This window comes from Rhea pennata, chromosome 7 (genome assembly GCF_028389875.1).
Source record: "Rhea pennata isolate bPtePen1 chromosome 7, bPtePen1.pri, whole genome shotgun sequence".
Lineage (NCBI taxonomy): Eukaryota > Metazoa > Chordata > Aves > Rheiformes > Rheidae > Rhea > Rhea pennata.
The window spans coordinates 17,930,400-18,074,578 of record NC_084669.1 but is presented as its reverse complement, the minus strand read 5'-3'; the positions used below and the strand labels follow the sequence as shown (position 1 = coordinate 18,074,578).

Here is a 144,179-nt window from a genome sequence, read left to right as displayed (position 1 = left end):
CGGAAATTGCAGAAGAATAGTTGCACTCTGTGTAGTCACGGCACAGAAACACAGCCAGGCTCACTGAGTTACTCTGTCCTCTCCAGGTACAGATGGCAAATATGGAGGAGTTGAAAACATCTCAAGAGCCTATAAAAATATTTAACTTCAGACGGTTTCCAAAAAAATTGTTCAAACCCTGGAAAAATGCCATCCTTTGAGACCAGAATGAAATGAATAAAAGAGTTAATAGAATCAATGAACTTTGAGTAAAATGTATTAAAGGATAAAGAAATAACTCAAGTGGACACATACAGGGAAATATGGCACCGATTCTTAGATGTTATTAATAAAAGTTTAATATCCAAGGGGGAAAAAAACCCCACCACTCAGATATTTACTTTAGGCATCACACTGAATATATGGTAGAAATAGGTCAGTATTAATCAAGAGTAAAAGAAAAGATCTACCTGAGACAGATAATCTTTCACATATATTAAAACATGAAGCACTGTACACTGTTTAAAATAAACTTCACAAAACCTTTATTCAAGTTCAACAAAATTAAATTAGAATTGCCAAAAAAGAGAAAACAGTCTTTCTAACATTAATCTAAACAACATGAAGACTGTTAAAAAAACCCTCAAATTTGAAAAAAAAAGTGCCAGAAATAGAATTACAAAGGAGATTTTTTCTTTCCCCCTTACATTTTCTCAATAAGGCCAGAATAAATTGGAGAGCTGGAGACTTTAGTAAGGAATAAGGGTAAGAAACCCCTTCCTAGTGCAGGAGCAGTACAGGGAGAAGCAATGTAGCTGATTCTGATTGCTACTGCGTGTAATGATGCATGTGCCTTGGGGAAAATTGAATACTGATCCCTGTTCATATCTTGACATAACTTGACTGTTGAATAGCAGCTGTTGAGTGAGTAGATGCAAAACTTTAGAGGCAAATAATCTTAAACTTTGAAAAAATCCAGAAAGGGAGTAGCTTCCTCCACAAGTATGCCTAGATTACCATGAATGTACCCTATGCTTGTGTGGGATAGCAAAACTGTAACTACAGGATATTAAATTGGGCAGCTCAAACCTTTTATGGAGAGGAGTTCCTCCCCCACCACTTTTCTTTATTGCTTTATGTGATTTTATTACAGATAGGGCCTACTGATTAGCAAGAATCTTTCTACTTTTTACTTATGACCAAACTATTCATTACTGGAAATGAATGAGATTTTTCTAGTACCTGCTATGCTGCTCAGAAGAATGTATTCAACACACTGTTACCTTTTTGTAGTCATTAGTAAGCATCATGTCACTAACATGGCAAAAGTGAACAGAGGAGAAGAGAATAGTTAAAGCTGAACCTTGCTCTGGTTAGATTTGGTAGGCTTATAAGAATATGACATATCTTTTTTTAATTCTACTCTCTCAAACCCACATCCTAAAATATATTAAAAAATGATTGGAAGAAATTGTGACATCTTGCAAAAGTTATCTTCAGTCTTGCAAAATGAGAGATCTCTGACCTGGGAATAGTATTTATGTTTTATGAAAATACTGTTTCCCTTTCTGGGTAATCCGCCTACAATGGAAAGAAGCAAGTGGGTTAGTTAATCCAAATCAGATTTCAATTAGATTTTAATCTGATATTTTATTTAATAAGAGCTACTTCCTCCTTTTCTTTTCCACCATTTAAAGAGATTTATGGTAATGATTTTTTTTAACTACAGAACCTTGTCTTATTAAGGTTTCAAAGCAGCAGTCTTTAAAATAGAGCTGGAATATGATATTTCTAGCATGTGTTCATTATTATAAATCTGATAATAGATTAGAGATCACTTTCTAAACTGAAGGCTATTTCATGTAGGTCTGATATGTATCTATTTTTTTTTTTGTTTTTAATAAATACATTTTAATATTTCATATTTCTTCTGCCTAACCAGGACATTTTTACTAGAAACAAATAATCACAATATGTAATCACAATATTTATCTATCAGGTTAACATCACTGGCATTCTACTGCTGAATAAAGCATAAAATACAAAGAGAGAAAGATTTTTCACTTAAATCCAAAACCTCAAGTGAAAATGTACTTTTCTGCCCTTTTAAAGCTTGAGCTGCAGCCTTACAAAAGGAACACAAATGTGTGAACTTTTTTTATCCCCTTGTCTTGCAGCGGATCTATTTAGATGGGTCATTTTGACATCCCTATGAAAGGTATGAAAATCTCACACCAAGGAAATTGCCTATGATTAAGGGATAATGTGAAAGGATGTTTAATCTCTTTTTCTGGAGCACCTAACACATGTTAATGGCCATGAAGAGTTTTGACCCTGTCTTGCTAAATGAAAGACAAAACTTTATATTCTCTTTCAAAAAAAGACCTTATCCATTGTTCCTTATACACTTGACTTGAAATGCAAATACATGTACAAACACCAGAACAAAATATGTAGTCTGTCTGTTCATGTTACACGAAATCACTGACTAGTCAGAAATTACTTAGATAGTAGCAATTTAAAGTATAGTATTAATTTTCTTGAAAGAAGAAAGTATGTGCAAAATCAAATTACATACCTATTAAAATATAAAAGATACACACAATAGGGAGACAACAGCTGTGTTTCAGTTTATCAGTTGTAAGAAATAATTTTGCATTTTTTAAAAAATTTCTGATTTTGACTAGAAAATACTTGCACAAAACTAAGGGAAGCTGGTAGCTTACTAGGGGGGCTACAAAAGCAATGCATGCCTAATTTTCTGCTTGTTTTGTGAGTATCCTCACTGTTACTGACAGCTCCACTAAAATAGAAGATGACAACCAACAACAAGATTTTAAGAGTCGTTACAATCAGACAAAGTAAGAAAATCACAGAGCTAAAATAGATAAGAAAAAGGAGCATACAATTTCAAGCTGAATTCACCCTCCTAAGGAGCAAGTATATATAGGCTTACTTATTGTTTGCTTGCAGCCACGCTATGCATACATAAGCGCTTGTATTATTCTAAGTTTATGCTTGTGATTTAGTTTCATATACTGTTTATATTAGACATTTTTAAAGACTCTTAAGAAAGCACGGATTGTTAGATTTCAAGAGATGAGGTAAGAGGATCATAGCTCAGGCTGAACTTCTAGGAATCACTGTTAAACTATTTCCTTAACAAATTCTGATTTTAAACACTTGCATTCTAAAATGTTGTAATAACTGTCTTTGGAGGATGACATGTGAGGCACATAAAACAAGAAAAGATCAATTTTCCGTTATCAAATGCCAAAGAATAAGGCTGAGACACTTAAGCCACTCTGGAAACAGATTAAGTGTGTGTGTATATATATATATATATATGTATATATATGTGTGTGTGTGTGTGTGTGTGCGCACGTGCGTGCGCGCACGCGTATGCATATAGGTATCACAAAGAGAAATACACCTGCACCACAGGAATACAGATATCAAAGATTAGTAGTAAGCAATATTTTGTTACAGAAATATGTTATTTTCTCAAGCATATGTTTAGCAGTACTATAACAACATTGATATACCTCATGATTTCTTCTCTCTTCTTTTTAGAGGGACCATCCAGATTAAACAAAACCATCTAAAAACGTGCCCCAAAGCCCTCAGTTGCTTTTTGTAATTATTTACGTTCGGACTGGCTATGCTGGTAATCAGCCTGCCTTCTGGAGTAAGCAAAGCTGGGTAAGGCAGGCATAAAACGTGATGATTGCTGTTTCGTATCCTTGGTTTCAGATGTTTCTGAGTTTTAGAAGCAGGACATTTTAAAGAAAATCACTCATTCAACTCCGTACTGCAGGCGTAAGACTAATATTTTGAAAACCTCTAATTCAAAGACCTGTTATCTTTACTTGACCTTATTTCCTGTCATTGGCAAGAAGCGAGTTGCTTCTATTCACTCTAATAGCCATATAGTATAACCCTTGCTGTGAACAACTGCTATTTATGCATCCCTTTGTAGAACGCTGCGATCTTGGGAAGTCGTATGTCTGCCTCCAAAGGGTCACTTACAAACAGCCTCTTGTTTGACCTGAAGGATACACCACATCGCCTCGCCCTATATTTTTTTACCTTGTATACTGTACTTCCTTCCCCTCATGTTTACCCCTGCACAGGTGGTTCTGTGTTTCAAAACCAGGTGTCTAAGTCTGAAGTCATCTGCAGAAATACTTACCTTCTTATTATTTTTAGCTAGATTTCAGAACTTATAAAAATATTTTCCTTTGGGGGGGGGAAAGCTTTTTTTCATGGCGTATTTCCATTTTGTAAATAGAAGATTTTGATCTTACCTTCCTTACTAGAAGTATTTGTCATCTAAGCAAATATAAGTAATATTCAAATACTTACTACCTTTTCCAGGACATTATTAATCATAAGACATGGATAAAAAATCTATAGGTACCAGTACCATGAGGCTGTATTGAAGAATTAAAAGTCTTTTCCACTATTAAAACAATCAGTAATATAAGGATTACAGAAGATATTTTGGAAGAGAAGCCAAGTGTGGAAACGTTTTTTTTTCAATAGTATAGAAATTGATTTTGACAGATAATTATACCTACTTGAAGTTGTCCATAGCAGAAAAACAGAAAATTCCTCTCTTTTTCTCTTTTAATTGTTTTACTCATATTTATATTTCAGAAGCACATAATGTCATAAAACAATATGGAAAGGAAGGCATTATTATATACATCATTTCTTTGTGATTAGTAGAATATTAATTTTTGTTGAACCATTGGGACATCAGCTGTGCCAGGAACTTATTACAAAGACTTAAGCAGTCAATAAATAAAGATGATATTTTACACAAACTGTAGTCATGGGAATTTTTTCTTTAGCTCTGAAATACTTTCGTCATTTTAATTCTGAGTGGAGAAACCAACAAGCAAACAAGTCAAACAAGCATTTTCAAAAAAATTATTTTGCTACTGCATTTTATCTCCTCTGTTACAAAAGGAATTGGCTATTGAATAGTTTGCTCTTGTATCACAAAGCTGCACCTGCTGACAATACCATTATCAATATTTGAAATGTATACATTTACATATCTTAAATAATATTCACCAAAATATCATTTCAGTGATGTCTTTGCTCCAGTGGGAGCCCCAGGATCAGGTTCCATAGTTGAAAATATTGATAAAATTGAACAGCCGTAAATTGCTTTGACAAAGAACAGTCCATTACTACCTCACTTGTTCTGCGGTAACTTCAATTCTTGTATGATTTACTTTTTTCTTGACGAGCTAAGGATTGTTTTGTACAAGACTATATGGAATTAACATACAAAGTTCAACTCTGGTAGAGAGGATTTGTAGTAAATCCATCGGGGGGGGGGGGGGAGATATTTTATGAGAGTTTTCTGTGGGAAAACACTGGATTGTTGGGGCACAGGAAAGGAGCATTTCCGTTGCTGCAGTGGAGGATTTGATGCTTTGCTTCATGAGTGGTTATTAGTTAAGGCAGAGAAGACAGGAATTAAGGGATTTGTAAGGTAGATGACAGCTTTGCTAAAGAGGAGGTAATGAAAGGAGGAATATTTGGTTGTAAGTGGTTTACTACTGCAATTTTTCAAAGACCAGTTTGAGGATTTTGTACTTTTGTACCTGTATCGTACAAAATTTATTTTGTACAATGACAAGAAGTTGAGGGGATATTGGCAAAAAGAAGATGCCCAGAATGACATACAAAGAAAGAGATGATCTTGAAGACTACAGTTGTAAAAGCTGGATGAAAAGTAATATATAAAGTAACTATTAGATATTAAATATAAGTTAAATAAACAAATTAAATAGATATTTAGCAAATAATAACAAGAATTTAAATTATGCTAAGGGGCTCATCAGCTGGAAACAACAGAGGAAAAAAAGATCAGGAGGTATCACCTGATCATGGAAAGATGGAGTCACCAGCATGATATGACTGTGAAAAGCCAAAAGTGATCCTGGAATATATGAAGCAAGGCATTTTCAGTGGAAATAGTCAAGTATTCACAACACTGGAGAAGGTGTTGCTTAAATCTCGTCTGGAATAATGTTCACCTTAGTTCACATTTTAAATTATTTTTTGTTCAAAATTGAATGACTGAAGAGAAGGTTTGCTGCAGTGACAGGATCCTGGAGAAGAGAATGAAAAGGTCTGTTTGGTGTAACAGAATAAAGGCTGCTGGGATGGCTCTCTATAAATAAATGAAACAGAGGATTAAGTAAAATGGAGAAAATGTATTTAATTTTTAAGACCAAATTGGTACAAGAACCAATAGATATAATCTTGCTCTGAACAACATTTTTTTTCTGGACTTAGAAGAAGGCTTTAACCATTAGAAAAGTGACATTCTAGAATAGCTTTCCATTAGGGATAGTAGAGGCAAAAAATTTAACTGGTTTTAAGACCGGTCTGATGTATTTTGCAAATGGGTTATTTGACTAGATGTTAGTTACCTGCAATAATAGTGTCAAAGAAGGTCTCTTCTAGTCCAGCACTATCATAAGATCTATTGCTCATGATAAAATGTATTTGTTCAGATATAAAAATTACCACAATATGTCAAAATAAAATTCTTTGCAAAATAACACTCGTGAAGTATTAACATAGTAATACTGTTTCTCTCAAAATCTAGAAATAACACTCCCTTCTCTCTCTATTCCTGCTTCATACCATGCATCTGCTTCAGCAGATAGTAAACTTGGAATAACCATTTCTCAAAGCAATAGTAATGATAGGAATATATTATGCAAAATCTTGGCCCAGTTATGTTGAAAGTTCAGTATATCATTACTTCCAAAAGAAAACATACCTTAGGATGTGGTGAAGTGTAGAAAGATCTTTTTCCAGCAGCATGAATATTTTTGTTCTTATTTTTTGTGGCACATAGTGATACTATGCCAGGAAGTTATTAGTCTTCGTGTATGACTTACTGCCCAGTCCTGCCATTTTAATTCAGATCTGTCGCAACTCCTTTTCCGATGAAGAGATTCTTTTACATTAATTGCTTATTTGAGTAATGAATACAAAACTGTATCCGTATTTACTACATTGAATAAAATGAATAAACTGAGTATGATATGGGAGAACAAGAAATTTATATTTTGCATTGATTCAGTCTGTAATACAGCTGCTTTCCAGATTTAACTATTATTTCAAATTGTCCTACTGCTTGATCAATCACTCAGAAGTGTTCAGGTCTATGAATATCTTTTACTTAATTCATCTTTCCAGATAGAGATAATGAAGTGGAGAATGTTCCTATTTAGGCACAGAAATATTGATAGCCCATTAGGAAATCTGAGCACTTCTGCAGAAAGCCAATGTTGCTGCTGCTTGCCTCACTCTTTCTTGTAATAGCTTTAGCTACTACTACCAATACTCCAATGTGCAAGTATGCTTCCTAGTGCATTGGTCTCTCTGGTCATCATAAGAAACAATTGAACTAATCCCATAGAGGGTAAGACTTCAGAAGTAGGGTCTCTTGGAGTCTACCTTTCACCCTTTGGAATAGTCTGCTCTGGAAAATCAAACACATCACTAAAAATCTTAGACATCTTTTGCTGATGCTAATGTGGTGGATGAACAAACCCATTCCCACACTGGTTTATACATCCCACCATCATGGCAGCCATCAAACTCATCTGCAGCTTAATCAGGCATTCTTCAAAAGACATCCACTTAAAAAAAAAAAAAAAAAAAAAAAGTGTAGCTAAGCCTCTTAACCTTCAGATGAGCACTCCAACTCCCATGATAGAATCATACTTCCTTGTCAGCCCAGTAACTCCTAATAATATTGTTCTGGCAAAATACATCTTTAATAGTGTCAAGCAAAGTCGGATTTCTCCCATGGAGAAACTGAGTGCTCTCCCATTCTGCCAGAAGCCAAGTGGTTAAGAATGCTCTCTCAGCAAGGGGAAGAAGTGGGACTGAGCTGTGTCATCCAGCCAAGGAATTAATTGTTTCCTATGTCTTGGATGATAACTTTTATTAGGAGGCAATTAGATGAAAAGGAGAGACCACTGCTATCTTCACCTTTGCAGATCTGAGCATGTTTTATAGAAAGAAAAAGATAGGATCTTGGGCCACCAAGATCTATGGTCTTTATTATTATTATTATTATTGACCAGGAAAAAGGGACAGAAAATGTTCTTTTAGATTCTTACTTCATGCCTCCAACTCCTAGATCCAATGATAAAATTAACAATAGTGACAAAATAAACAAGGATAGGCTCATTTATAAGAGTACAGACTGCACTCCTAGAGAAGTCCTGTAAGAAATTTTTGGCCAGATAGAGCCTGGCTTTTTTGAATTCAAGCAGAGTTCTGCTATCAACTTAAATGAGGTTCTCTCCCATATTGTACCTTGGCTTTATACATAGCCCCTCACATGGTTCCTGTGTTAGACAATGCCATCTTGACAACATATATTTTTATTCTCCATAAATCTGATCTGACTGTCATCGCAATCGCATATCACATTATGTATTTAGAAGAAAATACTCAACATGGATTGTTTGTTTTTGTTGTTTTGAAAGAGTTGGATGTGATTCATTAAAAATAATGCAGCAGGCCACAAATACTGCCAAGAGCCCTGTTAGTATTCCTTTTTGAATCTCCAGCTAAAATTATACACTGATGGAAAGCAAAATTTTCTTCCATAGCATGCTATGTACCAACATACATAATAGTTATTCATTTATCTTTTTGGTAATTCATGCAGTTCCTGAATATACCAGAATTTCGTGTTCTTCAGATTTTTGTTTTGCCGTTTTTTTTTTTTCATATGAGAGTTGAGGTCCCTACCTGTGACTTTAAGCTGCAGCACATTAGATGGTGTGAACATAGTAGATGTTACTGCCCTCTCCTGAATGCTACCAATTCCTGAAGGATTCAGAAATGAGAAAATTGAGTGCTAAAATTTTGCAGTAGGACTAGGTAAGCTTTTGATCTCATTACGGCATCCAGGAGTTGCCAGTCTTCCTTACCTTTCTCTGCTGCTCCTGAAAGTACATTACTTTTGAAGTAACATAGTTACCTCCTCAGTGTCAATGTGTTCTGTATAACCTTTCTGCATGGCAGAAACACTGTTCTTGAAATGGTACTCGGAGACTTCTGTGGGTTAGTGCACAGAAGCTGCTCAGGAAAGAAAATGCAAAGCACACTGCGTTCCTCACCCTTCCTGGAGACTTCTCCTGTAATTCGCACTCAGCCGATGGGTTTGGATGAATGACTCTTGTAGGATCTGTCAGCCTTGGGAATGGAAGACACACACTTTTCCATAAATGAGAAAATAACCACCATCTCTATGAGATAATATGAGTGAGAAAGGGTCTGATGACAAAAAAATGCTTTCCACAAGTTTAGTATTGATAAGTGATGAGTGTGCTGAGCAACACCATAGCATATAAAACCAGCAGGACTATTTTGTACCTAACGTCCCTCAAACAGAAAACTGTCCCAAATGAAAAGTGATCTTTAACCAACTTTTCACATACCTACAAGTGCAGGTGTAATATTCCATTTGTTTAATATAAACATGTAATTCTTCTATCCAGGGCTCAGTCACCTGTAATCCTGAACATATAGATCTGCACAACTGGCACATGCCACCTGGAATGTTCATCTGGGGGGGGGGGGGGAGCCACAAATTGTCCATGACATACTGACATTTTTTCTTTACCTTGTCTGTACCTTTAATTGAAAACAAAACAGTTGAAGTCTCATGTTGAAAGCAGCCAGTTAAACTACTAAAAATAATGTTGTCCAAGGACTGTGCATATTACTGGTTGCACACAAAGTATGAGAAAACATTCAGCCTTTTCTTTAAAAAAATCTGACCCATTGATTGCTTCCTGCTATCATAAAGTGTTTCTGTTCAGGAATTCCTGGCCAAAGTTGGATCCTGTGCCTCCACAGCTGAAAGGCAGAGCCTCTCTCTGCATGGTAGAAGGAAAGGATGCCTAATACTTCCTATGCAGCTCCCCTTACCACAAGCTGGTAGTTTGTGTAAGCCCAGGCACTTTGCCTTCAATAAACCTCATCGTCATCACTCTTCTCACAACTTAACAGACAGCTGATATTGTGACCATAATTTTACATTCAAATTTAAATAAAATGTGTGTAAGCAGTTTTGGGGTTTTGTTTTTCTTTCATTTTTTTTGCAAAGCAAGATATATGTTAAAAAAGACAAGCAGAAACCAAAACTCTGCCTTCTCCAAAACAAGTCATGCTGCTGACTCCATTTCTTTGCCTGAAGAGAAGGAAAAATACCTGAACCCAAGGTGCTAGTGTTATTGCTCAATGCATTTCTGGGAGATGTCCAAAGTAAAGAGCACAGCAAGAGAATATATGGTATGCATGGTATATAATGGATGAAAATCCTGCACACACACAAAAATGAACAGAGCTCTGTACTCCAGGTACTAAGAGCACCTGGTATAAGAGTGTTTTGGGCACTGGCTTGGCCTGTATGCACTGGCACAAGAGGCAACCTCCTCTGCCGAGTGCCAGGACCTTCTGATAGCAACTCTGAATGGAGAAGGCTTAATGGCAGGTGAAACCTAAAAATGATGTTTAAAACAAGATTTTAGTCAGGCTCCTGCACTGTGCACTGATGGTTGTAATGCCCACCATATCGTTACATTTCTCCAGAGCTCTCATGCTTCTGAAGGAGAAAAACGCTTTTTAACAGGGCAGAGAGAGGTGAAGGAAGGTATTCAAGTAAGGAATCAGCAACTCCAGGAAGGGAATTCAGGCCCCAGCTGGGCAGTCTGGGACCTACTCAGGATATGAGGAAACCTCTTTGCTCTGCGGCGAAGAATGCCCTGGTGAGAAGGGCACCACATATTTGTCCATAGGCACTGCTGCACTCCATGTCAGAGTGGTGCTGTAATTGGCATCCAGCAGCCTCTGTGTAAGGCCACATGGTTAGAAGAAATTGCTAAATTATTTGACTTGTAAACCCAGTTTGAAATGCTAACTGCAGAGTATTTGTCTGAGTGATAAACTCTTTAAGGAGAAACCTTTGATCTCCAGTCGAGTAAAGACCCTTAAAAGTCCTGAAGTCTGGGGTAGTCAGCCCTAAAGACCTTTGTTTGCAGCCGTCCCTGGAAGAGGGGGAGGGAAGAAACATTTTGCACAGTGATTGCCCAGAAGTTTGGCCGTGTTTGTAAAGCTGGAAGGTGAAAGGCTCTGCAGCTGCCTTCCCCTCTGACAGAAAGGGTTACCTGGCTTTATGGTATAAGGCAGTTCTTGACTTCAAACTAATGATTTCGGCTTAGCAAAGACAATTGTAATCTGCAAAAAGGTTTATAGACAGCATGAATTTTCTTGTTCATGAAAAAAAGAATTTTAAGATCAAATTGAAAATGGCCTGTAGTATCTCCTATGCACAGCATGTTACAATATGCTCTGCATTACAAGGAAAGGAGTTCGATTTGCGTTCTGGTTATGGAGAAACATTTATTCACTTTGTAACTGAGTTCAGATCAATGGGGCCAGGGCCAAAGCTTGCACGTGTGCTAACTGTGGTGCTTCTTCAGCATCACTCAAGCTAAAAGCAGCAGTGCTACAAACCTGCTATAGCCTTCTCTGCCGAGTAAGAGGACGATTGAACCGTATATGAGCTTGCTCCTGCCGCTGCAGAGCTGAACTCAAGGTCAGTAACATTTTCTGCCTCCTGAATTTGTTCATTAATAATATTCTTAATTCCCCAAATATCTTGTGACAAAAGGAGTTGGACCTTAAAAAAAAAAAACTATCAAAAGTGATAAGGTGCAAATTTCACTCCTGTGTCCTTTCACCCCCCTCCCAAAGTTCACAGCTGACTAGCAGTGTCTCTAAATGGCAGAAGACCTTTTACTGCTGGTTTTAGCCTCTGCTGAGCTCCCAAATGGGACGGTGTTGCTTGATGGGGTCATCTGTTTACTTAAAACAGGACTGGGATCAAAAGTTCATTTTCATAAGCCATTAAAAGACAAGGATATAATAACAACTGTAACCAGTGCTGAGTTGGGCTGGATGTAACTCCTAAGTGAATGACACCATATGCCAGCCACCCTGTTTCTTACAAGATTCACTTCAAGTACCTTCCCTGTTCGTCTCAGAAAATACGGAAACAACCATTTTCCATACCAATGGAGAAGGTGTACCTGTAGGCAATCTCTGGCACACTATCTTCCCCTTAGAGGTCACCAGTGATTCATTACAGCATATTTACAGACATCCCACAACCATTTGGATTTGTTTCAATGAATCAGTAACACTCAATTGCTGACTAGCAAAAGCTTACCTATCATCTTCCACATTTTTGATCATGAGGAAAACCCTGTTAGCATCTCTGAGAAGCTTACTTCTTGCAGAACATCAAATACCAAAGACAGTGAGCATTTGCAATCTAGTGCATCCATACCGAAAGTGAGGGAGATAAAAAAATGTGAAAGGGTAAAAATTTAAGTTATTGCATATCTTCAGGCAGCAGAGCTGAGAACGTGAGCGACAATTCACATTGCTCCCAATAGGCAATGATTTTAGGTGTGAAATTCTGAGATAAGTCATTCTATAGGCTTTTAAATTAAGCATTTTTGCCAATTAACCATAAGAGCTCCAGTTCAATCCAGACTTAAATTTACATCAGAAATACAGACAACGTGAAGGAAGACTTCCTTAATCAAATAATCCCGCTCAGAGCACACATCTGACTGACAAACACATTTGCAGAAGGTCCAGCATCTAACTGTTATCCCTGTGTTTCCTCTCAGAAAAATGTCCTTTTTCCCCATGGCATGTTCAAAGACTCAAGAAAAAGTAGGGACCCAAGTCACTACATCATGCTCCCCTCTACATGGCCAACAAAAGCACTGCTTACTTGGAGAAAACACAGAGCCCTGTCCAGAGCCACTCTTGTCAATCCTTCCTAAGCAGGATGGTTCCTGCTCAGCTCAGCTCACCAAACCTCTCTCAAAAGCCAAGGGTTTAGGTCTTTGGTGATTCCTGTAAAGCCTCTTCTCAACTTGACAGTGTTTCTCTCTGTGTTTTAACCACCTCACCCAAACCATTAGAAAATGCCAAGCAACTGGTGCAGTGCCAAACCCTTCCCCAACTGGAGGAAAATCAGAAAACTGGGGAGAGGTGGGAAACCTTTGTGCAGCACCAATCCAACTGGAAGGACTTCTAGAAGCCCATGCAGATGAGGGGCTGGTGGCATCCGTTAGCTGCTTTAAACATAGCAACGGCCCTTTCCCATCTCTGCCCATCTTCCCTGTCCAGTTAAATGGGCTGTTTCCCAGACAAATGAAGACGGGAGAAACTGGGACAGGAACTCAGACGGGAGCACATGGGAGCCTGTTGAGAGGGGTGGGATGCTGGGGCAACGCAGAGCTCTGTTACAGGGCTGAGGGGAAGGGGGTGATGTGGGAGTGAGAGAGCCTATTAAGGGGGGGGGTGCAGGGAGCACGAGGGGACAGGACACCACATGTAGCCTCCGTTCAGGGACTTGTGGGAGGGGAGAGAGCGCAGAGGAGGAGACCCCTCGCAGCCCAGGGATCAGGGATATGCAGGAAGGCAATGGCAGACTGGCGGCAAAGCCCAGGAAGCTGCCATGAGATGGGAACACAAGCATGGGACCTCCTGCACCAGCGTCCAGCTCAGCCTATGGAAGCTGTCAAGTGTTTGGCAAAACCCACAGATGAAGGGCTCAATTTCTGCCCTCCTCGCTTACTGATTGCTCAGCAAGGCTATATCCTCTCCGGCCACGAAGCCAAGTAGGCAGGCAGACAGCCACACTGCTCTCAGCCCAAGCCCATTGCCTGACCCAGCTCCTGCCCCTTCGGCTGGAAGGGCAGACATGTCCATCTGGTCGAGAGGTTTCTCCTGAAACCCCTGTGCCTCCTTCAGCCTTGGGAAAAACAGACAAACCAACCTGCCTCATTCCCTGCCATGCTTAAGGAATCTCAACGCTGTTACCCACGAGGTAGAGACCTTGCTTCCTCACACAAAATACAGAACTCACGCCTACCTGCTCTGCTTAGGTACGTTGCTGGTGCGGCCACTCTTCTCCCGCCGCTGAAGCAGGTGGAGCTCGCGCACTGCAAAGAACCAGGCTCGACCAGAAGGTGCCCTAGCATCAAGGCTTCTCTGAGCCCAGGGCTCTGCTGGGTGGCTCGAGACCACCGTTCCCCCTGTGCTGCCCCCTGAGCCCAGCAGTCCCAGGAGGCTTAAGAAACCGCTGACCCTGAAGCTGGCACTCAGGGAGCCTGAGAGAGGTGGCACTGAGCTGGGTGCAGCTCTAGCAGCCGAGTGGGACACGCTCGTGCTGCCCTAGACATGACAGGTCAAACTTCACTTCCACAGGGAAACTGCGTTTCTTTGCCCAGTGTAGGTAATGTGATGATAAATACGATTTTCTGTATCTCTACCTCACTTTATATAGCTGGATGCATGGCTATATTCATTTGTATGATTGGTAAATATTCCTGTGTCTAATCGATCACAGCCTTCATGCTGTCGGATAAAGCGAGCAGTTAGTTTTAAGGGATTTCGGAATAAAAGATGGATTTGTAACATCACTACTGAATTTTTGTCACTTCTACTGAAAACATCTGTATGTTGTTCTGAAACAGCAGGCAGCGGCAGCAATGTAGTGGCACCCAGAAGCAGGACTGAGAAGGTGAAATTCAGCACATGAAGAAAGAATAGCAAGAGAAAAATTCAATTTGTTAAAAGACATTGAGCCAAATCTCTCTATATATCACTATTAATTCTAATAGAGCAGTTGTCCAAATAACTCAAAGAAAACCATTTGGAGTCTACATCACTAAGTCAGCTCAAGTATAATAGGTGTGCAGTAAAAAGCTTTAGGATCGTCTTCACTGGTGCATCTAACAACTGCAAATCAACAGTAACCTGCTAAGCAGCTTTGCAAGAGCAGTCACCCTTGTGAATCTAATCTACTATTTTTTTCCTGTAAGAGTTTTGTTTACAGTCCTCCTCTCCTCTCCCTGGAGGTGAGAAATTAATCTGTGTAAAGTGTGAAGCTGCTCCTTTCCTGAAGCAAGGCCTGCTGGCCCTACACCACTGCTAGTGATAGGACATGGGGAGAGAAACCCATGCGGCACTGCGTGAGTGCCTGCTTGGCTGACCGAGCTGCCCCAGAGCTAACCCTCGCAGAGGAACCTCATCTAAAGCGGTGCTCTTGCCACCAAGCATTCACTGGGAAGCGGCCATCAACAGCAATGCCACCACCTTCACCATGCAGAAGAGAAGGCTAGGATGCCCAGTGGTAGTCTTGCATGATCAGAGAGGGTCTCTAGCTTAGTAAGGCTCAGTTTTGTGGAAGGTGAGACATAAGGTTACACCTTGACCAAGTCCTTGACTCAAGTCTTTCCCTTCTTGAGCTATTCCAAAAGTCACTACTGTCACACGGTCAGAGTTAAACTACCAAGTAGGATCTTTTAGAGTGACAGATAGCCTAACACGGGCCACTGCAGTGAAAATTCTGGTTAGACAAAAATCTCCATTGCCCTAAATATACCGGGGCTAGAAAATTAATGAACTGCCTCGTTGTCACAACCTGAAGAGTGCAGAGAACCTTGGGAAAAACAGAGCAATGGTCTGAATGTCGACTGCCTTGAACATCACTCCTTGCTGATGAAGCGATGATGCTGGTTAGAGCAGCACGGAGAACACTCCTGGCAGGGGCTGCGCCAGCCCAGCCCAGGTATCTACCCCCTGCCCGGCCCGGCTGCCGGCTACGCACGTCCTGATGCTCCTGTATGTCAGCAGGGCTGCTCGTACATGCGTCTCCGCTTGCCCTTTCAGCAGCAAGGCAGCTAAGCGAGGCAGAGCGTACTCGCTGGAAGACCGTGCAGGAGGCAGCGCGCAGCACAGCTCCCCCCTTTCCTCCCTCTGCCGGGTGCACTCTCTTCACTGTGCCCCCTCTTAACGTTGCTGTGACTTTCTTTTCCCCTCCATGCTGTAGTACTGGTGCTGAATTTTGATGAGGGAAAAACAGGTGCCGCCCGCGGCATTTATTCATTTGGAAGCTAATGCAACGTTTTTGAGGGACCCAGGTAGGTATTCTGGAATTACCATGAGGAATGCCAAGTCAGCTGCTTCTCTCAATCTGGAATGAGTTCTTGTATTTTTATGTGGTCAGTTAAAGGAAATACTTGCCTTGAATCCACAACTGTGTTTTTTCTTTTAGCTGTTCCAGACACTTTTGGTCTTATGTTAGAGTTAATGCTAGCTCCTTATATAATTCATACAGTAGCCACAGGCACAAAAAAAAGTCAATTTCTTAACTATAGCTTTCCTCTTTTTATGTTTGCAATTTCAATTAACTGGTCTAAATAACTGACAACATGGAATATAAAACATTCCTGCAACAATGTAGGTCTAACAGCAATTACGTTGATTTACTCTGGACCATGTTAAGTTCAGGGAGTAGGATAAAGAGACAAGAGTTTAAAACTTCTTTCACACTGATGTAATAAATTCAGTACATTGCTTTAAAGTTAGGGCAAAATAGCTGGTAACTGAAAGTCAGAAAACCCCTTGTTTTGTTTTCCACTGTGATAGAAAACAATAGATTATGGGAAAGTTCTTCAGAAGGTGATCAGAGGAAAAGTTCACCAGCATCTATCATGGACTGTGTCTCTGTGGCCTGCTGGGATAGGAGGGAGGGACATAAAGGTGTCAGCAGTTGAACTGATACGGTAAATCACAGTAGTGCTAGTAAAGTGCAGTGGCAGCCTGGTGCAACTGCCTTCAGACTTCTATTTCTTTATTGAGGTTGCACTCAGGACACGTCCCCTCTTTGTGACCTTATCTCTGGGGCAGTGGGCTGCACGTTGGTCTCGCCTCTTTAGTTTACGAGGACTAATCTATTTGCAGGTTAATAAAAGGTGAAAAGAATAATCACCAGGGAGCCACCAAAATAAACGAATGATACCTTTGACTGCCTAAGGATTCTCCTTTTTCTTCATCAGCATGCTCTGTGCATCTCCTCTCTCTTCCTCCAAATACTTTGATAATAAGTACATATGTCAAATTTTAATTAAAAAAGCACTGTGCAAAACAGTAGAAGAATAAAATGAGATGGATTCTGTAAAAAGTGAATAGCTCTACATGCTTTGTGAGCATGCAACTAGTCTTTGTAAAATGCAGTCTTCTACGTTTTTCCATGTGGTTGAAATTTGTGATCTTTGCTAGAAATGCTGCCTGCTAATTAGCTCATTTCCATGATCAGTGCTTTCTCAGTTCCAGTACAGGAAAGGTCCCCCTAGAAATGTCACAAATCTGAGCCATTGCATTTCATACAGTGAGCAAAAAGGTCATGACACGCTGTTACTTCAAGCAATCTTTTGTTGAGATTAATGAACTTTTCTCTTTAACTACGAGATTTATAATACCTGCAGTAGCTTGCTACAGTGCTGTAGGGAGCATCGTTAACATCGGCAATGTGCGTTTAACATAATGACACCAAAGAGTGAGAGAAGACAGGAGAAGAAGGATGACACGAGTGGAAATCACCTGCGTCTTATGCGACGGGGACTACGGCGCAGTACCAAAGCGGTGGCGCCGCTTGCCTCTGTGTTTGGCATCGGCACATTCCCGTCCCATCTCCGTCTGTCCTTGTGCACTACAAATCTCCTCCTTCCTTTCCCGTCGTGTACAGGCAGGTTGTTAATTCAGAGAGGCCTAAATATAAAAGAAAGCCAAGGCAAAGCAGCCCACAAACTTTTTGCTCCTTTCAGTCAATGAAATCATCAAGTCAAGAAATCCAGGACCTACCATCACCACACTTAAAATTCAGATCTAATCCTGGAAAGTTTTTTTTTTTTTTTTTTTTTTTTTTTTTTTGGTTCTGCTGACATTTTACACATAAAAGCAGCATATTTCTGAGACTCTGAGACGCGGGTATATTAACATGCTTTAATGTTGGCCCTATGCCTCTTCTTGAAAAGCAGGGAAAAAACCCCAAGTGAGTGCTCTTCCCTCAAAATGATGTTTCCTGGCCAATGTTATTTTATTTAAAGCCAAAGATGGCTTAGCGCAGTCCGAGTACGTTTGCGTGCACGCTCATCTCCTTCCTAAACTGTCTCAGCTGTCCCTAGAGCCCCGCTCAGGACTGAGGTCTCCGTACTGCCGCGGAGCTTGTCAGCTCCCGACCACCACGAAAAGTTACTGACCTGCCTCCTACCTTAAAGAGTGCAATTGGGATTGCCTTTTGGTTACTTTGTTTTATCTCTTGAGAGATCCTGTCAGGGGCCCTCAGCTCTGGAATTTATTCCCCCCTTTGCTCAAAAATAGCCTCCAATAATCTTTGACCTTCTGGGTAAGCTGTGAGGCCCAAATCCAAGGATTTGTGTTGGGAGAGGCATAAAAAAAGGTTCGTATTTGCGGGTGGGGAAGGAAAGCATATTGTTTAGAGCTGATTTAGTCCTCGGTTTGTAATTTTCTCATGTTGGGGCATTTATCTCCCATGGCAGTGTAAACTTAACATGTGGAGACTCAGCTTTTTTAAATGGTCATAAATTGGAATAAAAAATAAAAAATAAAAATTTGAAATTAGCCAGTGCATGAACGATTGTGGGCTTGTGAACAGACTGACCCTGCAAACAAATACACCGTAAGTCACTTCTGCTGAAATGGTCCTTCCAGCCTTGCAAACCGCACCAGTTCTGCATGTGTCTTTGGGGTACTAACAACAAGGGAAACGCCAGTGATGATAAAGGAACAAATAACTCTCTGATTAACAGAAAATACTGCATCTGTTACCCTGCCTATGTTGCAACTGAAAGGCCAGCTGTAAAAAACCTATTAAAGCAGCCCTACAATATCGTACTCCCAAAGTTCTCTTATGTGTCACCTTTTAAATATTCTAATCTGAGATTCATTAAAAGCTGTCTCTCCCACACTTACTCTTTGGATATAAACAGATCTGTTAAATATTTTATTTCTAACCCACCCACGAAGTTACATTCATTTACATAACTTAATGAAGGCTGCATTATTCATTGAACTTCTCATATAACATTTTTCATAAGACATTATTAAACAAGCGAAGCAAGCCAGTCTCGTCATGAGCCTTCTCTAAACTTGCTGCCAGTTACGTTTCCTTACTCCTAATCTATCACTCTAATGGTTGCAACTAATAAACTTTTAGAATCTTTGCCGCTAATCTGTATATGCTTTGCGTTGCATGCTGGATGTATAACTTGACAGAGAATTTACAATACAAGCCACCTGGCAAACAAAACTCTCTGGATTAACAAATGCTATCCAAACCTACACTCTCCCTTTTTGTTATAAAGAGAGAAGGCAGTTACATACCTTTAATCCATAAATAAAGTAATTGATTTGGGGCTGGAACATAATTGCCTGAGCAGTATGTCTCAAAAGTAGTATTTGTGACTGCCTTAAATTTCAGAAACATTGCCAAAAAACAGTGGCTTCGAGTTTGGTTTACATGAATAGAGAGACAGGCTTGTTTTGGGATCCTGTGAGACTGTTCTGGCAAGGATGCTATATAACAAGTTTAAGGTAGAAAAAAATCTGAAATGGGCTGCTTTTACGTTGCTTAATCCCTACTTTGGGACCAAGTCTAAAGTAAGAACACTAACTGCCTGAACAGTGCAGTTCTCTTTGAGATAGCTAGCAGTTTTTTGCATATTTATACCTCATAAAGTCAACCTAGTGTAAAAATCAAGATACGGATTTAGGGGCTTAATTTTATGCAGTTAGTTGAAAACTACTGGGGCACATTCCTTTATCAGCATTCATCCTCAACACCTCTGCTGATGTGCAGAATTAACAAAAACCAACAGCATTCGGTTTTCAAAGATGACTAGCGACAGATTTGTAAAAGCAATTTGAAGAATTTCCTGTAGCACTTAGGAAGGCACCACTTGAAAGTCAAGGATGGAATATTTTACATATTGTTAAGTATTTTTCTTAGTACCTCTCCAAAGGTATTCTCAATCACTAACTAGAATAAAATGAGAAAATACAGGAAAAGATTGAAATGGAGTAGAAAGAAGAGCAACCTTTTTGTCAGACTCTCATCTTGCAAGGGCCAGAAAAAGATTCCTGTAGAAAAGCCACAAAAAAATCAGTCAGAAAAGTAAGTGCAATACATTAGGTATAAAGGACTTTAAGCAATATTACCTACTCACTAGCTGTTTTTCTGAACCAAAAGAAAAAAACCCTTCTCAGCTCAGCTGCTGAAAGTAACATGACTTTTTATAATAATTTCACTAGGATAAACTGAAAGAAGTTTTGATTAAATCATTTTTATCTGCATTCATCCGCATATTTTTCTTATTCATGTAACCATTTTCAAAAGTCAACTCTTACTTACCTATTTTGACCTTATCTGAAAATACTATTGTCTTTCAATTGGGAAACAGTTTAGCAAGTGACGTTCCTCAATGCCAGCTCACCAGTGCAGGTCTTTGGTGTCGTGTGTGTTCAAGAATGAGTATAGCTGCATCTCGTTAAGCAGAAACACAACTTAAGCATCACACGGAGACCTCAGAAACTGAACCACTGGTGATACTGCCGATTGGCAGGAGCTATAGTTTACGCGGGTGAGCAGAAGCTGGGCTTCCAGTAGCCCACTACGCTTGGAGAGTAAACACAGAGCTACAAATAGAGTCTGGCTTTTCACTCCAGATGTAGGACCTCCTGGGGCATCTGCATTTTTAGACATAGACTCAGTCAAATTTTTTTTTTTTTTTTCAATGGCAGATTAAGTAAGGCAAGGAACATGAGACACCCCAGAAAGGTCTGATGATGAGAAGGGAGCGTGCACTTTCCCCCATCAGGCCTTTGAATGCTTTAGACCATGTGTCTTGGACCTCCAGTCACTTACTGAAACACATGGTGACACCAGCAAAATGCAGGTTAGAGGGTGGCTCTACTTCGACCTCCAACACAAACATGAGCATTCACGCCGTGAGCTGGGCTAAGGACCTGGTCTGGCTGGAAAACAGTTGTGGGTTTTTTTGGTAGGTAATTTTTCCGCTGGATCAGTTCCCTGCTCTACAGCGATCCCTTGCCAGGGCTGGAAGTGCTGGGGCAGCAAGCAAACCCCACACCTGCCTGCCCCAGCCGCGGCTGAGCAGGCAAAGCAACTTAATCACCCCAGAGCTCATCTGAAACTGGTTCGCAGCCAGCACCTAACCTGCCAAGATCCAGCTGCATAGAGGAGATTAGCAAGGGTTGTAAAACCTGCTCAAGAAGTTGGGCAAATACTTCAGCAATTAACCCGCGCTGAGTTCCCTCTTACTGCAGCTACGCTGCTGCTGCGGCTTGGGACGGCTTGTTTAAAGCTACCTCGGAGATGCCTAAATTACACAGCAGTGACAGACTATTTAACTGCAGAGATAAATTATACAGGGGCAGTGCCTAACTTAGGGTTATGTTGTCATGATTTATAACAGCTGAGGATGTGCTCCCAGATGTCCAGACAAAATCAAATAAGTGTATGATTTTTTTCCCTCTGAAGATAAAAGCATTGCAAACAACTGAAAAATAAAAAGGGAAACAGAGAAATGCGTGGTCTTAAATTTGCATTGTGAAAGAGGCATATATTCTCCAGATATCACTTAGATTCCTACTATTCATAAAAACAAAATATAAACTAAAATAGTATGAAGAGCGTGTAAAAAGTCCCCACGTGTAAAACTCAACAGTTGTGAGTTAAAAAAAGCATTTCCAGAACGTCAACAACTCTGGGTTTGCAGAATGATGTCATGTTAAAGAAGAATGTGTGAATGAGGAATACCGAGGCAAGAGCCTTAGCATCGTCTGGATTTCAGGATCGCCTCCAAATAGGGATGAACATTTACAATTTTCCACTAGTAGACTGGTAATAAAAGGGTCTTAAACTTAGGTTAATCATCAAATCCCTGAAAAGCACATGAGGGTAGGATGTCTGCACAGTAAAAAATTATTTAAATTTTAACCATTGACAAGAAGACTCAGGCACAACCTAAAAAGAGCAGTTTTTGCATTCTAAGATTTAAAGAAAAAAATGTTAAGATGAAAAAACATGATAGCTATACTCATTTTTGTCATACATAGGTTTTGTCTAAAGTCTTACATTAAGAAGTTCCTGTTTCCAGTTAGCATTTTAAATACATATCAAATGAATTAGAGAGTTACTCCTTAAAAACCAAACCAAACAAAACAAAAGCATCCACACTCATGGATGCTATTAAACACCTGCAAGGATTTAGAGCAACTTAACACCATCCTTAATTTTGATTTGGGGAAAACTTAATGAAAAAGTGACTGTTTTCTGAAAGCAAACAAAAAGTTAAATTATTCTATATGGTGCTGTTTGTGACACCGAATTACACTCGTTCACTTTGTAGATGTTTATAGAGACAGCCTATGCTGTTTGACTTTAGAGGGAAGACTAATAGATGTAGTAATGGGGGAGGGAGGAGGAAAAAAGAGAGAGAAAAAAAAGCAAAAAAAAAAAAAAAAAAAAAAAAAAAAAAAAAAAAGCTTATGGTTAAGCCAAAACAGAGGTCATGCCTAGGGCATTTTATCTGCCCTGCTTACACACCCCTAGGGAATTGCATCTCAACAGTTGATTCTCTGTTAATCAATTCACATTAGTGCCTGCCTTTTAGTTTTCACTTTGCTGAATTCCAGGAGAGAAGTTCTCAAACCAGACGCACACTCCGTCTCCGACCTGTTCACAACAGTGGCATTTCAAGACCAAATCACAGCAGATTTTATTTGCTCCAGCCGCCGATAAGAGACACCTGCGTAAGTCAAGACTCATAGACAGGGGACTTGGCACACAGCAAGATCCAGCAGCCCATTTATACGGGTTAGGAGTAATATGGGAGGAGAAGAGCTTCAAGAAATATTTTCTTCTCACCTCCTTTTCTCTAGCTAGAGAGAAAGGCTTACATTACATGCTGTTCTTCCACTTCCTTTTAGCTTTTGTATTTACTGTGCCTCAAGATTACGTGCTGGAGGAAGAACTGTACCACTTGGCTGTACCACTTGCCATCACTTCATACTGGGTTTTGTGAGTTTATGTTTTTGCACTGCCTCTTGGAGGGTAAAAATTAGAACAATTTACAAGGGGAGCTACATTTGTGCATGGGGGGACAAGTTATGGTAGGAATAGAGAATCATTCACTCACAAAAACAGATCTGACTTCATATCCAAACCCTGTAGACCTATTTTAACTTGTTAAGCTACTCTCTAGCACACAGGTAGATCTTCATACACAGGATCTTCAAAAATAAACTTTATTATCAACTTAAAATTCACACATTAAACATAAGATCTAGACACAAGTAATACTGAAAACATTCTCAAACAATAACCATTTAGGTAATTTGGATGAGTAGCTAGTTACCATTTTTTCAAATGCCTTTAAGAATTATTTCTTAATACATACACTGTCCTGAAATGTCTTCAAACACTTAGCCAGTCAGCTTTCAATAATGTTTTTAAATAGGGGAAAACTTATTTCTATAGAAATAACATTATCTAATTATGAATCAGAGACCCATAATTGTAGTGCTTGGAAAAAAAAATATCATAGCCTTTTCAAATATTTAGAAGACATAAATAACTATTATACATTTACAAGTTTAAATATTTAAAGGCCTTTGTCCCTATAAAAGTTACTTTGTACATACTAGATGCTATAGAAATCCTGCCAGAGGCAAGCGTCAAACCCTCAGATTTGGCCGCTGAAACCTATGAATTTGGTAGGCAGGTTGTCCACGGGGTACACGATAGGGCCCGTTTTCATCGTAGGAGGTCCATTTAGCAGCTGCCAGTCACAGCTCCGAGCCAGCTCCACTGTAAATATTTTTAAAAGGACTTTGGCAAACTCTTTGCCTACGCAGCTCCGCAAGCCCCCACCAAAAGGGATGAAACTGAACCTAGAGGAATCCTCCGGAGATGGAGCCATGAAGCGATCCGGGTTAAATTCATCCTTGTCGGCAAAGAGATCTGCCACATCATGGGTATCGCAGATGCTGTAAATAACGTTCCAGCCTTTAGGGATCTGGTAACCCTGTCAAGAGGGAGAGAAAGGAGTCGCCAAGTGCCCGAAGCTTCGGCACGGGATGTGTTGCCGCAGCCCACCTCCCTCCCGGCTTTCTCCAGCCGTGACGCTGGCCGAAGCCAGCTGCTCTGAGGAGCCAGCCCCAGCCCCAGCCCCGCTTACGTTGAGCTCAAGGGTCTTGAGCGCAATCCGAAATCCTCCGGGAACAGGGGGGCTCAGCCTGAGGGTCTCTTTGATGACGCAGCCCGTGTACTTTAGCTGCTCCAAGACCTCCATGTCCAGCTGCTTGTCTTGGTGGGAGCCGCACAGCAACCCCTAGGAAGGAGGACGTGGCTGCGGCATTTACCGAACCGATGGCTGGGGCTCCCTGCGCTGCAAAGGAGCGGCGCTTTCCTGCCAGCCCTGAAGCAGGGTCCCGCGTGGGTCAAGGGGAGCCCCACAGGCAGCAGAGCCCCGAGGCACCCTCACACCGCCCGCTGCCGCGGAAGGGCTCTGGGGAGGCACCCACCTTCACCTGCAGCTCTTTCCTCACTTTCTGCAGGACATCGTGGTGGAGCCCCAGGAAGGCGATCAGCGACGTGGCAGCACTGGCGGTGGTTTCATGGCCTCCGAACAGCAGCTCTGTTGCAGACTCCTTCAGCTCCTTACACAGGAGGCAAAGAAGGGATAAAGCAAACCTCTGACAACGCCTCCCCCCCGCCCAATCTGCCGCCTTCCCCGAGGGAGAGGGGCCTGCCGCGCAGCGCTCCCAGCCCAGTGCAGGCGCCCGGGGAGGTAGGGGGTGATGCTGCTCCACGAGACGCAGCTTGCTGCGCATGCAGCCCTGATGCCGGGCTCCCTGTCCAACAAGCTGGCTGCAGCCTGTGCCCACAGGAGCCCAGCGGGCAGCCTGGGCTGGTTCATTGCAGGGGGAGAGGAGGCTGCACCTCCTGCTCTCTCCACAGGGTCCTTAAGGCTAAGCATGCTGCCACCAGGGACAACGGGGGACGGGGCGGGGGGGAAGAGCCGGATCCGGCCCTGAAGACCTGAGCGTGAGCCTCTCACCTGCATGTTGAGTTGCTCCCCATTGCCCTGCGTGTGCTCCATCAGCAGCTGCAGCGCGTCCTTGTAGGCACCCTCAGGCTCCTTGCGGGCCATCTTGGCACGGATGTTCTCCTCGATCTTGGCGTGGATGATGTTGCGCGCCCGCAGGCCCTGGGCGGGAGGGCACGGGCCTTAGCTGCCGGGCTGCCTGCAGGGCCGGCACAGCCCCTCTCCTCCCAGCCGGCGGGGAGCCTTACCCGGTAGAGCCCGCTGAAGGGCACGTCGATGGGGAGGGAGAAGAGGTTGCGGATCATCTCCTCGAAGGCCTCCACCAGCTGCTGCTCACCATCGGGGCCGGCCTGGCGGGGCTGGAAGCCCAGCAGGATCCTCATGGCGATGCGAAACATGAGGCGCTTCACCTCGGGGTACACCAGGAGGCAGGGCCCGGCGGCGCCCAGCCACCGCGCCAGGCAGGCACTCACCTCCTCCTGGATGACGGGCACGTAGTGCTGCAGGGCGTCCCGCGAGAAGGCCCTCATGATCACCTGCCCGGAGGAGGGGAGGGAGGAAGGGGAGAGGGGCTCAGCCGCGGCGCCGCGGGGCGGCCGTGCCCACTCCCCGCTCGCGGTCGGGACCGTACCTTTTTGCGGTGCTTGTGCTGGCCGTCGTGGAGGTTGGAGAGGCAGCCGGAGCCCAGGATGGTGCGCACCGAGGCGGGCCACTGCACGGAGACCAGGCGGTGCTCGCCCAGCAGGATGTGCCGCACGTTCTCGGCGCCCATCACCCGCACCGTGGGCCGGCCGAAGAGGTGAGTCTTGTAGATGAAGCCGTATTTCCTGCGTTTCATCTGCAGGAATTTCCGTCGCTGGGGAGGAGGAGGGGAGGGAAAAAGAAAAAGGAGGAAAAAAAAAAAAAAAAAAGAGGAGGAGGAGGAGGAGAGGCAGTGACAGCAGCTCTTCCCCACCTGGCACGGGAGCCCGGTAAAGCCGCTGCTCATCCCCATCCCCTGCAGCAAGAGGAGGGGCCGGGGCGGCTCGGCGCTCCTGCGGCATCGCCTCGCCTTACCTGCAGCACCATCTGCAGCGTCTCCCCGAAGAAGGGGAGCCCCATGGTGCCCGGGGGCAGCGGGAGCGGGCAGCTGCGGTCGCGGCCGCTCACGCAGTACAGGTCCCAGAGCTTGACGGCGGCCAGGAAGAGCAGCAGGGGCAGCAGGAAGGTGCACAGGGCGCTGGCGAGCAGGGCGGAGAAGCCCATGGCTGGGGAGCGAGCGCCGCCCGGCCCCCCGGGAGCTCCGAGTGCGCGGGCCGCGCTCGCCGCCGGCCGCCTTTTATACCCTTCCCAGGTTGCTGCCCACCCTACCTTGGTCCGATAAATTAGTTCACCCAAAGTTCATCTTTAATTGCGGATTGCGGCCTGGCTCCTCCCCCCGAAATCTTTAACTATTTGCTTTGCGCGGCGCATCCTCCGCGCGGCAGACAGCGGCACGCCGCCCCCGGGGCGGCCGCCCCCGCGGATTTACCGCCGACTCGCGCTAGAGACCCGCAGGCTGCGCCGGGGCGGAGCGGGGCGCTCTGCCCCCGGCGGCACCTGCCCGCGGGCGCCCGAGGGGGCGCGGAGCCGAGCCCGCATCCGAGGGGGCGCGGAGCTCCTTCCCCGCTTCCCGGCTGCGCCCAGCGAGCAGAGCAGTGGAGCCGCCCCCGGCGCTGCCGCTGCCCGGGACCCGCGGAGCCAGGGCCGGGGCGGGCCGCGGAGCGGTTGTGCCATCGGAGCGGCGGCGCTCGGCGGAGGATCCTCCGCTGCTGTCCTCTGCTTCACCTCGAAGGCCCGGCTTGTATTTCTGCCCGTGCCCGGAGGAAGGAGCAGCGGGCTGCAGTCCGTCTCGGCCTCCCGATGCAGGTTCAAGCGCGGGTCACCGAGGGAGAGGGAGGTGAGCGCGGAAAGGAAACACCCAGCGCGCTGCGCCGGCTCCTCTGCCGGCAGCTCGCCCGGCGCTCGCCGCTCCGCGGGGGCCGTCGGGGCGGCCGCGGCCGGCAGAGGCGCTCGGGGCCGCGGCGGCTCCCGGTTCCCGCCCCGCGCTGCAGGCGCCGCCGGGGAAGGGGCGCTCGGAGCGGGGCTGCCGGCGGGGGGGCCGCTCGACTGCTACCGGCAAACAACCGTGCCCGCTTTTTTCTTTTTCTTTTTTTCCTCCCCCCCCCTTCCCTCTTTCTCCCGACCAGGCAGTTTTGCTTTCTTGCTCCTTCCACGACCTCAATAAACGCTGGAAGTTGCGTGGCGTGTGCGTGTGTGTGTGTGTGTCATTTTTAAGGACTTCTTACCTTTTTTAAGCGAGGATGCGCGCCTCGGCCGGGCTCGCCCCGCTGCGGGAGCGGCGCTGCCCGTGCCGCAGCCCCCGCCCGCCGGGGCGCGTTTGCGCGCAGCCCCGCGCAGCGGCGCCCCGACCCGCCGCCCTCCCCTCCGCGGGCGCTGACCCGCTTGTGACCTACAGCACGGACCGTGACATCTGCGTGAACCCGGCCGGCAACCGCGCCAAGTTCACTGTCTATCAAAATAACGAGATACGGTGGCCTGAGCACCGATAATTGCCGCAGGAAGGCTTTATTATCTCCCCAGCTGTGTATTCGGCAGCCACCGGCCCCAGAAGAATCAAATGGTAAAGAGTGAAAGAGATAATTAAAAACATCTTGGAAGGGGGTCAAGAAATTAACAGCCTAATATGAACAAACTTTGATTACGCGTAACAATCATTACACTTCATTTGTAAATGCTCATGTTTACTTGGAAACTTTTTTTTTTAACAGATTCATGTTGCATTTTTCAGTGGGCAGCTACAAGGCTCGCTAGTGCTCGCAGGTACTTTTCGGTGTGCTGCTGGAGGACCCCTGGTCCCGTCACCCCCAGCCCTGCCCGCGCTGGGAACCTGGGTGTCCGCACTGGCAGTCCCTGCTAATTAAACTTATTCGTTGCCACTTGCAGCCAGCGCCGCCTGATTTCGCCTCTGAGAGCGGCGAGGATTCACCTTCGGGACGAGGTCAGGAGGGGCAGGGGATTTGCTTCGTCACGGGAGGGGCGACCTGCCAGCAGCACTTAACTCAGCCTTGCTGTTCGGCCTCCTCCAGCTTCGACGCGTCGCGCCCGGGAGCCGCGCTTCAGCCAGCGGGTCTGCCTGGGGCAGGGCCCGTCTTGGCCTGGCGCTGAAGGGGGGCAGAGGCAGGAGCTCGGGGGCCGGGGCAGCGGGGCGCTGCCGCTCGCTCGCGCGCGGGCCGCGGGGGCTGCCGAGCCGCTAACGCCACCGCCGCGACGCCGGCGGCGCAAGCGGGCGCAGGGCCTTCCCGGCGCCAGTCGGGTGTGCTCATAGCCCAGAGCCCCCTCCCCGGCTGCAGCCCGCTCCCTCGGGGTGGCAGCAGCCGGGCAGCGCGGCCGGGGGCACGGGGACGGGGGCTGCGGCGCAGAGCCCGAGCAGGCACTTGACGCGACGCGGCCTCTTGGTGTCGGCTCTGATGGGAAACGCAGGAACTGGATGAAATATTTACAATAAAAACGCATTTATACCCTACTGCTCTAGCTAAAGGTGATCGGGGCGAGGGGGAGGGAGGCAGATTTGCGCTGTGCTGCCCGCTCCCCAGGCCGTTTCCCCTCTTTTTCACCTCTCTGAAAAGCCCCGGTGAGGCAGGACACTCTCCTCGCCGCTGCTGTAGCATCCCTGGGGGACGATGCAGGGCAGCCTTCGCTGCGGGGCCAGGTTTCTGCCGCCCGCGCCCGTTGCCTGTATTTTGTCGCCCCTTCCTTCCCCCAGGGCTGGTGGAAAATATATATAAAACCGGTGGGACTTTGCTCAGCGGTGACCGGGGCAGGGCGCGCGGCCGCGGAGGGGCCCCGGGGCGCCGCGTCGCCGGCTCAGGCCTCGGGCTGCAGGGGCCGAAAGTAGAGCTGCAGCCCGTCGACGGGGTGCACGATGGGCACGGTCTGCATGGCGGGGTAGGCGGGGGTGGCCAGCTCCCAGCGGGCCGTGCTGACCAGCTCGATGGCCAGCAGCTTGAGGATGGCCCGCGCCAGCTCGGCGCCGATGCAGCTCCGCGCCCCGCCGCCGAAGGGGATGTAGTGGAAGCGGCCGGGAGCCTCCGGCCGGGCGGTGCTGAAGCGGTCCGGGTCGAAGCCGCTGGGGGGGCTGCGGTAGACGGCGGCCGTCTCGTGCGTGTCACGGATGCTGTACACCACGCTCCAGCCCTTGGGGATCTGGTAGCCCTGCGGGAGGAGGGGAGCGTTACGTGGGGCCGCCACCGTGCTGGAGGCGGCCCGCCGGCGTGGGGAGGGGGCCACTTACATCCAGCTCGAAGGTCCGCAGCGCCGTCCTGTAGCCTCCGGAGACGGGCGGCAGCAGCCGCAGCACCTCCTTGACCACACAGTCCAGGTAGCGCAGGCGGCTCAGCTTCTCCAGGCTGACACCCGCCAGGCAGCGGCAGCCCGGCTCCGGCGGCTCCTGCCCGCTCCGGGCACCGCCAGGCTGCGGGAAGCGGCCGCCGCCGGGCTCCCCGTCCGCCGGTGCACCCGGGGGCCGGCTCTGGTCCTTGCCGGCATCTCCGGCTGCGGCGAGGGGCGGCCGCTTCCCCCCGCCGCTGCCCGGGCAGAGTCCTGCGGCATCGCACCGGCACCACCTGTGCAGCTCGTGGGACACCAGCTCCTGCCTGATTCTTTCAATGGCCGAGGGGTGTTTGAGCAGCAGGAGGATCAGAGAGGTGCTGGCACTAGCCGTGGTGAAGAAGGCGGCAAAGATGAGCTCAATGGCTGACTCCTGGGAAAGGAGGGAAGGTGACAGGTTCGGAAGACATTTTAGCCTGGCTGCGATTGAATTTTCCCACCGTTTTCACCTTTGCAGGATTCGTCCCTGTGCAGAGAGCCCAGGGCTTCCCTGCTGCTCTCCGCAAGCCTGCGCCCACGTGGGGTCAGCGGGCACCAAGGGGAGACAGACCCTTACGCATCCACTTCATACAGAAGCGGACATCCGCTTGCCAAGGGACGGGTGCAGAAACACAGCTGAGATGGGTACCCACCACGTCCAACCCAGCCCTTCTGAGTAGTCCTCCCAAGATTTACGGATTTTAACAAGCATTTTAACGTATATTTTAGCATACTGAGGAAAGTTCACTTTAAGCATTAAGCTTTTTCGCCTTCATCTGCCAGTTGCTCCTCATGGCCAGCTTTTCTGGCCAGCTGGGAGTTGTGAGGCTGCATGTTGATGTGTATGTGCTAGGTGCCCTAGCAGCTAAGACAGGTTGCATCTGATCCATCTCCAGTTAAAATCAACCATCTGCTTGTGAGGAGGAGGACTCAAGCCAGCAGAGTGAAAAGTAGAAAAACCTTTGCTATAGCAAGTCAGCCCAGGAGGTCCTGTAGCTGGCAGGGAGCTACTCCGTTGGGATCTACAACTCGGGCAAAGGACTTGCTTTTTTAAGTCTAACAGCTTGAAGGATGGCAGTGTTCCTGATAGCTCCGTAGCAGAGGTGTCCATAAAGAGTTTGCAGGTTAACCAGCTCAAACACATCACAGCACAGCCACATCCATAATTCACTCAGTGCCTTGTTGCAGATCGCCGACCCCAGCCTCCAGTACGGACCCAGCGCAGGCGCTGTACAGCGCAGCCCTCGCAGGTTGCTGTGGGCTATTTGCAGGGCCCTGCGATAAACTGGAAAATAATCCTCTGACAGTTAAAGGCTCTTGGCAGCCTGCTAATGTTGCCTACAGCTAGAGCAGCCACGAACCAACATCTAACCCAGGCAAAGTTACAGAATGAGCATCCCATTTCTCCTATCCTATACGCAAAGCCAGAATGAAAATGTTTAGGTTTAAGACGAATGTGGCTAAGCATTAGGCAGCTACTTCGCTGCTTGTGCTTGACAGTGTCCTTCACTAGGACAACCCTCCTACGCATCTTGCAGTCAAATCCCCTGCTGCATTTTGAGGGTGGGGGGGCAATGCCTTAGTGATCAGCTGCTGCTCAGGATGCACAAGATGCAAAAACAAATGCCAGGAACTGCACTGAGCCTCTCACTCCCTTCCAATACCAGCAAACTAAAAGGAGGAACTGATAGGAAAATTGCCAGAATAATGTCAATGAACTCTGGATCCCAGTGAAATCTCAAGGGCAAAAAACAAACAAACAAACAAACAAAAACCAAACAAACCTCTCTTTGGATTCAGTATAGCTGGGATTTAATTTACAGCATTATCTGAAAGTCTCTGTGGCACCGTGCCACGGGGCTGGGAGTGCAAGGGCTGGAGGATGGACGCAAAAGCCAAGGGAGAAGCCCAGGAGATGAGCGCCGAGTGCCTGGGAGGTGCTGGGACCCGGCTGGCCCTGCTGAGCCCTAATCGCTCAGGCCACTGGTAGAGCAGCACCGAAACCTCCGAGGGAATCAGAGTCGTTTCCTTTCACACAACTACGTATCTTGATTTGACATTGTTCTGATACTGTTTCTGGAGTGGAGAAACCAAAAACACAGGAAAGGCCACCTGAAGCCTTAAGGTAGCAGAAGCCAAGTCAGGTGGGCCTTGGATAATATAACAGGGATTATTCTTTGCTACTGGTCCCCAGCACCACGTACTGGCTGGATTGCAAGGTTTTTTTCACCAAAGTGCAGCTCAAAGGCATCTTCAGCTGGAGTAAAAGCCCTGAAATGACAGTTCCCACCTTGCTCCCTACACTACCTCCTGCAGACACCACTAGCAATTTCTGCTTTCACAGAAAGATAAGAGACCCAAATGGAAATAAATCTCTTAGATTCCACAGCTCTGGCACTACTGCCCGGTGCTAAAGCCCAGCTCCCCACTGGGGACTTGGCAGGTCCTGCATACCTGTCCCACCAACTCAACCACTGACAGCTGCTACTCTGCAAGGATTTTTTTTTTAAGCCTTCCAAGGTTTTAAACTTTTTGAGATACTACTGTTGGCAAAGTGCTATGGTTTTTAATGATCTTTATATTTCAAGGCTCTTGCTGAGTTCATGCTACCAGTGCAAATTACAGCCTGAGAAAATGCAACATCTTCCTTCAAATCGTTTGAACAAAAAGCAAATTGGTAACTAGTGTCCACTAGTGTTTGGAGTGTCTCTCCAAGTTATGTATCCATGACTTGAAGTCAGCTCTGAATTTTTGGCCCAAGTAGACCATTTCAGTGGATGAGAGCTCTACTCTGTTTTATTACAGTGACTAATGTCACCATGTTACAAGTATACGCAGTGCAGTTTGCAAGTAGTTTTGCTAAATACAGACAAGGTAGAAAGTTTGTAACTGTACCGTTACAAGACAGCTTCTGAACAGACTATCACCCAAATCACCTGGCTGAGTCCTTCTAAGTCCCTATGTGAAACACAACATCCTACCGCGGTTGTCCGTTTGTGATCAGAGCCAGAGACATGATGTGGGAGGTACACGCGCAACCTACCAGAGATTAATCAATCCTAATCAATCAAATTTTGATTTGGCAATTATTGTCTTAAGATTTTTCTGTTTAGTGTTATAATATATGCTCATTCTAACTGTATCTCATAGTCTCTGTAACGTCTTTCAAATACTTTAGAATTATTTACAGATTACACTTTTACAAAATATTTGTCTTGAGACAGTTTCCCTTAAGTATCTAAAAAACCCAGCAGTACTATGTGTGTTCATTACTTTTAAACTATATTCAGCTATTGCACCCATGCAAAACAGTTTCAAAACTTGTCCTATAAATCTAATCTCATATTTTTCACTGACACCGAATGATCTGGATTTATGAATGATATGGTCCTAAAGACATTTTTTTCCCAAGTTCTTTGACGAAATGCCCTTCGCTTCCCGTCGGTAGTTTTGCTTCATAAGGACTGCTGGAGCTGACCCTACGTCATGGGGATGTTGCGTGTTCATTATCTCAGCACAAACACCCACAGGCTACGTGACACCATTAATGACTACATGATCGGGAATGACCTTCAATCTATCATCTCACCTCTGGACCAATTTTGGGGTATTGGCTCAGAGATTTCTGGGCTCACAGCCCCAAGGAGTGTGGTGACATTATCTATAGGCCTTGCTATGCTATGTGTTGAGGAGTGTTCAGGGAGCACACAACTAGCTTTAATATTTCCAAGATAATAATATCTGAGGGCTATTGAGTACACTGTGCTGTGCAGAGCCTTGTCACAGCTGCATAACCCTAATAGCAACATCTCTGAGCCAGGCTGAAGCCAGGAGGCAACGAGGAGCAAGTGTTAAAGAGTATTTATTTACATTTTAAGTACCAATTCTGCTCTAACACACAGAGATGCAATCCTACAAGACCATATATATAAGTAGTATGCTGCCTACCACCTTGTGTGCTGGCCAGAGGGCTAAGAGCTGTTTAGACACCTGCTTTGCTCTAGCACCTACTCCAAGTGAGGTCCCCATCCACCCTCAGCCCTCTTCAGTCTCTGGAGTGTCTGTTTCCACAAGGAAGATGAGCTGTTTTACATGGGCACTGACACATAAGGGCAGGCACATAGCAGAGCACACTGAGTCCGAGCTCTCCTGCTTGCCTTGGAGATGGTGTCCTCAGAGTTGGTAAGAGGAGGGCAGGAGCCAGCAGCTCGATGTAGGACCCTACTTAACCCTCCTCCCTTGCCTCAGCCCAGATCACCCAAACAGCTGCCAGGTCAGAAGGGAAACAGCAAAGGGGCATCTTGTTACCTTTAGCTCCTGCATCGTGAATTCTTTGCCGTGCTCCTTGGCACTGTTTATTATGAAATCCAGAGCATCACTATGATCTTCCGAGCTGTTTTTCTGTAGTTTTTCCTGTATAGCCTTCTCCATGTGCTTGTGTAGCATGTCCCGTGCTTTGATTCCCTGCAGAAGGCAGACACAGGTCAGGAGAGCCTTAGGAACTGCCCCCCCATCCAGAGGGGACCCCAAATGTGGGCATCCTTAATCCCAAGATCAGTAACAGCAAAACCAGCTTAATCCATCGCCCAGCCCCAAAGCCTTGCAAGAAGTAGCGGTTTGGCGAGATGCTTTTGTCTTCGGTTGAACTGCAGCAAATTCTTTTGTCTTTCTGTTGTGAATCAAATACAGCAAGTCCCAAGAAAAGCTTTGTGGGGAAAAGACAGCAGTAAACCCACAGTACTGATTCCAGAGGGGCCTGCAGTGAACAAACTCAGTCTTGTTAGGTCCAAAAGAGGCTTGTCCAAAGGGACAAAATAGGTAGTTTAATAAAACTGAGCCTAGGAAGCACGGAACTATTACTGGCGCAGTAACAAATGAGTGGCTTTTCTGAAGTACATTAGCTAAGGATGTGATAATCTCACCCAGCTCATCTCCAGTAGATTTGTTCTCCTGTGCAGCAAAATATTTAAGAAGATCTCTGTGCAAAATGGGGATGGACTGAGTCACAGAGTGTGGCTTTGTAGCATGATGCCTCCCTCAAAAGCCAGAAGAGACAGAGGTTTGGGATGAAGAGTGGCCATGACCAGATGTTGGGAAGAAGATACAAGGATTCAGAGTTGAGATGGAAAAGACTGGGCAAGGGGAATGGGATGGCAAACAACAGGAAGGAAAAAGGGAGCTAAATGCAAGTTGAAGAGGCTGGTTTAGGGCCAGACAGACTGTGTCTGAGCTGAGAGAGGACAGGAGGAATGGGAAGGTGCTGAAAGTTCACACTGGTAGCAACCTGCAAGGGGAAACTCTGTGGACAAGGAAACAAAAGCTGTGAACCAGCATAGAAGAGCTGCAAGGAAGCTGGAGGAGAAGTAGGACTGGTTGAGGAAGGTGATCTGGAGGGGTAGAGCTCAGAGCGGAAAACTCGGAGACTGGACAAGACCTTGCTGAAAGAGCCAGGAGATGCGGATTGTGGCAGAAAAGGGCCTGGAGGGGTGAAGAACCCAAAACCTGAGGAGAAGGAGTTTGAAATGGGAGAAGAGGGGTGGGACGCAGGAGCACAAGGAGGCAGATCAGAAAGGGCAAGCTGATAGGGAAAAACGGGTTTGAAGAGACAGGAGATTGCCCCTCTGATACGTCCCCCTCCAGGACTCCTCGCCGTCCCTTTGCTGCTGGGGGACAAGACACCAAGGTCTGTCAGTGGGTCTGGCACCCTTAGCCTGCTCTGAAGTGCACAGAGGTCCCTGCTGCTCCCACCTGCCATCTCCTCATACCCACAGACCCCTCTGCCATGGGCTGGTACGATGAGCCCAGGCAGGATGAGATGGGACAGGACCAGACGTGATGGATTAACCAGAGCCAGCATGGGCAATGCATGGGCTGGGGGAGGAGAGCAGGCAGTGGGCACACTGATAACCTGAGCAGAGGGGGCCTGAAAAGCTGCTTAGCAGAAAATAGAGCCTTGGAGGAGCTGAAACTCATCCTGGGGGAATGGCTCCAGCAAGGTGTGTGACAGCCCCACACTGAACAACAGAGCTGGAACCAGCACAGGGAGGTGCTGGAAGCAAGCAGGAGTGGGCAAGAGGAGGAGGGAGGCTGGAGGGTGGGCAGCTGGGGTGGGCAGCATGCCGGGCCCTCAGCATGGCACAGGGTTCTACAGAAGAGGCCGCTCCAGCCCACTGGGGTCTGCATGACAGGCCTGGAGACACGGGGGTGCGTGCTGCGGGGCCCAGGCCAGCACCCCTGCTCAGAGGGAGCGGGGCAGGTGGCAGTACCTTGCGCAACCCGCTGAAGGGTATGTTCAGGGGCAGGGAAAAGAGGTTCTCCACCATCTGGTCAAAGGTTTTGGCCAGGTCCTTGAACTGCTTTTCCTCCAGACGGAGTCCCAGCAGAATCCGAGCTGCAATGCGGAAAGTTAAGGTTTTAGCGGAGGAATAAACTGCGATGGAGCCCGGCTCCATGCACCAGCCCCGCAGCTCCCATCTCACAACCTTCTGGATCCGCGGGAGGTAGCTCTCCAGGGCGGCATGGCTGAACACTCTGGCCAGGATCTAGGAGGAGAAAGGGGGAACAGGGGCAGTCGGTTAAAGCGGGGGGACCCAGGGTGCCGCCGAGGGCCAAGCCCGGGCAAGAGGTGCTGCCTGGGCCGCGTGCCGCGTTGGGGCGGCTGCAGGGCTCACCTTGCGGCGCTGGCGGTGCAGGTCGCCGATGGAGCCAAGCAGGGTGTGGGAGCCCAGGATGATCTGGGTGCTCTGCGGCCACTGCGCGCTGACGAGCGTGTCCTCCCCCAGCAGGATCTTGCGGACATTCTCGGCGCCCGTCACCCGGACCACGGGGCGGCCCAGCAGGTGGGTCTTGAAGACGTTGCCGTACCGCTCTCGCCGGGAGCTGTGGAAGCGGGAGCCCTGGGGACGAGCCGGGAGTCAGCCGGGGGCTCCCGCCAGCCCCTCCGCACCCTGGCCAGACGCCCCCGCGCCTTACCTGCAGCAGCCAGTGCAGGGTCTCCCCGAAGAAGGGCCAGCCCATGGAGCCCTTGGGCAGGGGCAGGGCGCTGACACGGTCCCTGCTCAGGCTCCAGCGCAGCGCCCACAGGGCCCGGCACAGGGCCACCAGCAGCGCCAGGGCCAGCAGCGCCGCGGCGGCGGCCGCGGGCCAGGAGAGCCCCGCCGGCATCGCCCCCGCGGGGTCCGGCCCGGGGGCGCGGGGCTCCGCGGGGCTCCGCGGGGGCGGTCGCTGCACCAAGGGTGCTGCCGGGCCGCCCCGGCTCGCCTCCTCTTCCCTCCTCGCCCCTCGGCCACATTTATATAGATATTGGCCACTGACTCCCGATCCACCTTCGGAGATGACGTCTCCGCTGCATATTTAAGCAGCGCGGCCAAGTGCGGTGATTGGAGCCGGCAGAGCCGAGGGGCGCGGGCGGCGGCGGCGGCGGCTCCCTCCTCCCCGGCGCCCGGCGCCCGCCCCCTCCGGGCGCCCCCCCACCCCACCCCACCCGCGGCGGGCGCCGGCCCCTCGCCGTCCCCTCGGGGCGACCCGCACCCCACCCGCGGCGGGCGCCGGCCCCTCGCCCCTCGCCGTCCCCTCGGGTCGCCCGCCGCGGAGAGCCGCCGCCGCGCAGGTTCCCCCCCCACCTCCCACCAAACTCGGGTGCGTTTTAAAGCGTGCAATTAAACACACATACGAGTGAGGTTTATATTACTGTATTTAGACCGTCAATAACTTAAAAATGCGGCGAAATGTACAGTATTATATTATTATTTTTTACACGTTGCATTTGGTTTGTATTCGTTAGACATCCGCTTCGTGTCTGAAATAGCCCGGAGGGGAGAGGGAACGAGCGCGGCCGCGGGACGCGCCGCGGAAAGCGCCTGCGACCGCGGCGGCGGCCCGAAGCCGGCGGCGGCGGCTCCGGCCCGCACGGCAACCCGGGGGAAAGGAGCCGGGGTCTTACAAAAGTACGGTGAGAAATGGTAACCCTGAGGAACAGAAAAGTCACACTCAAGGGCTATTTACATTCACAAACTCAAGATTAAACCCTTTTGGAGAACAAAGCCTACAAGCCCTAACGCTGAATAAGTATCAAGTCTAATTCTCAGGTAGTTTTCAAAGGTACTAACACAAAAAAAAAAAAAAAAAAAAAAAAAAAAAAAAAAAAAAAGAAAAACAGAAGATTTTTTTTCATACCTCCAGACTACAAAATCTGATATACAAAATTATGTTCAATCACCTTAAGGCTAATATACATTTAATGCAGGAAAATGGCAGGCAGCACCCGAAATGCAAGTATCTCAACATTAAAAAAAAATTAAATTAGGATTTATCCAGAAAACAGCAACTAAGGGATCATTTCTCAAATAATTTCTACTCAGACCAAGACTTTGGACATCAAGTGTACCACCACTTAAATAATATTTACAGTTCAGCTGTTCCATGTACAATACGATTGATCTGTTTTTTATTGTACAGTCTCATTTTTCACCATTTGTTTACAATATATAAAATAGTATTCGATCCATTAAAAATACATACAAAGAACTGTTTACTGAAGACGCCGCGTACAAGCCGTCTATTGCATTTTTTCTTTACTCGGTCAAACAAATACCACTGTTTGCCTAGTAGAAATAGTGGCTAAGAAATACCTCTTGGCATGACGAGATACAGTTGATTTAACAGACCTATGTATGCTGGGACATACCATTCACTAAACCCCTAAGTTGCTTTACTACGGTCTCTATTAGCTTCTGCTTGTCACGATCATTCTTCCTGAACTGAGCAAAAATGTTGTTCTTTTTGCTAGTGTCTTTCATTCTGGGGGAAAGAAAGGAAGAAAAAAAAAGAAAAACCAAATGACACGACACATTAGAAACATAATTTGAGAAGGAAAAAATCCGTCTATTCAAATAGGTTTACTTTCCTTCCTCTTTTGATCTTTGTGTTAAGAAGAACTGAAAGATTACAAAAGCTGTTATCTATGTGCTCTTAAATTAAACTTCCGCAATACGGAACTCGTTTTAACAAATATTACTTCATAAATCGCCTGTAAGTATTGAGCAAATAGCCCTTTAGCAGGAAACTGGCCCTACCAATCGTGTGAGAAATGAAACAGAAAATCCCTTAGTACCATCTACCTCTATGGTAAGTCTAGGCTCACTGAACGAGCGCTTTCTTCATCAATAAATTGCCCGAAACCGTTATTGCTAGACTCAAACATGAACGATTAAAAAAAAAAAAGAAAGAAAAAAAAGAAAATTGGGAAATAAATTGGGGGGGGATACACTTTATAATATAGGGGATACGTACCCTCTGTGAACTCTGCAAAATACACATCCATCGCGGGCAAGAGAGGAAAGAAAACACAGTTAGAAAAATGCCGTTAAATCACAGGGCATTTTGGTTCGGTTTTACAGAGCAGGCTGATACCCGGCCGGCAGAAACGCGGCTCCTTTCAACCTGCCCCCTCCAGATCCCCCGCCCGGGGCCGTTTAAACGCTCCAGGCTTCCGACCAGGGACTCGCACGCGTTTGTCTGTGCAAAGCGGCAGCTCGGGGCAGCGGCAGCGGCGGCGCCGGAGCGGGGCCGCGGGCTCCCGGCGCCGGGAAACCCGCCGCTGCCGCCGGCCCCGCTCCGGGCCCCGCTCCCGCTCCCGGCCCCGGCCCCGCTCCGGGCCCCGCTCCCGGCGGCAGCGGGCGCCGCTCCCGCCGCCGCCGCGCCCCGCACTTACTTCTCCAGGAGTGTGAGGGCCGTGCTGGGGCTGACCCGCAGGTACTTGGAGGTGGACTGCCCGTAATCAGCGAGGTAGGTCGACCAGTCCCACACCATGAAGAGGTCCAGGAGCTGCGGGAGAAGGGGGGGGGGGAGATGTCAGGGCGCACAGCAGCAGCCCGGGGCCGGCTCTGCGAGGAGGAATCCCCAGCCTCGGCCACTAAACCCCAGCCCCATCTCTTGCCCATTTGTTTCTCTAAACCCTTTTCACATCACTCCGTGCACTGGGGAGGCAGGGGTGCAGGTTTAGCCCTAACAGGAGACGCTAACAGACCTCATACTTTGGTATTTTGGGGAGGGAGATGGGGATAGTTGTTGCTCTTCATGCTCAAGGTAATTTAAACCAGAGGTTCAGGTAATTTCAATTGAGTGAATTAAACAACTGCTGGACTCTCCACGGTGACTGATCCCCTCAACTCTGCCCAGAGCCCTGGGTGCGCTTCTCACCCAAACAAACCCAAAGCACTTAGGCAGGGCAAAAGAAGAAACCCCCAGGCATGGTCCTCATCCAGCTGCAGATTCAAGTCAGGTCTTTGATTCTCAGTTTTGAGGTTACTGTTCAACAAAACAGCTTGCTTTTACAAGGTAATGCAAAGCCTAGCTTTTAGCAGCCAGCACCCTCACCAGCCCTCAAAGCCCATTCCCTCTCGAGGAGCCAAACCGCCACTTCCCCAGTGCCACGGTCATGGTCACGTGTGCCCGGGCTCCCTGCCTGGGCACAGGCACCTCTGCTTGGAGCAGCATTTCCCAAAGCTACCTGCAGGCAGGCAGAGTGGGGGGCAGCGCGTCCTGCTCCCGTTGACATCAATGCTGAGGTGCTCCCAGGCACCTGCGTTTGGTGTCTGGCTTCACCCCACCACAGAGGGCTAACGGGGGCTTGGCAGAACAAGGCTGCCCTGTGGTAGCCAAATTTGCCTTGGGGAAGTATTAGCAACCCCACATCCCTGGCTGTGGTGCCCAGAGTGCTTCACTGAGTAGGGTCCTCCGTGCAAGCTGGAGCCCCTGTTTGCCTGGGGGTTTGGCTATATTGGCAATGCCTGGAAAGGTGGTGTGGGAAAGGATTTGCTGTAACAAAACCACTTTAAGAATTGTTATATAGACTAGTGCTGTAGTTACTCATCCCCTATTTGTAATATAGTCTTACACGAAAATGTAGTTAATGCTCAGTTGTTCCAAAGTCCTCCGGGGACCATCAAAAACCTCAGTGACATCTAGAACTATATTTTATATTTGAGTATTGCATTTGGGTGAATGGTACATAAAAAGCAAGGAGGCTATTTCATTCTCTCCTGGCTACATATCCATGCAGCTTTCAAGATCAAATACAAATAGTTCTTTCTCACAAAGTGCTTTCTAAGGATGAGCACATCAATTCTCCCACTGACCTGGAGAGAACACACTCACCTTTAGTCACTGAGCAAACAAACTTGGGAAGGCTCTGATAACCCAGGAATTAGTGGCATTTGTGAAACCCATGGGCTTACTTGCTGCTGCGTGTTACCTGTTGCTGATTACCCATGTTACAGTAGTCAACAGTGCTCACGGGGGCTGTACGACACACTCAAAAGCAGGCCACAGTCAGAAGAGAGGAAAGAGGATGGATTGGCAGATGCAGAACACAAGCTGAGGAGGACAAAGCTGACAGCAACAGGAACACAGACCCTACATGATCTGGAGACTTCATTTTCCCTCCCTTCCAGAGAAGCAAGCCAAATGCGTTAATAAATGCTACTAATTACCACACCACTGGTCAGAGGCTCCACACGGGAGATGGTTCATAGGAAAGGACCATGCCAATGTTCTTGCAGTGGTTGTGTTCAGCAAATCCAAGGTAAAAGATTTAATTTCTTAGATATATTGTAACATCTATATTGAAGATGCTGGGTAAGTCCTAAACAACATTCAGGCTTTGTATCTCTTCAGTAATACGTAACCCGAAGCTATTGATCACTGATAAAATTAAGTACTGACAAGTCCAAAGAAACTTTCCTGCTAATAACACATGAGCAATTTTTATACCATACTTCCAGTATTTGAATTAGCCATCAGATCACGTTGCAGCTCTGGGACTTATTAGTGATACTGATGCCTGTGGTGGCAGATTAGACCTAATTTGTCATTTGATTAAACACAGATAAGCACTCAGGTCCTAAACAGATTGTGTAGCTCGCTGCTTTGCAACTCACAAAGTAAAATACGTCCCAGGAGACCACAAGCACACTCTGTCCACTCCCAGATGGACCCAGCTCCAACGAGGTGAACACCACTGGAAACACTCTCAGCAAAGGGCGTATGCCCAACGCTAATACAGCTCCTTCCTTTCTCCACGCTTGCTCAAAGCACTGCACACAACCAGCCTTATGCTACTAAATCTCTTAAATTAAAGCAGCTGTCATGACATGTGGCAAGTCACCTGAAGAACCAGGGATTTGCAATCAAATGACACATGCTACCCGATCGTAACTCCCTCCCTTCCTCCCGTGCACACGTTTGGGGGCTGCAGCATGACCAATGTGCACTGCTGCTGCAGCAACTGTGACAGAAGACTGCAGACATTGCTGGGGACTGGACCGCTGCTGTGCACAGTTACATATTGAGTGTTTTGCCCCCCTCACAGCTGCAGTTCTGGACTGTGGCATATTGCTGTATGTAATGGGCTTTGACAGTACGTACTGTACACTGTGGGTGGGCAAGAGCTGCCTGGTGTGCAACACTTCAGATCGGTGTCCTGGCCACTCACATCACCTGCATCTGACTTGGCACTTAGCAGAGGTATAGTGAGCACACGCGGTTTCCCAGGGGAGCAGGCTGGCAAGCAGCCAGTAGCCTGGCAAGGCCAGTCGGGCAGAAATGGGCTGCTGACCCCATCACGCGTATGGCAAATAGCTTCAATCCACCCATACGAAACTTCTCCTGAGCACAGCCCAAAATTCTCCTTCGCTCTTGGCCATGACCTGGAAGATGGTCCACCCATTCCAATACAGAGAAAACTATTTGGGCTACTTCATGTGGTGTGAACATATTCTTGGAAATACAAAGCTCATAATAAAGCACTGGGCTGCCTAATCCTGTGGTAAATTAATATTATTTTAGTAGAGGATAGAGCTATCTCAACACTCACATAGAAAGATTCTCAAAAGTTACAGAAAAACATGAAGGTGCAAAAAGTCTCTTTTTTAATTCATGTACACAGCTACAAGAAAGTTATCTTGAAAAACTAACCTTTTTTAAGAAAAAAAAGGACATTTCCCCCCTGTATTTTTGCTGTATTTTCATTCACAATAGATGCATATTAAAATTATCTTACAATGTGACAGGGACCAGGTGTGTGCAAACCACAAGGAGAGGGAACAACGTTTGGTAATGTTACACAATACTCAAGGTGAAGATATAATGGAAATAATTTGTGGATTTGGCCTGACATACTGACGTGACTCATACTACGGAGATGTAATATGTGGGATATGTTAAATTCCACTGAAATAAAATAAGGTTATAAATCTCTGAGGTTTTAAATACTGTAATTGCCATTAATGCGTAAAAAGAAAAATTATATCAAGGGCAAGTCTCATCATAAAAATGTTAATTTTGCCAAAAAAGAGTATCAGCTATAATTAACCAAAACATTTATGGCATGTAAGTTCAAGTGAACTCACCTCATGGCTTCTCAGTTGTAAAGCACTAAGTACTGGAGAATCTGCTGGTCCTACGATACTGGTTCTTATTGTGGCAACCAGAATCAAGGTCTTAAAGGCCAAATTAGATCAGCATTTCCCTACTACTATTTTATCTACTAAAACTGTTGCTATAACCGTGACAGTAACTGAAAATGACATACATTATCAAGGAAAGGTCCACAGTTACATGCACTGTAAGTAAGTGCACACAGTAGGTCCTGGCAATAATTTTTTTCCTATCTAAAAATCAATCAAAATCCGTTCAGTGTAACACATCACATTTGCACTACTGGCTGTCCACACACTACTTCAAGGTTAGAACATGCACTGCATACTTCAAAATTACAATAGAAAGTGAGAGAGAGAATCGTTACGGAGAAGGAACATGGGAAAAGCTCTGCCCTCTCTAGTATACCACATGGAGCATCCAACAGACTGGCTACCACGGCAGAGGGTGTACACTTCTGCCTTATTTGGATGATTTGCCTCTTCTAAAAGTGTGATGGAAGGGAACCTTCATCCAACATCTTGAGAACATCACGGCTGAAGACCAGAAAGCAAGCTCCTTTCACTGTATGTGAAATAGGGTTGCCCTCTCAAACCAACTCATTATTAATTATGTTTATATTCCTACTACATCTATATAGCACATCTATATTTTATATATCTATCTAATACATATATACATAAAACTAAAGGCCTTTGCTGTTCTACACTTGCCTCTTCTAACCTTCTGTTCCTGTCTATGTATTTTCTAAATGCCTTTTAGGTGTCTAACATAAGCTCTCTCTGCCAGAAATAAACCACGTTTTGAAAAAAAAATAAATAAAAGGAAGGTTATATTCCTGTCATGCCACAGAAAAGGTTGCTATTTCTGCTTATAAGACTTCTGACCTTAAACACAACAATATCATTGTAGAAGACACTAAACTATCTGTTAAAGAGGTCCTACTTCAAGAACTTGACAGCTAACAGAGACATGGATTTGTTTAATGCAAATTAATAGAAAATTGATACCAAAGGGAAAAAGAAGTCTTAAGATTTTACGGATAGGATTCAGGTTTCATACAGGGCATCTGCACTTATTCTTCAAGCTCAGAACTCTCACGTTTTCCCAACACCTAGGTGACACGGCCACGTGTGCACATAAACTAACCGTAATCATTGCTCAGTAGTGCTTTGTCTTTTGTTACCTAAGCTCTGGAGGAGCTCAGCCACAGCCCTCTATTTAGGCCATCTGGTAACTACGCAACAACTCTGCGCACTAGGAGTTGCTGGGATCAGGCATGTAGCCCTTCCCAAGTTGTTTGAACCTCTGTCACATCCTCAGATATCATATAAACGCTCTTTCCTTTTTTGCTTTTGGGCAACTGCTTGGCAGCCTGGAAGAGCATGCAGCTTTGGGAACTAGCTATCCCCGGTCAGCTCAGCAACAGAGGTGTCACAGAAGGAAATGGGTCCTGTAGCCGTTCGACAACACCAACAGGGCTGACTATGCTCAAATACTCCTAATTTTAAATTATCGTAGTAGCTTTGTACAAGCTGGAATGCTGCCCTTATCTCTTCTAAAGTATCACAAGTATCAGCAAATTGCTTTGGTTGTACAATTAGGCACCAGTGGTCCAAGAGCTGGTGATAAAAATGAGAAGCTGTACACTTAAGCCTGCCTACATTTCCGTAAATCCAAATAATCTATCAAAAGAAAATTGTTTTGTTTTGTTTTTTTAAAAACATATCACTGTTACGCCCTTCTGGCCCACTCTCCTCACTCACAAGCAGAATATTCCTCTTGCTAAACAGTTTATTAACCCCTAATCACCCAGTTACTTCTGGACTTGATTGCATGTGTAATTACCTTTTGTCAGGTACAATTTGCCTGATAAACATGTCAGAACACTTGCTGCTTAGTCTGTTTCAACAGATAAATGCTGTCTTTCCACAGCCTTGGGGCATAATTAACAGGAAAAAGAAAAGGCAGTTATAAAAACACACAGAAGCTGATTCACTGAGGCAGGAGTTCACAGCGTGCAGCCCGCCAAGGCCTATTTCGTGGCCGCTATGCTTGCCTGAGCGCTCATTGAGTTCCAGCCTGCTGTGACAGGGCAACAGGGGCAGCCCTGGAAAACTGTGATTTAAAGTAGATTTCCACATGAACTTCAGAAAAGATAGGGATGATGCCTGTTTGGAAAAACAGAAAAATGAAGCAGCCCATAATGATATTGCCAGAGCCTCTGTCATTGTCATATATTATATGTTCTACCAGACTCTCTAGGATGGTACCAGGAGGGGGAAAATTAAAAGGAGACAGAGGAGAAACACAGGGAAAGCAAAAAGTCAAGAATTAATAACAGCAACAAAAAAAGGAGCTTTGTAGCATTCTTAGGCTCAGTAGCTCCTGATTTCTGCCCTACAGTGTTTGCAGGTTACGTACCCATGCGCCATGGGGAGCGCAAAAAAGAAATCCTCACCTGACCTCTGGATAACCCAAACAGGAGATTAGCCCATTTCCAAGCAAAGCAGGTTGTCACACTGTTAGGCCAATTGCTTCTATTGACACTTTGCATAAACATCTTACACAGGGTGATCAGAAAGGACTGTTATGCCATTAACGCACCTTTTTATTTTTTTATACCTAAGCCGTACGGAATAAAGGCCTGAGCGAGGGATAACAAAAGGGTCAGAAGGTCGCAAACATTCCTTTAAGTAGGTAAAAATCTGGGAAGTTTAGATTCATTGAAAAGTGCCAATTAGAACTTTTTTTTGCACCTTGACACAGTCAAGCACGCTCAGCTCTTGCTGATTTTATTTCTACTAAATTCTTTCCTGTGCTTCGTTGTGCGTTTTTACTTTTAAACAAGAAAACGCTAAAATCTTCATTTTAGGAAGTAGCAAGCTGTCTAATCTTCTTAGCTAATCAGTAGTCTAAACAGATTTAGACATTACCATTGAAATCCTCACGGGAAATAGTGCTAAAGATACAGAATTTTTCTTGAAGTTGTACAACTGAACAGTCTCACACACAGCTTTCACCTATAATTTACACGGCATGTGGTTTGCACTGTGCACAGGAAAATATTCTGTATTTTCCTTTGTTTTGTTTTTGCTTTGATCAGAGATGGAAACAATCTCCCTTTAATAGTATAAAAGCCACCTGCTGGGCATTGCAGACTACAGCTAATTGGTAAATTCTTTGAAATTTAGATATAATGGATTTTGACCTCTTTAATTAAAAAAACCCCAAAGCCAAGAATACTGACGAACTCTTCTGAGAAACGAGCGGTGCCAAGCATATACAACTGCAAGCTACGCCAAATCTTTTTTTTTTTCAGAGAACAGTAACACTATGAGTTTTTCCTTGAGAGTACATGGCTTTTAACCCAAGGGAAAAAAAAAACGTGATTTTTGTTAGCTGTGTGTCACTTAAGCCATTGAGATACAAGAACAGCAAATATACCATAATACAGTTATTACTATTGTGTTGTGGTTGTGCTCAAGAAGCTCCAGAAATGGAAGGAACTTTTTCATTTTAAGCGTGGTAAATGCCCGGATGCCCCCGCAGTCCCACTCCTCGAACCGGCCCTGTTGCGAGGGGCTCGCGCTGTACCTGCACCCACCGTCTGTCCAGAGGGACGCGCAAGTTCGCTGCCTGCAGAGGAAGTGTGTCAACCAGAATCACTGTTGTTTCATAATTTCTGACATAACCGTAACCTTTCAGTGGAGCTATAATCTCATCAGTTTGTAAACTCTGAGGCGACATTGTCTTCCTTTTGTTAAAACACTTATTTATACTCCGGCCAGCCTAATGGGGCCATGGCCTATGACTGGGACTCATCCGCGCTGCAGTAACACAGCTACAAAACAAAGCCGCTTTCTTCTCAGGCGCCGCGTGTTCCGTGCACAAGTACACGGGAATATACGTTACATAGGTATACGCTTATTTCCAGTGAGTTAACAACAAAAACCATGTATGAACGTTAGCATAACATCCCCGTTAGCTGGCAAAATAGATTATCTCCCCGTTTATTAAAGCCTGCCCACCAGGAGAGTGCTTACTAGAATGGAACTAAAATGCAAGCGACCAGAAGCAGAACCGGACAAAGACAAGTCTTGTTCCTCTAAACATTTCCTAGGTGCGAAGGACCAACAGAAGTGCTTAAAATACAGATATCTAAGTTCAACTCGCAAGGAACAAAGTTTGCTAGCTGTTGAATAACACTGCATCAACCAAATTCAATTATCACTTAATCAGTTGGAGTTCTTTACCGCTGACAAATGTCTTGTTAGCCTAGTTAGCAAGTCTGTCTGCCACTTGCCAAAATATTTTGTTTTATTTATTCCTGGTGACTTATTTTGTGAATGTGGTGAATTTTAAAATTCCCCCCCTACTGCTCACATAACTGGAATAACACACATCGGTTTTGTATTTCACAGTGTAAATTGATCTCTTGATCTGTGAATGTCTCCCTACAGTTTATGCTACCCCTTTTCTGGATTGCTATAACAAATGCATTTTCAAAGTGATGGTATAGGGACTTAGCTATGCAATTCCCATTAGTGTCAATGGGGGTCGCAGGCTAAATTCCTAGGCACTGCTTTGAAAACTGAGCCCTTGATTTTCAAAGGAAGGATAGTTTGCGTTAGAAAGACAGTATCTAAGTTTTTAAGCCACTGCATTAAAACATGCATTCTTTTTTATTTCTCTCTCTTTTTTTAAGCAAAAGACATCTAGAAATTGTGTCTAAATGTGAAACATTTAAATATTCACACAAATGAAACAGCTGTTTGTTTGAATGCTTGGATCTGTTTCAATGTGTAAGTGAAAATCTTATCTGCCACTATCTTGAATGTTGGGATAGAATCTTTAACACATTTGTAAGTGTATAATATACATACTCAGAGGTTATGATAGCTGAACCACTGGGAATTGTTGTTATGATAAGAAAAAAACAGAAGTTCCTTGGGTTCAAACTAATCCTTTATAACCTAAATTCTCCCAAAGGGCAGAACACTTTCCCAGAATCTGGACCCTGAGGTACATTCTGAGAGATGCCTGGTCTTGTTTTATTCAAGAGTAAACCCAAATACTTTTTCTAACTCTTTGGCTCTTTGAAGGTACTTAAGTCTGCCTACAAAATAAAATACCTATTGCTGAAGTCATGCTTATTCCTTTTCATAACCAGAAAAGCACTCATGTTGTACAGCTTTTACAAATCCCATTAATACTTCAAACAGCCGAGATGAAACATCTGAAGAAAGTACCTGAGACGTAGTCATCGAGGCAAATATAAGCAGCCAAGCTCTATGCAGTATACAATACCGCAACAATAAAGAAGATTTGTTTAATTGCAGGTCGAATAATCCTTATTATGAAGTGTGTTCTTCCTCATCATTAAAAAATAAACTGGCTAGTAGCAAAAGAACTGTCCTTTGAGTCTTGAAACAGCCAAGAGTTGGAAGGGCAGATGCCTGGCATGCTGCAAGAGCAGCGGCTGGGGCCAAATTGCTCCTGTGTAGCCCCTCGGCCTGTACGCCAAGTCCCTTTTGACAAAGCATAAAATTATATCAATGGTAACATTTGTGTGGATTAAGAATTGTGTATTATGCAATGCTCAGGCCATTCACCATTTTTTGAGCTTCTGATATGAAAGCATACACTTTCAAAGAGCATATAAGGAGTTATATTTACAGCCCCCAAACACAACTTCTGCCTCTGATCTGAAGATGACTTTGAAAATCTGAGCTGTTAAAGTCATGCAGAAGCACTTAGAACATCCCAGTTAAATTTAAAGTTGTTGTTCTTAGTTTGCTTTTTTTTATTTTTTTTTCTTTTTTACAGATAGGTTTGCAAGTTGCACTTAAAGCCTGAAATTCACCAAATACATTCCTAACTGAAGAGGGAATTTTTAAAGTTTATTTAAACTTCCATTTTCTGTGAGCGTTTTTTTCAACTGCACGTGACTTATAATAAGCTTGCTTTCGAGTATTTGCTCTTCTCTGAAATAGTGCTATAAATAGCATGTGAGGTGGCACAGTACCTCTTTTGTGTGCATGCGTGTCTGTGTGTGTGTATTAAAGCTGTATCATTTATCTCACTCCTCAGGTAAGACTCTATTTAAGGTAATTCACTAAATTCACAAATGCTAAAATCAAAAGGTTAAATTAATTGGTTTAGAGAAGGTGGGACTAATTAAACATAGTCTCATTTGGGGTAACCGAAATAAAATTTAAATACCAAACACATTAATTTCAACTTCCATAAAGCATTTTGGAATCAAATACTCTTGTACCATCTGTTGCAAGTAAAATTCAGCAGTATCTATGTGACTAAGCCTAGATGTCTGTAGTCTCACCAAAGGTTAATGTATACATACTACACCACAAAAAGTCATTATCTGAAAAACACTGTTTTGAACTAACTAATCCAAACTGCCCCTCTACACTCATCCCTCTAAGCTATGAAGCCAGCATGCTGGCTCTCATCTCAGATCTCTGCATCTCATCAGATGCTCTGATCTCAGCATCTGAAGCGGTTTGCCCAAGCATAATTGCAACTTCAAGTTTAAATTTCTGGGTTTACCCCTGGGATCGGAGCGAGGGGTTTTGGAAACCCAGGCCTGGCCTGAGGGAGGATAACTGAGCACGGCCCAGCTGCGCGGCACCGGGCTGGCGCGCGCAGAGGTGGCCAACACGAAGACACAGCCCACAAAGCTGAGGCAGGAGCAGCCAACCTCGTCACTGCAAACTGTTTATTTAGTGCTACAATGGGGTATTTCCTTGTGCCAGCTTTCCAGTTATTTTGTCGTACTCTGACCTGGACCAAAACACCAGGTGAAATTACATCTAAGAATACTGAAATTACATTATTACAGACCGAGGATTTGAGCCTAACGGGAGGGTACTCCAGAGCTCTATATGGTTTAGGAGCATCTCTTCATTCTGCAGCATTTAGTCTCCAGAGTTCAGTGATCCTTAGCCTGTGCTGTGAAATATATAGCATTTTCACAGAGGTAACCTGAGGCCCTACAGTAGGTAAGAGAAAATAGTTTGTTTCACTGCAAGAGTGTATGTATTTCTGAACCAAACTGTTTTTTTTTCTTTTTTCAGTTGTAATATTTATGCAGTTCCTGAAAAGCTGCAAATCTGAGTTAAAAAAAAAAAAATCAAATAGATTCCTTGTGCTCTGGATTCCCTTTCTAGGTGGCCATCACAGCCTTCAACATTTTCAGCAAAGTTCATGTAATATTTCACTGAGGCTGTATTTGCTCTACCTATCCTCTTTGGTTCTTTTCAAAGACTATGCCTCAGAGCTATACCATCCATGTTACGTAAGACCTATGCCTCAATTTTAAAGAATATATACGGCACACTGAAGTTGTAGGTGTAAAAATACAAATGTCAGCAATAGCACTAATGATTCTCAGCTGCCACAACTGAAACTCCACTTCCTCAGCCTAATTCTTGGATTAAGATACCTGTTTAAATAAACCTACCTGGTTAACAAAACTGAGCTCGCGCAAACTAAAAGAAAAAGCAGTTTTATACACAAAGTTCCTCTACAGGAAGCTGATAGAAGTGTAGCAACTCTTTGATGAAGTATCTCAGAGGATCTCAGGAGCTGAGTTAGAGTACTTGGAGAACCACTCAAATAAATTTAAGACATGTCAGTCCAGAAAACTGCATCTGCTTTGTCTGCATCTAGAAACAAACAAACAAAAAGAATCTAGTGCAATCCATAATGCACAGACACTTGTGGATGCGCTCATCGTCGGTTTACCGTAAGCAGCTAGTTATTTCTTCTAAAGCAGTGCAAGGGTATGCTTGCACAGCTACCCTCGGCAGCAGATGAAGTTACATCCCTTAGGCAAAGCTGTACTAGACCTGGGAACCACTAGACAAGGAATACCACAATCTGTAGTTCAGGAATGTAAATACAGAGAAGTTACAAGCAAAGCCAGAATCACTAGCCAAAAGTTACATATTAATTCCTGGACAATCTTCACCTTTGTCTTCAGCTACTACTATGAATTTATCTATCAAATGGCTCTGAAAACACGTTAGCAAATTCTGTGCCCCATGTAAAACCCTGGTATTTGGTTTTTGCCTGTTTTTTTTCCTAGCTAACTTGGTATACTGCAGGCCTTTGAACCTAGAAAGTTGTAGTAAAAAGAGACCTGGATAACTTAGATTGTTTCTGGCAGCCTTTTTATTTTTCCTTCCCTCAAAAGATCTTTCTTCCGCTTTATTATCTTCACAAATATTTTAGGAAAAACTCTCTGCTTAATGTCAATAGTTTTCTAAGAAATGTGTCTTCAAGAAATTATTTGTCTTAGAAGTTATCTTTTTCCTTAGAATATGCCTTTTCTCATCGTTTCTCAGACGACAGTATTTTCTTAAGATGTTTCCTCCGATAGATCCCACTATACATGAAACTTCTGCTGAGTAATGATAGCACAAAACAGCCTCAAATGCCTGCTGCAATTTGAAAAATGCTTCCCCTGATTTTACTTGCCACTTTGAAATGTTATCCCTTTCTGGTGAGTAATCCTGTGCTAGATTCTTTTGCTTCTTAAACGAACATTATTCTCACCCTTTATTGACTGACCACATCTATTATCACATGTAAGCAGTGTTAATCCTCTAGTCATTAACACCCTTATTAAAGTAACTTTAACCCAAAGAAGTTTAAATCATATTATTGGTTTTATTTAATTAAGCTATGGGGAATGTTTTACACTGTCATTGGAGTTTTCAGCTTGTGTCTTTTCAATCTATCAGTTACACCACTCCCTGCCCCTTCTCCCCCCAACTTACCTACATGTTTGTGTCCAGGATTTATTCAACACTATTCTCTCTCACTATGAACTTTTTATACTGTCCTCTAACTCAATGGGTGCAAGATTTAGACACCATGCTGAACATAATACTATTCCCAAAGATATCGTATGGATGTGCACTGTAATTATAGCATCAAAATTAGGATCAAGTCTCCTATACTCCTCACAAGACTCAGTAGCCTGTTAGTGCTTAAAATGAAAGAGCATTTTTGATGTCCTTCCCATATGCCCCAAGAGAAAGAAGAGAGTTTGATCTGAACTCCAGACTGGCACCATTTGGTAAGACCGCTGTTGTGGTTTTATTATGAATGTTAACTTTGGGACACTACTTGCAGTAGGACTTAAGATCATTTTACTTAAGCATAGCTTCAATCTCCTATATGAATTAGGAAAAAAATAATAAAAAAAGAAAAAAGAGAGAGAGAAATGCATTGAATCACGCCACTGGCTCAGCACTTTTTTCCTGTAACTTAAAAAAATAAGTCAGCTTTTAAAAATCACTTTTTTTGTGTGTGTGTGTGTGTGTGTGTCTACTGCATGTTTCCTACTCTTGAGAAATACCTGACAGCCCATGTACTCTTACAGATCTCATGTAAACTATTCAACTGACATGTTTGACACAGGGTCAAAAGACGAAAATTGTCCTCTAGTTTAACTGCATCGTATTACACTGAGCATTTGGGAATAGCACGGGCTAGTTGTGCATGCGCTTGGAATGGTTTCCTGAAAGCATGCCATTTAAACTGGCAAAGCTTGTCTCCTCCTGGGAATAAGGTAACTTGACAGCTTCGTGGACTTTACACACTCTTTTCTGCATGCTGTAAATCCTTCCCTTCCTCCGGGTAAAATCACCACTTTAATTTTCTGCTCTTTTAAAAAATAACGCTCTTCACGGTTCTCAGTATAAGCTATGAAAGTCGTAAAGCGGAAAAAAGGGATGACAATAAAATGCATTTATGGACAGGAATGGATTTTTTCACAATTTTTTTTGTCCATCCATTCTGTATCTTTATGTCCATTCTCTCCCATCATCTACTGCTTTTATCTACTTGAACTTTGACGTTTATTCTTTCTTTATAATTCATTATTTTTTCATTCTTATTCCCATCTTTTTTTTCTCCCATTATCACTCTTTGTGATTGTTTGGGTCTTTTAAGTTGTGCTGTCGCTTTGCTAATAACGCTCTAAAGAAAGCCCTCTCCAAAAGTTTCTAAAATACACTTTATACATGAATTTTTTTTATGTAAACTTTATTTTTTATTTCATTATTCTCCAAAGTAGTGCAACTTGTAAGATGATCAATTGTTCCAGAATAGACAGCCTTCTCTCAGAGACCAATGCTAATATGGTATAAACCAGTATGATGTAGATATGTGCTGAACATTATGCTGGTTCAGTCAAATCCTTTATGGTATAATTATTTCACCTCATTTATCTAAATACCAGCATGAAATTCACTCCTTCCTTTTGTTATTCTACATATGCATCTTTGAGCTAACAGAAAGAAAATATGGGGAGTTTTCATCTTCTGAATTTCACTGACTAATTGGAGGAAGAAAGATACTGAGAATTATTATTCTTTAATTTATTTACTTTTACTTATTTACTGTAGTTCTAAAACACCTTGCTGAAGAACAGTGTCATAGTACGGTACATACTGTACAAACAACTATGACGGTATCATCATTTGTCCTAGACTATGGCCCAAATTACTAAACAATCATTAACCACATTTCAGTTATTCCAGTCCCTGCTGCACTGTGTCTCTGCAAAGCTTTGGAAGCCTTGACTTGTGAGGGCATTCTGTGCAGGAAAAGAAGCTCTACTTCCTTTCTTGTGTTATTGTCCTGAAACAGAGAACAATTTTTTTTTTTCCTTCCAAAGATTCCTTTGATTTAAATTAAATTTGCAGTGGCCCTATGGCAACTTTGAAAGAAGAGACAGATCAACTTTCTTTTCCACAGAAGAAACCGTAGCAAAAGGAAAAAAATGAGATATTCTACCTACTGCCTGTGATTGACAGACAATTTAGAGAAGGAATGGAATCTAAATGTGTTTGTTGACTGACACAACTGAAAAAATACTGAAGGCAAAGCTGTACGGTTAATGGGTTATGGGTATTACCCAGAATACACTACATACCAGTGATACTACCAGCTTAACTAAGGCTGGAGGATGTAAGCAATCTTGGGGCAGAAACTATTGAAGACACTAACGCAGCTTTGAGCTCCACGGCTCCCTGATGGATGACCAGGGCTCACAGATGTTACCAGAATTCAAATAACTTGAGGGAAAACACAAATTTTCTTCTCTAGTGTTTTTCAATTAACACTGCTCATTTGTTGCTGAGGAAGCCCATACCACCTAGGGGACGCGGAGGAAGTCCTGTGGAGCTGGGAGATCCGCCACTAGACTCCATCCATCAGCTCAGGGCTACAGAAGGGCCTAGGCACAATAGCAGCGACTCTGCAGCAACAGGCTGTCAGTGGGAAGACAACAGCTTCCTATGACGTATTCACTAATCTCAGGGAAGTCATGCATCCAAAACTTCCCGCAAGTAAAACCTTCAGTTTGCATTTATGTCGTTTCTTAAGTGACAGAGATAAAGGCATGAGTGGGATCATAAATAGTTTTGCAGACACATCGTTCTGGCATTATGGACAGGGTACAACTGGCACAAAAGCTTCAGGTACCAAAGATACAGCCATTTACATCATGATCTAAAGGGGAATTCCTCTCAAACTATGGGAAGGACTTTAACGGAAGGGTTTCCTGGAGATGTGAATAAGGAGATCTCATCATAACAATAGTTCTGTAGGTTTTGAATGGATTGGTGAACTATTCCTAAACCTTGTCTTGTGAAAGTACTGATAATTAAGACGATGAGATGAAAGCTGATTAATTGTGACATTTGGTAGTATTCAGATGAGGACTTAGACATGTCCACCTAAAGAATCTTGGCAGGGGCTTCTGCCTACTTTTTTTTTTTTTTTTTGGTAATACTTGTTTTGATCCATCTCTCCAGGGAGATTCTTAGTAATTTCTATCATGGTAGCATTTAGAAGCTGGAATTCTACTGCATTGTTCTAAGCAGCCAAGTGTTTGATCTGCACATGACAAATGAAATCAATAAATGCATTTCCTGTCTCAGTTCTAAAAATTATCATTCACCTAAAGAAAAAAAAAAGCCACTCTTACTGAAATAAGGTTTATATTCTGATTCAAAGGCTGTTATCTACAGGTCTCTATGTCAAGCTGAGCCAGCACTTCATGATTCTGCTATTTTCTAAATATGCAGTAGAGATTTCTTGACAAATATCTAATAGCTGGGTATATCTGGTTGGGAAAGCGGAGAACTAAGACAATTTTATCCCTTAAATAACAACTTAAAGAAATAAAAACAAAAAACTTAGAAAAATGAGCCTAAAGAAATAACAAGTAAATTATTTTCTTACTTCTGATAAGTTCCATAATTACAGGATTCCTATAGCACTCTTTACTGTAGATTAGGAGAAGACATCCCATTTAGAGAATTATACCTGTCACCAAATATTCCATACCCTTTCCTTGGAAGAAACTAGTACATCTTGTAGGTAACTAGCCATATGTACAAGGTTTTATTCAGTAAGTTACTGATAGGGCTACTGAAATTAATCAACAGCACTGAATTTTTAAAATCTGTTTTTTGGGTATGATCCCACATCATCAGTACACCACGATCCAGAGTCAAAATGTGGGGGGCTATCATGTTATTTGCATTCTTCTGCTGAAAAAGAGCCATTCAGATGTAGAACTGGATACGACCAGATTTGCATCGAATTTGGTGAATGATCTAATGTCCTGGAGAACACTACCCAGCACATCACCCTTGCTCTTAGTTCCTGGCAGTAACAGAGTAGGAATGCCTACTGCCAGGAAATGACTGACATGCCATCCTGCTTTGATTCTGCAAATCCTTATCAAGACAGTGCATCTAGAGCCAGGCTTGTTTTTGAACCCCCTGCTGCTGATTTCTCTGCATTTGCTTCCAAAGCTTCCTAATTCTTACCAGCTGGCAGGTATAAATCCCATCCAAGTGATGAGCTGGTTTGTTTCTGTGTACAGAGCACTGATTGAGACCTTCCTCACAAACAACTGTAAACACATAGCTTGTGATCAGAGGCTACCGTGATTACGTACAGGGTTTTCAGATTCTAGGTGAAGATGAGAGATCAGTAGTAAAAGTTGCCATCGGGGAATGTAAGTTCTTATACACAAATGCCCATGTTCATGTGAAGAATTCCATTTGTAAGAATCCAGTATGCTGAAAATATATTGCACGTCCCCTGAAAGATGGTTAGCACACATTTACCATGCAGTCATACTTAAATAACCAAGTCATTCTGAATGTAGATAGAGATTTCTTACATATAGGCCTGTTACCCAGTATGATACAAATACATGAGAAATGCAGCCTGGAATGGCCTCTGTCCTGCTCACAGCTTGCCCCAACACTCCTTCAGCTTTGGTGTGGAATCAATTTATGGAAAAGGTGGTCAGCAAGAGACTTGTTTCCTTCTCTAGCAGCGTAAGGATCTGTGGCCTGAAATCCAGAGAAGTACAACTCCCACTTCACTGCTGTCTGAAATCTGAGCTCCTTTCTTTAGCTGAGTAAGTGGCACTGGACTGAAAACTAGAGAAGCACAAATCCCATTACACAGCACCCTGAGGCTGGGCTTCATGTTACAGGTGTAACTTGCTCTTCTGCTTGTTCAGAGAAGCTGGGGAGTGTATGGGGGAAAGGAGGATCAGTAAGTATTGTGAAAGAGCTTCTGTGAAGATAAAAGTCTCAGCAACCGTTTCCCCCAGGAAAATATTTTATACTACTTGCTCACTAACAATGCAAACCGTTGCCTTATGAAAGAGATGCTTACTTTTATCTTTAAGCTCCAAAGTTTTTAAGACTTTCTCCTAAAGAAAGTGTTAGGGTTTTCTCTCTTGGAAAATCCTGATGTTCTTTCTGGTCAAGGCTCTGCCATGGAGCAGAGGCCACCGTTAGCTGTAACCTACTGATCTCAAAGCCTAGGCACAGTGAGCAACTCGCAACTTGTGAAGGAAGCCACAGCACAACTCTAGAGCCCTTACTCTCTAACAGTGATAGTGGATGGTTTTGGCAACAGGCTACAACTTATTCTGAGGTTTACAGAAGGGCTTGAGAGCATTCTCTGCAGGGAATGCAGATGGTGAGAGCTTTAGTGTGCTGCACATTGGGAGAATCAGAAAGAAGCCAGAGCTGAAATGCAGTAACTACCACAGGAGATGAATTCAAATTAAACACTGCAAACAAAATGACAGGGAAAAGTGACCTACCAGCATGCCTTGTGTGGCAGACAATCTACTGGCTGGAATTGAAGCCCAGTGATTTGCCCCACAGTTTCTAGCTACAACAATGACTTACTTCCAAGTTGATCAGATGGATGGTATCATCTCTTAATAGTGAATGAGAAGCAAAGTTGTGCAGCAGAAGAAAACTGAGGACTATATTTCAAGAAGAAAATTCTTAAGAGTCTTAATAAAATTACACCTGTTGCATGCAATACTAAATTAATTCATACACTAATTGCACTGATTGCATCATGTTTTTATGTCTAATTTACATCTAACATTAGCAAAATGTTAACAGAAACTGCTGCAAAACATTGAGAATTTCCTCCCACAGGCAGGCAGAATTTACAGACCTTGCTGTTCAAGGAATTTGGTCTCACAGATGGGGATGCATCACTACTGGACTGTAAACTCTACATGGCTGGAGATGCGGCTACGATGACTGCTCAGCTCTGGGGTTACCAACAACATATGAATACGCTTCACTTTAGAAAGCTGCCCATGTTGCAGGCCAATTACTGAGAGCAATTGGAGGATATTAACATGCTTAAGTACCAAAAACCCACAGGTGAGACACAGTTCTTTTCACCTCTGTCAAAATAAGAAAATTCCACAAATCATCAAGCCAGTTTAGTACTGGTCAGAGATGAGATAGCAGAGGAAGAAGTCTGTTGGAAACAGAAGTAGTGCTCATGGTAGAGGAAAACACTAGAAAAAAACTGAAGTGTCTACATTAAAATAAGTCAAATTACATTTACAGCTTATGTTTCAAGTCTTCTCTGCAGACAATGAATGGATTTCATGAACAGACATTTGCTACTTTCTAGTTGGTTAAGAATCACACAATTCGCCCTAGGAAAGCAACAATTAACACAAAATACAACAGGATATCAGGCTATCAGGTTATCATGTTTCTTTACTGCTTACTACACTGATTCTCTACTGAATACTATACGAACTTTAAGATTCAGGCCTTTTCCTCACAAAATTTAGGTGTCAGGACACGCAAGAAGTCACCTCTCATTCCAGAACTGTAACCATAGTCTTAAGCACTGAAGAACACATCATAACCAGGACAAAACCAATTCATATAGGAGCCTAAGTTTCCTCAGGAACTAATTCAAGCAGGAGGAACTAAGACTTTTTTATTTTTGAAGGTTAATTCCAACTGACCTAGGATCTGAATTAGTAGCAAAATCCCCCAAAGTTCATTCCACCTCACACTGGGCAACTGTGCTGTTTACCCAGGTTCCCTATATAGTCAGTAGCAAGAGATTATCTTCAGAGAGCAATATAGGCTGCAGGTGGGCTGGGTCATCTTCAAGAGATGCCAGAGAAGATTCTCTTAAAAGCATCAATGCCACTTTGATAATCCCGCTGGCGAGCTGCCCTGCCCCTCAGTGGCTTTAAGTAAGTAGGGTGAAAGGGTACATGTAGGCAAATGCACCTCAGGCCATACGGTAAGACAGGTGACAGGAGACATAACACAATTACAGCAGCTGTATAGAACCATGCATCTATTCAGATTTTTTTAGTAGCTGTTTGCTGCTTTAGTAGCTGCTGAAGTTGCTGGAACTGCAAGTTTCTAGATTATCATGGCTATATGCTCCTATATTATTAATCTTATATTGATGTTGCTCTTTCAGTAAACCTCAGGTTGCTTTCTAAGAAAGCGCTCTATGTTATTCTGTGGTTGTATAGCCACTGCTCATCTTCCCAGGTCTGCAGCACAATCCATTCTTACCAGCTCTGGGATGACCCTACATGGTTAAATGTATCCTCCAGAAGAAGTTTCATTGGCCACTATGAAGGCAAAGATTTACAGCGATGTAAAAGCCAAGTATGTGTTTGACTATGCCTGATACACACCAGTCAGCATAAAGCAACTGAAATAGACTCTTCCCTTTGAAGCCAATAACTCGCACAGAAAAGATTGTCCAAACATGATATTATTCTGGATCATTTTTCTAGGTTACTTCATGCAATATATAAGCTTTTAAGTTCTTTAGAAATTGTGGCACTCCTCTTCAAGGAAAGATGTTTTCTGCCTTATTTTTACCAACGAAAATATACAGCAGAGCACAGTCAAAACACAGGAATTAGAAGTCTGTAGACAAAAAAGTTTTCCTTGTGGCAGAAGAAAACAGACTGGAGAGCAAGTGAGCCATGTGTGACTGGCCAGGCACATTATGTAAGTCATCCCTGTAGGATGCTGAGATACCACAGCTACAGGAATAGCACAGAAATTTTTATTCAAAAGGAATTCTAGTGATTACTAAGCTCCCTTAAGGAATATGTTACACACTACAAGAAGTAAATGAGAGGATAGTGTAAAGAGAAAGAGTTGGCTCATCAAAACGGACTCTGGAAGTGCCTGTCCCTTCTTAATTCCTGGCCCCTTACTTACTAGCTTTCTGCTACAAAATACCATTCTCCTTCCACGAGCACTCCTCATTATGTCCTTACTATGGTTGCTCTTCTAAGTCTACAAAAGGACCATTAAGATCAGAAGGAAAAAACTGAGCTCACAGGAGGACCCACATGCTGTTCACAGATTGCCTAGATGGAGGATCAGAAACTTTTACCATGAAAATATCTGTGGCAATTCTTTCCAAAGCAGCTACCTGTTCCTCCATCTTTTTTTATCCAAGTATAGTTCTTCCCCCTCCCTTTTCCAAGCTGGTTCCTTGTAAGTCAGTTTATTTCTTTAGTAAAATGTGCTACAATATTCTACTGCCCAATACTTGTTAATCTTACACATTGTCCTTGTACAACACAGAGAGAGTAAGCTGTTGTTGAGATAACTGGCTTCCATTAGCAAGTATGTGATTGGCAGGACGATAAAGTCTTTTTCCCTTGCAGGTCAGCTGCCTTTCACGAAGAGGGCAATCCTGCTGATCCATCTTTTAGCTACAGTCTCTCACTGAGTCCCAAATCTCCTGCCTTTTAGCTTTGATACGGTTCAAGCTTTCCCCTTGTATCAGCCCCTACCTGTCATCAGCTCCTCTGTACCAAACAGCCAATATCAGGAGTTTGACCTCAGGGCACAGTCCGGGTGGGCAGGTAAAACCTGACCACTGGACCTACTTCCTTATCTTTCATATCCTGCAATTCATGGAGAAGTATCAAATTCAAACTAAAAAACAGAAGTGTGACCTTTTATAAGAACTTTCTGAAAAAGGCTCTGTTGCTTTGCTAAGTATTCTTGAAAAGAACTGTCATCCATCCTATTAAGATAGAAATTGATCACAAATAGGGAAGAGAGGAAAAATAGTGCAAATCCTTACTAAATGGTAAATGTTGTTTTTAATGTGTGCTTGCAATACCTATATGTTTTTGATGAGGCACGCAAAAATATTGAGCCTCTGAACACTAAATGAACTAGAACTGTTCTACATCTACAAGCCCAAACTATGTCCTAATAAAATAGTTGCCCAAACTTTTGCTGTTTATAAAGTATCTGATATCGATTAGATTCCCATGGCATAGAGTGAAGTGCTACTTGCATCATGAAAATTCTAAATATAAGTTACTAACATAAACTGAGTGCTATCATAAGCAATATAATCACTATTTATGTGACAAGCTCAACAGCTGGTGCTTAAAATATACAAAAATATTATTTGTTTCCTGTAGCAAGTATGTACACACCCTGCCCTCCTGCATGGCTGGAAATCACATTTTCCCTTGAAAAAAGCACAGGCTCTGCAAGGATTTACAGCACTTACGAGAATGAAAGAAATGATGCCAAAAATCTCTCAACATCCTTTCCCTACAACTATACTGGCTTAGTACAGATTGGAAGATGTTTAGTCACTTCTAACAATGATAATAAAAAGAGAATAAAAAAGAATCCAGAAGAGGAAGGCTGCTAGTCAAGGCAAGACTTCTGGTATTTTAAGTTTGGCAGAGTATATTTCACACACTGAATTGCCGTTTTTAAACTTCTGGAACTCCTAATATGCAGGTATCACATTAACAAGTCTTATGGACTAGATCCTATATCCTCTTTACTCAGTCCATGCTCATCCCATTGTAGACAGTGTTTGTTATGTTATATTCCCGTGAGAATTTAACATAAAGCTCTACCTTTTAACTTTTTCATTGAAAAATATACTTTACTGAAGTCCTTTCTAATTATTAGGAGAAACTGGAATATTAGCTACAATAAACCATTACCACAGGTATTTTCTTTTCTGAAATGCCTTTTCGTTATCTTGCTGAGAGAATACTATTAAAAGCAAAAACATTCTGACTATATTTGTAATTTGGTATAGAATTCCTTCTGCATTTCTCTTACCTTCCTGTGACTTTTGTAGACTCATAATAGTGCTGAAAAATATCAGCAAAGTCTGTAGAAAGTTAAAGCCTCTCCATTTGCAGTTAATAATTCATTACATTATTTGAACACCACTTGTACTTGCAATTTTGAGAATAAATAAATCCTTTCTAAAAAATTACTTTAAGAAAGAAAAGTTTATGGAAATGAATTCTTATGGCTGGACATAATGCCAGAGCTTACAGAGAACAGGGAACTAGGTGGAATTAAGATAAGTTGAAGTTAGATGAGGGAAAAAAAAATCATTTTGGCAAGACTGTGGAAAAGTACTTCCAATATAAAGGCATTTAAAATTAAATGTGACATAGAATAGAGATCAGCCAGTTGGAATAAAGCTGCTTTTTAACAGTTTAACATAATTTTACGTAACAAGTTAAGGAAAGGAAATGCTAAATAATATCAGGCCCGATATTACTCTCCAGAGAGTAGTTTTGCAGACAGGATCAATTGCTCAAAATGGAACCAGGCCAGCACACCCTGATAACATATATACTCCTGCAAAAAAGCATCACAGGTTCTTTACAAATTGTCATGATCACAATTCAACATTATATCCAGTACCAATTCAACATTATATATAGTACCACCAGTAGCACAGTGCCCCCTAACATCACACTGGGGAAACAGTCTTATACTAAATTACAGGGAATGGTGCCACTATAGTAACACTTCAAATAACTGCTGCTTTTCAAAACTAATTACGTGGGAATGCTAAAACATGAAAGGTTCTTGAATTTAATAACTTCAGCATTGGTCAAAAGGGGAAATTAGTAGGATAAAAAACAACAAGTAGTGTCTTACTTGTCTGAGGTCGATGAAAGCTAACTGCAGGGTGTCTCCCTGGAATCCTGGCACAGGCTCAGAACTAGCAAACACTGCAAGGAAAGGTTACAAATATTATGGATGCAGATTCCTGAAAAAAAACTAGCAGCAAATCAAGCTTTCTGCATTGTAAATGCTACTGAACATTAAAATGAAATTATTTTGACAGAAAGAAAGCAATTATAATTACTAATTCCCAATGATAAAAATGCAATAAAATGTTCCCATCATTTTCCAGCTCCATTAATCCCCAATAACAACATACTTAAGTGCTTTCTCTTGCTTAAAATTCTAAAACAGAAGTAGTGCTATGACCACAGAAGCAGACATCTTTACATATTTGTTCACGGGTGAACAATTACTGAAGCATTTTGAAATGATACCAATTCCACAGCTGCCAACATCACTTTAAACAGTCACTTTTGTTATAGCATCTGTTCTATAGAAATCTCACTTCTAGCCAAACAGCCATAAAAGACAGACACTAAGGTGAAAGTTAGCTTCACGTGCAGACCGCAGGAGCACGTAACATCTCTTCAATTGCATGGAAAAAAGGGGAGCGAAGGTGAGGGAAATGGCTTGTCTGGTACAACCCAAGTGTCCATGGGAGGCTACTCTCAGGCACTTCCTCTTCTTGAATGTAGATGGGACAGCTTATTTTTGAATGTGGGGAAAGAAATAAAATAAAGAGCCAGCTGATGATAATGCTCAGGCAGTACCTTTATAGGTGCAGATCAGAGCACATATTTGCTATAGAATCAATAGACTCATATATGATCAGCAGACACACTAGCAGCCCTCTGGACAGCAACACTGAAGCAGCATATGATCAAGACCTAGGAAGTCATGAATTGTGTGAAAAAGGCAAAGAGGGAACTATCCCTCTTTCACTGCTTCTCACAACACAAGAAGTAAGAGGCAATGAAACAACTGGGCAGGAGTTTACAAAACAAAATACAGTATTTGTTCATGCAACACAATGCAATTGCAGGACTTACTCTCATGAGGAGTGGTGTGTGGCAAAAGTATAAATGAAGTAAAAAAATGTAAACATAGAAAAATAAATAGAATACAGGCCCTTTGGTAGTTATTAAACATAAGGGTCTGAATGCACCTGCTCATTAAAACCCCATAAAACCTATAAAAGCTATAGCCTGCTGGAAGCTCAATATGCAATGGGAAGGATCACTCAATTTACAGCCCAATGTTCTAGGCTCTTCCCTAAATAGCTGTTGATCACCACTGGAGATAGGGTACTTAGCTAGAGAGATGTTTAGCCTCACTCCGTTTGGTAAATCTCAGGTTCTCATCCCAGTCACACATTTGTAACACAGACACTTGCAGAAACACCCATTGCCACTCGTGCCCACTTAACACAGACATTCTACCTTTAAAAGGGTTTAGAAGAAATTTTCTTGTGTTCCTCTGATTGAAAACTTAAAGTATCGCTGTAATAGTTTCAGAGAGATATCACTTGAGGCACTGAAAGCTATTTTTTTTCTGAAGTTTGAGAAATAGCTAAGTCAACAGTACAGCTGGAGAGGAAAAACTGAACTTAAAACTGAACTTAACTGTCTTAAAAAAATTCCCAGATCCAGTGCCTAACTCCGTTGTTGTGCCACACAGATTCCTAATAGGGTTTAAATGTAAAGTGAAAAACGTAGTAATTTTTTTTTAAATTATCATCTAGAAAATTTGGATCAAGTGAAAGCAATATCCAGAAATAATTTGGTGTCTGAAATAACATGATGGTAAAGTCATGTAATGGGCACAGCAATTTACTTCTGAACGTATGGTTTCCATTTAAAGCAGTCTGTTGAATTCACAGAGATTGTGTGGACTGCAACTGTAAACCAAAATAATAAAGATTCTCGCTTGACTAGGAACAAAAAGCTACTAGTATCTTAGAATATCTAAGAATATCTTAATATCTAATTACAAATGAATATAGTACTGACATAGCAACTTTACTGGCAGAGACTCAGTTTATTACTTGCATTACAGTACTGCAAATATTTTTTAGACAACCATGTAATATGGGAATGAATTAAGGTAGAATATTACTTGATTCTCCACCACCTAAATTAATAACAAATAGCAATCTTACAGAAGCAGTCTTATGGAAAATATCATTTTGCCACAGCCAAATATTGGTAATGGTTGGCAAATGCTTCCTGGTTACTTTATTTGAGTCTGAATTATAAATTGTTATTTTTTCTTCCCCTACATTATAAGTAACACTAACTTGCTAGGGAAGTTTTCAGGGAATTTAGATCTACCACATGAACATTTTCTACATAAGAAAGTGAGATAAAAGTCATAGGAAAAAGGATATCCTAAAACCAACTGCTTAAGGACAGAGAATTTGTTTAATGATACATTTTCAAAAAAAAAAAAAACACTGCCTGCACAACTGTCAAGCTGCAGAAGTATAAAAAAATCTCCAGGCCTATGAAAGCACACATCTTCTCAACTCCCTAGCGTGAAGACAAGACTCCTCGGCTCTCTTGTGCAGGCATTTCATGTCCACTGGGACTGCTCTTTCTTCAGAGAGAGACATTTAATTCTGGCCTGTGTCAAACAAACATAGCATTTAAAATAGGGGAAAGTCACACTCTGTTAGGGAATTCTTTACAAAGTCTCATAACAAACAGCTAAAAGATATACAGGGGTTACAGCTATGACAGCCCACTAGTAGGAATGATGAGCATGATTCTACAAAGAGGCTTTTTAAATCCCCAAAGCAAGCGAGGAGAGCCTGCACCAACCCTGCAAGGTAAGGCCTACCTCTGCCTAATCCTTGTAACTTTCCGTTCACATGCTGTACGCTGAAATCAGCATCTCCCTCTTGAATTTGAGTCACTCCAATTTCTCCATAATGGTACCACGGGGAAAAAGTAAGTACCAGGACAAATAAATGGCTAGGAAACTGTGCAGTGTGTATAGAGACCAGGAGCAAGTGTTTTCAAGTAGCTATTCTCACCTTACACATTGGGAGGTACTTTCTTATAGTGGGTAGCTTGTCTGGCTACTCTAGTTTGGAAATCATCCTAATATATTAGATAATACAAAATTATTTTATTCCTCTATGATGTACCAACTACCAAGGCAGCTATAAAGCAGGAAGCATTCAAGGCACCAAAATTATTTTTTATTTATGCTGAATACTCTTTACTTCCAATTTGATATTATAAATACATTTATAACACGGGGACAATCATTACAGCATAAGCATTTATTCTCACATTTAGTGTCAGTTTTGACAGGCGACTACAGCAGAATTTGTTTCATTATTGTAATTCCATGAGTTCAAAGGGCAAAAAGATAACCTACTTATGGTAAGGGTCAGACAGTTCCCCCCCCCCCCATACACTCAGGGTTTTTAAGTCTTGCTAACAATTTCACAAGGCTAATTAAATATTTTCTACTGCACAGCACTTTAGGAAGATATTATAAGAACAGGATTAGCATTTTTAATGTCTTTGTCCTAAGGGTCCTTTTCAAGACAGTAATGAAACACTGTCATACTTCTATCTTTTAAAATATCCACTCTCCACATTCATTGTAGGCTGAAAGAAGATTTGGTCTGTGGGGTAGCTGGTTGTTTACTTGCTAAAATGTGCACAACAACATTCAGGAATTTTACAATGTATCAGCGAAAATTCAAAGATCATCATTAAATGGTTCTGTATAGGGACAAACTGCTCTGTAGTTTGTGACAAGCTTCAATGTTTTCAAAAGAAATAAGCTGAAAATATGCATTATACAAATCTGATATTCAAAAGGCTTTTGTTAACGTGTTTTCCTGCACTTCATTGATATAGTGTAGTCCTTTTCCATGTATATAGATACTATCTTTGACAGAATGTGTCCACAATATGCCCAATCTCTTCATTATTCAACAGAGAAATCAGGAACGCAAGGAAGGTAGGATGCAACAATAAAAAGATGTTACAACAAAAACAGGCTGGGGGTAACACATGATACTGAATTTCTATGTACTTTATCAATTTATTAGCAGGTCTCCTCATTTTATTCTCGCAAAACACCACCTTTTAGCAATCTCTAAAAACATGCAACTGCCCACGATTACCTCTCGGTTGGTCTGGGAATGCAGGGTTTACTCTCTAAGAAGTACTTCGCAGCTCAGTGGTAGAGACTGAAATTAGGAGTCCAGACTTGGGATCAAAAGCTAAATTAGCAGTTTTTCTTCCCCTTCCTAACATGCATTCTTGACTCAAAGTCAAGACAGTAAATGCAAAGCAGAGAGTCAGGTGACTGCCACAGCAGCCCCTGGCCACTTTGCAGCCCGGCTGGGTGCTCCAGCTGTGCAAACACACCAGGGGAGCCTTGCTGAGGAGCTGCCAGCTGGCCCAGAGGCAGCCCCCAGCTCCACCACAGCATCTCCCCATCCCCTCGCTCCTACGCTGCCATATGTGGCCGCCAGATGAAGGATGGACTGAAGTGAGCTACCGTTACCTGACTTTCCAGAGGGGAGATGAGGCAGGTAAAGTGAGGGGCCTCTACAGAAGAACAGTGGGGCCTTTCAAGGAAAAACAGGATTTGGGTACCTCAGCTTCAGGCATGCCCGCCCATGTGAGATCACCTTTCTGTACACTCAGTGGAGAGAAGCCCAGTCAAGATTACTTCCTGCTCTTGAATATGGCGACTCTCAGTGAAGCCAGGGCATCAAAAAGGAGGGACTGGCAGAAGTCCTACATTGGACTAGGCAGGAGGCTATCTTGAGTCCATCTTTGGACTAATTCTGCGCTAAGCCACACTGTTCCAGGACTTGTCTCTCTCTGCTTCACGGGCAGGGCTCAAACCTTTGCATCCTTGTACAGAGTCATGTCTGGATGAGGCAAGATGCCTACTAAACCTTACTTTCTTCTGCCACTTAATCTTGTCTCACAATTCAAGTACTTTAAAACACAGACATAAATTACAAAAATTATTGGTAATTTTTTCAACCACTAGGATTTAGGAACCGGTTACTACTTAATGAGTAAAATGCTGATGTAAGGCATCTAGATCTGGATGGTGTTTTAAATTAAAGCTCTGTCCCCTTAAATTTATATTCTGAGCTTTAAAAATTACAACAAACAGACAATGAAATCTAAATTCATATTAATATGAAGAAAAAGATCTTTCTAGGGAAGTCAACAGCACCCAGATTCCCCCCCGTCCCCGCCCCCCCATGGAAGCAGAAAATGTAAGTATCTATTATTCCTATGCAGAAGGAGCCCACATATTTTTAGATTGCCAGATCTCTTCAACAAAACTTGATAGTAATGTGGAATCTTCAAGCATACTGTCTGGGCCAGAGAAAAATATACAATTACTATTTCATGCAACATTCTACTTTAAATCTGCTTAATTTAGAATCTATAGTGAGCAGCATACAGCATTTTACTAGTACATTTCTGTGAAAATCAAGAAGATACTACATAAGAGAACACATCTAGTTACTAAATATTGTATCAGCATAATACGTTCAATATTTCATTATTATTCTTTCTTTAATTCTATTTTGTTCTCTTCACAGACTCAATATAAATTAAAATATTTTCAAATTTAAATATTTCCCAGCTATTTGCAAAGTTTTAGAATTGCACCAGCATGAAATACTATAGTAGAATATAATACATAAAACACTATATACATGTTATAGAGCTAAAAATAGAGATCACATGATTATTATTCTATTTTACTTCAGTAAACATACCAGAAAGATTTCAAGTAGTATCATGCTAAACTTCAAACACAGTAGCTAGTTTCATAAAGGTATAATATACATAAAATGATACATTTTATAAATAAAATTATGTATTCATGTTTACGCTTATTTAGATATATATTATTAAATATACTTAACGATGAATTAAGTCTGTTAAATAAACATACATACAATACATTAAACATTATCAGTAATGGTCTACTATTACTATCAAAGTTCAGAGGCTTGTTGCCAATGGATTTGACAAGCAGCACGCATTCCCCAAGTGATCTCTGTCCCTGAAAAGCTCATTTCCTCTTACTTATGCTTTGCTTCTCATGAAGAGATATGCAAAAACCCAGACTGGAATTTCACCTTCAAGAAACAAGTATTCCCCAAACCACATCCATCCCCAGGACACCGAAATCCAATGTTCGAGCAAAGGGCCGTTCTCCGAGTTTTGTTTAATGAGACCTCATAAGTTCTATTTCCCTGAGTATTCCTGTAAGAATCTCAATCATCTAGTGGAAGATCACTGAAAAAGAATGGTGTAAAATACAGAAGTAAAACATTGCTCTATGTTATAAAATATGTTGAGTGTAGAAACACTTTAATTAAAAAGGGACAACTTGGAATCAAACTTAGTTTCTGGAACATTTGGAAGAGTCTTAGAAGCAAAGCAACTAAAACCTGCCTTCTGCATGGAGAAGGCCATCACTATTGTTTTTTCTATTATCAGAAAAGACCTCTTGATCCTATTCTCTAGCAAAATTATCAGACAGTATCTTCCAGATTTGCTGCTCTGCCTCTTAAAGTTAGGTAGTTTGCACAGAAATGCAGTGCAGGATAATGAAATTCCAGAGGGCACCACAAGATCATCACGTTCCCTTCCCCATTACTACCTCTATTTCATAGAATTCCACTTATCATCCTGCCTTATCATTCAACTTGTTTGCTACAGCTCCAGGATATCAGGACTTACTGACTTAACAGTTCATTAACAGACTATTAGGTTGTTTGTTGATTGGTTTTTAACGGAAAAAGATCTGACAAGTAATCACATTTTACTTCTTGCTGCTATTTCTCTCTCGTCCATTTCACACTGGAGAGAATAAAAATGCAGAATTAAAAATCAAATATCTTGAGTATCACCAAAAATATTTTAAAATGCATCTTCAAATATTCATTACTTTCTGCATTTCGCACAACTACTTTGTTCAAAAATACATCCGACTATACTCCACTCTATCAGGAAAATGCCAAATCCATGTAACACAATACACTAGGAAGCTACCCAACATTTGTGAATTATTTGCACACCCTGAGTGCTAACTGAAATGTCACTATTGTATCCATTAATCCCAAAATGTCAGAGAAGAAAGCTGGAGGAGGGTGATGAGCAAGAACATAAATCACAAGCATCGCAGTGATGCCTGGAATGTGCTCGTGATGGACCTTATAAATGAAGCTGCAACAGCAAAGCAATCTCTAGGCAAAATCTTGTGCCAACTCCTTACTTCACAGACTGTATGTTACTTGTTGTAACATACCATTGTGACAAACTTCCATAACTATATTTAAACTATTCAATGGGCTTCTGTGCAAGACCAAAATTTTTCTAACATGCTTTAAAAGCTTTGTAGAAAGAAAAGGAGTTAGTTTGTGATATTTGTGGTTGTACAGCCCATGCTGTAAGTTATGTAATGGTCAAAAGAAGGCAGTTCTCAGTCTTAGCAACTAAGTCACCGCCTTTTCTGAAACTTCTTCATTTTGGCCCAAGATTCTCATGCCCTGCTTGTGCTAGATCACGTTTATGGGAGGAGAAACTGAATTAAAAAAACTCCTTTAACTAATTTTGAGATACGACAAAATGAAAAAAAAAATCCTTCTCTCCACAGGTTTTGAGTCTTTGAAAGAACAAGCAAAAGCTGGAACATTTCCCACAAGTGCAAGATAAATAGCTCATGGAGGATTTTGACTGACAAATACTTGAAGGATAATGCTTAGCTAGGATTATTATGGCAAATAATGATGTAAATTAGTTTAGAGATTGGGGAAAAAGAGCATTTAATTATTCCCCCTCTCAAAAATAAAATAAATCTATACTGCATAAGAATGCCATGTTGGACATCCCGTGCTTGTCCTGCGCAAACTGCTACTTCTGTAGTCATACCCCAGCATGTATACGTGCAGCTTACACCATGGAAACAGCATATGGTGTAAGAGCAATGCTGATGCTGGACTAAGCAACAGTCCTTTCAGCAGTTAATATTGTTTCTGCTTCTAGCTATAGCTCCCCTGGCATTACACAGTATCTATGCACTCCACTGCTTTGTACCGTGCTGTAAGACTTCATTTGGAGAGTGATTTTGGTGAATGGAAGACAACTGAGCCAAACAGAATAAAATACATTTTCTTAAAGTAGGTTATTGTTTTTCTCTCAAAATAATGAAATATTATCACGTTACATTAAACTAAACTCTACTAAGGTCTCTTCATTGGTTGACATTTATGGCACACAGCAAACAAGGACGGTAGAAAACCTGATAATGGAAACTACAATGGTAAGTACCAGGGCAAAGCAGGACAAGGGAAAAGTCCTGCTCTAGTCCTACTCTATAGAGTAGTGAAGTACAGTGTCGTGTAGAAATATTTCACGTCTTAGAAACTGAATAATACAGTAGCGGGCAAGCTTTCTCTGCTGTCTGTCATGCCCTTTGTTCAGAAGGCAGGTAACCGTAGTGGATGCACAGATTCAGGTTGTCTAGATGACCGAATCTGGTGTCAAAATTATGAATGTTATGGCATTTCAGTTTTTACAGCTGGGATCCTTTTCAAACCTGGGAAATTACACAAATTCACATGCACATATCGCTATCCACCTACTTGAAAGAACATTATTAAAATTGCAACATTAAGTATGTCAATGTAGAAAAATGCAGAAAATGTCAAAATACGGTCTGTGCACCTCTGTCCAGCCAGCACAATCACAGCATGAAACAAACTATAATGTCATGATAACAAATATATATATATGAATATATGTATATATATATATATATATATATTTTTTTTTTTTCAAACTCCGACAATTCTGACAGTTCACTCTACGCAGTGAAAGAACTGAAGGCTATATAATGAAGGACTATCAGCAAGATACCTGCCTTACCTATTACTGATTTTAGATGCAAGGTAATATATATGGTAGAAGGAAAGACATCCCTATGGGTGAAACAGTCAAATATGCCCCTTATCTCTATCCCTGGTCTTCCACAAGGATCCTCTGTGACGCTAACCAAATTACTCAAACCCAAATTTTCATGGGTGGTTGCTTAACGAGTAGTCCACTTTTCTCTGTGTTCAAACTTAAAACCTTAAGATACAACAAGAACTGCCACGTTTTATAGCAATCACCCAAACCAATGAAATCTGTGCTTCAAATACATAAAAGGAAAGATGCTTAGAAAAAACAAAGTATAAGAATCTAAAAATATGCATTGAAAAACCCTAGTAAATCTTTTCTTTGTATCTCAGTCGTCAAGTACAAAAACAAGCATAAAAGCAACCCTTATCACAGCGATGCTATTAAAGTACCTTCCTTAATACAGATTAAGAACTCATTTTACAGTGGTCAGTTTCATATAACACACAGGAACAAATTAATTTTGCCTTCAGTGCTAGATTCAATCAGTTTTATAAAATAATTCTGAGGTTATATTTTAAACAGTGAGAATAAAAATCACATTTTTTTTAAATGTGTACTACTATTCTGCACAGCAAGTAAGGCAGTAAGCACTTCTAGGAAGGAGGAAGCCCTATGTAACAGTATAATTAAAATTTGCGTCATAATAAATGAATTCAAGAGAAATTACATAGACATCTGACTTTTTTTGCTCAACCATAATTTTAAAAGTACTGTTTGGGGGCAATTTTATACTAGATCATTGCCTTTTTACTGGACACAGTGATTAAGAAGTCCTTAGCAGTAACAACAGACAAACATTTCAATCAGAATACAAGTTTATAAAATGTTTCATCAAAAACTTTCCCAGAAATGTTAATATATTTAATCATATGTATGTCTACAGCAAGTTGCAATGTAATAAAACTACATAAAAAGAAATTTTAGTAGATTATGGAAAAGGATCACCATATATTTTAATTGAAGATTTTTTTTGCAATGTTAAGACAGTTACAGATAGGAATACTGGAACATCTACTTACATTCACACTGTATCACATCTAAATTAAACTGTTGAATTGCTCCCATGCTTATTTGTTTTAATTCACTGTCCAGTAGCATCTGCATTAGGGATGTTGAGAGATGCTGGCAGGCTGACATGCAAGCTGTCTGGGCCACTTTTCCCTAATAGAAAAACCAACAAATTTTAGGATAGATGCAAATGATATGTCACTAAAAATCAGCCTATCTGATGTGTTTTTATTATATACTCAAAATTTTAATGATGCAGCACTTAGATCAGAAGAAGAATGATCAGACTTTCTGTCATTTCTTTAACGTCTTAGCTTTGACTCTATTACATCAGCTAGGGAGTCGAAATCAGATATACATTAAAACAATTACTGCTGTTTCTTCCAGATTTACATCCAATGGTCTTCAAAAATACAAATACATTTACAAAGATGAAAGAGTATAATGACAATATAAATTGCTGAAGCATGTGAACAGCGTTGTGGACTTCTATCCAAAGAGAATGAAAGCAAAAATGGAAATCAACATGCTGCACATTTAACGACCATCAGTTTAAGAACAAACAAAAAAACCCCCAAAAAACCAAAACAAAAACCCACACCCTTTATATAAACCAAAACCATTGCTTTCAGTTAGGACAATTCTTACAACAGCTTGTGCTAATTATTGACATCTTAATTGTTAGAATTGCACCTCAAAACTTGTTGCTAAATTATTTAAAACATTCATGCTTATCCTATGTCTTTTTAGGTGCTTAATAAGTCAGTGAAGTCAGTAATCAACTGCTTACAAAATGAAATGCAGCCCTCTGCTGTACAAAATAGAAATAATTTCCCTATCATAATCTAGTTATTAACATTCCTCTTCACAATATATATGATTGAAACAATCTTCCAAAACTGAAATCAATAAAACAAAGCATGAAATCAGATATTAATTGCTAAATTATTAAAATTTAGTACACAAGATTGATTTATCTTACATGGTAGTATTTCCAGTTTTTTTAATGAAGACCAGATACCTGATTAGATGGCAACATTCTATTCATAATGCTACAACCTTTCAGAGCATAGAGATCTGGGCTTTCAAATGCAGTTATATGATTCTGTCTCACTAGTCACGGTGCTTTTCCGTTGAGCTATATATTACAATATATACTGATACACAGCTAATTATTACTATGCTTATACAAAAGAAATCGCAATTACATAACATACCTACTGGAGTGCAAATCATTATCATTTTACTTTTACGCTTTAGTAAAGTGAGGAAGCCCTGTTCTCTAAAGCAATGGTTCCCCAGCTGTTTTCTGCAAAGTCAGGATGATCAGTAGCTCACAGAAACACATAAAAGCAGTGATTTCAAGTAAGAGTTTGATGATAAGCATGCGTATAGATTGGTGAAAAAAGGTTGACAGTGATTCAATGTTCCAAAAAGTTTGCGAAGTTCTGGTCTAAAATCTAAAGGACCAGATCTTGCCCTTAATAAAACCACCCTGCTCACGTCACTGAACTTTAATGTGTACATATAGCACAAAGCAAATTTGACCCTAAATATTTTGTACTTTTAAAATCTATTTGTTGTTACAATAGACTTCATTAAAACATAGGCAATATAATGTAAAATGTTCATTCTCTTCACATGTTAAATCGAAACATTAAATGATCTTTGCTAATACCTCCTTAGCATTAAGACATCTTAAGCTATAAGGAGCTTCATATCTAAAATGAGATGTCAGTTTCTTAATTGAAAATTTCAGAAAAGCAAATAACATTTTTGACCAAAATAGATGAACTGACAACAAGGAATGTAAGAAACAATGCAAGAACAGCATGCTTAGAAGTCTCCCAAACCCAATGGTAATTACACTGGGAGACATGCAGCTCTATTCCTCAAGCAGAACAATATCAATATGAATGGAAAAAAAAAAAGGGGGGGGGGGAAAGAAAAAAAGAAAGAAAAACAGACAAAAGAGGGTGAGGAGGGGAAATCAATGGGCCATAGTTCATTTAATTACAATGTAGTAGGTTTGAAATACTTAATGGAAATGTCATTTTGATTTAATGGAACAACTAGTGCATTTCAGTTTAATGTACTGCTCCATCAAATCAGCTCCATGTCCTATTTATGGTGCCACTATAATGTAATAAAAGTTCAAGCAGATTAATAGGTTCTCAAAAAAAAATGTTAACATTCAATTTATTTCATATGCAAACAAAGCGTACTCCACTATTATTATAAATAAAAGAAAAAAATTATCTTTATGGCACGCATCTGTACTTAATTGTTACAATCTGGCAAATATCAATAGTACTGGAGCACAAGATAATGGTTACAATACAGAAATGACATGGGAAAAGTCACCGGGACTTTAAATAAGTATCAATATTTGTACATATAATGCTTATTTAAAAATCTCAAAAAATTGAAACATCCCAATTTTTAACTATTTACAACTATGCAACTTGAACTACAGGCTTATTGTTCACTTGCTACATCAAGAAATAATACAATTCTACTATACACAGTTTATACCTACTCAGCAAGACCATTTGATTTTTGTAAAACTAGAGAAAAAAAATCAAACTTAAATCTATGAAGTATATCAATAAAAAAGCTGAATTTTAAAATGTGAACTTTACTGTTATTCTCCTCAAAATTCAGTGCTTCCAAGTTCAGAATACATTGGATGTACAACATTGAGAAGAGAATGAAGAAAAAGTATTTCTTTAAAATCGGAGAACGTCACTTCAAATTAATGTTTGATAAATCAGTTCTAATTAAATCTCTTAAAATGTCTACTATCTACCAAGTAAGCATTTGTCATTTTTTCAGTGTATTTTAAAGAGGAAGTGTAAAGATTTGTGAAAATAATGATAATGTGATGTTTCTTTTCCAGAATGAAACAAGTCTCAGCCAGCTTTAATGCTAAGACATTAAGATTTAGCATTTGTCAGTTTTTTTCTTTTTCTTTCTTTTTTCCTTTTTTCTTTTTTTTATTTCATTTTTTTATAAGAGGTGGTGGCAATGGTTGCTCTATCTAGCAATTAAATACCAATATTCAATAGCATGCAGAGATTCAGCAGTCTTCTCACATTCATTCTAGTATTGCCTCCCATTTGGAGACACTACTATTATCTCCACTGTGCCTAAGTTAATTGCTGCTATCTACAAAACCTTTTCTTCCACTCAACCAACTTAAAGTTTAGGAAACAAGGACCCTATTCTATAAGCAAAAACACCTGCTAACAGTGTTAAAAGCCACTATTTTTTTACCCAGCCTCCACATTTTGCTGAAGTACAACTTTGTAAGAAGAGAAAACCCTTAGACAAACTTCTTATATTTCAAAGGAGCTTGTAAAGAGAATCTGCTGACATATTAAATCCCCCCCTTTTTTTTTAATAGGACCAAAAGCTTTTCTCCTAAGAACAATTGCAGCAAAGAGACATTTGGCTCCTAGGAAATTCCCAAAGGGTCAGCATCCTTCCACGGCACCTTCACGGTCCTGCTTTCTAAGACCCATGCTAGCTGTCTCAAAAGCAGCTTTCATCATTCACTATGGTGTCAGTCAATATGATTTATGGACTGCATTCAACAAAGTCAAAGCATATAGAATGAGAAATATGACTACAATCTGCTAATTTGTTTTGTATTGAGCCACTTAAGAGTCAAAGACCTGATGTCAGGCTGAGACCAGCAACACAATTAACTGGCCGGTGACAGATTCATCCATCCTCCCTGCCAGGCTGTGCCAATCAAAGACAGCATGAAGCGGCATTTAGAGAAATCACTAAGAAAACCCATTCTTTAAGCAGCCTGTGGAGGTTTCTGATTGACAGTTTTTGAATATAGCTGCAGAAAACCACCACCCCTTCACCCTCACTGCAAGCTGTGAAATTAGGCTTTTACTGCCAATCACAGAAACAATAAAACAACACAAACTGCCATCCTCAGCATAAAAGAAAATAACTAAACTTACACGTTAAATCTAAGAAGTTAAGCTTAAGAATTCCTTTAGCAATACGAAGTAATAGAAACAACAAAAAGCTTCCTGCAAAGAAGCTAAACATACAGATTGCACCAGTCATTATAAATAAAACAGGATTTTTTTTTTGCTTAATATCACTACTAAAAATGCAACTTTTGAATTACTGATAAAAACAAGGTATACTAAAAACACTAATGGAATTTTAAAAAGGTTTAACTTTACTTTCACTTTTGTAGTTCTGCCCCAAATTCCCAAGTGGCTACTGAAAATGATCAAAAATACCTACTCGAAAATAATTTGTAATTCTTTTAAATAGTCATTCTTTCCCAAAGAGATTTCTAATCCTAACTTTGTATTGATAAATCACATAAACTGTACACAGAATAAAATTTCAGCTACTTCTAAAATTCTCTGAATATTAGATATGATTTCTCTTTAACTGTTCCAAAGAAAAACTCCAGAATGCAAGTCCTTAATAAAAAATTTGGACATTCAACTGACTTTTTAGACAAATGGCTGCAGTTTCTTTTTTTTTTTTTGGGGGGGGGTAGAAGTATATAATGCTGTAAGAAATACATAATAGACACATATAAGCTGCAATATGATGTTAATAAGAGATGCTTATGTCAAAGAACCTGAAAACAGCAACAAACTCAGAAGTTTTTCATTGATTTCACAAAAGCAGACCATTAAAAGCTGCATGACTCACAAGCAATAATCTTTTTGAAGAGATGCATCCTCTACGCTCTGTCTCTCTGGAATTCCAGGACTGCTTGGTCATAACCTGCATATTGCCCCTTATTCAATATCAGCAGCAAATATTTCTACACAAAATACTTAATATTCCTAGTGCTCATGTGACCCATTATCTCCATAGTTTAACATGAAGCTGAGCATTCAGTCCATAGAAATCACAGAAATGTTGGCTGGTGAATCCAGTCAATATCATCTACTCCAACCTCCTTCTTGGAGCAGGACTATTACCAACACAACTGTTGAAGTGTGTCATATTTTTTTTTTTTTTTTTTTTGGCTGAACCTTCAACTCTGTGCTCCCCTCTAGCACAGGATTTTTTTCCTAATGTCAATCTGGTATCTCCCAAACTTCTACCTGTGACCATAGCCCCATATCAAACCATCCACCGTACCAAGATGAATCCATCATCTTTGCATCTCCCCTCCAAGAAGCTGAGGCTGCCACTAGATCTCCTCCCAGCCCCTTACTCAGACTAAGCAAACCACCTCCCTAAGCCTCCATTTGCAAGTCATGTGCTACAGGCTTCCAACAACCTTGGGAGCCCACTGCTTAAGCCTTCTGCAGTTTCTTGACCTTCTTCTTGAACTAGACAAGCCAAAATTGGACACAATATTCTACATGCAGCCTCATTAGCACTTAGCAAAGGCCTAATAACTTCCTTTGATCTGTTAGTCACACATGTTGTGACATAGGAATAAGGCAATCTGCATACTCTGCTAAGAGTGCACTGCTAACGTATCCAGCTTGGTGTTCACTGCATCCTCCAGACCTACAGAACAGCTACTCGGCCAGTTGGTTTCCAGGCTGTAGCAATGCATGAGGTTATTCCAGCACAGGTGCAGAACGTTTGCACTTCTTGTTGTTGAACATCATGAGGTTTGTATTGGCCAAAATCCTCAAAGTTTCTCAAGGTTTCTCTGGACCAAAGTCCTACCATTTGGCATGCTAGCTATCCCTCCTAAACCCTCCACAAAAAAATTCTAACCCCAAATGCTAGATTCAAAATTTTGTCCTCTTAAGTGCACAACTCTGCTGAAAAGCTGGAACTGTGTGTGACCTAATACAGTTCTTCACTGCAATGATGAAGAGGCAGTTGGGTTTCATGATTCAGAACATTTGAAGGAGGTAATGATTCTGAATTAGCTTAAAAATTTCACAGGTTCTATGACAGATACAACCTTGTTGTCAGCTTATCCAGATAACTGAGCATACCCTGGATAGGAGTTGGACTGATATTATATTTAGAAAGACTGCAATTACATTTTTACCATGAATAGGCACTTTTCTGAAGGTAAGTGAACTTTTTTTTGTGTTGATTCAACACCTGCTGGTTTTGTCTTAAAAGATCTATCCTCAGAAATTGATGGAATCAGTTAGTTTTCAGGAGGGCTATAAGAAAAAAGGGGTGGAGGGGCTGGAACAGGAGGAAAAATAATGATACCTGGTGGGTTGAATACACTATCCAGGGTTTAAATAACTTCTGCATTAGCATATACAATGGCATTTACCTGATCTCACTACTCTTTTCAGACTTTCAGTTTATGATAGACTGCAGATAATATGACTCGGACAAAATGACAGAGGAGATTGTTAGGGCACCAGTAAAAAGTCTCTTGCTGGATGATCAATTGCCAGAAAAATGCAATAATAAATTTTCTCTTTATTCTCAGTTTGAATAACAACTATGAAAATATGTCCCTCATCACAACTGGTATTTGGTGGATGGTACAGTAAGAGAAGTAATCAAAGAGGTAAAGAAGAAAGAGTTCTTTACTTCCAAAACCAAAAAACCTTGAGCAGGGAAACATCTAGTTCTCAGTCTGTTTGAAGTGAACTGTCTCCATATAAATGAACAGCAACATCACAATCCTCCCCCCCAAATAATTTTTGTATTATGAAGAAAAGTTGTTCAGAAGTGAATTGACTTTTTCACCTCTGAAGTTGGGGGGGGGAGAATGTAAGAGATTCACTGAACTGAATCTCTCTTTTCATCAGTGAAGCACAGAAGTGCTAGAACTTCTTTCAGTAAAAGCAGTCGAACCTTTCCTGAAAGGGAAAATGGCACGAAAACTAGCCTTAATGAAGCTGTTGTGAAGAATCCATACCATATCCATTATTTGGAGCAGATTAAATTCAATACAATAGCAAGAGACAAGAATAATACTAGAGGCATAGGTAGGAGGCTGGGGCACAGTGAACACAGAGCTATAGCAGCAGTAAAGGGTTTATGGAGTAGCACACATTTGCCCTGCATGCTAAACAGTATTTGCATGTCTAAATCAAATAGTTCAGAATTAAGTAAGGAGACAAAAGCAGTAGTGATATATTCTGCTCATGATACACTTATGTGAATCCTGCTCAGCTGATACTTGGTGAAGTAAAGCAGTATCTATACATGAGACTGAGAGAAGGAAGACCAAACTGTTTTTGAGAGAAGCTCTACAGGCTGGGAAAGAGAACAGAGGAAGTCTTACCTATGTGAGCACCACTGGTTAAATGAAGATGACTGGACTCTAAAATAAAACTGCACTGTCATATTGTAGTCTGATGCTGGATAACCAGAAAACAACTTTGTCCAGAAGCGTATATTCCAGGAGTGACAGAAAGAAATGACTTTCGGAAGCACCTGATGGGCATTTGCTAGTACTATCCACGACTTGATCGCTTCCAGACTAAGTGATTCTACCTCACGCTTACAGTGCCACATACCGAGACTGTTTCAAACCTGAAAACTCTCTATAGAGACTTCCAGCTGCAGCGTATTAGCTCCATTTTCAAACACGTAACACGGAGCATCCCATTGCTGATAGCAGATGCAAGTGTTAGCTTTGTACAGAGATCACCAAACTCAAGATCTTCCATTTAGAAATAAAGGGAAACTGAGAACATTTAAATAGATTTTTTAAATATTCAAAATGTTCCTTCACTTGCAACATCTTTCTTTAATGACCACTCTTTCTCTGGCACCGTAGAGGGGGTATGCTGGTTGGACATAATGGAGTCTATCTAGGATGAGTAAAGTTAGGATGTATACTAAAAAAACAATAATAAAAATAAATTAAAAAAAAGAAACTGTGAAAGTGATTCCCAAAATAGGAAATAGGAAAGTAATACTATTTTTTTGTTTGTACATCCAATGTATCTTTTTGGCACTTAGGAAGAGAATCTACCATTTAAAGGATGATGTACAACTTTATAGATGCTCCCTATGCACTCCAGCACAAACCACTTTGGATCACTTCCATCTTCTTTGAAAACTAGGAGACTTTTAATGCTCTCCCTTTATTTTTGACATATAGTCAAAAGTGTGCTGTGCTATTACAAAATAATCTAGTTGTCTAGCTGCCCTCGATGTTAGTTTCTGAACTGCACTACAGACAAATACAGTAACTGAAATAGTCTATGTTACTATTGAAAATTACTGAAAAACACAGCAAGGAATCCTAGATAATAACACTGGTCTTACAAAATTAAAGCCAAATGTATCAATTTAAAGGGACAGTTATATAACTACTATTACTACTATGTAACTACTAACTGCTACTATAACTATTGGTAGTTACGGTAACTATCAACAATTGTTTCAATACAGAGTTTTGTTTCAAAACAGTAGTTTTTACTAATCAGACAAATTGACTACTCCTTATTTGTTCACCTTTTAAGTTTATGCTTTTTTGAATACAAAACTATGAGAATAGATCTGTGGACCAGCTAGATACTATATTTCCAAGTTTTTGCCCAAGTCAGTATCCTTAAATTTAAATTAACAATATTTCAAAATAATTTTTTGCCTCAGGAAATACAATTTAAAGCATAAAAATTATATCTTAAAACGTAAGAATCCTAACACTTTATCCAGTAAGTACCATTTGTTCATTTTAAAAATGAGCATATGGCAGTAAGACTCAAGCACATACAAGTTGTTAAATCAGAATTGTAGATTCACATAAAATCAGGAAAAATAAATTCAGAAATTCAGTATTCAGAAGCCACTCCTAGTAGAATAGTATTAATTTCAACATTCTCATTATCACAGAAATGCTTACACTGAATCAAAATAAACTGCTTAGACAAAAACCGGTGACCTGCAAATAATCACAGCTCGGAAGAATTCTTAAATGCAAGCCAACATCTTCTAAAAAAAACCGTACACTTGAACACACATGTCTATCCTTGACCCCTGGCAGATGCAGCAGAGGGGCAATGGAACTTCAACAGATTCTTTATTCTGCTTCACCACTCTACCCTTATTCTGTATGCATGTCTCATAGCTGCATTTTGATACTTGGCCTCACTTCCAAAAGGTCTCATAGTATCCTCTAAATGCTCTCATTCGGGATGCCATGCACACCCTACCAAGCTGCCACATGGTTTTTAGGACTCCTACTGTCCCAGTGTACAGAAGACCAAGGTTAGTCGTTAATTCCTGCATGCAACCACAGAAGGTACGCAGCAAGTCACCAGCAAAACAGAAGGGTCTTTTTTATTCATTGACTAAATATCGAAGCAATAAGCCTGCAGGCAGTTCATAGTTTCGCAGTTCACATGCTTTTTCTTCATCTTGCATCTACTTACCGACATAGCTGCATGGTCATTGTTGTTATTCTGAGAAGAAAACCAGTAAGGCAATCAAAACAAAAAATTAAGATGTACTGTCAACATCAAAAAATTGGTAGCAACAAAAGGTAAGGAAAAGCTTCCAAAAATAACAATGTATCTGCATAATTCATTGAAAAATACTTTTAAACCTATGGACTTATTTAGTATTTTGTCAAGGCACACCAAAGAAATTATAACTCAAGTAACAACAATTTGGCAATAAAATGTTTTTCTGTGGTAAGGAACTGTATGCCAAAAATATCAAAGTAGCAAACTCCATATGAGGAAACATGTTTCAGTCTGACTTTCAACAAAGTTTTAAATTATAACAAATACTATACTCTAAAATACTTAAAAATAAACGCCTCTTTTACTGCATTGGCTTACAAAAGGCTACATGTACACTAATATACCTCATTCAGGCAAGACTTAGCAATGGCTTAAGACAATAAAAATCTATATGCCATATGACCCGTTAATACCTTTTCAATATAAAACTAATATTAATATACCTGGAGTGTAGAATAAGACTCCTTTATCAAACCTGCTGCTGCTGCTGAAGTACAGTATACAAATTGAGAAGAGAACTAAGATGCAGGACTCAGAAGGAGGGGAAAAAGTTTTAGAGACAAGATATTTCAAGCAATTCCATGGAGATGTGAGAGCCCAACTAACTTGTGCCACAAAGCAAGCAGGTTCAGAAAAAATGAAGATCATAGGCTAGATTTAGATTTCTTATGTTCCAATAAAAATAATATAAATTGCATAAAACAAATATTTGGCATAAGATATACTTTTAAAAGTTATGCCTGCATTGATACAGAACTAGTTCACAGCATAGGTCCCCATGACAACACACACAGAGACTCATCCTTGGGTGCTTACACAGCTTACACGTACATCTAAAATAAAAGGGGATGAAAACAGGTACCCAACAATCCCAAATATCACATTAAAGAACATAGCACAGCACTTCAACAAAGTGACTAGAGTTTGAGACAGAATCAAAGAAAAAAGCTAATGATCCTTGCTCGAATGAGACTACAGAAAACTAATGGGGCAAACCAGTTGTGTCCCTCGCCCTAGAGTAACACCTGCTAACATGACTGGATATGCCAAGGTGGGAAGAGAAGACATTTATCCACCTGTCCAACCCTCCTCCTTCCTAAAACTATGACCAAAGGCTAGGACTTTTGGTCTTTGATCTCTAATTATAGACAAGATTCTAAGAAATTGTTTCAAATAATACTGTATTTCTGGTAGCTATACAAAAGTTGTTATAGAAATGACACTGTGACATTCTTATACCATAATGAAAACAAACAATAAGACTACTCCAAATCTCAGCTATAGTAAGGATAATCTAGCTCTGCTTAGGACACCAAAAGCATTAACTAAGTTACTGTGTTATGAAAACTAGTTCTGGGCTTTTCTTTGAAAATGCCTTTACTATAACTATTACATAATCTAACTCAAATCACCATAACAAAACTCTAAATATATTTTCATATAATTTTCACAACTTATGTACAACAACATTCATAGGACTGTACATTTATACAGTCAGCCAAGTGAGAATATATGGGAGAAGCAAAAAACTGCAAAAAGCCTCTTGTCAGACCAGGAGTCATTTAGTTCTATAAACTTGTCTGTTACCTGGTTAAAACTGAACGCAAGGAAAAGCAAAAATCTGAAATTACAGAGTGTCTTCACAGAGGCCATTCTTGATCAACAAATGCTCACCTGAGCTGGTATGCAAGCCCGTGCCTCACACTTCACATTCATATTGGCGTTATGTGGTATATTTTGAGTGAACTATGTGTTTGAATCAGTAAAAAAAGATGATAAAAATCACAGTCCCTTGACATATAATTTAGAATACTAGATAAGCCCCCTAAACCAGCAACTTCAATATCTTGTTCCTATTAAAAACCTTCTGAAGCATGTACATCTCATCAAATATTTTCTTAAACTGTATAGCTGTGCTGTAATGGAGCACATGAAGAAATTATCTTTGACTTCCAGTCTGAGGCCTTAAAACATTGTGTTTTGAAAACTTACTCTCTAGAGGCAGTACACATGAGTAAAGTGATCAGACATCAGCATGACAACAGCAACAGAGGACAGGCTAGTGAAAAGTAGATGTAGCTTCAACGACTTACTGAAGTTACTGCAGATCTTTACAGCTATAAACTATGATGATAACTTAAACTAGACATTTTTTCTCTTAAAGCAGAGGGAAGTAGACAAGAATGCAACAATTAGCACATAAAACATGATAACAATGCCCTCTTACCTGGTACAAAATGACAAAAGATATATACAAACATGAATGAGGATTCATTTCACTGAAGTTCAGTTAACTAGATTCAAATTGGGCTTTTTATAGTCAAAATTATTTAACTGAAGACAACCTTGGGGGAATCTGAGCCCTCCAGGATTTCATGCATGAATTGAGAGCTTGCATTAAATTCTGTATTCTTTGAGTTAATGAATATCTACACAGAAGCAATATGGTTAATTAGAAACACCATCCGAGGACCAGTCTGCTCTAGAAAACTGAGTTCTTACTACTTGTAATTTAGCTATAGTTAGCAATATTACCAAAGTATTTGAAAGTATTTTTCAAAATATGCTTGTTGGTACGTCTTATCGATACTGTATACTGAAAAATACATCTGCCAGCAGGTACACAAAAACAAGCACCATGCCTCTCCTCTAAGATCTGAAATATCTTAATAGCTATTTCAATTAAAAATTTTAAAACTTTAAAATACTATAATGCTCCAAAAGCATAAAATTAAGTAATTTTGACCACTTACAGGTAAATGAGTAAAAACTTGAAATGTGCTTCTTAAAAAGTTAATAAGGTCCATTAGGTATCCACTGGCTCGTCCATCCGATTCAGACATCGTCCAATCATAGTCAGCAATCTGAATAAACTCATCTATTTTTTGGTTAAGTTTCGTGTATATTTCTCCTTCTGCACCATGCCTTGCATCCTGAAAAAAACAGCGCACAATTGTCACAACTGTTAAATGTTATTAGAAGGCAGAATAATTATATTTATCAATGAAGCTGAAGTCATGTTTTTTTCTTAGAGTCAAAAAAAAAAAATCTATTTTACAATTTATATCTTAACTTGCCCTGAAGCAATAAGTCTGAGCCTCTGGTTTTCAAAATACACCTAATGCATACTATAAGAGTGTTTGTAACAAAATATACCTACAGAGCAATCTAGTGTTCACAGAGATAGATGAAATGCAAATTAATTCGTAATTAAATTGCTTTACTCTCCTTCACAGCAATCACTTTTGATTCAGCCTTGCACAAAGTTTGTTTGCCTTCTTATATATAGAAAATTAACAATAAAAAAACCCCATCATAATTATTTTATCTATTATGGCTGGAGGTCCAGCTATCATAGGATTTTTGTGTAATCAATGTCTTGAAGTTGCACATCTGAAGAATACCGATGCCTTTACATCCTCCCTTAAATATGCTGATCACACCACACCGTGATTCCGAGCACTCCCCTAAATCCTTCTCATCCCTTGTTTTCTTCTTCCACCACTGAGAGTCCATTCTGCAGGAGCAGCAGACACAAATGATCCGATCACAGTAAATGCTGTCCCTTACCTCTGAAGCAAGTCTACTATATTATCTGCCTCATTTATTTAGGACAGCTCCTCACAGAGGCAGTGGGATGTACCCAGAGATGCCTGATGAGATGTCTCGCCAGAAAGGGTGTGCTTTTGCCAGCCTGGAATTTAATGATTTTGACAAATTCTCTGTTTTAAGTTGGTGTCAAGGTAAAACTTTCTTCACTGATCTTGAGAAAGAGTTCAAGAAAGAGGTCTAATTTAAAATGGGTTGCTCAGATGCTGAAGTTTTCTAGAGAGAAGGAATCAGCTGGGTATAGTAGAACAACATAAAAGTGGAAGGAATTCCCATCCCCAGCTTCCTCTGGATAAAAGTAGTCCAAAAACACGGCAGTTCAGGCAACATGGAAGCACAAAAGGCAAAAGTAAAATTCAGATGAAACCAAGCCTAAAGGTGGCATCACATTGTGTGCGTCAAATTGAATTTTCAGTCAGGTCTCAGTTTGTGAGGACTTGAGGAAGAAACGAGCTGGTATGTTATACAGACCTGCCGTGTAAAGATGCCAGAGAAGGCTTCCCCAAAAATGGCATTTTTACTGCCAAACCAACTTGTAAAAGCTTCTAATAAACAGCTCTCCTAATCTGACATGTAAAAGTCTAACAACCTGTTAAAATGTCAAATAAAGGAATATGCTGACATTCACCATCTCATAGCTGGATACGTCTTTAAAAGCTTGGTTTAGGGATAAGTCTTTGTTTAACTTCATAATTAATGATAAGACCTAGGTTTCCACAATCTATAATGATGTGACCTGTAAATATACTTGCTTAGGTCTAGTATGACTGCTTGTTAAAGGAAAGAAAAAAACATTAAGACATTTCTGGAGCAGTTGCACCATTTCATCAGCTAATTGTTTCTAGTAACTGGTAATGACAAGATTAATCCCTCAGGTTTTGTTTCTGGAAGCCTGTTTTTGGCTATCTTTTATTTTGTTTGCCTTGGTTGTTGGGTTACAATGGGAGCAGTGTGCTGCCAATACTGTAAACCAAGAGTGCTGCACTTTTCCCTGAGGAAACTGTAGAATTGATTAGAAATTGGATTTCAAACCCCAAAGTGACTTTTGAGAAGCATATTGTGACTCCCATGCACAACTCAGGAAGGGGTGAATAAATCCTTCCCATTTACTTTTGGGGTGACTCCTGCAGGCAGATAAATTACTCCACCTCTTCCTTTAACTCAGTGACTGAATTGTATCAAGAAACTCTAGAAAGCTCACCAGACTTCCCCACTGAATAGGGAAAATGAAGTCATTTGGTTAAATAACTTCTTTCTTACAGAAAAAGTAGGTTGAAAACGGTTATTCTATTCCCACGGGCACCAAATCTAGCACTAAACCTAGCCCTGCACAGGACCCAGGCTGCATGTCTGGCTCTTCAACAGCCATTACATGGCTTAAAGCTGAGACACTGATTTCAAAAACTTCTACCAGCTAGGCCTGCAGATACATCTGTTTATGCTTAGTAACTGCTGTTTGAAAAGAAAAAAAGAAAAAAAATGGTATCCGCATCTTCAGTCATCCAAAGCCAGAAAAATGTGACTATAATAGTGAAAGCTTCACAATTTTATATGATAAGATGAAACTGAGGGGTTTTTTTTAACCTTCACCCATGTGAAATAGTACTCAATATTTGAATGACATCTTAAGATGAAATCTTATTTACAATAAGAAAATGTGAAAAGCAGCCCTCTAAAAAAGTAGCCATGAAATAAGCCTGAGGCTTCTATTAAAAATACAGTGTAGATGTATTTATAAGATCATCTCATGGAATGTAAATGCAGCATTGCTAACAAAAGGAAATGTTTGACCATTCAAAAAGAATGAAGGAGACATGATTTGCCACCAGGAGATGTAATTAATAACAGGAGAACATACCACACTCTAAGGGCCCTGCTGGGAAACCGCATGCAGTTTTTCATTGAAACAAAGAAAAAAGGGGGGATGAATGAGAAAAGGATTTTTTACTCTGAGTAGAGCATGTTGTGCTAACATCCAGTTCTCCAGGGGGAGGGAGGGAGGGAGAGGAGGATAAGGAGAGAAACCACAACATTCATATGCATTTGTCACTGCTCATTCTGTTTTTTTCCAAAGCTGCTCTATAAGACAGCCTGAGCACCTGGCTAGTTAGGTCTAAGATACACCTTTATGAATAAACCTTTACATAAGACATCAGATATTTACTACTTAGCCTTTGATAAAAGTGATAACTCAAAATAGGACACAAAGTAACTGCACGTATGAAACCTCAATAACCATTTTAACTAAGATTATTAGTAAGCTGGCACATAGCCTTCCACATAGTCTTAAAAAAAGACAATGAAGTGATAAGAAGTGGATAAAGAAAAATTATGAAGACTTTCTTCATGCTATGATAGGGGACAAAAACACGAAAAAAAATTTAAATGAAATACAATTGCTTCATCCACAAGAAAGCTAAAAAAAACCAGTTACAGCTGACACTAATATATCTATTCTGCTTTCTAAGTTCACTCAGAAGACCTTCAGAACAGAAACTAGAGAATATACTACTGTAATATTGGAAAAAATAACTTAAAGTTTATAGGACAGTTAAACATAATGTATAGCATGATAAATAAGTACAAAATGTAATGCAAATTTTAAACTGCATTTATCAGATGAAATTGAAGGACAAAGAAGTTCTTACTGCTTAATGAAATCAAAGACTATAGCTGCATTCAGTGTTTAGTTTTGAATGTTGAAGAGGTGGACTGACCTTACAAAAAAGTGTTTACAGATACACATATTCAAATACACACATGCTCTACAGGCATATGACAAGCAAATTAGGTAGTTCAGATCTTAAGGCTAAGGGAGAGTTAGTGAAACTACACTGGCAGGGCAATGGTAGCCTAACTACAGCTCCTAGGCCAGAACCTTTCTATCTTGCCTTCTTCACTAAATCCTTAGCAAAACAAATGACATTAATGGGAAAAATCAATCAACCAGAAAATATAAAGTATACTGCAAGGTTGTCTTATTCTACCTCACCCACCTTTTAAAATCTGTGCCAGAGGGGATATTATAATAGGACAGACTATGTCTTGTACCAAGTGAAAAAAAAAAATGAAGTATAGAAAACAACTACTCTCAATAGGATTAGTCTTTCTTATCCCATAAATACAAGAAATCATCTTCCTTTGTTTCAGTGTACACTGGGGAAAAAAGAAAAAGAAAAAAAAAAACTTGAATACCTGAAGTTCAAGTTGCAACCGCTTTGGAATCCTATATGACTTTTATTAGCTCCTCTTCCAAAAATTTCTATATAGGAGCCCTAACTGATGGAGAAGGCAAACACTGGCTGAATTAACTGCACAAGGTGATCTACATAAGATTATTCCTCCACTGACATTCCAGAAAACTCATTACTAGTTTTAATTAGCAAACATGCACATATACATTGATGGATTTTGTTTTATATGGCACTATAGTTCATATGAAATATGAACATCTGTGCAGCACTTGTGAGATCACTTCTGGAGTACTATGTCCAGCACGGGCTCCCCAGCACATGGAAAGGCATTGACCATCTACAGCGAGTACAGGGGAACACAGCCAAAACGGCGAGAGGGCCGGAGCACACATGTCACCAGGGGCTGGAAGGATTGAGACTGTTCAGCCTGAAGAAAAGAAAGCAAAAGGGGTGACCTGCTTGCTGTCCTCAACTTCCTAACAGGCAGCTGTAGACAAGACGAAGTCTGGAGGTGCATAGCAAAAGGGCAGAGGCAATGGTCACAAGCTGAAACAGGGGAGGTTCCCATCAGAAAAAGGCTAGCCTTTTATTTTGGACACTCTTTTGCCACATACTTAGAGTTCTCCATTTGAATGTTATTCCCATCTCACCTGGAATTCCATATGGAGCCAAATATTACCCATTAAAATTATTATTTAAGAAATGATATTTCAATTGACAATCAGTTTCTGGAATAGAAAGGACAAATTACAAGGACTGCTTTACATATTGTTTTGAAGCTAGGCTGAAAATATCAGTTCTCTTAACATTTTATGGTGGTTTTTATGAAGTTCTAGAGAAGATAATTGTAATTTGAGGAATTCTGAATAACTGTATACATGATTAAAGTAGTTTCATTTTGATTACTGCACAATACTTCCTCTTCCAAGAGGAATACATACTAATAGCAATTAAAAATAAGTATATAAAAACAAGAATAGATGATGAAGTTAGAGTTGGAGTATCTTAAGATAGAATAAACAAAAATTTGGTTTGACAAACACAATTCTATTAAGCATCTCAAACATCTCAAATATGAATCAACTGATACAAATCACTCAGACTGTATCTGTGTATAATAGGATTATTGTTCACACATCCAAAGCATGACATTTTAATTTATATCATCAAATAATTACCAAGGAAAGAAATTACTTAAATGGTAAACATGTCAGGATATGAACAGATAAACACATTATGAATATAGGTTCACTTAACTTCCACATACTTTGCAAAAATTGTGTTCAGGACACAAATCATGCAGGGTAATATTTAGATGCAATTTGAAAACATGTATGACACACTGCAAGACAACTGAGCAGATAAAACAAAAGCCTTTTGCTAATTTTCTACACAAATTACTTATGACAACTTGACCTTCCAGCCCATAGCAATAGGTGTGACAAAGTTTATGGGAAGATGTAATATCTCTCATTAGACCAACAGATAACTGGGGAAAAGAGACAAGGTTTCAGTCCTAAAAATCCTTCTCCAAGCTACATTTGATGCTTTGAAGTTGCTTCCAAAGGCTCCACAGCTTTGCTTTCCCCTCCCTCCCCCTTCTTTCTGCCTGGCTATGAAAAGCACTGGTATCTACCTCTTTAGGTGAGATTTTTCTCTTGGTGGTGGTCTTTAAGTTTACTATGGCCACTGTGATGTAACACAGCCTGAGTAAGGATCAGAATTTTGTAATTTCAGTCACTTCGAGCTAGCAGACATTCAGTGTACAAGAGTTCAGCAATTTCATTTTGACATGCAGGTTTCTCCTTGACAGTGCACACCTATCTGTCTGATGACTGAAAAGGAAGCCATACCTAGAAACAAGCTAGAACATTTTTTATTTTTGGGTTGTTTTATGTTGGGCTTATTAATGTTGTCAAACTGGTGAAATAAAAAGCATACTCAGCACAGAAAATTTTAATTTTTTTTTCAGTTTTAAGCTTAAATGCTCCTGCCATTTCTGAAAAATGTTAAGATGCAGTTTTTCTAGATAAAAATGTCATACATTAGAGTCAAGTTCTCAGTGACCAGCTGTTAAGATGGAGATGAAATATTATTGTAGTGTCCTAGACACATCTTTCATCCTTACAATACAAAATTGACTCTAATCTGATCTCAAATCAAGCCTCTAGGGAAGGAGGGCAGAAACATGTTTGATTTGCTACTGTGAACAATTTATGGCACTTTTAAAATCAATTTACAATAAACCATATTATATCCCCGCTTACATACAAAAAAACTGAGAAACAAAGAGGTTAAGTGACTTATTTCTGAGTCATTAGCCAGTGGCAAACTTGGAAAAAGACTGCAGTTCATTGCAGTGCCAGTGCAGTGCTCTCACAGCTGCTTGTGTTGCTTGGGAGAATAATTTGAAATGTTTGATTTGAACACAAAGATGAAGCTCTTTGAGACATCAATACAAACCCAGGAAGCGGGGGGAGGAGGACTAACAGGTAAATGGGGACAGGAATTAATTGAGCAAAATACTGAAGGGAACAGAGGCAGTCAGAGAAGGGGCAGGGGCAAGAGGGTTTGTAACACTAGAGCACACTCCTTTCAACAACAAACCCAGAATTACTGATTCTCAACACTCTTTTGATGTGAAGAACAACTTTTAAATCCAGTAATAGGTGGTTCACATCCAGGATAATAGCTTACTCCTGCCTTGAACCCACACATGGACAGCAGGCACAGCCCTGAGCTCCTACCCTGCTCTCGCACCACTGTTTACACAGCTCCCCATAATGAGAAAACAAGTTTCTTGTTTCTCTCTCCCCCCACCCCTTAAAAAAAAAAAAGTCTTGGGAATTGTTCACAAGAAAAATATGTTCAAACAGTTGTTGCAAAGTCAAATATTAGCATGCTACAAAAACTCCAGACTGAAGGTTATCTTAATTTATTAAGTTCCTATTTTTGATGCTGTATTGTAACGCCTTCAACTTTTACAACATTACAACAGGAGAAAGCAATGATTATATTTTGGATGAAGTCACCAATGTGATTGTTCTCCAAAACACTGTTTATTTTTAACTCTTGCTATTTTTAACTTTGTGGGGATACACTTTAAAAAAATACATTTAAGGACAATAATGGAAGTGGGAGTCTTTCCAAAGAGGCGAGGAGTAGCGCCGAAGTAGCACGCACTGTAACCTGAGCTCCACCTACGTTCCTGGACGCATTTTCCCCATCGGCAGCCGCAGCCACAGGCAAGATACCTACCTCACCTGAACTCCAGTGCTGTATGGCATGGTGGTTCTTGTCCAGCTCAACGGTTTGGAGATTAAGTTATGGCACAAGACGTTAGAGAGTACAAGTATCAAAACTGTGATAGCTAAGACTAAGACTTGTGCTTTTATTTCAGTCTCAAAGCAGAAGACTTAAAGTAAAACCTTGAGCAAGACTAGCAAAGGAACAGGCTAAACAACCAGAGAACTGTAGACTAGTAACGTTGACTTAAAATTTTAAGGAAGGTATTGGTACAACTAATGAATCCATTTATTAACTCCTAGAAGCTCATATTTTAAGCGTCATCGAACATAAGTTTGTTACATAGTAGAAATGCTGAACATCTGCTTTGTCAAAAGTGAGAAACAGTGACTAGAAGTTGTATTGTAAGCACATAAGAAAATCGATGAAGAGAAAAAAGAAAATACATATTGCACTCAGTTTATCTTCCTAGGAAGAGCTCCTTTTTCTGTCTTATAAGACAAATATTTGTGCTTCTGTATGGCAATTACTTATAGGTTTACTTTCTGAATAGCCAATTTTGAAGATTATAATCTTCTCAATCATTCAGTCATGTACATGTAAGCAATCAACTCTCAGTTTAGCAAATAAACCCTCCCACAGGTTCTTCCCCCTGTTACTCAGAATAGCTATTATTAAATGATAGCAAATATTAAAGCTTCTTTTTTTAGAGAATAACTTGTAAATAAGAATTATGTATAATTATTCATATTTGGCCCTGTATATTCCATTTTGACAAGTATTAATGTATATATTTATAGGACATGTAAATAAAATATGAACTCTAAAACAACAATTGTGTAGTTTATGTTTTGTATCACTTTTCAAATAGTGACCTGATAACGTAAAAGCAGTATTAACAAATATATCACATATATTGCTATTTTAAAACAAAAACAAACACACATTTTAGATCACACTAGCTGTTCGGCTTGATTATATTCGGAAATGGAAAATGCTACATGATTTGGACCGTAGTCTACTAAAAGCTTCTAGTGCAGTTAGGCTTAGCTTCTCACTTTGTAACTTAAGACTGTAACGCATCTGGACAAGAATGTTGATGTATCCAACATACTGACATATTTCAAATCACACTGATAATATGAAAAAGTGTTCATCTGTTTAGCATTAAAATTTAATTCTCATCAGCTCAGAATTTTTAGTGTCAAAGTGAAAAAAAGTGTAGATTTCCCTTCCTTTTATTTTTCAAATACTTAATTTATATTGTTCTTAATGTAAATTTTCAGATACGATAAAGGATGACATATAGCATACCTTAAACGTAGAAAGTCCATAAAGTCTCGTAGTGTGAACAGTCACTTGGGAAATACTTGTAATGTTAGTAATAAAATCCTCAAGGTATTTACAGGCTTGTTCCAGATGTGTTGTGTTTATGATGATTTGAACAAGCTACGGGAAACAAAAAAAACCCTGTAAAATTCCTTTTTATATCACCCACTTCCACCTGACTCTTAAAAAAAAAAAAAAAGAAAGAAAAGAAAAAATTACGAAAGGGTCTGCAGAGTGAAGCATTCTAAAGTTAGGAAATTTCAAAAATAAGGTTGCCATTTTGTTTTTAAAATTATAGTAACAATCTGCTGCTATATGACATTAATCTTTTTACAAGTAGGACTTGTGTTCGTATTCATTCACAAGTTATACCACACAGATAACAGACGTAACTGAAACATCAGTACATCATTTCTTAAATCATCACTGCACACTACCTCCAACACTGTTTTAGTGAATGCTATTTTAATGCTAGGTAAAATAAGAGATTTTTCTTTTGAATATTATTCTCATGAAACATAGGGACTTCATAACTAAATATCTCAAAAATATTAATGAATTTATTTTCATACGCTTGCAAATTTGTCACCAGGTTTTAAAAGTGTAAGAAACCACGACTCAGAAAAACTGTACATCTTAACTCACTAACACAGCAAAATACAATTTACAGAGATCTTCCTCGTCTTTTTCATTTTACCTATATAAGAGATTCTTGTAGTTTAAGATCAGCATTTAATACGATCTACCACAGCTCTAACGGCTACAGTCTAATTCCCTCCCAGCAGCATCTCAGTCATCTTTCAGTAGGTAGCTACCGCTTCCTAACAGGGCCGTAACTGCGGGGAACACCCACAGCAATTCACCCTCTCACTTCCTCTTGCTCTGGCCAGGAAACACGAGACAAGCGTCCTGACAGAGAAACAATGCGCACCAACTTACCAAAATATTTTAACGTAATTAATATAGAAAGAAGAAGTTGCTTGTGTTAGAGTGAACTTCAGACTTTAGATGTCTTAATCTGGCAGCTTCATGTGAGAGATTCTCTCCCCCCCTCGCCTTTTTAAGGGGGACTTTATTAATAAACTCAGTAACGTCCTGCTGTTTGCTAGACAGGAGCAGAACACACTGAACCATGTACCACCTGCAATCTAAGAAACAGGAGGCTTTGGCTAATTCTCTACGTGTCCTTGTTTGTCACGGAAGACACAAACCCCTATCAATGTCACCTTTCCTTCACTGTACATCCCGACATAAATATAGCTCCAACACTGTAGTGCTACCATTTGTGTAACAGACTACTTTCAAATACTGCTGCCTTTTTCTACTTCTTTCATTTCTTCAAATTTTCAGTTTTCAAACAAACATTACCTTTTTCTTACATGAATCTTAGCACTGTATTATATACACATTTATAAAAATATGCTTAGTATAGTCTTAAGAAAAGGAGCTTTGAGTATGCATTTTAAAACTTACCTCCGTTAAACCTATATGAGGTTTTTTAATTAGATTCTGTAAACAACTACTTAGAGTTCTGGTTAGCAGCAAATTTGTGGATTTTCTGAGCATATCATCTATTTCTGTTGAGCTGAAAAACAATTGCATATTTTTATAACTATGCTGTATATGATAATATTTTGGCATAATATTTTTATGAATAGTAAACTTTTCATGTTCAGAATTCCCTACATGAATTTAATTTCTGATAGCAGCAAGATGTCTGTGATCTATCACACGAACATCTCTTTCACTTACCAAATTATCCACTAACTGAATTTCAACACTGAAGCAAAATCTGTTATTTTTAGATTTGGACATGTTTATTAACACAGCAGTTAGGAAAGATTTACTTGTGCTTTTAATGAGTTACTATGGAGGTCAACATGCACTCATTAGTACATGCAAATTATAAACAGTATCAATTAAGAATGTGTGAAAGAGTCATTTACATCTTTAATAGTGCAGAAGCGGGTGACCAACAATCAATACCTCCCACATTTCAGATCTACAAATGTTATTTTATGTAATTAAAATCAAGCCTTTGAGGGGAAAGGGGAAAGGAATCACGATGTTTTCCACCAAAAAAAGTGGCAGAGAAGAGGCAACTAGTATGCTGCCAGTACATTTTCTGCTAGGAGAAATCATCACTAAGGAAACCTCAAAGCACAGAGAAGGGAAAGCCGGGCTGAACCACTCAGGGATGCAACACAATTACTTCTGAAATAATCACTATCAAGTTACATTTTTTCAAATTTTACATGCTTTGTTAAATGAAAAGCTCTCTAGATTATTCAAACCAGTTAATACTGTTTAAAAGCCTCACCAGTGCTTTAGATTGTTCACTATGCCAAGCTCTCTTCATCCATATCCATTCATGTATATGTACACAAATGTATGTACATACACACACACACGAAGTGTGCTATGTACTAGAAATCACACATTTAATATAAATTATTCATGGAAACTATGAAGCAATCATATCTAGCAAGTGCCCAGGAAGATATATTTTCAATTTATTGTATATTTTTAGGGCACATGAAATTACAGATTACTTCATATTCCTGGCATTTAAAACTTACCTTCGGTGAAGTGACTCTGAAAACTTAAGGCTTGCATAAATAAATTCCTTAACCTGGATATAAATCTGAGGCACTGATTGAGACATTGGAAGTTTCTTCGGAAAGCATTGCTATGAAAACAAAGGATAATACTATGTTACATTTTAAACTTTGATTCTGAGGAGAGATTTGTATCAAATACAACAATTCCTATTCTGTTTAAACTTTTCTGTTTTTCATCAAATATTGGCAATGACATGGTGAGTCGGCTTCTTATAAAAAAAAATATGTTATTTTTCACTTATATTAAACTTCAAAGACTCCAGGTAATTTAAGATCCTCTTGTGGAAAGCAGTTTACATGCGCAAATTAAAAAACAAGTCTCAAAATACTTTCAATCTGCATAGAACAATAAAAATAAGTGGGCTATGAGGTTCAAAAAATGTTTGCAGTTTTCTAAAGAAACCAAAGTTGAATAAGGCTGAGATTTTCAAAGCATCTTGAGAACTTTTAGACATGTATATCTGCTGTCATACATTTACTTCCTATTGACAGTTCGTAGAACTAAAAAATTATTTACATTTCTACATGAATTTGGATGAACACGTTTTGTAAACACTGGTAGTCTGTAAGAATGAAATCATGCCTCTTATTTCATTTTCAAATTTGATATTGTATTTAGAGAGCACAAAGAAGATAATGTAATTCAATTAAATCTACAGACATCAGACAAACAGTTCTGCACTGAAGATATATTTGAAGTCCCTCAAACAAATAATTTTCTGTTGAGTGAATGACTAAAACATGAGAAAAATAATTAACAGGTATCATCCCAGGAGAATTTTATTTAATTTCTTCAAATAAAAGTACAATCAACAGCAGATCAACATTGTTGTACTAAAAAGCAAAAAACAGATTATCCTGACATTCTTCTAACCATAACTCTTCATTTAAGATTTGGCAGCATGACAGGTACATGGTCCAAGTGCCAGGCATTTGTACTCCGCTGTGCTATTCAGTGATAGAAAATATCTTAACAATACGACTTATTTCAAACATGTTGTTGACTGTCAGATTTAAGCAATGAATTTTCATAGATTAAGCAAGTACTATCACCTACAATTATAAGGATCCTCACAAAGTCCTGTCAGCAGGGTTTGAGTTTCAAACTTCAGATGTTCAACAATTTAAGAGAAGCACTTGTTTGTTTATCCCCTATAGTGGCTGGCAAATACAGAGGAACACTACATTCTTTCCACCAACAGACTAATTTAGAATAGGCAGCAAGAAAAAAAAAAGAAAAAAAAACACACAGAAGCCAACTGATTAATTTCTGAATATACAACAGAAGTGCAGAAGTTAGATAATAAAAATCAAACCATGATAGCTTGGCACGTTTAATCTGAACAGTAGAACGCAGGAAAAGTTACTTTGTACAGTTAGGTTTTATTTGCTATATTAAACATTTAACAGGCTCCATTCACAATTCTGCAAGAAGTGTCTCAGGCAGCTCCTATGAGAAACTTACCTGTAAAACTGTGAGGCAGATTCATTCTAACTTAAGAGTTAAAAATTAAACTAAATGGAAGCACACATTTTTCAAGAGTACAATTCATTTTAATCTGCAATAGGCATCACAAATGCATCAAATGAATTAGCCCTCTCGGTTTTTTCTTTATTCTTTTCTATCAACTACAGAAGATCCTTCAGTGACTAGTTGTGATTTAAGACATCTATTTTTTTTTAAACATCAAAACATAGATAAGTTAACCCACCCAAGAGGAGCTAATAACCTCCCAGTGCCTCATAGGCCTGAGGCAACAACAGAGAGGTGACATGGATGAGATTATAAATAGCAATCAATAGAAGTGATGCTGGGGCATTTATCAAGTTTTTCTTCCATATGAATTCCCTGCTGTCTAATAAAGTATTAGGTAAAACTTCAGTCTTTTGTTCAACATAGAAGAGAATCTTTGAGCACCTATCTCAATGCCTATATGGCAAAACTTTCAGGAACCTGATTATCTTTGAGACCTCTGTCCCTCCACTAAATTTGGTTGAACTAAACTGGTTCAAAGATTGCTATGACAAAAAAAACAAACAAACAAAAAAAAAAAAAACAAAAAACAAACAAACAAAAAAAAAACCCACAACGTCTCATTTCTAATGATGCCCTAATACAATACATCCTGCTTAACATACAGGTTTAAAAGTCTTTTATAAATACATGTAAAAATAATTATCCCTGCTTTACAGATGAATTAACGGGGCAGAGAGATGTGAAGTGACTTACCCAGTGCCACACAGCTGGTCAGTGACAGAGTTGGGAACAGAATCCAACCTGATTCCCAGCTTTAATCTCAAGCTCACTAGACCAAAAACTAAGTATCAGTCTGAGGTTCTGCCCATAAGATATCTACAAATCAAGTGCTGTTCACTATGAAATAACAATCCCTTTGTCATAAATCCAAATGAAAATTGATAGGTATATAAAATATATTTTCCTTCCAGTGAAAGACAAGCCAAATGTTTGTTAATCATATATATTTATATATATGCACACAATACTCACACGCATGCAGATACATCAAAGGGAAAGTGAGAGGATAGCAGATGAAATTATTCAATACTATTTAAAAATCTGCAATTTATCAGCAAAATCATCATGCTAAATAGTATCAAGTGTATTGTATACCTCTGATATTGTAGGAGGTTGTCTTACATTGACATTATTTTATAATAATGTATTACAACAGCTAAGTAAATTGATGGAGCAAAGTATGATAAAATAACTTTAAGAGATAAACAAGATATAATAGAAAGTAAAATACTATTAATCCATCAACACAGAAACGTTATTTTTAAAGCACTGTCAAAGATAATCATATATGATTATCATAGATGATCTGTAAACTCAGTAAGTGCTTTGGAGTCCTATTCAATAATTATCATAAAACCCACCTTCAATTTTTCATCATCTTCACTGTAAAACTATTAATGATCTGGAGCTGTTACAGTTGCCCGGTTTCCCTGCTGAGTTGCAGAATTAGAGTATCTTTTTACTTTTGCAGGTATCTAACGGTGGATGTTGTAGAAACCAGTTTTCCAATAAATCAGTTATTCCCCCTATCCTGTGGTTCTTACTTTTAGCTCCTCTCCACAGACTCCATCATGGGCCTGTTATTTCTTGGCAAGTACCACCGAAACCATATTTGAATAGTAGAACATACTAACTACCTTTCTGTGAAAGCAGCTCCTAGTGAGAGAATGGCTGAGGCTATACAAGAACATCCTGGTGGAATGCTAGTACTGCAGAATTATTTACAGTCTCTTTGTGTTTATCTCACCCAGATATCTAAGCACAAAAAATTATTTTACAAAGAAAAATACAGAAGTTAATAAACGGGGATCAGAGAAAAATACTACTACATATATATATACACATACATTAATACAACAACATAACACACTGAGTTACTAAATCAATATGATGAAATAAAGTTATCTAATTAAAAAAGGCTGATTTGGTTAATTAATACAGTCTTTAATTACAAAGTGCATTATTAATTTGCTTATAAAACAATGGGTCACATTAATCACTCAAACTTCAGAGCAAATGACTAGAGCTTGAATTTACATATTTATCAATGACTATAATTACCCATAAAGATGATTCAGCCTCTTAATCTACCTGGCTTTTCAAGCCTTAATTACTTTTTAATTACTAAAAAAAAATCATTACTGTCTTTAATTGAATTTTGGCACGCTCTAATGATATAAAACTTCTTACCTTATCAAGTTCTGGATCTTGAAAAGGAAATTTGCTTATAACTATTTTGTATTCCTCTTCATTTGCTACAGGAATAGGGCTGTAGTTGTCTGCTTCAAAAATATCCCTGATCAAATAGTGAAGTAGGAAAAAAATTAGGATACATATTAAATATATGTAAGTTAATATAACACTTATTTACATCTTTTTTTTTTACCACATTTGGGAATGCAGTTTCAAGAAGTGATGAACAGTAACAACTATAATCTCAGAAATCTAGACTAGATGAATTTGAAAGTAAACTTTTATATGCTAACATTTTATACTGAGTCTAACTGGAGATTGAAAATAGATCAGAACTGAAAACATTTTAGCATGTATGACCCAAAGCATAATACAGCAAAGGAACTTCAGATCAAGTAGTCCACTCCAGGGTTAGCCAGAATGAGGTACTTGTAAATTATGGTGCCTACAGCAAAGCAGAAATGCAGACTGTCATTATGGAGATTATTCAGGTACCTCAAGTAGGTATACGGTCATAGCCCAATTTAAGTACCTTCTAGACATCTCTACTAGTCCACTGATTGTATCAGGGGCCTGGAAAGTTTGAAATCCTTAGATAGTAAACTTAAAGGATCAATTTATTTTAAGTGCTCTGCAATACTTTGTTTACTGCTTTAAAAAAAAAAAAAAAAAGAGCCTGTGCTTTTAGAGATCACACCCTATCTGCAAAGGGGCTTTGCAGTACAGTTCCAGGCTGCCCTACTCCTTGGTTTACAGTTTGCCCAGTTAAATGCTTCCAAGGCAGAGATGGAAGCCAACCTACACTAAAAGCTCCCTCCTTCTAGCAAGATAACAAGATGACTTTTATATACTGGCAATATCAGTAGTTTGTTGGGGAAACAGACATATCACCTAAATTTACGTATTAAGACAACCCAAATTAGGAACCTAATGCCCTACTGTGATAGCCTAGGGTGATTAGGTTTCCAATGGAGAGAGACAGACACCTCTCTTCCAGGTCTTTCTCCAAAAATGCTCCTTTGCAGGACCTCCTTCTCCCCATTAACTACAGAAGCAGTCTTGGACAGCTCTTCTCCTGGATATTACTTTGGTGCGATTAATACCTTTGTCCTACTCAACCTGGTATTCACATACAATACCGAGTTAACCGATTCTTCCAAAATTATTACTGTATCAAAAAAGTGAGGTAGAATAAAAACAATAGATGTAATGAAAAGGGCATTTGAAACACTAACCTGAACAATCCCGACCACTTTTTAAGCAATGTTTCATTGTACTGGTCTCTTATCTCAAATAAAAGATCAAATAATCGATTGACAGGAAAACCATAACCCTAAGGTATAACAACAGAAAGGATGGGTAATTCAAATACTAATACACTCATTTCTATCACATTCAGGATATTGAGAAGAGATTTATCCAGTCTTGTCACTTTTATAAAATAAACTAGTACTTTAAACACACCACTACTTTTAAAAGATTATTCATTAAATTTTTATTAAATACTTCATGCTGTGTTTCTGGTTTTCAAGTAGAAATTAGGACAAATTTCTCTGTAACTTTTTAACTTTCAATTTATGTATAAATTAATCTGCTCTATCCGTATATCTGTTAAATTGTAAGAATAACTTGCCAATAATGTTAATTTGATCTTGCAGCTGCAACGCTGACAACAAATGGAAAGTTATTCTTCCTAGAAATCAGACGTAAAGCATTTAGGAAAGAAAAAAAAGCATACAAATTACAGAGCTAACATTAATTTTGCATAGATATGGATGCTAACTGGATTGCAGGGATTAGTAATATTGAAAAGCAGGAAGCAGAATGAGAAATACAGATATTTCTATTATTTAAAATATTACTGTGTAATTCTGTTCTTGATTCATACATATTACTTCAGGAAAATTAAAACCTATCTAAAAGAAAAAAGTGACTGTACGTATTTTAATTGAGTTACTAATTTAATACTAACCTGCAAAGTATCAGCAAACACTACAATGAGATTCTTCAGTTCCAAAACAAGGTCAGGATCATTGCAATATGACTGAAAGTGAGATATTCTGGTTTCGTTAAAATATTTTAAAATCTTGGACATATTTTTTCAAATAACATTGTCATAGAAGGGTAAACTTTCCAGCCTTATGCCTTTACTCAACTGCCTTCATAAAAGCAGCTTAGACTTAATTGTCTTCACTTACTCTGGTTAAAAATAAGTATTTGTTCAATTTTTTAAGAATTATTCATGCTATAAAAGGTCTGAAAACATAAATGAAAATATACCATACAATAACCAAAAATGTGTTTTACTTAGATTTAAAAGCAGCAAATTACACTTACTGTAAGCATACATAAAAATACTTTGTTATATCAGTATCAGAAAGGAATTTCCACAGGATGTTCTTTAGAACAGTAAGGTTAGATCTAACTAGCCAGCTCGGATAGTTTCCCACATGTAAGGGAAAACTCTGTAAGAATCCTTGCTAAACATGTATAACACTCAAATTACAAATTCAGGTGTGAAAAGTCACATCTAAGTTTAGTCCGCTAAACAACTGATACTTAATTTTCTGAGGTGTGGAGTCATGCAGCTAATGTTTTTATATCTGCTTCATGATTCTGAATACTGGATAATGTCTGTTCTACCTTTCTTTAATTTTTGCTCTCTGCACAAATAAAGTAAGGGTTTGGTTTACAAAACCTCAAAAGACAATATATGCCTATTTAAAACTAGTCTGTACTAGAGTCACATTTAGGAGAGATTAATGTGATAGAATTAGTTTTAATGACAGTCATGGATTTTGAGAAGAAATAGTGATCAATTATATCACAAGACATTAAAGAGCTGTTTAAATTACAGATCACAACTTTTACAGCTTAAATTATCACATTTTTATATAGATGTATAAGTCAATATTAATATACAGCCAACCAATGTGCAAAGTGTTTGGCTTAAAAAATGCTGAGTATCTCTCAACTTAGTCCAACCCGCTGAAATGAATCAAGGACTACGAGAACAAAATCTCATGTACCATTGACCTATATATTTCCTTCAGTTTAAACAGCAATGGTAATATTATTTTCCTCTATTTTTCCTAAGTATTGTGAAATGCAAAGTAGTCCTCAAATTAAAAATCAACTGTAATAAAAATAACACGAAGAAATTGCTATTAGTAAACGTTAAAAGGAACAAGATAAAACTCTTCCATGTTTCCATCATATTAAAAGTTATGCAAACCAGACCTTACTGTAAACTCTTAAGTAATTTATTAACAGTCTCTGTGAACAATAGTATTTGATTGTTTATCATGGAGAAATCAGAAACACCACACAGATATTCAGCATCAGTTAAACAAAGATTAGAAGTACAACTTTAGCTGAGCATTCTAGTATATTCAAAGCATGTATCCTAATGCAGAATTACATTCTAGGATCTGTGGAGATTTTTGTAGTGCCTTTACTTCAACATCAAGATGTTACATTGAAGAGGCAGCTCCAAGGGTTTTGCTGGTGGAGTTTATTTTGGAAACAGAGCATTTGGAATGATAATTAGGAACTATTTCCTGGTGGTGCTTTCAGTGCTGAACTATTCTGTCTGATCTAATGAAGAGGTCAGTTGAGACTAATGAGGAAGGATTGCAATAATAACAGCAGATTAACTCTGCATATTCTAAACTGCTGGACTAAGAGAACATTTGGAAGAGCCAGTGAGTTGTAAATCAGCAGAGGATTATGCAAATAGCCCATGGCTGTGGATCACAGCCTGATACTGTTGGGAAAAACAAAAGCTTGGCAACCTCCCTCCCAAATCTGAGCAATTTTTAATTCTCTTGGGGAGGGAAAAAAAAAAAAGGAAGGTAAAATTTTTCAGTTTGTTATTATTATAGTTTCAAACACACATAGCTCTTAAGTAAATGAATTTAAATTGTATTACTGCTAAGTCTTCTCACTTACTGAATGGGTTCTAAGGACTGCAATGATCTTTGAAAGGGCCATGTTCCACAGTTCATCAGTATATGTTCTGGTTACCAGTCCTTGGGTTACATGTAAGATGTGGTCTTCTACTACAAAGAAACTACGACAAAAATAATATTTCAGTTAAAAAGTTATTTCCAAACATTATAGCAAATTTTGCTCTTTCACACAGAAGTATAAATCAAACCCTGCCCACATGAGAAGAGAGACTGGCACTCTGCTTTGCCCACCATAAAGTCATAACATTAAAAGCTTGCTTTATGCCAGTGTGGCACCAAACTTGTAGCATATGGGAACTTCTCACTGCCCAGGTCCACCACCCACATGATTTTCACAGAAACTGAATCTTGCAGAAGAAAGTTCTGGGAAGATGGCTGAACAGAGGGCGGTTAAGAATCAGTATAGTAAAACTGGAATAAATCTTCATTTAGAAAACTTACCCTACAATTTGGCTGAAGTATCTTCTATAGCCTTCTACTGTTTCATGCTTTCAGTGAAAAAGAAAACAAGTTTAGGAATAAAAATAGCACTAAATACTAGGTACAACCCAAGTCAATGCAAAAACAAAAGTGGTGGTTACCATGCTTGATTGCGGCTGCAGAACTAATCTTGCTTGTTTCCTTCTTTGCTTTCTGTAGTAATTTTCAAATATTTCTCCATCACCCTAAACCAAGACAAAAATAGTTAAAACAAGAACATTATCTCAGTTTGAAAAAGCACTTCTGAAGTTAAGGGTAGAATTCTGTTTCAATCTACAACCACATACTTTGCATTTGTTCCACACACAGACATCCAGTTGAGATCAACGAAATTTTGCATGCATGAAATATGTAGGGTGTTTTTTTTTTTGTTTTTGTTTTTTTTGTTTTTTTTTTTTTTGTTTTTTTTTTGAGAAAAAGCAGCCTACAGAATGTACGGAAAAGAACTTTACTCATGTGTCTACGCTTTGACAAACAATAGTTGTGTGTCTTAAACACATTAAATGTGTGAACACACATATGTATATTCTAAAACTATGGTCTTTATACTGTAGTAATTTTTATAGGTGAGGCATATTAATTACTGTTCTATAGCAGAAACTCACTGTTTCTTTAGGTTATTCAAGAAGCTGAATGGATCCTAAGTTAGCTATAATGTTTCTGTGATTATATTATACATCTCAATACTAAACTCATTTGCTTTGCTTGAGCAAAGCACATACAAGTTATACTCAGTATTTGCTTATTCCCTTCAGAATTGGTAAATACAATGACTACAGATTTGGATTTTTTGTCCTATCACAGTCCTCAAAATACAATACCCTCTGTACATAATGATTATATTGCGGGGAATTCAAGTAACATCCTAGCCATCTCACAAAGACGACCATTCAGTGGAAACCATCTGACTCATTTGAAATCAGTGCTACATTGACTCATCTACCTACTGAATGCAATGTAATTTGTATGCAAGCAGAATAAAGCAGCTTAGCATTTTTAAAGTTTGTTTTTACCTCATGAGCATATTATTAGATCAGTCTATTTAGAATTCCATTACTTGGGCTTCCAAAAATCTTCAAATAAAAATATTACAGAGACTGCATGTTCCTAAGCACTACTTATTTAACTCCTTCATAAAATATAACAGAGAAAGTTTTAAATTAGTATTTTAAGTTCATACTGAATATTTCACCATATTTAAAAATACTGCTAATCAAAACAAAAAAAGCCCCAAATGCTTGAAACTCAGAGATGCACATTTACCAGAACAGCTTATTGCAGCAGAACTTTACACAATGTATTATTATTCATGCTAACATATATCTGAGAGGTACAAACCAGTCACCTCCAGCCCAAACACTCAGTGGAGTCTTCAGACACAAAAACATTATCTATTCTGCTTCCCACACCACATCTCTACTTTGACCCAACAGAAGTGTCTCAAGTGGAAAAGAATAGCTATTCTTCTCAAAAGAACACACCAAAACCTGAGATTTAAAATACCTCCTGGCTATTTATACACCATGTTATCCTATGCAGTCAAAATCAGCAATTCAGGCATAACCACCTTTTTAAACAGAAGTTCTAAAGCAATCAGCAGAATAAAGCAACAATCCTAGTGCTTAATTTCCAAAATAACCAAAGGGAAAACAAGATAGAATGTAATTATCTCACATAATACAGGAGGCATCTCTGTGTATAGGTTAGTCTATTAGAAAGATAAACGAAAATAAGTAGTAAAAGAGACCAAGTTTTTCTAATACACACTAATGAGAGTGACAAGTATAGAACTGTGAAGTTATACTGGGGGGGGTGTCTCTCGCACTAAAATGTGGAAACATACACACTCCATCAGGCCAGATGCGTGTTATGCTGCCTCAAACACGTCACAGGAATTTGCAAGAAATTCCTAAGATGATCAAGTGCAACATAAGCTGCTCCAGAAACACTGAACTGAACAGACAACAAGCACACACCACAAACTGGAAGAATTTAATGGCCGTCACATATTTTAGACAGTCCAATATAACTACAGATGTTATTTTCTATATGATTCACGATTTTAAGAAAGTCTTTTTCAAAAAGCCCTTCATTTCTAGTGGTGAGAAGTTTCATAGCCTAAAGAAAGGGCTTTGTCCATAACTACAGCCTGTTTGGTGTGCAGCTACCTTGTAATCACAAGGTTGTAATCACAGATTTCCTTCATAGCAACTGAAGTTATGGAGTGCTCTGAGGTCTGCAAAAGCTTGCTTTCTTCTGCAATATGAAGCAGCAGAATAGAAAACTTGTGTGTTAGAAAGGATTTTTTTTTTTTTTTTACAGTTTTGTAGGAGAGAGAATTCACCTAGATAATTCATTTGCTTGTGAGAGAGTCTTGAAACAAAAAAATGTAATGAATAACACCTTTTATAACCTCCCCACCTTTGCTGTCATCATAAAATTCTGTAAACTCCAAAACATGAAGAGATGGTTTACCAAGGAAAGTAAAGGAGAAGGACTCCAAGAAGTGGTTAACACATAGCTCTCAAAAATCCTATCATGGGTTATTAATCAGATGAGGTTGACAAGAAAGACAGAAGCCGTTTTCCGAAGGTAACGCTCTTTCTAAGGCACCAAGCAACTCTGATAGCAGAGATCATTCCACATTGTCTTCTGTCCCCATTAAATTTGGAATCTGGCAAACTTTCTTTCTGTGTAAACTCATATAAGCCACATACCATCAGAATTCCTGACAAAGTAAAGGATACAATCATGTGTAATTTTTAAATTTTTCATCTATCAATTCTACTAGCTGCTCCTTCATTATACCAAATGAAGAATAAGCAGAAGTTGTCAACTGGTCTATTTTCCATTACACATCCTTTCTTGTATCACTTGTGTTATTTCATACTTGTTTCCTCTGTCAAACACATGGTCCACTCTTTGATAATAGTTCTGGCATCCTATCTTTGTCTCTCCTGCCTTTTCACTGAGATGAATAATTACTGATGTAATTAAACCTGATAATAGTTCTGCCACTAAAATACTTAGGCACATCTATAATTTTAGCTGCTTTTATTTCTACTCCTTCCTTTTAAAAAGTGACAGTGAAATAATACTTCAAACGTTATTTCAAGATATAAACCTTCATGTTACACAGCTGCAAATATTCCATAAAAAATAATCTAGCCTGAATGCTAGAAGCTAAATCCAGCTGACTTTGCAGGATTAGCAATTCTCCTATTTCATCTATACATTTGTACTACTTATTCTAAATGTAACCTGACTTCAGCAGTTACTGAGACATAGGAAATGTGAGAAAATAAATCATTTGATTTCGTACTGAGTTACTTCCAAAAAGTTTTAGTTCTTGTTAGCATGTGCGTTGCCCTTCTGCAGCAACTAATATGGGCTCTTGTTTTGCTGCTAGTCTGTTAAAATCTTCAGCTTTTGCTTGCTATTTTGCTCTATTTTTGTGATATCCACAAGATTCATACTGAACCTACATACCTATGGTCTGTAATGCTGACTGTCTTCCCCCAAACATTTGGATAACATGAAACAGTTGGGAGAACTGCAAAAACAGTGTTACCATTATTGAGGCAGACATGCATTACATATATTCCTAAAACCACTATGTAATTAAGTCTTGTTGTGCACTCCTTTATTATGCACATAAAAGAAAACATGCAGTAATATCCCGAGCATCTATGCTACATCCATTTCAGCCAGTTTATCCAGGGCTACAGAGGAAATATACTTGCTTGCGAACTGTTAGAGCATGAAAGCTAGGAAAATGAACATTCAGCTTCAAAAAAATAAATATCTTTTAAAGTCAACTTAATACATACCAAAACTGAGTAGATGTGCAAACACCTATAGACTGGAGAAAAGTCTACAAGATCTTGAGCAGTTAAAACCTGAAGGAGGAAAAAAAAAAAAAAAAAGAAAGAAAAGCAGCATATAAAGCATTATAATCTGCAAAATGTGATGTATTGACAACAGAACTTCTCCATTCCATAAATACTTCGTAAGGCATCTTACTGGTAAGGAATTGTCATTTCCTTTCAAATTCAGTTTCAGTGCCCTTAACTTTTAAAGCAAATTTAAACTCCTTTAAACAACTTAGCTTCTTAGAATTTAGAAATTTAGTGAGGCATTAGTAGTTTAGTGTAGTGTGATGTTAGTAGATTGATACATCTAAAATTCAGATAAAAAGGGAAATTCTTCGGGGCTGAATACAAAAGCATAATCAAATTGAGCCAGCAAAAGTCAACTCTGCTGACAGATTTTGTGGTCACTAAAACCACTATTTTGATAGAAAGTGTTATAGAGAATATGCTTTAAAGAAAGACTCTAGTATTTTTTTTTTCCAGAAATTTCACTCACTCTGTCATAGAAGAGTAAATGAAAAGCTTGTCTCCTCCCTCACTTTTTACTATGGTTTGAGATATTCCTTGTGTTACAAAACAAGACTGTTTTCAGTGTGTTTTCAGAGCTTCAGATTTAAGGGTCTAAATACTTGATCCTTTATTCAGGAAAATTTATGAATATCGAACATTTGATAACTGAAAGAGTTCTAACACAAACTAAAGTCCTCAACAAAGTAATGATGCCATACCAGTAACAGAATATTCCCGTGGGCCACATACCACCTGGCAGTGGGCAGATTCACACAATATAAAACTTTCAGTGGAATTCCTGCATAATTATAAGTTCTATTCAATTGAATGCCTCCAAACACGATACTGAAGCTAGCATTAATATAACATTGTGGCATGTCCATAGACGGTACCTAGAAGTTTTATTCAATAAACCTACAAAATCCACCTTAAGCAAGCTGCATGGATTAGGTATAAAGTTACCTCTTCTTCATGTTCATCTTCTTCCTCAAATGTTCTCTTCAGAGTAATTTCATTCTTGGATTCCCAAATTCTGCTTTTACCTAAACGCATATTCCGACCATAGTTTACATTATTCTGTTTCTGAAGAGCGGTGCTAAAAGTTTTCTGCTGCTGTGCCTGTTTCAAAAGTAGCACCAATAAGGAGCGATGTAATGCAAATTTCGTCACTGATGATATGCGCTATGACACGAAAAGCAGGTGGCAATATTGTACACAACCAGAACACTATTACCTGCTGAACACACATCACTGCAAATGCAAGACGCACACTTGCTACAAACACTGATTTTGTTCGTAATCAATTTGGGATGACAAACTGGTTCAACACCATCCTTCGTAATTTCTCCCTAATTCTCAGAACAATTTTAAATGCAGAAATAATTAAAAAGTAATCTCTAATTTACCTGATCATATACTCAAATACAGAATAAATATTTAAATTAAGTACAATTATCAGTTTCCAGCTGTTTATCTTCAGCAAAACTTCCCTGAGCAGTCAGCTGCAGAAATTAAATGTACTATATTGTTTTTATCATTGAAAGAAAAGCCAAAAAGTTGCACAGAATAATTTTGTGATTAGATTTCACTTACACTTATCACTGAACTGCATGTTCATAATGATCTTGTTTTTTGAAAGACAAAACAGAGTTCTCAAAACCTTAGATTACAGAATGGTAAACCAGTCTGAACTCTACCCAACAAGAAGGCAAATCCATACTTACTCTCCAAACAAGCTTTAAAAAAGCTGGTTGTATGTTTAAAAGCTTGCCCAGGACCAGTGCTTGTTGAAGTGGCAGACTATTTTGTGATGAAATAGGCAGCAGTTTCACCTCTGTCCCAATCTCATCCTGGCTCTCACTTCACTCCTCTCCCCTTTGCCCTCTTCAGACAGTAATATACCAGTAATATGCCTTGTACTACCAGAATTAGGAGTACTTGAGAAAGAACTAGGCAATTATCTCAACACTTTTTAGTCTTGTTCAACCTTGCAGGCTGGCCATCTCCAATTTGGTAAATCCTTACTTTCCATCCTGCAGTTGAGTTAGTGTGTCTAGGGGTTAACAATACAAAGTATTTCATAATGTTTTTTTATTTGTTTGGTTTTTTTTTTTTTTTTTTTTTTTTTTTTTGAAATGCAGATACACAGCATTTCTTGCTCCATTCTCAGGAAGGAAATTGCTTCTGGCTTAAAACAAAAACAAACTCAGAAGGAAAGTCTGACTGCTACTGAGAAGTCACCCTGCTGCTTCCTCTATTAGCCAGAGACAGCTAGAATTAACAACTGCTTGCCAAGCAAGAAGAAATTACTCAAGACGTTAGCAAGCACTTCACAGCTCTCTAGCTCTACTCAAAGGTCTAGGTGATGACTACAATCCCTAGACAAATCTTTTGGGCTAACCTGAGGCTAGCAATGACACACTGATGATTGGATTGTATGCTTGTATGGCTACCCTAAGTAAATTCATTGTCCAAATGGGTTTTACAGCCTACAATGACCTCCACACTACCATAGCTACACCATTAGCAGTACTCAAATTAGTAACGTAAACATACCCTAAATTATGTTAACCACATTTTAGGAAGCATCTATTTTTCCAGCTTGAGGCCAATTTTCAACATATAATAGGACAAAAGTCATACCGTTAGGTAGGCTTACCTGCTTCATTGCAGTTTCACCAATTTTGTCAGAATGTTTTCGAATGCTTTCTAAGAAATCCTTGAGATCTGACATGGAAATTTCTTTTATTTCTTCACGTAGTTTTGGAAGATTTTCTATCATTATCTGGCAAAACCGGTACTGGCTAACTCTAGGAAGATACAGATTTTCTAGCTGTTCCATTGTTTTTAAAGCAGAATAATATCTGCAAAGAAACAAAAATCAAATTATGTAGCTATTTTATCAAGTATTGATAAAAACATTTTATTAATTATGTCAATTTCATACCTGCAGTCAATATACATGTAATTAAATCAACTCACTCTTGTAACAAAGTCATGTTAAAAAAAAAAAGTCACCCATACAGTGTTTAGGAGCACTGAAGTCCTAACAATTATTTCCTCTCTTAGTTTCAGTTACTGTACTGGCAAGACTGAGTCTCATATTCCTAAAAACACAGGTTGCACATCACCCAGCTTTGCAGCACCTGCACCAGACACTGAAAAAAATCTTGGAAAAGTGTACCCGCATACACAGGTCCTCTTTAGGTATATGTTAACATATGCACACACTCAGACACCCTCTTTTTCCCATCCCTCACTGGAAGAGACATGTACAAACTCATCTCAAGCAGTACTTTTTTTCCAGAAGTATAACACATTTTGCTGTAAGCCACTAATCTATTGTTCTGAAAAGGATGGGACATCCCATCAAAAACATTAAAGAAAGCTTTAAGGTCAAAGGCCATGTTTGTTTTAAAGTCTAAGATTCTGTAATTTTCACTGCTTTTCAGTGTTCTGTTAGGCCTATAGATTATTTGAAGCAGAAATAGGGAAAATACGGTCTGAAAGTGAAAAAAGAAAAGAAAGACCAAGAGATCTCTCCTCATGTCTATGAACTGATTTATAGACATATACTGTATAATACATTGTAGTGTATATACACTGAATATGTATGTTGTACAATACATTAACAGCTAAGTATGTTGCAAGATTTACATAATGGACAACGAATCTAAAGGCACACTCAAGTTAATTTTAAGTGTAAAATCTGATTTAATTCTAATTTCAGTTAACTCTGAGTGTTTAGATAATCAGAAGGAAAAATACTGCCTTTAGGGGACAGAGCATACTAAAAGTGGTAGATGATCTCCAGAGGTCCCTTCCAACATTACCAATTCTGTGATTCTGTAATATTACTTCAAAGGATTTTTAGGTCTTATGATAACTAGGGAGTCACAAGCTCAAAATAAGAGGAAGAAAAATCTAGTAAATTATCAGAATCTCCTGCTCTGAATTCTAAGTCTTTATTTGAATAAAAGCCTTTAAGTTGTAGAGATTTCACAGAGATGGAAGATAAGAGTACCAAGTAATACAAAATAAACTCCCTACAAACAATAATGTTAGACCGTGCCTTTAGTTTAGTTGTGGCAACAAGACCACAATTTTCCAAAGCAGGTTCTACAGCACTCTGAATACGTTAACTTCTAATTATTATAAGCTCTCAAATGAAAAATCCCTCTAAGTTAATGCTAACTTTTTGGATAGCTCCTTTGCTTTTCTGTCCACAACTGTTTTGCAGTCTATTAGCTCTGCACCTAACTCAGGACCAAAAAGATACTTTGTAAAACTTACCAACAAACATTTTCCAGCCTCCCTAGAACAAGCATGCTGCCCAAATCCATTTCATTCCAGGAAATATAACTTAAAGAACTGAACCTGCTACACAACATGGACATTATTCACATTTTAAGCAGTCTTTTTAATAACCTTTTACTCCTCTGACAAAAAAAAAAAAAGTTGCCAAACATTTGCAATCCCCATAGGAGACTACAAAATAATATAAAAATTAAAGAAAACAAATTTGATATCAGAGATTACCAAATTTGAGATATCAGCTCTATCTATTACTGCTTCTCATAAATATCTATCCATCTCCTCTCAGTAGCCTCATAGATGAGAAGGGTTTCATGGCCAAACTCTTACTTACTAAAATCATTCATCAGTTATAAACCTGTACCACAACAATAAAACTTTGATGTTTCCTAGGGAACAAACTAGGGAAAAAGAAATTCACATTTAAATTACATTTACAAAAGGAAATTTTAATAAAGGGAAATTAGTTTTCCCAGGCTTCCTCCTATAATCAGTGGAGAGATGAGGACCACCAGGAGGTGACTTAGAGCACAAAGTTAGGCTCCTACATTCCTATTCCTGAGGTCAATTCATTTTCAAACATGACTCAGGCTCCTAAATTCTGGATACAGCCAGAATGCTTCTGAAAATTTTTACTTTTTTTTTATTGAAAAAAATGAAACAAAATAAAACTGAGGCAATTCTGCTATAGACAGCAAAACTACGAAGGTAATAAATAGAAAAACCGTGATTGCTAAAACTGCGATGCTAACAATATTTTAGAGAGAGGTGTACAGAACAGATTAAACATGCAAAGGACAAAATTATTTGTAGATGTGACAATATTTCTCCTTTAAGCAGTATTCTTACCAGTTATTCAGTCCAAGCTTTAAAAATGTATTTGTTTTGGCCTGCTATCGTATAAGGTGAACTGAGGCCTTCTAGGTTGGTCTTGAATGAGAAAAGCAGAAAGGCTGAGAGCTGACTGAATTAACTTATTATTTAATTCCAACTCTTTCTTTGCACAAATGCAGAGTAATATACTTAGCCTATTTTTAATTCTCTGCATTGTAACTTTAGCTTCTTTTTCTTTCTGGAAGTCCTATGCTATCAAAAAAGTGAAACATTTGAATCACTGTGAAAGGAGAAAGCTGAATACATAAAAAGTCCCTTCAAAATGCTAAAGAAACCTGGAAATTTGTCCTTTTCAGTTATAGTGCTTCTGAACATTACTTTGTAGACACAGCAAGTAAAGGTTCCCAAAAGAAATACATTTCAGGTGGATGGTTGCTCTTCTGTACATAGAAAAGCAATAGTAAGTTAAACTTCATTTGTAACTTCTCCTTTCATTCCAAAATAAATACATTTTTTGAATTTTCTCAATCAAAGCATTTCTAAGCTAACAATTCCACATAGTCAGAGGATGGGAAAAATCTTCTCTTTTCTTCCAAAAACACAACTCCTTTCAGTACACTGCAAATAAGAGGTTTCAAGTGTAAATTAGGATCTTTCGTTTATTATATACTTGGTTTATGTAAAATATACATAAGGCAACGGGAATGTTCCAGATAAGAAGCGTTTACCAGTGGGTTTTATGTGTGGGGTTCTTTTTTTTTTTTTTTTTTTTTTTTTTTTTTTAAGTAACAGATGACCAAGAGTGCCACATGGTGAGACTTCTGCGGAATAAAACCATAATAGTGTCAAAATCATATAAAAGGTTTTTATTTAAGTTATACACATCAGCTTATCAGAGCACTGTTAGCTCATCTGGAAGGTTTTTGACTGTTGTCTCTAAGATCTGAATTAACATAATCCATTTTAAAACCATTCTAGAGTCCCTTAATTATTTTATTTATATATATATATATATATATATAAAATAATTAGTGAGCTCAATCTTGCCCTTTTAACATGTGTTCTGATAAAGCATTGAAGTCATGTTAATCTGGAGGTCACTTGCAGGCCAGGATTAAACTAAAGTTTTGCATATCGCTTCATAGCATGATGTATTCGTATTTTTTGCTTAAAAAGCATTACATAGATTTCATTTGATGTTTAAAATCTGACAACAATATTATTAGCTGTCTCTATATATGACCAATCATGCGAGCCAAGAGGTTGCCCATAACTCATAAATGAGTTAGAAGCATCTTCAATGCTACTTTTGTCATATAAGTATAGCAGTTTATTCTTCTGAGCTAATTTTGTAAGAATAGGTTTACCAACACAAATTTTATCATTCAAACTTTGAAACTGAAGATGCAGATTTGAAACCTTAATGCAGGGCCATAAGACAAGGTTGTACAGAACTGAATCACCTTGCCTTCAGGATCAGAAAACTATAAACTGGATTGACCTACTATAAGCTGGATTGACCTAACTCTTACTAATTTCTTCAAACTGCAGGAAAGAAAACTTCTAAAAAAAATGCAAAAAGCAGAATTGAAATAAAAATAGAAATTCACACTACTGTTTTGCATTATCTTACTTTAAAATTGTCCAAGCCCCAGGCATTAAACAGCCAGGTCTGTATTAGAACTTAAAATTTTAGGACAGTAATCATTAGTTTGAATTTTTGACAGTGTGCATAAAGCAATAATTTATGCTTTACATGACAGAGAGGTGTTTTAAGTTTTTGTTTTGCTTTTTTAATTAATGGCATGTCATTTGGAGACCTAAGAGAAATACTGCAACTTACTAGGAAAAAAACTTCATCAAGTTAAAATAGCTAAAAGAGCTAAAACAGTCAAGCAGCTACATAGGATAGAAACAACAGACTCAAAGGCTGGGAGTTTTACTAAGGTCTAAGTGCTGGTATGCAAGCGTTTTGAAGTAGACAAGCATAGTCATGTCCCAAAATTTCCTGCTTAAAAAAGAAAAAAAAAAAAGAAGAGAGAATCTTAATCTAATTTCAATTTAATTAAGGAAACAATAATTTACAAATAAAGAAAAGTTCTTCTGACTTTTGTGCTTCCTTCAGAGACAAATGCTATACATTCCTGTTTATTGTATTTCCTATATTTCCTCAAAGCATTTTTGTACTCTGCCAAACAAGAAAAACTCAAAGGAGCCCACCGGAATTTTTCAATGATACAGAGGAGCGACTCTTCATCTCTTGAAAATGACGCACTGAAATTGCAATTTGAAATATGTTACCCTTCACAGGAATAATCTAATCCTCTGCGCAAGCTAGTAACCTAAACTACTAATCAACGGGGTCTTTCCCACAGTTCTGAAGAAAGTTTATAGCATGGTTGGGAAAAGAACCCAAGTCTTCCAGAGGCAAAACGTTCAGTCTGCAAGACCATACCTTTTTTTTTAGTCCTCCTCACAGATTCAAGAAGATTCAGCAACAGCCTTAGTCAAGTTATTTAATGGTATTTTCACTGTAGGTTGGGGGTTTGGACAATATCTTTTGTGGATTAACAGTTGCGGATACACTAGTTCTAACAATCCCTACTGAGACTGTATACCCACCGCCTTCCAAAGCGGCCACAAAGTTTCTCTAGAGACGCATATCAATACCCATACGCACAAGGCAAAGCAACAGGTCTGTACAAAGTATGTGATGACCTTATCTCTGACTTACAGCTAAAGACCAGGGAAGTTCAGGCTAAGTTTATAACCCTCCTCTAGGCCTTTTAGAGGGAAGCAGAGAAACCACACCCTTTCCCTTGCGCTTCCTCCATTAAGACTTAAAACCTTCCGTAACACTTTCCAGCCAACTGTGTCCGTTTAGAGCAGATTCCTCAATTATTTCTCCTCACAACTACAGTTCTTGTCAACTTGTGTTATACATGGCTCAGAAGATAGATAAATAGGATGCAGAGTCTTTCACCTCTAGGTCAGCAGTTCAAATATAGCCCATGTTGCTAGTGTCCAAAAGCTGCTATCAACAGATGGCTTTTTGGACTCCTCAGCAAACCTTCATTCTGTCTGTATAAGAAGTATGTACCCCAGACTTGAAACTTTGTATTATCTTAAAAGGTGACTCCCATGAAGAAAAGGAAATAGAATTCCAGTATTTGTCCTAAAACTACTGTTCCAAAAAGCGCTAAACATCCACACTTTTCTTCTCCTCTTTCTTTAAACATTAGAAATTCTAGTTTTATTCATTCTACAAAATTCTGACAAATTGAGCAGTAATGAAATGATGTTAAAAAAGACTGAAAATAGACACTCAAGAGATATCTTAAGACCAATGCAAGTTTTGCTGAATTAATAGTGTTCAGCAAAGATTTATGAGAAAAGTTATCTTGGCTAAAAATAAACATACCTCATCATTTTGTTAATATAGATATTGTGAATGTTCCTATCTCTGACCCTTCCAAGACTCACAGCAAAATTGTGAAGGTTAGTTTTGAAATGTCTTATCTGTACAGATCAGCTACCAGGTCTTCTTAGCACTGATGCTCTGTAAGTCCTTGCCGCTTCTGAAATACTTAGTGATAAAGGCCAGGATACAGTCACTCTTTGGATTTGTTGCCTGGTAAGCCCCAAGGAAATTACCATTTGAATTAATTGCAAGTTCCACAGGATATCCACCTCTAGGCTCTAATAAAGGGAATTGTAAGTCATAGGCAAAGTAGGAAAAAAAACATAGCATAGTTAATGAAAGAGATATTTGAACTGTAGCAGTAGCCTGGAGCAGAGTCTGAACACTGTGCTCCATGTGCTCTCAAAGTGTGGTACATCAAAGCTATGTCCGTTCCCCTCTCCCTTAGATCTTGCTGTGGGAAGACAATGACATGTCCAAACCCCTCAATTCAGTATTTCTCCATTTGACTTACAACATTTAACATTTCCTGTTTGGGGACTCCTTCCACAAGCAAATTATCAGATCTGAAACTCTTAAATAATTGAAATTGAGTTTTAGATTTGAAGAGCACTGATGACTTCTCAAAGCCCATGAGCAATCGGTGGACTTGAATTACAGAACTCTTAATGAATGTGGAGTCAAAAATGCTTAAAACTATCTGCCACAACATGCTGCCAACTACTGCAAGTGGATATCAAACGAGTGTCCAGTTCACGGGAAAGAGTGTACACTAGTCAAGCTGATGAGATCTACAGCACCGGTTCCCATCTAGCAGATTCTGCTTGTAGTAAGAGACAGCACAATGCCATAGCTATTACATATTTTCTAAAGCTGTATTGCTGCAGAAGGCTTCCCAGAAAGCATTATGTGCACAGGAACCATGACAGACTTGCAAGCGTGGCTGCCAGCAGCTGTGCCAAGTGCACAGAGGTAATGACAGGGATCCAGCAGGGGAAGAGACAGAGCAATCCACAGGACCGAGGCAGCAGTAAGAGCAGCCAGGGATGAAGGTAGCAATGATCCTGTAGAAAGCAGGAAGAAGAAAGCAGCAGCAGCAGCATTCCTGGGATGGGAGTGCCTGAGGTACAAGACAGCAGGGTTTGCAGGGATGGGGTGGTAGTTATGAGGGGGACACGCAGCCCAGCCACTGTGGAGAGAAACTGGTGATACTGCAGCAAAGAGTGGATCTCTCAGGTGATGGAAAGCAAAAAGGCAACAGGAGGGAGCAGGTGGTCAGGTACCAGTTAGAAGCTTGTATTATAGAGGTTTATTTTTAATTATTGTTATCATTTTTTTACAGCTCAATTTGTCACACAGGAGAAAAAACAATTTTTTTTTTTTTTGCTTTTCAGACTCTTGTCTTGCCCCATGTACATAAAAGATTAGCATAGAAATAGCAGATAAATCTTTAAGGATACACAGAGAAAAAGGTCCCTTTTCACTGGATTATAAACGTGGTTTAAATATATTATGATAGATTAAGAGGTATTAATAACTTATGCAAAGATCATCACGTTCTATTTCAGTTGTACTCCTTAAAAATTTTTAATATTCTTGCTTCTTAAACGGTTTTAAGTATTAAAAATAACATATTACACTTTACACTTTATAATTATACTTTCATTGCTTATTTAAGTAAAAATCATTTTTCATGGCATCCATTAGGCTCCTAAAATTAGTTTTATTTAATACAACATTTATTCATTTGCCTTTGTTTCAAGACTATCATTACAAAGAACTATTAAAAAAAAAGGCTGTAAGTACTGAACTACAGGACTCAATATTTACTTGTCTACATTAATGCTTACTATTCTATCAGTAATTATAAAATATGACTGCATTCATTTATTTACAAAAGTTCTGTTTTCTTGTAGATCTAAATTCACTCACCTTTTTACATTCATCTGTTCTTTTAGTTTGCTGTACATTTCCAGCACTGCATAAAAACAAAGATTAACTCATGGATCTTATTGTGGCTTTAATTAATAAAAGAGAAAAAATATACACTGTAAAGCACAAAATAGAACACAAAAAGATACGATAAATTTGTTACTCAATTCATACTGTAACATAAAAACAATAAAAATAGCAAAAAAAAAGATTCTAGAACGCATTCAAGGCAAAAAAATGAACTCTTAACAGCATTTAAATGAAAAAAGTAAGATTAAGCACAATAGACACAGTATAAGATACAATGTATCGTAAGTATATTCATTCACTTACTACATACCATAACTTCATAGATATTATCTGTCTCCATTAAAAGGCAACAGTACCATCTACTGTAACCACAACAGGTCAACACAAGACTCTTACAAAGAAAAAGTCTCAAACCCATTTTATGCTAATACCACAAACAGGCTAAAATTCTTACAGAACTGTGTGCAATCCTAAAATATTATCAGAATTATCTTTCTGAAGCATCATTTAGAACTCAGTATTTTATGAAAGTATTATTGCAATGCAACAGAGCTAAGAGACAATAAAATGTTGTAGTATTAGTATTTTCCTTAGAATTCAAACAATAAAAAATAATTCTTAAATAACGATTTTGTGATCTATCGTATTAAAAGTAAGACTACATTTAAAGGTGTCTGCAGCTACATTTTCTTCACAGCTACATTTTCTTCATCATTTAGAGTAATTATGCTACTTTAAGAAAACAATGAGACGGATCTATTTCAAATGCTATAAGGTCATGGAACCTATATGTGGACATCTTCTTAACACTCAGTAATTCCTTTGCTAAACTGGATGTTACAGGACCTTAACTTAAAAAATAAAATTCCTTTGCATTTTGACTATCGCGGGGTTTTTTTTGTTTTGTTTTTAAAAACTTGCCATTATATTTAGCTCTATGTCACTTACCTGGAAGACACAACTGTAGTTTTTCCACAACTGTTGTAATATTCCGCTGCTGAATTCTACATCGGATGATCTCCTCTGTTTGGGCTATCACCTTAGAGATTTTTTTTTTTTAATAGAAAATTACAATTAAATTATGCAAACAGATTTAATTTGCTACAAATGTTCAAAATGCCACATAGGAAGCACCATTTTCTCACCTCTTTCCCAGCATCCTGAAGCCTTCGGTTGGTATCAGTAACTTGGACCTTAAAAATAATTTCACCTTTGTTAGACAAATATGCATATATTGCCCTGATGTGACTGCTCACCCTTGTAATCAGATCATGCTTCATGAGAAACTTAGAACAAAGAAATGCAAATTCAAATTAACTCTACAGCTTGAACTTGAACTTTTGATCGCAAAGGGCTTTTGTTAACTTCAATTACTTATGACAGTTCTTTCTAACAGATTCTGTGGCAAACTTCTCAAATTTACTTGGGATTTTTGAACTTTCCTTGTTTCTGTAGGTCTGTCAAACAATTCAAATCATTGACCCAATTGACCACTGGTCCCTTTTTGATAACCTCAATGAGCTCTATGGGCCATTCATTGTCTGTAAGAAATGGTGATTGCATTTTATGGTAATTAAACATTCATACTTTGCTGAATGCAAACACTGGGTGGTTGATTAACATCAAACGTGGAAATCTCCAAACCACAGCAACATTTTAATGCTGCAGGTGCAGGCGAAGCTCGACCTCAGATTTTCCCACATAGTAAGTGACTCATTAGGTCATCATAATAAGGAAGCACATTCTAGTTTATTAAAAATCTCATTAATTTCTGAACAAAGATGCTCAATGACCTCATTGACGCTGTATTTGGTCTCTTGTTATCTGAATATCCTTTATATAATGCTCTTCTAATCATAACCTCTGATGAACTATGCTCATTCTGTCTGGTGCGCATATTTTGCTCTCAAAAGTGTAAAGAGAGCTAAAGGGGACAGATCTCATAATTCACTATTCTGTATTCTGATTTGTGAGTAAATCTTAGTTCTCATTTCTAAAGAAAACTACTAACTCCACCTACTCTCCTGCTCACAGCAAAATTTAAACTGTAATCTTTCATGCAAAAAATGCAAAATTAATTTTTTTTTAATTAAGACTTGAATTTTTCTAAGGTCTGTTTTATACATTTATATAGATATATGGCTTAGGGGAAAAAAAAGACCTAGTGTAAGAAATACTGGATTCGCCAATGCCTTTCCTTTTGTTATTCATTACCTTCTGAGAAAGGCTTCAAAACAGGCAAAATAATTTTGGTAACATTTTCTGAAAACATACATGAAAACAATCAGAATTAGACCTAATAAATACTCAATTTTGCAAATGTACTACTGAATCAGACAACACAATCCTAATCATAAATCCTAAATAACCTGCTTCCAAAATTTGTTGCAAACACCAGAGTGTATACGATAATTGCAAAAATCTTGGTTTTTTGTTAGAAAAAGCAAATCACTTTTCTGAATTCAAAGACAATGATATATGAAACTCTGAAAAACTACTTCCTTACCTTTAGTTTTTCTGCATCAGCCCTAACTTTAAGAAGTTCTGTAATAGCATCCACAAAGCCCTGATGGTGAAAATTGCACATCTTTTCTATCTCCCTGTCATGGTTACGTATGCAGGCATCTAGTTTTTCCATAAACCTCTGGTGTGCATTTGGTTGGTCATCGTATACAGACCTGTTAAATACAAGTAAGAAAACCAAAGTTGACTTTTTTTCCTCAATTAAATACAGTATGCAAGAATCTTTATTGAAGTCTCCCTTAAGGGGGAGGGGGGGAACACAAACTTGATACAGTGGCTCATTTGCGATCTTCTCCTCTAAAGACAGTATTAGAAGAGATAGTCCAAAACTGAGGACTGAACCCAGCCCTTATGGCATTAATCCAGGTGCTTAACCAGTTACATCATGGTTGACCTGAGCCTCACTGGTCCGTTCTTTACGCGCTAATGCTCAAACACGGGCACAGAAGAATCAGTTTCTCCAGCCACCTCAAACAGCATGGATCCCTTTTCCACCAAATTCCACCGTTTGTTAAATACGAAGTGCAAACATACAAATTTGCTTCTCCAGTATTCCTAACATCAGAGTTATTCAGTTCAATCCGTGTTGGATACTCCCAGCCTACCCATCTGAGCAATGCGTGGCGGCAGCCGGACCCCTAGCGGAGCGCATCCCACACTACCCGCCGGACAGCCCCACTCCTCTCCCCTCCTCCAGCACACAGAACATGAGTCCTAGGGCAAAACCATAAGATGCACATGCCTAAAGCTGCTACCTAAACGTGGTTTAACTTCCAGGAATGGCTAGAAATCCGTTGTTTTTCCATTAACATTATCTGGAGAGGGGGGAAAAAGTTTCTAAAAAAAAAAATATATATATATATCAGGTCATCTTTGAAACATAGGAATCAAGATACAGCTTGAGGTGCTTAATTTATACAATATGCAAACTTCGGTCTGCATCTTTACAAGATGAATGGATTGTGCTAGTTTCAAACTTTGAACAGCTTATTACACAACCGCTGTCACACAAACAGAAAGAAAAAAAAAAAAGCACATTCGTTAAGTGTTGTTAGGTCTTTTTTGTTTTAATTAGAAATGCAGAAGACTTTTTCCAGACAGCATAGTTTATTGGTTTATTTTACTAATTGTTTGAATACTGCATTTATAAACATCAAGTAGGAAACAACTCCAGGAGAAATTAAGAGTGTAGCTTGTTGAGCTGTGTCCAAAATAGAAGCTGCATGGAAAAAGGCTCAGGCGTGAGAATGAGCAAAGGAGACAATGGGCAATTTAAAGCTTTAGATATTAGCAGAGGAAGCAAGAAAAAAAGTTATTACTGAGAACTGGACTGGGAATCAAAGGTGGGAGGTCTCCTAAGAAAGGTAAGGAAAAGGCAGTCCAAAAATGCAACTATGTCAAGTACACAGCAACCACAGCAGAAAAAAAATCATTTCTGAAGCAACTTTACAATAGAAATAAAGAAGTAATAAGAGAGTGAAAGGTCAGAGGAAACACATTAGCACTGCTAAATACAGACATTCAAAAAGACCAGGAGATTGAAAATCTTGAAAATGCTTTAAAAAAAGATCACAAATACTAAAGCAAAAAAGTATTAACCCTTTTTCTCCCAAGCCACTGATTTCCCTTCATAATAGTAAATTTTTCTTCATAATCTGTAAGCTTTTGATGTTTTTTAAATAAAAACAAGCCTCTTAAGGAAAAGAAAGGTTCCCCAGTAATTGCCTTTTCTGGACTTCAAGGGAAAATAGCAAATGACTGAAAGTTTAACCAAGATGTTGGCAATGGATGGAACCAAGTCTCAAACTGGGTTTTGAAAGGGTTTATTCACAAAAATCAAGGAAAACTTCACCTTCTGATACCTCCAGGGGGAAAATGCAGAAGAAAGGAGAAACATGTTGGCTGCTTCATTTTCCCTGGAATCCTCAATTTTCATTTACTCATGAAATTACTTTTTCTCTAATGTAATTAATGAAAAAAAAGCAAAACTGAGCTAGTAGAAAACTTCTAAAACTAGTAATGCTACAGTGCTTGATAGCGTAAAACATTCTTTATGTTCATTTTTCAGATTATGCTTTCTTCAGTCATTTTTTCTGTTTTATTACAAGACACTTCAGGACAGACAATCCCTTAGAATAGCTTCCTCTTGGTATCATACCTTTTTGTTCTATAAGATATTTCAGTATGGCCTTTAATAAAAAAGCTCTGTATGGAATGAATGCAATTTTGTATAAACATGATTGTGGACAACCAGGAAACATTAAATCTAGGCCCTGCTGTTGACATCCAAATGCTTAGTCTCTAGAACAGCGGGATTGCAAAACACTTCCCAGCACTTACACTAATCAGAGTCCTACAGTGTTGAAGTGTATTTATATACTTCAACTTGCATACTATATGAGCTTATACTATAGAAGTGTTACTAAAAAGCATGCCAAACAAATTGTTATACCAGCTAACTGCTGAAGACTAGGTCTACGTAGATCTAAGCACTCTGCATGGGCTGCTCATGTTCTGAAGAATTTTGTTCATTCAAATGACCTCCTCCTCACCCTCATTCTTTGAGGAAGAGATTCAGCACTTCTCTTTCGCAACTACGCACAATTGCATAAAATGAAACCAGAGAACATACGAGACAAAGGGGAGATTTAAGTGTGAATTCATATTATTTTCTTAAAACAGAATTATTTGTCTCCAAAGTGCACAAGGCAATGCGTTCTCCTAAAAAGGATACAAAGGCTGTGTCATTGCTGCTTGCAGGCAGCTACAGTCTTAAGTGCACAAATCAGGCAGCAGAGGGGCATTGCTTCTCCAAACCTCAAGTCAGGGGAAAGTACTTTCTTTTCCATCTTCTCAGAGAAGTCTGATTTCCCATACTCTTCTGGATCCTGTTTTCAAACCAACCTCTTAGCTAGGCTCTGGCTAAGATCTGGGTTCACAGTAACCCGTTCAATAAACCTCTAGCCAAGTGTCTGATGAGAACAAGGAGAAGGGTAAAGACGACACTGGAGACTCTCGTGTCTGGAGTTCCTTTTGACCCTGGCTGGCTTTTAGGCAATATTGTAAGAGAAGCAACTGAAGTTAGAGAAATGAGAAAAGTAATAAGCTGCCCTACACAGGGAAAGAAGAAAGCCAATTCCTGATAGCTTGCCTGCTATAGATATTTTATCAAGGAAAATCTGTTCCATAAAATATTCCTAGCTGCTGAGTCCTGGCCCCTAAAAGCTGAGGAACATCCCTCTTCTGATTAGGATAGGAGGAAAGAGCCTGTCTTGCAGCATGTTAGCCTTCTTTTCCTAAGCACACCAAGAGATTAACCAAAGTTGCTGCCCTGTAAAGTGGCTCAGAAAGGGGGAAATACCCCTCACCTTTTCCACTGCTGCAGTCCAAAAATGACAGCTGGAAGAAGCAAAGTATGACAGACAGTTTCCCTTCGCAAGGTTTTTGTAGACTGCCTGGAAGTGACACCTCATGGGTGCCCCAGACCATTAAGGTTTAAAGGGCTCTGACAGAACATGCGTGGCCTACCCCTGCCAGAGGGAAAAACGTGCAACCAAAACCCTGTGCTGGCTGCGGGGAAAAGCAGCAACTTGGCTTGGAAGGAAAGAAAGGTGCAAGATGAACGGTTGGCAGGACAAGCAGAGTGAACTCTCATCACTCATACAGTCCCAGGTTGTCCTCTATGGAAACCTTCACCATATATACATCTTTTTCTCTCTGTCACAGGGCTGGAAAGTATTCCTTCTGCCCCTCACTCCCACCAGGAAATACGCTCTCGGCAGAGGAGGCAGGCTAATGTGCTGCACCTGAGGAAAAGGAGGCAGCATTTAGAAGGTACAAATATTACCTGTAAAGAAATGGGAAAAGGATAAGAAAACTGCTCGACAACCATTGTCATAATACAAGTTGATTATATGATCATTGCTCTGTGTTTACAGAAAGAAAGCCAGAAATGTTAAAACATAAGGCAGACATAGAGGGACACCTGCTTGCCTCCAGAGCAACGTTCCTGGAAAAGAAATAAAAAAGTTAAGAGGAGCCAAGACACCAGATAGCGCCTTCACAGATACCATGCATGAATGACCTTCCCTTGAATGGGCTGGACTCATCATCTATACTAGACTCTGAAGCAAAACAGTTAAATTTCTTAGTTGTTACTTGAGCCTTGTATTTCAGAGTGTAAGAGGCCTCCAAGTTTAGGTCTTGTTCCAGTGTTCTCAAAGAAAAGTGAAAAGGGGTTATCACTATCATAAAAACAGGAGACTTCTGTCCCTGTCCCTTCACACTCTTCAACATGTTTGTAAGTTGAAAACATTAGTAAGAGAATACATGACTAAAAATATGTAAAATGAGATTAAGACTGTAAAAAGATGATTCAATGGAAACACCATGCTTGGGTATACACTGCCGAGCTTTCTGCTTTTGGTGGTAACCATGCACAGTCTCTTTGGACTTAGATGTGCCCCATTGATTTTGGGGTAACCACTAGCAGCTCAGCATGGCTTGTCTGATACCTTCTTATTGCTTTCAGACCTATCAACCCTGACAGACATGCTGTTAAAATACTGAAAGAAGAAAGTAATTTGTTATCAAGAGATTTCTTAGGTGCTTAAAGTGTTATCAGCTAATTCCAGACAGCACAGTCAAAGTCTAGGAGAATATCAGTAGAGGCAATACAGCAGCCACAGCTATAAGAATCAATATTTATTAGGTTTTTTTGTTTGTTTGTTTGTTTTAAAGTATTAAAGCAACTGATACTTCAGGGGTACTGATAACAAATAACAGGGTACTGACTGATAATTCCCAGGAGCATTGTGACAATATTTAATTCAAAGTCATACAGAAACTAAGGGGCTAAAAATAGGAAGAAAATCAATGTGTATGTTCCAACGTACTGCCTTAACTACAAGATGGGCCTACCTTATTAAAATAATTGTTACTATTTCACATTCCACATTATACCACCTTCTAGGAGGGTTCTAGCAAAATGGTGGTCTATGATCTAAAACAGTATTTGACGGAGCCACTTAAAATTCATTAGCAGTATAAATTCTATATTATGTATGTAAAGAGCTCCATCTCGTGGGAACAATAACAAATCAACCCTCTTCACATCACTAGGTACTGAAGAGAATTCCTGAAAGAGAACTGCTTACATTAAAAAAAAATCATCACAGTAGAATTTCACACTTTGTGTTATAACTCTGATATATATATGAAAATTAAGAAAATGAATTAAGTTTACTAACTTTAACATGTATACAGTATCCTAAGAATACAGTGTTTTATTTCAGATGCCTCAGACAGAAGTCTGACCTAAAATACTGATCACTTTAAAAGTAAAGTGTACTGAGAAACCCAGGTCATCTCTGACCCTAGGAATAAATTATGCTTTTTCTTAAAACTATAGACACATCTGAGGCAATGAATGCCTGATTTATCTACTATGTATGCTCATATTGAAGCTTATTTTCCATACATACATTTCAAAAACAGTCTAGACATAGCTACGAAAAATAATTATTAACTTTGAGGCTGTGCATTTCAACAGATTATGGCTTTTTGAGTTTACAGCACTGCAAGGAATCCTGATTGTAATTCTGTGCTTCTCAGAGCTAAACCGTGAAGCAGACAAATCAAAATATTACAGTATCTCAGAGAGACACAAGGAAGCTTGAGAAGCATCCTACAGTTAACTCTTATAAATGAAAAGCCAGAAAAAACAGAATTTAGGAAACCCCCTAATTCTACTGGGAGGAAAGTGAGGAAGTAGCAACCCATCAAGATGCAGTTCTTCAGAATATGACTATTACATGCAATAACCTAAAAATATCTCTCTCACTTTAAGTTGCTTCACATGTTTCAGTGGAAAATGTCAAAAAGGGGCAAAATCCAGGTTAGTATGAGAAATTTTACATGAGCAATGTATAGTTGTTTCAAATTTGTTTAAGTTTATATAGCTCTGATTGAAGAAACTCTAGAATTCTCTTCAGCTTTATGAGCACCTGCACTGATTGCCAGTGGTCTGAAACACAACACAAATATAAACTAAACTATATTTAAATATATGATCAGTTTGTATTACAATTGCTTTTAACCTGTGATCTCCATCTGCAGGGGCCTATTCTGCTGACTGATTCACTCCACACAACTATGAAAACCAAACTTGTTGTCAGTAGAACTCTGCAAAACTGGTGGAAAAAAAGTGCAAAACTGGAGGTCTAGGAGGCAGAAGTTTGTGCTTGATTTTGGCACAAAAAATACACAGCAATACCACCTCAATTTTGGATCTGGAATGAGAGAAAATTAGCCTGAGTGATTTGCTACACTACAGTACTGAGACTCAGTATCAGAGGCATGTATTATTTTCATTCTCAATTGATGGCAGAAGCAGAGCACCCACAAAAGGCACAAGCAGAGGTCAAGGACTTTTTTTTTTTTCCCCTGGTAAGAAATGTAGCAGGTTATTTGTTTCTAGAACTCTGTATAGACAGAGATTTTTCTGACTCATCCCCAAAACTGGACAATATGAGTCATATTAAGGCTAGCCTAAGGTACATAAAAGACTGCAGAAAGTGTTTGAAAGAGATAGAAGAGAACAATAAATTAGGAACAGCCATGTCCGGTAGACAGCTTAACAATAAAAGCTTACTTTAAAAAAATTATGTCTAGGTACAGGTTAGCAGCAGTAGGGCTTGCTGTATCACAGAACAATAACAAAAATTAAAGAAATTCACAAAAAAGGAGAAAAATATCAGTCATTGTCTCAATGGTACTGCAATAGGGAAACTTGAGGTTTTGGGTTTTTTGTTTTTTGTTTTTTGTTTGTTTGTTTGTTTTTAAATCAGCTGGGCTGAAGGGAGAAAGAAAAGCATAAAAGACCTGAATTCAGGTCTCAAACAAATGAAGAAGAATTTTCAAACATGCAGCTATTCACCATTAAAGAAAACTAAACAAAGTCACTTGTACCTCTCCTTACAATGATAAAACAGAAGGAAAAAATTGATCATTTTCAAAATAGACCTATGCTGTGAAACATACACATTCACTAACAGTCTTTCATTGACAAACGTTGTGTTTACCAGCTAAAATCTACTGAAACACCAGAGGGCACCATTCTATACACAAACATACTATTTGTTGAATAACCAAAAAGGCTGATCTCCAGAGTTAAAATTCAGCCAAGAATCAAACCATCCTCTGCCATAAATTTCACCTGACTCTTTATAAAACAAAAAGCAAGTGCCTGCTAATCATCTGATCCATTATATAATGACAATTTCTATACTTATGCATTATCACTCAAAGCCACAATCATAGATCTCTTCACAGAAGGGTTACAGCACATCTTCAAAATTCATTTTTCCTATAGTATCACATAATTTCTGTGGATACAACCAAGACAAGTTTTGAAATACCCAACTGCAAACTGAATAAAAAGAGGGAGATAAAGATCACTACTGAGGCAAGAGGAGGAAAAAAAAAAGAATGTCGCAGGCCACAAAAAAAAATTGTAAGTCCAGAAATTAGTTCACTACATTGACTGGATTAGTGAAAAGGCAGACAAAGGAAGTGCATACAGACTGCTAAGCATTAGGAGAGAGGAACCTAAAAATACTTGTTGAGTGCTCAGCAAATTCCCCTTTCTGCCCTCCCCCTCATATCTAAGCTACCTTCCTGCTGGAATAGCAGAATACTCAGAAACCTGAATATAACTACAACTCCCATTGTAATCCACCAGGCAGGATGGCAGCATGGAAAAGGGAATTCCCAGAGTAATTATAAAGAGAAATACAGTAGTTTTGTCTCTTATGTCAACAGACATAACTTTTCAATACTAAGCAGAACTGCCCAGGTACTCAGATTTCAGGCAACTTGATAAAATTAAAAAAGAAACTCCACACTTTCATAAAAAATATGATTCAGAAGATGAGATGACTTCCTGGCTGGTGGCAGGTAATTCTGTCAGTGAACATTAATTACTAAAGCAGCGTCTATTAGACAAAGAATAATATTTAACAAATCCCTTTTGGGTTTTTTAAAAAAAATCAGTCCATTCTTTCTTGATACTTTCGAAATGGGAAATGATTTAATTTTCAATCACAACCCCTATTCAAGACAAACATCTCAGAGCTTATGAAGCATTATTTTTAGTTTCCAGAGTCAACAGTTCTCTTCCTAGTTATTAAATCATTTATAATAGGTTCTAACAGCATCAGTAAAGACTTTAAAAATAGAGTTTGTTTAGAAAAAAATGGAGAAAAACGGCTAAGAAATCAGAGAAAAGCCCACCTGTCTTTTTATAGGATACAGGATAGATTGCAACCAAAAAAAAAAAAAAAAAAAAAAAAAGAGAGAGAGAGAGAGAGTTTGATGAATGACACCTCTCGAATGGAGTCTTGGGAGTAAAACAGAGGCCTAAATGCACCAGCATTTGTAAAGAGTGCTCAAGAAACACATGAGAATTATAAAATATTTTTAGTTCTTATTATGACCAATGATAGTCCACCTTCACTCTATGAAAACAAGCATTTAAGCTCAAACTCCCTAATTTAATGACCTCTTCCTCACTTCTTTGACACTGTGAACAGATATCCTCAGAAATGTACAACTTTTTTGCCAACATCAAGTTTTCTGCAGCCACCTTCTGCCACATTAAGTTTTAAAGAGGTAGAAAATTCAGCCCAAAATACAGACGAAACCACTCAAAATGTTGGGGAAAAGAATGAGAGAAACGAGGCTCAGGCAGAGGAGGAACTGTCAACATTAAAGCGACAGCGTTAGGACAAGATTAGCAAGAGTAACTCCACACTAAAAATGACTTGACTCTTGCAACCATTTTCACACACGTGCGCGCTCCCCCCAGCCCATCTCGTTCTGTCCAGTTCCTATGATAAATTGCACTTTCCCACCCTGCCTGCATTGCCACAAAGTCTTTCATTTCCTGATTACACAAGACACATGAAGCAATTAAAAACTGCATACGCGCGTTCCCTGCACTATACTGATACCCATTTAGTGAGTGCCGACCAGCTTCATCTCCCAGACTGCTGGGACAATAATGGCAGTTGCACATATTTGCACAATAGTTGTGCGAGGACATAGGACACAAGCTTCACCGTGCAACTTTGAGAACTGCAAAGGATGTAAAAGATTCATTTGTAGAGCTTCAGATTTGGAAGTTTGGGGAAAAGAACTGATCATTTTGATTAAAAAAGAAAATGTATCACAAAAGAAACTCAAACACATCACTTATATTCCTTTCCCCCCCAAAAAAAAGTAATACAAAAAAAAAATCCTCAAATGAAGTAACTGTGCCTGTTGAAAATTGTGGTTTTATAATTTGTAACCTGCTACTAAAGGCAATTTTATATTAAAGCTAGAGATGCTCTCAGCTAACTCCCACACACACATTGCAAGAACATGCCAACTAGACGTTTGTTCCCCTCCATTTCTCATTTGATTAAAAAAATTGAAAAAAATATTTACAATTCCAAGTTGCACAATGAGTTCAGTGGGCTCTATGCAAGCACAACAATTGACCATGCAAATTACGTTTTTGCCATTAAGACAAGACTGTCATTATGACTATAATCATGCCATCCCTAACCATGATACTGTATCAAACATTCAATTTAAGCTGCAAATTCACAGGAAACACTGCAGAAATTTCCTTTGTTCTACAACATACAAAAATATTTTCTGTTTACACAAACTGCAGACTTTGTAGGGAGTTTTCCATGGAGTAATTTCATATAGGTTGCTGCATACACCCTTAAAAAGCTTTATAAAATAATGTCCAGGTGTTTCCTGTAATTCAACTGGAGTTACAGTAATAAGCACATTTCTTAATACCTGAGTAGACTTTCTATGCCAGACACTACCTAGGGTCCAGTTCTGCCATCCTTAATTAAAATTACATCTCATTGTTCTATTTAAAAGATCATACTAATGCCAGAATAACGCAGAACTCAAGCCACAGCCTAATCACAGAAAAAAAATTATTAATCTTAGTTTAGCTGTTATGCTTTACTTGCCTGGTTTTCCTGTATGTGCAATTTCTGTGAATTGTTCTCACTAATAGTATCCTGTTTCTATGAGCAGGAAAGGGCTGAGTACAGTTTGTTAGTTAACATTACTTCCTATAACCAGGGTCCATATTCTGTAGTAGCAACACTACAGCAGTCATTGTTCATTTTGGATAAGCAATGTATCACGCTGATGGTTGTTAATGGACATCCTCTGTAGTGCAACATGAACTGATAATCAGCAAACCCAGATTTGCAATAGACTTCCTCCTTCCTGTTTTTACCCTGCTGACCAAGGAGATGTCTCTTCCTGCTAAGCCTTTGTGCTACTTACTGATGTATGAAACAAGAAGTTGAAAAACAAGTGCTGTACTACTACTTTTTCAAATTTGTATTGTAGTAGTACATAAGACAGACAGCAAGGAAAATGCCAGCTTCACTGACTTTAGTAGTAGCTATCCACACGTACAAATGCCAGGTTTGGCCATGTGTTTCATTCAAGTAAATGAATAAAATGGAAGTAATGGGAACCTGTGATTTTTCAAAGATAATAAAACAAGACACTGAAGTCCGTATAGCAATAGTCTTAATATCCCTCATTAGTTTCACAGGCTGTAACCTAAATTGTTTCATTTCAGGAGCAACAGATTCACCTATGAATGAAAACGTGAGCTTCTAAAGCTATCTTTAATGATTTGATCAGACTTATTACATATGTCCCAAGAACATTTAGCAACCAGTGGCACTCTAAAGCTAATCCATCATCTTTACTTTGAGCACTTCATACATAATCTTCAAGACAAATATTTACAATTGTTCCTGCATATCTTTCATGAGACATATGAAAATAAAAAAGAACATTTTATGTAATAAGACATCTAACTATTTTAACTAGGTTTTGAATACCAACACTACATAGATGTTTTTGTTCACTTGAAAATATGAGCTTGTAAAGTCTATACTTTAAAAAAATCATTTTGCATTTTTCCTCATACAAGCAACAGTCTGTACTACATATCCTTTCTTCATGCACATGCATTCCAGGATCATTAAAGAAAACAAAGAGATGACTTGAAAAGAAATGTCTCTACTGTAGCTCAAAAGCCCAACTAAGCTAACTCTCTCCTTTTCTCTGTTGGTAAGCAACAGACCTTTGCATTAACCGACTTCTACTAATCTTTGTTAACTCATTTCAGTACTCATACATGCTTGAAAAATGGATTCCAAGCGCAGAAAAATCTGTTCATGTTTTGCATGCATGCATGTTCATGTTACACACCTCCACAGAAACTCCAGAGTTCAAGAGACAGCACATGCTAGCTACCTGAATACAATTCCTTACATTTATAAAACAAAACAAAAAAAAACTGCAGTATAAAACAATAAAAATTATCCTAAGTTTATGTTGAAATTAACCTAGAAACAACATTAAAAAAAATGTTGCCTTGCTGAAATCAACGTGTAAAGATTCTTCACCAAGTCACTGTAGGCACAAAGGAGCCTGCAGACCATGAGATTCCCAGTGGAAGTTACTACTAACAGAAAAACAAAGTTCTGTAGCATAAAAGGGTGTGGAGGGTATTAACACTGCTGCGTGCAATCCTTGAAGGTTTAAACATTCCCTTTCGAGGCTGAAATGTACACTGGCATTACAGTATATGCATTATTAAATTACTCTGATTCAGAAGAGAACTGCAAGAGCTAGGTTCACCAGTGTTTTGCAAGCAAATGATCTTCTCTAAGTCACAGTGAAAAATCCCACTCTCAAAAGTGAACAACTTTAAGAAAACTGGAGCCTATCAACAGGAAAAAGCAAGCCTCAGCTTTCTCTCCACGTTCCCAGTGCAGAACTGTTCAAAGACATCTTCCAAGTCCTCCGTGTCAAATTCCAAGTCTTCTATCAAGGCTGATGCACTCTAAAACCTGTTTCTTTCCTTCTTAATATCTCAATCAGTGATTAATTCCCTACTGGTTTGGTATTACTGGCAAAGGTTGAGGTACAGGAAGCGCTTCAGCCAGTCTCCAAGATAGATCATTAACTCCTTCCTGCACCGGGCATCATTTGTCAGGCATATAAGTATTCCTTAGAAGGCAAGTAGGAGAGGAGGAAAAGATGCATTGTTGAGCATACTTTAGGCTGAACATTAAATTGAATATGATGTCATTGTTTTACCATGGTCTGTGGTGACAGGGAGTGGTTTGGGCATTTCAATCACAGTCAAAATAGCCAGAAAGACTAGCAAGAGCTCGATTTTATAACTAGCCATAGCAAGCCCGAAGTAAGATAAAACCTAATTTGATTGCCTGACAGCAATGCAAACCAGTCTGATGTTTCTGAACAACTTAGCATCTAACAGCTTACTACAGCTTATAGAAAGGGTTTCCTATTCGCAAATCCATTCCTGGATGAACATTATTCAAAATACATCAGCCCTCACAGGCTTATATGAACTCCTTTTAGTAGCGTGATCCATAAAATGCAACATGACAGATTCAAGCTTTGAAAAAAGCCGAGAAGTACTAGGTTGGAACTTGCAGTAATGGAAGCAAATCCTCACTTTCTAAAATCTTTTTCATCACCAATGGCAAATCTGAAGAATGTCTAAAGTATCAGGCTAGCCTACAGTAAAATTAGAACTGCAGGTCTGTGACTGAATACATTCTAGACTAATCTGTCTACAGTATGCGTTATTATTACGATTATGATTTTCTGACTCCACATAATGAGCTAATGATAAAAAAAAATGCATCATTACAACAATACAAGCGCTGACAGATTTGTGCTAGCAGAGAGTTTACCTGACTGCTGCCTTTCAGCACAGAATATCATCAAACCCTGCACCAAGTGACAAACCCTGCAGTAAAAACTTCACAAGAAAACCATCTGTTTTTCAGAATACAGCTCTCAGTGAATATGGCTATTCTCATTACACTTTAGAATTTGTATTTTGCAGCTGCAGTAAACTATTATTACAAAAGATAAACTGATACATACATGTACATCAAAGTACACTTTACAACTCAATCCAAAAAAAATCCACAGCTGACAAGAATTTTCTAATTCCTTCAGGCTATTTTGTAACTTAAGCTTGAAGGAAGAATCAGAAATGAAACATATTAACTTGAAAACTGCACACAGGGTTAAAGAGAACACTCATAAAGACCATTGATTTTAAAACCATAAAAATAGCTACTGTATTAAAAGACATCATCATTTTAACTGAAATACATCAATAAATCATTTCAATTCTGATTTAAAACCTCAAGCTGATCATCTCTAAGCTCTTATAAGTCTTCCTCTGTATTTAAAACAAGACTAAGTTATAGAGAGAAAAATGTGAATCTCTGGCTCATAATCTGAAAACAAAATAAAAAGAATAAAAACATGGAAAAAATCCATGTTAAACAAAAAAAAAAAAATCCAAATTAGACAATCATACTGACAAGACAGACCAGAAGGCAAAAATGAGGGCAGCCACATTTTGTCACTGGATAACCACATCAGAAATCCAGCAGTCCATAGGCAAGGGCCCAGAAAAAATATTTCCTAGTCTGTGATTGTGTTAATACTGCACCATCTTTTTACAGCTGAAAAAGTCATTCTTACCATCTATGTTACTGCTTTCTAACTATTCCATTGAAGATAAAGAATCACACAACTTACTAGTTATTCCTATTGGTAATGGTGTATACTTTTGGCAAGTCAGACTACACTGAGGCTTCAGAGCATCCTATCAGACTCCAAAGGGTATTTTAGGCACTTCGTTCACTTTGCCATGACAGACATCCACAATGCATATGGGAATATCTTTGTCTGAAATATAAATTACAGCCCCCATCTGGGCAAAGCACCTACAGTTGCAACACGCAGCATGACTCAATAAGCACAGCAGGTTTAGAACCTCAATTCACACTTCTACCTCCAAGTTTTCTCAGAAATCTTGATCTGGAAAGTTTAAACATAGTCTTGCTTTTACTGCTACTGCTAGTCTTACTTCCTCAATTTACTCCTCTAAGGATGCCTTACTGAAGTGTGCTTCTTTTTTCAGCTTGTCTGCAACACAAGAATGAAAGTACAGGATGAATAGTTATTTCATTGATTGTTTCTAACATTTCACCAACCTTCATTTACAAGGCTTACAACAAATTTACATTCTCCCTCCAAACTTTGTTCAATTTAAATGAGAAAAAAGCAGCACCATGCAAAAGCGGAGCTGTTTTGCAGCTGGGCAGCTCTGAGCTTCCTTTGCCAGTGCAAAGCAACCGTAGGTTTGCAGAAGGTCCCCAAAGCACACTACGATAGCAGACAGAAGAGAATCAGTACTGTAGTTCTAATCACTATGATTCCTTTATATATGTTTTATAGCCAGCATAGTCTACAACAACCTAGAAGATGCTCTAATATCTACAGAGGGCTCTGCTTAATGATGACTGATTTCAGGATCAGGTGAATACAGAAGTTGCTTAAAAGCATTTTTACACTGACTTACGAGCACTACTTCTGAGCTGTATTTGATGGTCAAAAATACAAAGTACACTTACAGATATATAAACAGACACAGCACCTCCTTATCAGCTTCATTTTATCTGCAAAATTGCCATCAGCAATTCCACTGCAATTCTTATTTTTAAATTTTTATTTTACTCTTGTACTAGATAAGTTCAGTCTACTAACTGCAAGTCTTTTGACATGCTGCACACGAGGGTCACAGAAAGCAGCAAACTCAATGATGCAATCATCCAGAGGCAAAGCACACAGAAAAAGAAGAATGACACACACTTGCTTGACATCTCCAACCTGGAGTTTAAGAGTTAATTCACTTTTCTTTTTTAATTTTGAAATACCTTTTTTCTTCTTTAGAACAAACTGCAAGTCTTCATCAAAGTATACCAAGACATTGCTAGAATTGCATCTTCCACTCTGTTAAGCTACCCTATCACATATTTCAACCAACATATTTCTGATCACCACATAAATTATATTCAGAAGAGAACAATTATAAACCAGGATTATCTTATTAATTACCGTGGTATGTCCAACACAGTATTAAAAACAGTGAAAGTGTTCCTTAAAAGTTAACTCTTGAAACTTTGTAAATCTGTGTTTATACGAAGTTCAACAAGGGCCTGAAAGTTTTGTTAATAACTTTGAAAATATAGATATATTTTCAGAGGGCGGTAGGGGAATTGCCTTTCTCTTTTTTTGTTTATGAAGATCAGAAAACTACTGACAACTCTTCCTGGTTTTGCAAAGCCCAGTAGTATGTATATGACATGAAGTATAATATATTAGCACATTATATAAAAAGGTGAGAGTGATGAACCTTTAACAGGAATTGTCATTAATCACATTTAGTTAGCTATTAAGCTAGAAAGATGTTGATAAGACAATTTCACAGAGTCTGCTGAAGAAAGAAATCTGGCCTGCTATATTGATTTAAGCCTCATTCATAATGGCTTGGCTCGCGTTTCTGAATTTGCAGATACAAGTTAAATACCAGCAATTTGAAATCAATAAATTCATCCACCTAAAATTTAAAAAGAAAAAACAAACAAATACAATCTCTGCATTTTATTAAGTTGCACAAGACTCTTTAGAAGCTAACTTTCCCTCCTAAATGGTAAATAACTCCAACCATTTTGGCTGTACCTGCACTGTACCTTTAAAGTACCTGCACTTCATATTCCTATATTGGGTGGATCATAGTACTATAAAATCACCTGCAGGATCAATCTGTGCAGTGTTTCTCATCTCCTATGTCAATTACACACAAAATATTATTTATAAAAGTGTGCATATACACACACACGCACTTAGAATACCACACATTTCTCTGGCACTGATATACACAAACTATAAACAAAGCAGTGAAGAACAGCTTGAACAGAAATGTTATTTCATGGAATCTGTATAATGCCCACAAAAATACCATGCTTCCTTTGTAAGCATTGATGCATTTAAGAAGATACTAAGATCTTGCTAGGAACAATTAAGGATAAGTCAGCATATCCTACAGTCTTCTGCATTTAGTATTACCTCATATTGCTTAACCAAAACACTCAGATTAAATCCTTTCCTTTGATCTGCTATTTAAATAGGTATGTTGGTACTTTATTTCATGTCACAATGCTACAAATACTTGCCAGTATTACAGACCATAGAAACATTTCATTAGGTGAGATGTCTGGTGTCAATGGATTCCATGACTGGGAATCAATGGATTGCTTTATGCTGTAGGCTTATGCAACTGCACATGGAATTACAAAATCCATTTATTTATTTTGTTCAGCAACCAAAATCTAGATTTTGTGCAGAAAATAATGCTGCATTCTAAGTCTGTGCTTTTGTTTATTGAAGTAGATCTTGAAACTAGACATGAAATTTTAGATAGCTTTTCAGTTTCACATGGCCATTCACAAGTTTTAAACAGGCATAGCAGAATGGATAGTTACAATTTTGATTTTAAACATTTCTGTTTTTCTAAAGCAGCAGAATATTTCTGTCATGTTGGCTGGACTGCTCTCAAAATACTACACCAGATGTAAACGTTCTTTAGTCTAATCACTTGGTTCGTAAATGAGTTAAAAGTTTAAATCAGACCAACATGCACATCTTCTCTAGAAGACTCTTGAAAGCCACCAATGCAAAACTCCCTTTCTGAAAATTCACTAAAATAACAAGATATAGATCTATGAGAAATAAATAGAAAAAGATCAGAAGCTTGTAAAAAAGTAAAGAATCTAAATATTTCTATCTATATGCCTGTAAACATATTTTAAATAATATAAGATGGATAGGAGAATCGTGTTGTCAGTTCTCTTTTATGTCTCTCTCTCATCCATACTCGTGTTTTCCAAACATGCCTTCTTCTACTGTTCAGCCTGGTTCTGTGCATCTTCTACGCAGATTCCGCCAACAAAAGCTCTATACTGGAGATCGTACAGAAACTGCAATTACGTTTCATATTTCACAGCTAAGGTTTTCGTTTTGGTATGGGATTTTTCTTGCAGGCATCAGCTTTGATCTGCCTGGGCTTGTCGGCTCAAACACGGCGGAACCGCCTTCGGGGCCGTCTTCCTTCCCCGCGGCCCGAGCTCCGGCTCGCGCGGACAAGCTCCTTCCGAAGCTCGGCTTCGCGCCTCCACGCCGCGTGCCCAGCGCCGGCCGGCGCGCGTCGGAGCTGCTCCGCGCAGCCCGCTCCAAGGCGGCCTCCAAGACAGGGCCGAGGCCGCCGGCGTCCTCGGAGAGCGAGCTGCTCCGCGCCCCGAGGCCGCGACCAGAGCCGCCAGCTCCGGCGCGCCGGAGGGCCCCGCGCGGACGGTCAACCGCAGAGCCGCTCGCACGCGGAAGGCCCGGCGTCGCGCGCGACGGGCGCTTCTCCGGGCCTCCGCCCCATCCCGCGGAGCATCCCCGCCGCGCGCCCGCCGCCTTCGCGGAGACGGCGGCCACGGCCCCCTCGCCCCCGTCTCGCTGCGTCACCCCCACGCGTCTCTCGTGGGGGAGCCGCCAGCACAACGCTGGGGCAGAGCGGCGCCCTCCCTCCCGCGTCCCCCCCTTCGCCCGCAGCACCCTCCTCTCCCCCCTCCGGGCCCAGCTCGCTCTGGCGGGCGCTAAGAGGAAGGATCAAGGAAAACCGTTTCAATGCGTGGGCTAAACCATCGAGGGGGAAAAATAAATGAATTAATAATAAGAAAAATCACTGCAATCGCGGCGTTTTGCAAACGCTCCGACCGGCCGCCGCATCACCGGCGCGGGGCAGGAGGCCGCAGGCCAACGCGCCGCTCCGCACCGGCTCGGGGCAGGCTGCAACCGCGCCCGGCGCCCCGCGGGCTCGGCCGGAGCCGCGCAGCGGCCCGGGGCGCCGCCACCCGCGGGCTCGGCGCCCTCGCCGCCCGCCGTGGCTCCGCGGAGGAGCTGCCAGCGCGGCCGGGCCGGGCCGGGGGCCGCGCGGCGGCGGCCGCCTCACCTCAGGGTGGGTCCCACGCAGGCCGTGTCGGTGCTCTCGATCTCCTGCAGGATCCGATCATGCTCGGGGAGGCTCTCCGCCATCTTGGGGGGGGAGGGACCCGGCGGCGGCGGCGGCCGCGCCGGGGAGGGACCGAGGGCGGAGGGAGGCGGCGGCGGGGAGCGCGCTGCGGAGGGCCGGGCGCGCACGGCCCGGGCGCCGCGCTGCAGAGGCGCCTCTGAAGGCCTCCGGGGCCCCCAAGGGCCTTTATTCATTTACTTATCTATTTGTCTTTCTGACTGGGCTCCTCCTGGGTTCCTTCTTGGGGGCCCCAGGAGCAAGGCAGCAGCACCGCGGTGCTGAGCAAGCTGCCGCTGACCAGCAGCACCAGCTGCAAGCACCAATCCCCCCTCTTTTTTTTCATTATTAGTCAATTTAGATCAGCTGCCGCTTCACTTTCTTCAGGTGACAGAAATTTGGGGGTAAAGATAACCGGTAAGGATAAGTGTGCCGTGCCCAGGCTGGCCGTGGTTCAGCAGCTGCTTTGGCTCCCTAGAAACCTGCGTATCGTTTCCTGCGTTGCCACAGCCGAGCTCTGCTGTCCTGCCGCGCGTGCACGGCTTGGCTCCGTCCTTCGGCAAAGAAGGAAGGAATAACTCATTTTCTATTTAAATTATACGCTCTGTGGTTTGTGGCCTAAGATGAGCTAGTCCTTGGGTTTTGCACGTTCAGGAGACAGGATACACCTGCTTTCAGGGCGAAGTTATCTGCGCGCAAACGGGAAGGCAGCCTAAAGAAACAGGCCTCGCGCGTGAAGCTGCGGGTGATGTGGGGCTGCTTTTCCAAAGAAAAGCTGACGAAAGCTCGCGGCTGTGAACGCACCCGAGTCTGGACAGCAGCGAGCGACAGTAACGTTTGGCATCCTTCCACTTACTGTTGTCAAACTCGCCATGTTTCCTGCCCTCGTGCAACTGTGCTGGGACTCTAGTTAATAAATGGCGCTTAAGACCGCGTACATCTTGTCTGTGCTTGTAGTTTTATCACACGCAGTGTTGAATCAGCTGAATTTATTGATGACACCTATGAAACCACAGGGAGTATTCCAGATGTAGACACGTGCCTACAAAGCGTGTACTGCAGAAAGACAATAGGAAAAATCCTACAGGCTATCTCTGCAGTAGTATTTCCTTCAAGAAATCGCTCAAATGCAGTAACAGTCTTCCCACGTTTTTTTTTTCCGATCACCAAATTACTTTAGTAGACTGACGCATACATTTTTCAGAGTAAATTAAATTTTCTTTCTTTAGCCTGGTAGTCACTGCAACCTGATGCCTACAATCCCAGGCAGGCTATTTTTAAAACTCTTCTATGGATACTAGCAATATACTTAGGAGCATAACATCATAATTTTTTTATATATTACTGTTGTAGGGATGAATATCCAAAGGATTTTTTACAGTTGCACTTCTACGATTAAACTGTTTCTATAAGCCGTAAATTAAACAAATCAAAATCTTCAGATATTTAAGGATATAACTACATAAAACTTTACTCCAAATAGCTATGTCTTTAGAATGAAAATTGCATTCAGTAAAAATCTAAGAATTAGAAGCAATTATTATCAAAAAAAAATAGCTGTCAACATCAAACTAAAAGCACTCTGCTACACAAGAGTGATTTTTCCCTGTTTTTTCATGTTGAAGTGTAGCTTTCCTTCTGAGAGAACCTGCAACCAACCTTCGGTAAAAGTTGTCTTTGTCCTGATAAAAAGAGTTGAGCTGATGCCCTCATTTTTTTTTTTTTTTTAACATCCAGTCACATTGAAATCAAATACAACTTTCCTGTATATTTCAGTGTCAAGATATTCGAGTTTCTAATATATTGGGCTGACTGAAAGAACAGCTAAAGAATGGAGCAAAGCCATCACGAACAATATAAGATCTAAATGATGCATACCTTAGCGTGGTTCCAAGAGGCAGCTCAAAGGACTGGATCTCAGCAAGGGCATTTTCGTATATCTGATCTTTGTTTTCTTCTAAATACAACTCTGACATATTTGACTTGCTTTTCCTTGCCGTAGATTAGTATAAACCAGGTCTAACTTTACAAGGGACTTATATTCTGATTATTATTGTTGAGTAAGTGACTCTGTAGTCAGCAAAACTAGGCATGAAAAAACAGATCCTGCACTAACCTCGTGACTCTTGAGGACTTTGTGTCCAAGAATGGTGCACAGCTGCTGTTTTCCTGTCTCCGCTAGTAACATTTGCCTTGTATGCAGTACTCAGGCCTGTATAGTCTTTTCACTTGTGTGTATCCCATTTATCTTAATATGAAATGTATTGGCAAAAATAATATTCCCACATCCTTGTAATAGTTCACTTGTAGTAAGTATGGAGACTGAAATTTAGTCAGTTTGAAAACACGATTTTAAAGTCATTTCAGACAGCAGACCACAATGCTCCATTTCTCTGTCCAGTTTTGTGAGGTTAAAATCACATTTTTATAGAAGATTGTATTTTTCCTTTTGCTGTGTAAAAAGCCTGTATAAAAACAAGTAATTTGTGGCTTGTATGAAGCAGATTTATGGGCTTTATAAAGTAAACTGAAAAAAGCAGAGAAATGTTTATGTTCTCACTTTTTTCATTTTTAGCATTAGTAGACGCTGTTTATAATAACAGCTTGTAAAGAATGTTCTGGGCTAGCTGATTTTTATATGGCTGTGTTCCCCTATGTGATAAACAAAATGGTTACTAATTCATTACGTGTGTGGCATTCCTGCATGGAAAAGAATATGGCTGGACTCCTACAAATGTTCAGAACAATGCTGATAGCAGATAATTATGATAATAGTAAAGAAAAGACTTTGTACATCTGCCAGTAATTATTTTAATTTCAAGTAGGTATTTGGAACATAGGCTGGAGTTCTAGAGCCTTCAATTTAAAAAACATATTGGAAGCCTAATATCGGCCTTCATTATTATATGGCACAATCTTGCTTTATTTGTCTCTTTTTGATTTTTCAAAGATTTTAATGAAAATTTAGCTCTTATCTCAGTACTGCTCCTGATGAAATTAGAGTATTGACACTCAGGTGCAGTCAACAGTTGAATGCAGGAAAACAGAAATTACTCATTACTAACTTGGGCAATATATTGTTTGTGCTCTTCTCTGTGCTCAGCAGGAATACTGAGACGAGTTTACTTCAGTAGCAGTGGGAAAGTGCTCTAAAGAACTCAATGTGTTACATGCATACAAATCTGTAGTGTTCCCTTGAATAAACTTCTTTAATTGTCTGTTTACTTTGAAACCAAAATTAAGCAATTGCTCTATTAGCATGAATATTCAATGCATTTACTTCTTTTGTGTTCTAAACAACCTTGTGAGCCATTTTTACACCTTTAACAAGAAATGCATGCCTGTGATTGACCCATCCAGCCACTGGATGTCACACAAATGCAGATGAAAGGTTATCTTAACTGCTCGGTCTCATCTCAACAGATACCAGGTTAAGAATTAATTTATCAGTTATGTGGGGATCCTGCACATATAATAACCGCAAAAATTATTACACTGATTGACGTTGGTTTCTAATTTATGATCTCATTGTCCTAACTCTGTCAGTCATACTACATTTCTGATTTAAAGTTAAAAAGTTCTAAAAAAAATCATACCACTACAGTTTCCTCTAGGTTTACTTGTCACTAGATATAAATTCTAGATGGATATTTTTAGAAGGTTCCTTGCAATCATCTTGTCTTCACAGCTTTACAGCAGCTTCACTGCAGGTTATTGCTCACCTGAGATAAAGATGCTAATTACTGATGAATGAATTTCCTGTATTTGTGCAATCAACATACATTAAACACGAAAAATAACAGCTTGCTACAGCAGTGTCTTACTACAGTCTGGGCTATAGGTTTACTCTAAAGCACTACACAGGCTATTGGCCCTCTTCTGAAAAGCACAGTGTGGGGCTGCAACACTCGGCTTTTGGCACCTAATTTATTTGATCAGGCTCTCTCAATTCTGCCCGTAGCCAAAGGAGAAAGACAAGGTTCTCAACAGAGCAATGTACATCACCTACATTAATCTCTGCTCTAAATCTTGCCCCACTGGAGCCTGTTCATCTCTGAGACATCTGTCTTCAATCCCGTTGCCTTCAACACAAGCTGCAAGTGGCAAAGATTGGATTGTTTCCCCCGAGGGGCACTTGATCAATTGTTGCTGATAGATACATCATCATTTCGCAAAGCTTGGTTAACTAAACAGATTAATTCATCCTTATATCAGATGTCTTAGAAAGAAGCACAATCCTTGGATGCCAAGGACATTTGGCATTTACCTGTGTATACCAAAAGTTATTTTGGGGCAAGATTTTGAATAATTTCTATTAATTTCAGTAACAGACTTGTAAGCGTTTTATTCGTTCCAAAAAAACATGACTATCAATAAGATGTGCCTATCCACTTTTATTTGGGTGAACACTGGCTCATAATAATAGAACAATAGAACACTGAATAATAGAAAAAAAGAATAATAGAACCCTGGCATATAATAGAAGAAAATGAATCTGCTGCCACTGTGACTGAGCACAGGCAAGCCAGTTAAATCAGAGATGCCTTAGGCATCTACACCCAGTCATCACACACAAGGACCTGGAAGAAAAATGTGATGCAGCGATGGGAGCATGAAGCCATATAAAGCGTGCTTTTGTGAGTGTTTTGATGGGATTTTAAGTAAGAGTGACAGAGAGGCTTTGGATACAATTTCCTCTTTCTCTTTCCCGAAATATCACGCATAAGCTTACTTCAGAAATAAACAAACTAAAATAAACAGTGTGTTGAATTTGTTGTGCAAATATTGTTGCAGGTATCACAGCTGAGTGTAAAAAATAAGCTTAATAAAAAAACAATGTAAAAAGGGTCAAACAAATGCAAAAATGAATGACCAAGACATATGCAAGCATTGCAGTTTAATTGGTTGTGGAACTGGATGCCAGAGATCAGAGATACCTTTCCCTTTGAGTGTGCAGGGTTAGACCCAAGAGGTCATCTGGTTCTCTGGAGTGGTTTGCACCCACCTTGAAATAGTTTGGAGGCTCCGTTTGCTGTATGATCATGAGGTGGTGGATCTGTATCTGCTCTAGATACTGGGCTGGAGTCCATTAGGGCCAATACCATGCAAAAAGCTCTTTTTGCTGCAGGTGATCCTGCTTCTTCCCTGTGCTGTCTGTCCAGACTGCTCTCCTCCAGCTCCGTCTTCTGCTGCTCCCTTCCTCTTTCATAATCCAGCTGCTTATTATACATGCCCAAAGACTGTGTTTTTCAGTCATGCATGAGCTTTTCCTTTTTCCAGGTGAATCCAGGGTCTCTCTCAAGGTCCTGTAGGGAACTGCCTTGTCCAAGGAAGAAAACTTCTTTGAGAAATAAAAGAAGAAAAATTCTGTATTATGACACAACACAAGTTTTAAGTAGGGCATCTGAACTTAACGTCTAGGCATAACCTGTTC

General features: G+C 39.8%; 3 protein-coding genes across 9 annotated transcripts; all 3 read right to left on the bottom strand.

Annotated features, from left to right (window-relative positions):
* Positions 1-23,689: 23,689 nt before the first annotated feature.
* Positions 23,690-26,306, bottom strand: LOC134142747 (cytochrome P450 26A1). Its single transcript, XM_062580206.1, has 7 exons — positions 26,118-26,306; positions 25,693-25,917; positions 25,310-25,597; positions 25,074-25,223; positions 24,538-24,672; positions 24,192-24,344; positions 23,690-24,038 (listed from the first exon to the last, which is right to left on the bottom strand). Exons 1-7 carry the CDS (start codon positions 26,304-26,306, stop codon positions 23,697-23,699), a joined length of 1,482 nt encoding a protein of 493 aa, XP_062436190.1. The 3' UTR covers positions 23,690-23,696.
* A 2,640-nt stretch (positions 26,307-28,946) lies between these two features.
* LOC134142869 (cytochrome P450 26C1) lies at positions 28,947-36,611 on the bottom strand. The gene is made up of 6 exons (XM_062580423.1): positions 36,420-36,611; positions 36,119-36,343; positions 35,714-35,989; positions 33,756-33,911; positions 29,374-29,841; positions 28,947-29,294 (listed from the first exon to the last, which is right to left on the bottom strand). The coding sequence occupies exons 1-6, from the start codon at positions 36,609-36,611 to the stop codon at positions 28,947-28,949; spliced, it is 1,665 nt and encodes a 554-aa protein (XP_062436407.1).
* A 991-nt stretch (positions 36,612-37,602) lies between these two features.
* On the bottom strand, positions 37,603-140,736 carry EXOC6 (exocyst complex component 6). Of its 7 annotated transcripts, none has more exons than XM_062580092.1 (23): positions 140,624-140,736; positions 120,677-120,848; positions 119,316-119,363; positions 119,119-119,209; positions 118,141-118,186; positions 110,299-110,503; positions 108,603-108,758; positions 107,589-107,657; positions 103,860-103,943; positions 103,720-103,766; positions 103,259-103,379; positions 101,280-101,351; positions 100,543-100,640; positions 99,305-99,410; positions 95,536-95,645; positions 94,430-94,541; positions 92,942-93,076; positions 84,332-84,511; positions 81,486-81,515; positions 72,177-72,318; positions 62,216-62,289; positions 39,160-39,272; positions 38,690-38,750 (listed from the first exon to the last, which is right to left on the bottom strand). In XM_062580092.1, exons 1-23 carry the CDS (start codon positions 140,719-140,721, stop codon positions 38,717-38,719), a joined length of 2,343 nt encoding a protein of 780 aa, XP_062436076.1. In that variant the 5' UTR covers positions 140,722-140,736; the 3' UTR covers positions 38,690-38,716. The 7 variants fall into 7 exon arrangements, with proteins under 7 accessions (XP_062436079.1, XP_062436078.1, XP_062436076.1 ...); XM_062580096.1 differs by lacking the exon at positions 140,624-140,736 and adding an exon at positions 138,689-138,767; XM_062580095.1 differs by lacking the exons at positions 38,690-38,750; positions 81,486-81,515 and adding an exon at positions 37,603-38,246 and having other exon boundaries at positions 140,624-140,700.
* Between the last annotated feature and the right edge of the window lie 3,443 nt (positions 140,737-144,179).

Excerpts from the sequence above, each read along its gene's own strand:
- LOC134142747 (XM_062580206.1), bottom strand. The coding sequence starts at position 26,306 with ATGGGCTTCTCCGCCCTGCTCGCCAGCGCCCTGTGCACCTTCCTGCTG. Across the intron at positions 25,598-25,692 it reads AGCACAAGCACCGCAAAAAG|GTGATCATGAGGGCCTTCTC; the intron begins GTACGGTCCCGA and ends TCCTCCGGGCAG. Across the intron at positions 24,673-25,073 it reads GGGAGCAACTCAACATGCAG|GAGCTGAAGGAGTCTGCAAC; the intron begins GTGAGAGGCTCA and ends CTCCTGTGTAAG.
- LOC134142869 (XM_062580423.1), bottom strand. The coding sequence starts at position 36,611 with ATGCCGGCGGGGCTCTCCTGGCCCGCGGCCGCCGCCGCGGCGCTGCTG. Across the intron at positions 36,344-36,419 it reads CCCTGCACTGGCTGCTGCAG|GGCTCCCGCTTCCACAGCTC; the intron begins GTAAGGCGCGGG and ends GCTCGTCCCCAG. Across the intron at positions 33,912-35,713 it reads CCTTCAGCGGGTTGCGCAAG|GGAATCAAAGCACGGGACAT; the intron begins GTACTGCCACCT and ends TGCCTTCTGCAG.
- EXOC6 (XM_062580094.1), bottom strand. The coding sequence starts at position 138,771 with ATGGCGGAGAGCCTCCCCGAGCATGATCGGATCCTGCAGGAGATCGAG. Across the intron at positions 120,849-138,688 it reads TGCGTGGGACCCACCCTGAG|GTCTGTATACGATGACCAAC; the intron begins GTGAGGCGGCCG and ends TGTATTTAACAG. Across the intron at positions 103,380-103,719 it reads TACTTCAGCCAAATTGTAGG|TTTCTTTGTAGTAGAAGACC; the intron begins GTAAGTTTTCTA and ends TTTTTGTCGTAG.